Genomic DNA, 120,811 nt, shown 5'->3' with positions numbered 1-120,811 from the left:
TGGAGCACAGGTAAACCTGTTATCGCTGGATGACTACAAAACACTGAAGGTGAAGAGCAAAATACACCCGGTGAAAATTAATATTACTGGTTATACTGGGGAGAACATACCAGTCAAAGGTAGCTGCATAGTAACTTTACAGCACCAAGGAAAACTGTTCAGAGCACAGCTGCTGATTGTGGAAAAGAGTGTACAGCCTATTCTAGGAATCAATGCATGTGAAAAGCTCAATTTGTTGAAAAGAGTATGTAGTGCCATCACAGACTGAAAATGACCAAGAATCAATACTGGCTGGGTATGAGGATGTGTTTGAGGGTCTTGGATGTTTACCAGGAGAACACAAAATATGTACTGATGACAAAATTACTCCAATTGTGCATGCATGCAGAAAAGTTCAATTTGCACTGAGGAAAAAGCTCAAAGAGGAACTCGGACGCATGGAAAAGATGGATGTCATCACAAAAATGGATGAACCTACAGACTGGGTAAGCTCACTGGTTATTGTGGTGAAAAAGAATGGCGATCTCAGGATATGTCTAGACCCGAGAGATCTCAACAAAGCAATCAAGAGAGAGCATTTCAAGTTGCCAACCAGAGAAGAGATAATGTCGCAGTTTGCTGGAGCAAAGTGGTTCAGTAAGCTTGAAGCCTCATCAGGATTCTGGCAAATGAAGCTAGACGATGCAAGCTCAAGGCTATGCACATTCAACACACCTGAGGGCAGGTACAGATTGCTTCGTCTACCATATGGGATTCTCTCAGCGCCAGAGGTCTACCACAAGACAATCCACATGATCTTTGAGCACCTTCCAGGAGTGGAGACTATGATGGATGACATCATCGTCTGGGGGTCCACAAAAGAAGAACACGTTGCGAGAGGGAGACAAGTGCTGGATCGGACACGGAGAGTCAACCTAAAACTAAACAAGGACAAATGCGAGTTTGGTGTGAAAACACTTACCTTCGTGGGAGATGTACTTTGAGAGGACGGAGTCAAACCAGACCCGAGGAAAACATCAGCCATCAACAACATGGAGCGCCCGAAGAACAAGGACGATGTGAGACGCTTCATGGGCATGATCACCTACCTTGCAAAGTTTATACCTCAACTGTCAACACAGTCCGCTCCACTCAGATGTCTTCTGGAACAGAAAAATGAATGGGAATGGTCCCATGAACAGGAAAAGTGCTTCAAAAACCTAAAGAAGACAATCACAGAAGAGCCAGTGCTCAGGTTCTATGATCCAGAGAAAAGCACAAGGATTTCTGCAGACGCGTCACAGTTTGGCCTGGGAGCAGTTCTTCTGCAACAGCATGACGACACATGGCAACTCGTCGCTTATGCGTCCAGAGCCTTGACAGGAGCAGAGACAAGGTATGCACAAATAGAGAAAGAACTACTGGCAAGCACATACGCTCGCGAAAGATTTCACCAATACGTCTACGGACGAGATTTCGAAGTAGAAACCGACCACAAACCATTGGTGTCAATCGTGTCTAAGCCACTGAATGATTGTCCAATGAGAATCCAGAGAATGTTGATCAGACTGCAAAAGTATGATGTGAAGATGATCTATACCCCGGGAAAGTTCATGTTCGCCGCCGACACTCTTTCTCGAGCAGTTGACAAGAAGGAGAGCTTCGACACACAGAAAAACACTGAGATTCTGGCCTTCGTCGACATGATCGTAGCATCACTTCCTGTGTCTTCTGAGAGAATGGAGCTGATCAAAAGAGAGACCGCAGCTGACCAAACAATGACAGAGTTGAAAGAAACAACACTGATAGGATGGCCTGCACAGAAAAACAACTGTCCAAGGAGAATACAGGATTACTGGATATGCAGAGCAGAGCTCACTGTTGTGGATGACAGTGTTCAAAGGCAACAAGATTGTCATTCCCATGACACTACGCAAAGAAATGCTACAGAAAATACACGAGGGCCACTTGGGTGAGGAAAAATGCAAATGACGAGCACGAGAAGTAATGTACTGGCCAAGAATGAACCAGGAAATCAGCCAGACCACTGCTTCATGTGAACTGTGTTTGATCTAAAGGCCAAAGCAGCAAGCAGAGCCGCTAATGCCTCATCCAGTACCCAACAGACCCTACTACAAAGTTGGAGTTGACCTTTTTGACTGCAATGGCAAAAGTCACATTGTTGTTACCGACTACTACTCAAACTACCCTGAAGTAGCAACACTGCCAACTACCTCCAGCAAAGCTGTAATCACCTACCTGGATTCAGTCTTTGCAAGACATGGGGTTGCGGCTGAACTGTACTCGGACAATGGCCCGCAGTTTTCAAGTTCTGAATTCCGATCGTTCGCTAACAACTGGGGATTCTGACACAACACCTCCAGCACCAACTACCCAAGGTCCAACGGCTTAGCAGAAAATTGTCAAAGGTCTGATGAAAAAGGCACACGATGGAAAGGAGGACTTCCTAAAAAATCTGATGATCTACCGCAGCGCACCGCTGCAGAACAGACTTTCACCTGCACAAATGTTGATGGGACGTCGCATCAGAACCAACCTACCCATCCATGAGGACTTGCTAACTAACACCCAGAGGTGCTCAGAAAGTCAAACTCACAAAGGAAAAACAGAAAGACAAACAAAAACAGCGACACGACAAAAGTGCAAGACACTTACCTGGACTGAATGTTTTGTTAATGTGAATAGAAATAGAGCCACAATAGAGTATTGTTGGACAGACTATATTTAGTTGAAAAACTATTTTATTTTTGAGGGAAAAAAATTGGGGGAAAGAAATGTGTGTTATTGAAAATTGCATGTTATGCAGGTTGAGTAAACAAATATGCAGGTTGAGTAAACAAATGTGATGTGACGTGTAGTTACATAGAAAAGTAGTTTTCTTTTAAAGGAAAGAAGATGTGTTATTAACATTTAGACTACGTTACCCAGCAGGCTATGCGGGCACGGGAGTTGGTTAAAGAATGCCTTGCATGGCTAAACATGGAGTCTTCAAGCTGAAGTATATGTTCATTAAAAGTAGTTAAACCTACGACCCGGTTTGTCATTATATAAGGAACAAACATTTTGTACATAATTAGATTATAAATAACACTTAATCCAATGTTTGTTAACAATCAAAAGTTAGTAAAAACCAACATTTAGTATAGTATATCCTTTTAAATTTAAAGTAGGCTGTCTATAAATATGCGTTGTGGTGATATTGATTAACTTGAAGCAAATGAGAAGTTCCTGTGTAAAAAAAAAAAAAAAAACATTAAAAAAAAGTTCCAGTTAGTGTCAGTTCCACTACTTAAGCTTCAATCAAGTTGCCAGAATTCATCAGCTACATCATCTGTCTTTTTTCTACTTAAAAAGGGTACAGGCACCAGAAGGAAGTCTGTGGCAGGGCTTTGACACGGAAACATACAGGTGTAGGATCTTAATGTTGTGACCCTGTTGTTGCAAGAACATTTCCTGCACTTCAGAAAATGCTAACTTGTTGTGTATTCAAGGTTTAAAAAGGGTTCTAAAGTTTGTAATTTCCACTTTAACATTTCAGACTTTATTTGCTCTAACAAAAATGTATCAAACCCTACACTATTTTTTTTTAATAATCCACACAATAATTCTAATTTCTTATTGCTGCAGGATTAAACTCCTCAAATTAAGATCCTACATCTGTAGACCACAATTTAATCAGACCATACTATCTTGAGCTAGTGTGATAAAATGTCATGCAGAGACACAAAGCTGGTGAACTATAGTGTTGCTTTTATGAAGATTGACATACGGTACAATATGTTCTTTGCAGCATTTTCCTGATAACGTTTCATCATTTGTTGTATTTTCCCTGTATCACATTGCACACTACAATGCCTCCATTCTTGATTCTGTTTTCACAATGTAATAAAAACTCCCAAGAGCACCCATAAACAGGAAATGACCCAAAATCAACTATTGAACCCCACCTTGACCACCCAGGTCTCTGATCTACTCTTAGAAAAAACGGTTCCAAAAGGGTTCTTCCAGTTCTCCATAGGAGAACCCTTTCGGTTACAGGTAGAACCCTTTTGGTTCCATGTAGAACCCTTTGTGGGAAAGATTTTACATGGTACCCAAAAGGGTACCTGGAACCAAAAAGGGCTCTTCGAAGGTGTATCCTATGGGGACAGCCGAAAAAACCCTTTTAGGTTCTAGATAGCACCTTTTTTTTTCTAAGAATGCACCTCCAATTCTCCTCAGCTGGAATTTTTTGGCATAGATGACTGCCTTTTCCATGGGTTACTTTCTGCCTAGGAACATTCCGTTGTGTTGCTTTCTGTTAGCTAATTGTTGGATGCTGATAAGAGAGAACCGTGACTGGTGGCCCTCAGACTGGTCCCTAGGTGACTTGTTATAGAAGCAAGGGTGGCACGATACCCATCCGTCATGCCGTTTCTGTGTTTATTCCGGGCTTGGGCGGTTATGGCGCCAGGCACTTTTGCAGTGTGGGGCATCACGTCCTCCCATCCTACAAACACTGCATCAGCTCCAGATGCCAATAACTTTACAAGGCCAACCAGTGGATGACCCGAGCATGGTCTGTGACCAGTGCCACCTGTTGTAACAGAGCTTTAGCACCTCAGGCCTATGAGCTGTTGAGCCGTTTTACCCCTCATCATTTATTCTGCTGCTCTCATTAGTTGAAGGCATATTGGTTCAAGTGGTTCTACCAGCTTGATTGGCTTCCCTTGTCCCCAGGCTATTGACATATTTCTTACTCTTGTCTAAGACTCATGCCCTTGCGTTCAGTGTATGGAATCTCCTACAAGTATCAAGGGTCCAGTCTCAATAAAAGAGATCCGGCTTTATGGGTTGTGCACCGCGTTGGACTGAAACTGAGGCATTCCAACCAAGCTGACCACAGGAAGACACTCTCTATTAATCACCACTACCTGTCATCTTTTTGGAATGGTAGAAAGCAGAGCTTCCCACTGCCTCTGCACACTGCCTCAGACAAACAGAGAAAGACAGCGACAGAAACGCAGTAGTTCTCTGGATGCGTAATAGATAGATGGAGACGTCTATATTTTATATTCTATGTTCTTTATATGACTCCTTCACTTGTCCCTGCAGATTTCTGGATAACCAGGGTACACTCATAATGGACTCATCTGGACTTACATTGTACTTCACGGTACATCCCAAGGATAATGAACACAGTTTCAAGACGTGATGAAATAAGCAGAAGAAAGAACAGAGGGAGATGGCTTTTTTTAATCGCTGCCTTTATCAAAACCTGTTGTACGGGATGAGACTGAAGTGCCCCTCTTTGATCATGAAGCTTCCAGTGTGAGAAGACTCCATTCAGTGGACAACCAAAGAAAAAGAAAGTGGAAAGCAGCTTGTGTATGTATTACATCTGTCAAACTGAGTATTGATTTAAACAACTTACAGAGATGACAGCCTTGTATAAATTAGCCACTTTTATGAAACCTTTTTGAGCCACTGTATCTACTAACAGGGCCGTAGTTTATCCCTTCGGAATAAATTCTGTTTTAACAAGTTGATTGGATATAAAGGAAAGACACTGACAGCCCTTGATATCTAGTGGTCAGTGTTAATTATATAAAAGTGTCTTTGTTATAGTATACTTAAGCAATAAGGCACGAGGAAGTGTGGTATATGGCCAATATAACACGGCTAAGGACTGTTCTTACACGCATCGCACCGCGGATTGCCCGGATACAGCCCTCAGCTGTGCTACATTGGCCATTAACCACAAACACCCGAGATGCCTTATTGCTGTTATAAACTGGTTACCAACATAATTAGAGCAGTAAAAATACATGTTTTGTCATAACCGTGATATGCGGTCTGATATACCACGGCTGTCAGCCAATCAGCATTCATGGCTCAAACCACCCAGTTTATAATGTTTACTTAGTATGTGTTTACTTCACTTGCACAACATTAGGCAGATAATGTGTATGTCTGTGCCCTTGTGTGTGGGGTGGGTGGAGGAAGTGTTTACAGCATAAGGCATGCAACTGGCGCCACAGTTTAGGATCAGGAATCATGCCAGATGTCCTGCTAAATCTTTTTAAAACACAAAAATTAGGGTTGGTCAATGTCTGTGCCAACTTTACCCTAATCCATCACCTCATGGGTAAGACAACATTTAAAAGAAAATACCATTAAGCAAGTTAGTATTTAGTTTTAGATTTCACTTTAAGAAAGGATAAACATCAACTTCACGATACAATCCACTAATGTATTGATAAATGCTACCGTGTTAATTTCTTCTACTGTAACACATTTGGTAAATGGTCATTAACTGATAGTTCTGTGCCCAAAGGAGATTGTTTGTAAACAAAGTGGAAGAGAGACCCTCCCTGGTGGGAGGTGGCATTTACAAAAGAGGCGGAGTCTCAGGAGAAAGATTAATGACTTGCCACTGGACATTGGTTCAGGAACCTGTTCTAGTTCAACCTCCAAAAGTACAAGTGGGACGAAATGCTCGCGACCGCATGACTGGCATGTGTCTGTGATTACTAGCAAGTGTCCATTCAGAGATTTTGGATAATGTTTCCTCATTTAGGAAATTCTCTGGAAGATGCTTGTGATCAAAAGCTCCACAAAACAAAGAGACAGAAGGACAGAATTAATGGACAGAAGAGAAGCAGGTGAGTTACTTATCTAATGAATTACTCTTAATAAACAAAACAAACACACCACTTTACTTAGGTTTTTATTTTAGACATGGGAAAGTCAGGAGTGGATTTAGCACTAACTGACAAAACATAGTCTATTTGCATTAGAAATGTACAGGATTGTTTTGGTCATATACCGTCAGGTCCATAATTATTGGCATCCTTGCTGGGGCTATTTTGCTTCTACTGGTCCTGTGGCCCTTGTTAAGGTCAATGACATCATGAACATTATTAAGTACCAGAACATTTTATACCACAACCTGGTTGCCTCTGTCAGGAGGCTGACTATTGGCAGCAAGTGGATCTTCCAGCAAGACAATAACCCCAAGCACACATTAAATTCACAAAGAAATGGTTAATTGACCACAAAATCAACATTTTGCAATGGCCATCTCAGTCTCCAGACTTGATTACCTGTTAAACAAAACCTCTTTCTCTGAGCAGCTTTATTAGTATAAAATAATATAATTCCCCTTTTTTTTGTTTCATACAATATAGCTCAGTATTTGTATTATTTATTTATTTTATACTTTACTTTTCCCCCCTCATCTTTATCAAGGGTGCCAATAATTATGGACCTGACTGTATATGATCCAAACAATTCTGTACATTTCTAATGCACTTCAGGACATTTTGCAATAGTTAGCTATACCAGATATGCTATAGCGTAGTAGTTAGTTGCTGTATCTCTGGAAGCAGACAACCAAGACTGGTTGTGATAAGCTAGCATGACGTAGCTGTGATGTTGTTGCCTCCCATGGCTGAAAGTCGCCCTTTATCTCCTCAGGAGGTTCACACTCTTAGCTTCCCTCTGGCAGAGATACCAGTGATTTGGGCTGGATAACTATAGAATGTATGTCATGGAAACTGTAGTGTTACGTAAACATCCCCTCAGTTTTTCTCCCTAGCAGGGGTTGGAAACAATTATTTTCCAATAATTTTGTTGTGAACAGAACCACTATTGTTTTTTGTTTCGTTCCACAGTTCCGACCAGCAAAATAAAGTTCTGAACCCGGTTCGAACCCCAAAAATGTACCGTTTTATATTGTTCCTTTCTAAAAATCTACAGTTTTTACGTTTAGCCCATTAAATGACTTCACCAATCAGTGCGGACAGAGCAGGCAAACTAGGTTTACATGCGTGATGGACAGACAAATGTAGCCTAACTATTGGAACAAGATGTGACTGAAATTTTGTGGGTAGGAAAAAGCGTGAGAGGGTTGTTTGAGGAGGAGGCTTGAAGCGCTGGGCACCTTGTTATGTCATGCATTATCTGAATGACGTCCACAGAACTTTTAATATCCTTTGAGCTAGCTAGATAACTAACAAGCTTGAGCTATCTAGCTCATATGTTTGTGTGAGTGTAGAGCTGCAACAGAATTAAAAACACGTCTTACCCTTTTCTAGTTAATAAATCCAAGGTAAAACGGGATAAATACACCTTTATTATCCATAACTAGCAGTGTAGTAGTTAATCCATGATTCTATAGCTAATTAAAAATATCCCTCCCTATATTCTGAGGGGGGGAAGAGCCTGCCCCTCCCCCCTTAATCTGCAGGAACCCCTCTTATTGCTTCTATTCGCCATTTTTATTTATTTTTAATTTTTAATTACTATCTTGTCTCATCGCTACAACTCCCGTACGGGCTCGGGAGAGACGAAGGTCGAAAGCCTTGCGTCCCCCGAAACACAACCCAACCAAGCCGCACTGCTTCTTAACACAGCGCGCATCCAACCCGGAAACCAGCCGCACCAATGTGTCGGAGGAAACACCGTGCACCTGGCTACCTTGGTTAGCGTGCACTGCGAGCGAAGGACTCTGTGTGCTAGCTAGTCCTAAGGAGGACTCCGGTACACAGCAGGTGGAAGGCACACCGTTTCACTAACTATCAAGCTAGCTTGTCTCGAGGTATTGCTAGTCTCGAGGTATTGCTTGCCTGAGGTACAGTACCTTATGATAAGCTGTCGACCACACTATCTACCAAGAGAGTTCTCATCTGTATTATTCGTATTTACCACCATAAAGTGAGCTGGCACTAAGACCGCTCTCAAACAACTCTATAAGGCCATAAGCAAAGAAGAAAATGCTCAACCAGAAGCAGCGCTCTTAGTGGCCGGAGACTTTAATGCAGGCAAACTTAAATCAGTTTTACCACATTTTTACCAGCATGTCACATGTGCAACCAGGGAGAAAAAAAAAATCCTAGACCACCTTTACTCCACACATAGAGATGCATACAAAGCTCTCCCCCGCCCTCCATTTGGCAAATCTGACCATAATTATATCCTCCTGATTCCTGCTTACAAGCAAAAACTAAAGCAGGAAGTACCAGTGACTCGCTCAATTCAGAAGTGGTCAGATGATGCGGATGCTACACGACAGGACATTTACCACCACAAAGCGAAGCTGGCACTAAGACCGCTCTCAACCAACTCTATAAGGCGATAAGCAAAGAAGAAAATGCTCACTCAGAAGTGACGCTCCTAGTGGCCAGGGACTTTAATGCAGGCAAACTTCAGTTTAACCAAATATTTACCAGCATGTCCTCCTTATTCTTGCTTACAAGCATAAACTTAAGCAGGAAGTACCAGTGACTCGCTCACTACGGAAGTGTTCAGGTGACGCAGATGCTACACTACAGGAATATTTTTCGGTAGCCGATGTGAACCAAACCTTCAAACGGGTCAACATTCACAAAGCCGCTGGGCCAGACGGATTACTAGGACATGTACTCAAAGCACGCGCGAACCAACTGTCAAGACACTGACATTTTCAACCTCTCCTTGACCGAGTCTGAAATATCTGAAATGTTTGAGCAGACCACCACAGTCTGAAATGTTTCAAGCAGACCACCATAGTCCCTGTGCTCAAGGAAGCGAAGGTAACCTGCCTAAATTATTACTGCCCCGAGGCACTCACGTCAGTAGCCATGAAGTGCTTTGAAAGGCTGGTCATGGCTCACATAAACAGCATCCTCCAGAACAACCTAGACCCACTCCAATTCGCATATCGCCCCAAAAGATCCACAGATGATGCAATCCCAATCGCACTCCACTCCGCCCTTTCTCATCTGGACAAAAGGAACACCTATGTGAGAATGCTGTTCATTGACTACAGCTCAGCGTTCAACACCATAGTGCCCATGAAGCTAATCACTAAGCTAAGTGTGCTAGCTAGCTAGCTAACACACGATGTCACTTATTAGCTAGCTAGGTGAAGGACACTGTACAATTTTGATTGAGACATGTTGTTTGATGTTGTAACAGAACGTTCAAGATCAAACATTCTTGACCAACTATATTCATTGGGTTTGGCTCATCGAACCCGTACTACTGCTGCTGCAGTCAGCCAACAATGATTTGCTGAAATTGCTGTAGGCCTTCTGCTGCCGTGCACAAGCTGAGCGCCTGCTGCTGACATCACTCACAATGCACTTTTGCAGCCAGGCACGTATGTTGTGACATTTAGAGGGGAAAAACTCCTTGCTTGGTGGGTGAAACAAAAACATTTTTGGGCCTCTCTCTTCCTTTTCCTCTCTGGTCCAGCCAGAGTCCATCGAAGAACAGGAAGTTACCAAACCACAGAAGAAGATACAAATATGTTGTTTTCAGTGATGGCTTCATGGGATAGCTAGCAACTTGTAAACAATTACCCATTCCTATAATAAGATGACCAGATGTCTGAAAATAAAACCGGGGACATTTCCATTGTGCCGGCCAATATATCATTAAAATATCCAATATGATTATCTATGAAATAAAAAAAGAGGGACAATTCAGGTTTCATGTATTTAGTCTAACAGGCACACTGTGATAGAGAAAACAACTATACTACAGAAACACTACAGACAAGACAGAACTGTCTGATCTGAACAGCCATTCAGTGGTCCTGGTAGTCTGGGTAGAACTGATCTGAACAGCCATTCAGTGGTCCTGGTAGTCTGGGTAGAACTGATCTGAACAGCCATTCAGTGGTCCTGGTAGTCTGGGTAGAACTGATCTGAACAGCCATTCAGTGGTCCTGGTAGTCTGGGTAGAACTGATCTGAACAGAAATTCAGTGGTCCTGGTAGTCTGGGTAGAACTGATCTGAACAGCCATTCAGTGGTCCTGGTAGTCTGGGTAGAACTGATCTGAACAGCCATTCAGTGGTCCTGTTAGTCTGGGTAGAACTGATCTGAACAGCCATTCAGTGGTCCTGGTAGTCTGGGTAGAACTGATCTGAACAGCCATTCAGTGGTCCTGGTAGTCTGGGTAGAACTGATCTGAACAGCCATTCAGTGGTCCTGGTAGTCTGGGTAGAACTGATCTGAACAGCCATTCAGTGGTCCTGGTAGTCTGGGTAGAACTGATCTGAACAGCCATTCAGTGGTCCTGGTAGTCTGGGTAGAACTGATCTGAACAGCCATTCAGTGGTCCTGGTAGTCTGGGTAGACTAAGAGCAGAAGAGAACATGAGCAAAATTGAAAAAATAGACGATAGTATATGTGAAATACTTAGCAACATCATAAAGAAATAAGACAATGATGAGATTGGTAACTACATAATATACTTATAGCAACCCAATCTGTATATTTCTCAGAAGAATGTATCTTCTTCAGGATTGCTCTGTCTTTGGCCAGCTTCTCCAGGAACTCCTGGCAGGGGAGGTTGAAGTTTGTCTTCACAATAAGCATAGGAACAGTGAACCTATTTCTTGCTGCTGTCCATATATCATTCATTCCGTTTCTTGGAAAGAGCCATTGTACCTCCTCTGTCTGCTCTTCTTACTCTCTTAACTTGTTCTTCTGCTCCAATCTTTCTCCTCTTTTCTTCACTCGTCTTCCTTCTATTTACCTTTCCACCGCACTCTGATACACTCTCCTTGCTTCACTCTTTTCAGTCCCTTAATTTTTCCTTCTCCTTCCTCTCCAATCTTTAATAATAAATAGTACACTATTAGATAACCAAAGTACTTTAACATTCCCATTTTAATTTAACATTTTTAATTTCACATGTATTTAACCAGGTAAGCTAGTTGAGAACAAGTTCTCATTTGCAACTGCGACCTGGCCAAGATAAAGCATAGCAGTTCGACACATACAACAACACAGTTACACATGGAATGAAAAAAACAGTAGAAAAAAAGAAAAAAGTCTATATCCAGTGAGTGCAGGCAACCAATTGGCTTTGGGGGTGACCAGTGAGATATACCTGCTGGAGCGTGTACTAAGAGTGGGTCCTGCTATTTATTTAATTTAACCAGGCAAGTCAGTTAAGTCAGTAACAGTGGGTTAACTGCCTGTTCAGGGGCAGAACGTCAGCTCGGGGGGTTGAACTTGCAACCTTCCGGTCACTAGTCCAATGCTCTAACCACTAGGCTACCCTGCCGCCCCTATGGTGACCAGCGAGCTGAGATTGGGCAGGGCTTTACCTAGCAGAGACCTGTAGATAATCTGAAGACAGTGGGTTTGGCGACGAGTATAAAGTGAGGGCCAGCCAACGAGAACATACAGGTCGCAGTGGTGGGTAGTATATGGGGCTTGGTGACAAAACGGATGGCACTGTGATAGACTACATCCAGTTTGCTGAGTAGAGTGTTGGAGGCTATTTTATAGATGACATCGCCGAAGTCAAGGATCGGTAGGATGGTCAGTTTTTCGAGGGTATGTTTGGCAGCATGAGTGAAGGAAGCTTTGCTGCGAAATAGGAAGCCGATTATAGATTACATCTTTGATTGGAGATGCTTAGTGTGAGTCTGGAAGGAGAGTTTACAGTCTAGCCAGACACCTAGGTATTTGAATTTATCCACGTATTCTAAGTCAGAGCCGTCCAGAGTAGTGATGCTGGATGGGCGGGCAGGTGCGGGCAATGATCGGTTGAATAGCATGCATTTAGTTTTATTTGCGTTTAAATTAAGAGCAGTTGGAGGCCACGGAAGGAGAGTTGTATGCCATTGAATCTTGTCTGGAGGTTAGTTAACACAGTGTCCAAAGAAGGGCCAGAAATATACAGAATGGTGTCGTCTACGTAGAGGTGGATAAGAGAATCACCAGCAGCAAGAGCGACATCATTGATGTATACAGGGAAGAGAGTCTGCCCGAGAATTGAACCCTGTTGCACCCCCATAGAGACTACCAGAGGTCCGGACAACAGGCCCTCTGATTTGACACACTGAGCTCTATCAGAGAAGTAGTTGGTGAACCAGGCGAGGCAATCATTTGAGAAACCAAGGCTGTTGAGTATGCCAATAAGAATGTGGTGATTGACAGAGTCGAAAGCCTTAGCCAGGTCGATGAATACGGCTGCACAGTAATGTCTCTTATTGATGGCGGTTATGATATCGTTTAGGACCTTGAGCGTGGCTGAGGTGCACCCATGACCAGCTCGGAAGCCAGATTGCATAGCAGAGAAGATACGATGTGATTCAAAATGGTCAGTAATCTGTTTGTTAACTTGGCTTTCGAAGACCTTAGAGATGCAGGGTAGGATAGATATAGGTCTGTAGCAGTTTGGGTCTAGAGTGTCTCCCCCTTCCTTTGAAGCGGGGGATGACCGCGGCAGCTTTCCAATCTTTGGGAATCTCAGACGATACAAAAGAGAGGTTGAACAGGCTAGTAATAGGGGTTGCAACAATTTTGGCTGATAATTTAAGAAAGAGAGGGTCCAGATTGTCTAGCCCGGCTGATTTGTAGGGGTCCAGATTTTGCATCTCTTTCAGAACTTCTGCTATCTGGATATGGGTGAAGGAGAAATGGTGGGGGCTTGGGCGGGTTGCTGTGGAGGGTGCCGGGGAGTTGACCGGGGTAGGGGTAGCCAGGTGGAAAGCAATGTCAGCCGTAGAGAAATGCTTATGGAAATTCTCAATTATAGTGGATTTGTCGGATGTAACAGTGTTTCCTAGCCCCAGAGCTAGGTAGCTGGGATGAGGTGCTCTTATTCTCCATGGACTTTACAGTGTCCCAGAACTTTTTTGAGTTTGTACTGCGGATGCAAATTTCTGTTTAAAAAAGCTAGCCTTAGCTTTCTTAACTGCCTGTGTATATTGGTTCCTAACTTCCCCTGAAAAGTTGCATATCACAGGGTCTATTCAATGCTAATGCAGAACGCCACAAGATGTTTTTGTGCGGATCAAGGGCAGACAGGTCTGGAGTGAACCAAGGGCTATATCTATTCATGGTTCTACATTTTTTGAATGGGGCATGCCTATTTAAGATGGTGAGGATGGCACTTTTAAAGAATAACCAGGCATTCTCTACTGTCGGGATGAGGTCAATGTCATTCCAGGATACCCCGGCCAGGTCGATTGAAAGGCCTGCTCGCAGAAGTGTTTTAGGGAGCGTTTGACAATGATGAGGGGTGGTCGTTTGATCGCAGACCCATTACGGATGCAGGCAATGAGGCAGTGATCGCTGAAATCTTAGTTGAAAACAGCAGAGGTGTATTTGGAGGGTGAGTTAGTTAGGATGATATCTATGAGGGTGCCCGTGTTTACGGATTTCGGGTTATATCTGGTAGGTTCGTTGATACATTGTGTGAGATTGAGGGCATCAAGCTTAGATTGTAGGATGGCTGGGGTGTTAAGCATGTCCCAGTTTAGATCACCTAGCAGCACGAGCTCAGAAGATAGACGGGGGGCAATCAAATCACATATGGTGTCGAGGGCACAGCTGGGGGCAGAGGGTGGTCTATAGCAAGCGGCAACGGTGAGAGACTTGTTTCTGGAAAGGTTCATTTTTAGAAGTAGAAGGTCAAATTGTTTGGGTTCAGACCTGGATAGAAAGACAGAACTCTGCAGGTTATCTTTGCAGCAAATTGCAACACTGCCCCCTTTGGCAGTTCTATCTTGTCGGAAAATGTTATAGTTAGGAATGGAAATGTCAAGGTTTTTGGTGGTCTTCCTAAGCCAGGATTCAGACACGGCTAGGACATCCGGATTGATGGAGTGTGCTAGGGCAGTGAATAAAACAAACTTAGGGAGGAGGCCTATAATGTTAACATGCATGAAACCAAAGCTTTTACGATTGCAGAAGTCAACAAATGAGAGAGCTTGGGGGATGGGAGTGGAGGTAGACACTGCAGGGCCTGGATTAACCTCTACATCACCGGAGGAACAGAGGAGGAGTAGGATAAGGGTACGGCTAAAGGCTAACAGAACTGGACGCCTAGTACGGTCAGAACAGAGAGTAAAAGGAGCAGATTTCTGTGCACGGTAGAATATATTCAAGGCATAATGTACAGACAAAGGTATAGTAGGATGTGAATACAGTGGGGGTAAACCTGTGCATATAGTGATAATGAAAGAGATATTGTCTCTTGAAATAGCATTTAAACCAGGTGATGTCACTGCGTGTGTGGGGGGATGGAACTAAATTGTTAGCCGAGGCGTGTTGAGCAGTGCTAGAGGCTCTACAGTGAAATAAAACAATAGTTACAAACCAGAACAGCAATCGACACCGCATGGTGACGTTAGGAAAAGGCATGCGTAGCCTGTTGATCATACAAGTCCAGTGCGTGGCTTCAAGCAGCAAGCGGCACGGGGCTAGCAGGCTAACAGACAGGCCTTAGAGGGATGACGCGACGGAGGGAAGTCTGTTGTGCCCCCCTCAAGCAGTTACATCAGCAGGGCTCCGTGTGGTAAACCAGGCCAATTGGCAAAATGTGTATAGTGGCCGAAGATATATGTCCGAAGGGCCTCTTAAATCAGCAGTCCAATGTGCTTAAGATAGCTAGCAGGCCGCAGATTAGCGGCTGTGCGTTCAGGGGTCGTTAGCTGCTATAATTCCAGGTGGAATAAAAATATAAGAAAATATAATAAAAATGTTTATTAAAAAAAATGTGGTTCAGAGCTTGCGATAGGAATCTGGAGATAGAGAAGAATAAGTCCGACTAGCTCTGGTTTGAGTCACGCTGTACAGACTGGCGAGAGTTGTCCAGGATAAAGGTAGCTGATGACTGCTAGCAAAGGATAGCTGACTGCTAGCTAGTGGCTTCGGAATGTATTCGATGGGCCTCGTAAGCCAACAGTCCGTTGTGCTCTAGACATCTAGCATTCAGGGGACGTTAGCTGCGAAGGTCGGAAGGTGAGAAGGTTCAGAGCTTGCGATAGGTATCCGGGGATATGGAGAGAAGAAATAGGTCCGGTATGCTCTGGTTGAATCGTGTTGTCCAAACTTGCGAGAGCTTTCCGAGCTAAGGTTAGCTGATGACCGTTAGCTGGCTAGTTTATGTTGGAGAGATTCCAGTAATAGAGGCAAAGAAAAATACGTTAGAGAAAAAGCAGGTCCACACCACATTGGGTGAGGCGGGTTGCAGGAAAGTATTTTGAAGTAAGGGTTTCGAAAAATATAAAAAGATATGCGAAGAAAAATATATATACATGGGACACGACAAGACGAAGGACAAATACAAAGACCCATTGCTTGCCTCATTTTTGTATTTTATCTCAAAAACATTGTATGGAATAATAAATTGGCCGGCTCTGTAATCATGTCTTTACCTTTCCTCCTCTATCTCTTTCACTCTTCTTCCCATCCAGTCTTCCTCCTCTCCTTCCTCTCCACTCTCTAACAGAAAACATTATGCTAATGTTATCCATGAAAATTTAAAAACATATATTTTCACACTATTTATTATAATCCCAAACCATTAAAATTGTAATCTACAAATAAATATGAAATATTCTCATAGTTAATTGTGCATTCATTTAATATAATCATATTTTCAAAATAGCCTGTCCACTGCATGTTTACATGTGAACGTTTTTTAACCTAGCTACCATGACAGTAGCTGGCTAACCTAGCTAGATAACTTAGTTGACATAGCTAATGTTAGCTAGCATAACCTATTTAAAACCTTATGGCGCAGATCATCTATCTATATAATCAATTGTGACATTTTTACATCACTAGCTAGTATCTCAAACGATTGTAACTTACCTGGCTTGAAAAGACGTTTGTGGTGATGTTGTGGATGAACTTGTCACCTTGTTAGCTTCTGGCCGACTTTTCCACAGCAGTTTTCTCTAAAACTAGCGGGAACAAGTAGTTAGTAGAAGAAGAAGAGTGAATGAAGCTGCTATAGCGAGCAGCCCCCTCTGCTGGACGAAACAAGCACAACGCGATTGATAAGTCAACTGGTAGGCTCTGCTGCTCGGTCTTTCTTGCCACGTAAAATATTATTTCACTTTTAAGTCCTTTTTTTAATGCACTGTTAAAAACGGGGACATTTCCGGGGACAGGCCACCAAAAACGGGGACTGTCCCCGGAAAACGGGGACGTCTGGTCACCCTATCTATACGTACTATTTTAATAGTAATGTGTTAACAGCCAATGTGTATTATATGACCGTTGCCTCCTGTTTAAGTTTATTGCAATGAAGTTTGTTTTGTATTCTAATTATTAGGTGGAAGTTGTTAGCTACGATGGTATCTTTAACCTAGCCTAGATTTTAGCCAGCTGCTCTGCAGTGCAAGCTAGCTTGACTTGCTATAAAGGTCGAGAAACAAGTTGAGGAAAAAGTAAACAAACAAAACACGTTTTATTATTACCAGAAACAATATATTTATCCTGTCTTGAATGAACAGATCATATCTTGCAATCTTCCAAAATACATGTGATCTCTGACAAGAGACAGGCTCTCCTCCAGCTTGAATTAAAAACTCTTTTCAGTTGAGGGGCAAGACTACGTGAAGATGAAAGATTAAATAAGTCACGTAAACGGGGCATAAGTTTCTGAGTGACAGAGTGAGGGCTTTGCATAGGAGCTTTGTTGCGTTTTGTTGTGGGACTAGAAAAAAATGCCTGGATCATAAAAGAAAGCCATCAACCGGTTCCCATGCTTTTAAAAACAATGGTTAGGTTCCAGAACAGTATGGATCACTTTCATTCCAAGTTCTGTTTCTGTTCCTTGAAAAATGTATTTATTTTCCGGTTTTCTGTTCTGTTCCCTGGACCTGTTCCAACCCCTGCTCCTTAGGCCCCTTCACTTCCTGTCTCTCTCTGTAGTTATTTTTCTTCATTCCTCTCAACTGCATAATATTTTCAGAAATGTTCTCTCTTAATGGTATGACACTGCTTGTACCACAGGGTGAGTACGGAGCGGCTGCGGGCCCAGTCCCGTGTTGCAGCTAAGAGTAGGAGGGAGAGAGAGAGACGTTTGTTTGGGGAGCTGGCAGCATGGCTACCTCTGCCCTCTGGTCTGACTGGCCACATAGACAAGGCTTCTATCGTCAGACTCACACTGGACTACCTGCGTCTGAGAGCGCTGCTAGACCATCGAGACAATGTCACACCAGAGACCAGGGTCTGCTCTGACACAGTCCACTTCACCATGCACGGTAACAACATTCTGTTGGGTTTTTGGAATGTCAAGGCTTTTAGAGTGTTCAAGGGTTTAGAAATATAGTAGAAGGCATTGTCCTCTGTGTTATTTAGGGCGATACCCAATGGCAGGGATTTTCTCTGTGGAGACAGTGCTGGAGTCTGCTGTTGGGGGTTTCATGCTCTTGGTGTCTCAGAACGGCCAAGTTATCTTCACTACAGGGGACATAAGGACACACACTGGCATCAACCAGGTACAGTCATATTATACTGAACAAAAATATAAACACAACATGCAACAATTTCAATGATTTTACAGATTTTTACAATTCATATAAGGAAATAAGTCAATTGAAATAAAATCATTAGGCCCTAATTTCACATGACTGGGCAGGTGCGTAGAAATGGGTAGGTCTGGGAGGGTATAGTCCCAACCAATCAGAATGAGTTTTTCCCCACAAAAGGGATTTATTACAGACAGAAGTACTGTGGCTTGCGAAACTATTCACCCCTTTGCCATTTTTCCTATTTTGTAGCCTTACAACCTGGAATTAAAATAGATTTTAGGGGGATTTGTATCATTAGATTTACACAACATGCCTACCACTTTGAATATGCAAAATATTTTTTTGTGAAACAAACAAGACAAAAAAACAGAACTTGAGCGTGCATAACTATTTACCCCCCAAAGTCAATACTTTGTAGAGCAACCTTTTGCAGCAATACAGCTGCAAGTCTCTTTTGTTGCCTCTCTGATTAATGCCCTCCTTGCCTGGTCTTTGAGTTTTGAGTCTCTTGGCAGGTTTGTTGTGGTGCCATATTCTTTACATTTTAAAAAATAATGGATTTAATGGTGCTCCGTGGGATGTTCAAAGATTCTTATATTTTTTTATAACCTAACTCTGATCTGTACTTCTCCACAACTTTGTCCCTGACCTGTTTGGCAAGCTCCTTGTTCTTCGTGGTGCCGCTTGCTTGGTGGTGCCCCTTGCTTAGTGGTGCCCCTTGCTTAGTGGTGTTGCAGACTCTGGGGCCGTTCAGAACAGGTGTATATATACTGAGATCATGTGACAGATTATGTGACACTTAGATTGCACACAGGTGGACTTTATTTAACTTATTATGTGACTTCTGAAGGTAATTGGATGCACCAGATCTTATTTAGGGGCTTCATAGCAAAGGGGGTGAATACATATGCCAGTTTTAAAATATATACATATTTTTTTAAACAAGTACATTTTTTAATTTCACTTCACCAATTTGGACTATTTTGTGTATGTCCATTACATGATATCCAAATAAAAATCCATTTAAATTACAGGTTTAAATGCAACAAAATAGGAAAAGCGACAAGGGGGATGAATACATTTGCAAGGCACTGTACTTCTCAGTTTTATCGGCTGTCAGGGTGACTGGTCTCAGATGATCCCGCAGGTAAAAAAGCCGGATGTGGAGCTGGCGTCGTTACATGTGGTCTGTGGTTGTGAGGCCGGTTGGATGTACTGCCAAATTCTCTAAAACGGCTTATGGTAGAGAAATTAACATTAAATTCTCTGGCAACAGCTCTGGTGGACATTCCTGCAGGCAGCATTCCAATTGCACCCTCCTTCAAAATTGAGACATCTGTGGCATTGTGTTGTGACAAAACTGCACATTTTAGAGTGGCCTTTTATTGTCCCCATCACAAGGGGCACCTGTCATTCACACGTCAGGTGAATGAATTATCTTGTCAAAGGAGAAATTCTCACTACCAGGGATGTAAACAAATTTGTGCACCAGATTTGAGAGAAATACGTTTTTTTGTGCGTATGGAACGTTTGTAGGATCTTTAATTTCAGTTTATGAAACATGGGACCAACACTTTACATGTTGCGTTTATATTTTTTATTCAGTATATGTACATACAGTTGAAGTCGGAAGTTTACATACACTTAGGTTGGAGTCATTAAAACTAGTTTTTCAACTACTCCACAAATTTCTTGTTAACAAACTATAGTTTTGGCAAGTCAGTTAGGACATCTACTTTGTGTATGACACAAGTAATTTTTCCAACAATTGTATACAGACAGATTATTTCACTTATAATTCACTGTATCACAATTCCAGTGGGTCAGAAGTTTACATACACTAAGTTGACTGTGCCTTTTAAACAGCTTGGAAAATTCCAGAAAATGATGTCATGGCTTTAGAAGCTTCTGATAGGCTACTTGACATAATTTGAGTCAATTGGAGGTGTACCTGTGGTTGTATTTCAAGGCCTACCTTCAAACTCAGTGCCTCTTTGCTTGACATCATGGGAAAATCAAAAGAAATCAGCCAAGACCTCAGAAAAAAAATTGTAGACCTCCAAAAGTCTGGTTCATCCCTGGGAGCAATTTCCAATCGCCATGGTTCATCTGTACAAACAATCGTACGCAAGTATAAACACCATGGGACCATGCAGCTGTCATACCGCTCAGGAAGGAGACGCGTTCTGTCTCCTAGAGATGAACGTACTTTGGTGCGAAAAGTGCAAATCAATCCCAGAACAACAGCAAAGGACCTTGTGAATATGCTGGAGGAAACAGGTACAAAAGTATCTGTATCCACAGTAAAACAAGGCCTATATCGACAAAACCTGATAGGCCGCTCAGCAAGGAAGAAGCCACTGCTCCGAAATCGTCATAAAAAAGCCAGCCTACGGTTTGCAACTGCACATGGGGACAAAGATCGTACTTTTTGGAGAAATGTCCTCTGGTCTGATGAAACACAAATAGAACTCATTGGCCATAATGACCATCGTTATGTTTGGAGGCAAAAGGGGGAAGCCTTGCAAGCCGAAGAACACCATCCCAACCGTGATGCACGGGGTGGCAGCATCATGTTGTTGGGGTACTTTGCTGCAGGAGGGACTGGTGCACTTCACAAAACAGATGGCATCATGAGGGTGGACAATTATGTGGATATATTGAAGCAACATCTCAAGACATCAGTCAGGAAGTTAAAGCTTGGTTGCAAATGGGTCTTCCAAATGGACAGTGACCCCAATCATACTTCCAAAGTTGTGTCAAAATGGCTTAAGGACAACAAAGTCAAGGTATTGGTGGCCATCACAAAGCCCTGACCTCAATCCTATAGAACATTTGTGGGCAGAACTGAAAAAGCATGTGTGAGCAAGGAGGCCTACAAACCTGACCCCATTACACCAGCTCTGTCAGTGGAAATGGGCCAAAATTCACCCAACTTATTGTGGGAAGGTTGTGGAAGGCTACGCAAGTTAAGCAATTTAAAGTCAATGCTACCAAATACTAATTGAGTGTATGTAAACTTCTGACCCACTGGGAATGTGATGAAAGAAATAAAAGCTGAAATAAATTATTCTCTCTACTATTATTCTGACATTTCACATTCTTAAAATAAAGTTGTGATCCTAACTGACCTAAAGACCATTTTTACTAGGATTAAATGTCAGGAATTGTGAAAAACTGAGTTTAAATGTATTTGGCTAAGGTGTATGTAAACTTCCGACTTCAACTGCATGTTGAGTGTTCATATTGTACTGGAACTGAAGGCAAAACAGATGGAAAACAAAAAATATTTTTCTAAACAACAAATATTTTTATGTCACGTGTAGATGGATCTGATTGGTAGGAGTCTGTTTGACTTCATGCACCACTGTGACCAGAGGGAAGTCAGAGATATCCTCTCAAAAATGATAGGTAAAGGGGACTTCACATATTTTAAACAAGATATTAGTTAGCAAAGAGGTATATTGTTTATCTTCTGTATCGTGTCTTTCTATCAGCTACTGAGAGACAACAGCAGTGTGACTTCCTCCTCCGTGTGAAGAGCACTCTGACCTCTCAGGGTCGAGCTGTCAATCAAAGACACACACGATGGAAGGTCAGTACTTCATACTTGTTTGAAGCAGAGTGTTAACATGTTGAAGGTCAGTACTTCATGCTAGTTTGAAGCAGAGTATTAACATGTTGAGTTTTATTATTCTCTGTTGTAGAAATACAAACTTCACTTTCTCTTTTCTCTCTGTCTCTCACACACACAGGTGATTCACTGCGTTGGGGTTAAGAAACAATCTCACCTTCCAGAGTCAGCCTGTCTTGTCCTAATGTGCCGACCCTTACCCATCTCACAATGCATCATCAGGGATGCCAGCTTGAATCACAAGACCTTCCTGAGCGGACATCACCCGGACATGAGGTTCACCTACTGCCATTCAGGGTACAGTCACTAACTCAACACTCATCTGGTGATGCTAATGAAACGAGACGAGTAATACAAGCTTATTACATAATACTTTTCATACTGTTTTTCATATGATTTTGTTTCCAGTGTCAAGGAGCTGACTGGATATACAGAAACAGAACTTCTGGGCCAGTCTGTGTATCAGTATTACCACACATCTGACTGCCAGCACATTCACAAAGCACACCAGAGCTGTGAGTTACCTCGAATCATGAGGTGTATATAAATATTGTTAATATCACTAGTATGTTCTGACCATGTTAAATTGATATGTGATCATGTGTCTGGGACAGTGCTCTCTAAGGGACAGGCTACCATGGGCAGGTACCGTCTGCTGCTGAAAGGTGGTGGGTATGTGTGGGCAGAGACGGATGCATCGGTGGTGTACAACAACCAGACTGGGCAGCCCCAGAGTGTTGTCTGCATCAACTACATTCTAAGGTGAGAAGTGATGTTGGGGTCGGGGTCCAATGAAAGCATCTAATGAAATGACAACTCTTACCAAAACTGTGTGGATAGGAAGTTGGTTAGACTAGATATCTGTTCAGCTGTTTACAAGTAAAGTTCCTTGTGCTACCAAGTTGTATGCACCGTATCTGGTGTAAAGATATCTTCTCTGTCCTTTTTCCGTTTGCCCTATCTCGTTGTCTCACCACAGTGAGGTGGAGCTACCAGAGATGGTGTTCTCACTGCAGCAAACAGAACCTCTACTGAGGCCCTGTTACTCTGATCTTGTGGGGCCCATCCTGCAGAATGAGACCTATCCTGCAGCAGAGACAGCTGTTCATCTACGCAACACAAAAATACCAACTCCAGGTCTGTCCCTTTAGCTGACGATTATTTGCATCTAACCGAAGAGGTGGTAAGAGACTTGTGGCATTGAATTGTTACGTTCCTCCCAATCTGATCTAGAACACAACAATGAGATCCAAACCTATGAGGGATATTCAGAGCTCAACCGAGAGGATCAAATGAACATGAACTCACTCTCTGTAAGTAGGCCTATCTCTTTGCTCACGGGTAAAACCTGGGCTGAAATTGGTAGCATGGTGGACTTTTTCAATCCATGGTGGACTTTTTCAATCCCTTTTTTAATTGCATATTTCCTCCCTGCAGGAACTATGTGAGCTGGACCTGGACTCGTTGGCTCCATACATACCCATGGATGGAGAAGACTTCCTCCTCACTCCAGTTTTAGATGGGATCTTGGCCATGATAGAAGGTCCTGTTCTTCCACCTGGTTTGGAAGGCCATTGTTCCTTGGGGAAGTCCCCTATATCTGCTGGTTCTTTCACCACACATCAAATGAAAACCTTGCAGATAGAGCCCCCTTGTGACTCAGGGGCGTCACATACAGTCAAAGAGTCAGAGTTCGGGTAAGCACCACTGTGTGTGGGCACAAGCTTCTAGTCTCAGTCAATAGGTATACTGTTAAAAGGTATAAGCAAGTCCTGGTATCGATATTAGCATTTTTGACGCATTATGTTACAATCATCTATAAGTGACTTTGTTGAGCTTCACAATCAATTTGAGATACTTTCAGACATGATGCGTGAAAAATGCTAATATCGATAACAGTACTTGGATGGGATTTTTGCCACATGCTCAAACTCTGGAAACAATGCCAGGGAAACTAAACCAAATAATGGATTGCTGTCAAGGTGAAGACACCATTTTGTAATTTGGGTGAACTGTTCCTTTAACCGTTCATCAGTGGCATAATTGTTGCTGATTGTTTTCTTTGGATATAGGGAATCATACCATCATATCCTTGTCTCATTATTGGCCATTTCAGATGTTTCTTGGTCCTATATAACATCTGCTCTTTCTCCAGGGACCATATGAAGTCAGTCTATAGAGGAGGCAGTGCTGTGTTCAAGGAGGGCCCTGACTATGCCGGATTGGAGGGCCTTGTCCCGAACGAACAGTGGAGTGAGAAACACAAGTCCTGTAGACATCCACAGGCACTTATGGCTGCTGCTGTTAGGCTGCCTTACCGGACCGTGGAATATTTCCCCATTCACCCACAAGATGGATCCACTTGCTTGTGTGGATCACCATCAAGGCAAGTGTTGTGGAAATACACACAGCAGCCCAAAATCCCAAGCACAGGCCCTCAGCCACCTACCAATCATATAGACGAGATGTCAACATGCCATGTTCCTTTCAGCCTGCCAGTACTGAGCAAGCTGGACTGTGAGGTCACACTGGGGCCAACCAGCTGCCTGCTTCAGGGGTCAGAGATCACCTCCGTCCTGGACCAGGCCCCCTCCAGATTCTTACACATGACAACATGGGGCATAAATCAGCTCTCCACCCAATATGCCCATCCTTGTTACGCACCCAGATCAGCTATTGAAGTCAGCTCTGGCACATCGACATCATATGCTGAATGGATAACATGAACTTGATTATCCCACGAATTGTGCCAATCTCTCCTCAACTAGGCCTATATTGTGACTTTTACTGGCAATTTAACTGACAAATGTGGATGCATAGCCTAGTTATTAAATACAGCATTTAATTACAATGATCAATATTAAAACTGTTGTCTTTGTTTTGTGCCCATACAAGTTACAATCTATTTGAGTTTTTCTTATCCACTCGGATTCTACAGGCAAAAACTGCCATATATAGCTAGCTCTGTTATACAAAGATTCTCTGCTGTTTTTAAACCCCACTCCATGGTGAAAGTTTCGGTGAAGGAAGTTTATGATTAACCTTTTTTCACCATGGAGGGGCGTTTAGTCCGCTACGATCGCAACTGTCTGGGAGATGGGGACTAATCCCACCTCATGTTGTATAAATCCAAAGCAATTTAACGTAGTTTTGGAATGGTATATTCACTACAGTAGTAAACTGGTGCAAATAAATCTAAAAGCAAAGCATAATAGCAAATTATTAACGCGCATAAAATTATTTTCTACGGATAAATCTAGATATTTTCCGCAAATATTCCAACCGACGAGGTGGCCGAGTGGTTAAGGCGATGGACTGCTAATCCATTGTGCTCTGCACGCGTGGGTTCGAATCCCATCCTCGTCGACATATACATTTTTCTCCATTACTTTTGCAAGTGTTGCGATGATCTATTAGTCTTTACAAGATAACGGCGAATTATGAATAATAAGAGTATTTTGTATTATAAAGCAAGACAAGTGAAGGCTTTATACAACCTGTTCACATAGTACTCTAAATCCTTGCATACTATAACCATTCTAAATGTCCATATAATGCAGATATCCGTATAATACGGTATTCATAGGAAGTGTTACCAAAATTAGGAAAAAGAAGAATATGGATATGATAACCTATTATAGCACTATTATGTATAGGCTGAGTAAAAGTCCTGATGATTGTGTTTATGTTTAATCTTAAATGTTAGAAGACACCCACATTATTTTGTTAGTGAAAGTGATACAGTTTTTAATCTGTATGTCACAGTAGAAAACATGGAAATAGTCATATTTTACAAATGTAGGCCTAGACCCTAACTGCGTGGGGGCGCTATTACCCAATAAAAGGCAAAAGGAGGCAGATTTAACTATTTCTCTTGGTGTTGGGTATAGAGAAATTGTAACGGACTATTTTTGTAGCCACTAAAACAAGCTGACCAGACCTCACGCGCACGTGCGTCCGCGTGTGCCATCGCGCGTATGTTTATTTTGCCCCCCCCACACCAGACCAACTATATTAACTTGGGGACAGGTCGAAAAGCATTCAACATTTATGGCAATTTAGCTAGCACGTTTATTGTTGCTAGGTAATTTGTCCTGGAATATAAACATTGGTTTGTTATTTTACCTAAAATGCACAAGACAATTAATCCACAGATTAAAGGGTAATCATCCTTCTTCAGGCTTCTTCTTTGGACTTCATATGGTGGTTGGCAACCAATTTAAGGTACATTACCACTATAGACTGGTGTGTGGAGCTTAGTTCATCTTTCAATCACCCACGTGCTCATACTCTCCATGCTCATAAAAACCAACGAGGAGATGGGAGAGGTGGGACTTGCACCGCATTAAGCTCCACAAATAGAACCAAGATCTATTTTCGCGCCTGGCTACTCAGACGCTCGTTGAATTGCGAGAGCAGTGTGGGTGCAATGATTGAATAACATGTATGTGTACATTTGGTTCGTTGGACAAAGCCTATGGAGAAATTAATGGCGTTTTTGTAAGGTTTTTGGATAAACACTGAAAATAAGGTCGGCGGTAAACACAGACTTAGGAGATCTTAATTTACATTTTGTTCCATGTGATCATTTTCATCAGCCAACTTCACTTTTTATGAATGTCGAAGCATAAATGTTACAAAGAAAAGCACATAAAGGCTTCATAATTCATAAAGGACATGTTAACTGACTGATATTATCTCATAGAACAACAAAATATAAGATCTCCTAAGCCTAGAACTTATATTTGGTGTTTATCCCCGAAACCCTATTCTTTCCCCATTCCTTTTCCCCATAGATATGGCTGAACAAACCAGAGGGAACTCATTTCTGTTTTAGGACTACAAGCTGGCTCGCTCTATTCATCGTCGTTTTCACGGCATGAGGTGTGTCAGTCAAACAAAACAGAAATGGTTTATTGATTTTTATTCAAATCCAATGCATACTCAGTGCAACGAATCTAGAAGGACATAATTCAATTTAGGCCTAACTAACAAATGTGGGTACACATTACAAATGGCAACACATCCAAATATTCTGCAATTGGAGCATTTTGCTTGCACAGTGTTTCTTCTCAATACATGTTATGGGCTTGTTTCTCATCTAGGTTTCTTAAATTAATACTCTGAAGTTTATTCTGTTGATTATCAGTAACCTCAATAACGAGGTCTACAATACACTTTAGCACCTGCTAAATGAATAATTGTTTAAGACATTTTTCTGATGGTGGCGAAATAAGCACTAGCAGTGAAATATGAACCCCTTCCTCTCGATAAAGTCATCTCCCCTGTCTTCAGAAGCGTTTATCAGATCTTTACAACACCTAAAAAAACAGCACTTAATTTATGTTGTCATAATTAATAAGCACTATTTGTAGATTAACTTCAGACAGAGACACTATAATGTTCTGCAGGAGTATGCAGGGGTTCAGTTTCACTGTGATAGCAGCAGAGGCCATCAGATGGGTGGTCTGGATCCTGTTCTTTATTTAACCCTTTATTCACCCCCCCCCCTCTATTCAGAACTGTTCATTAAAAAGTCAGTATGCCCTCTATTGGTCAAGCAGGAGATTTCGCCTTGTTCTTGTCCTCTGATTTGGAGGTGACGATCCAGCGGTAACAGTCAGTGATTCTCTTGTTTTGTTCTACAGCACAGCTAGTGCAGTACACAATGCCCAGAGCCAGCATCACCACAATGAAAACACACAGGGGCACCAGGAGTGCTACGAGAAGCCAGCTCTTGTCCTGCTTCCTTTTGCCCTTACTGTCAGGCCGCTCTGCCCCTAATGCGAATGCTGTTGTTTGGTCTGGAAGTGGGACTCTGAGTGTGATGGTGGGGGTGGTGGCGGCCTTAATCTCAGAGTTACTGTCTGGGGTTTCTACCACTCTCCCAGCCCCCCTGTCATTCTGGACTGCTGGGTGGTGGCTGTCACTAACGCTGGGCACCACTGAGGGATCACCTTCTTGGCTTTGAGTGACATCATCTTCCTGGGAGGATGAGCCGGGCAAGGGTGTGACAGTGTTCTGAGCAGGCTTTCTCCGTGTGAGAACATCCCAGTGTGAGTTATGGTCATTCGACGGCCTGTGTGGAACCGGCATAGAGGCTGTCTTCTCAGTAGGAAGCCTCTCAAGGCTGGTCTGCTCTGTCAGCCACTCCAAAGCTGTGGTGTCAGTAACCCAGTCTGGGAATTCGGGGACCCAGGAGAAAGAGGTTTGGTAGGATGAGGTAGCTGTGGATGAATACTCATGTTCACCCTCTGGAATGGCCTTACAGGAATACTGGTCTGACTGCAGCTCGTACCCTGCCTCACAATAGCACTCAAACCCACCCACATAGTTGAGACACTTCTGGTGGCAGCTTGTGGAGATCTGACAATCATCGATGTCCTGGCATAAGCCTGGATCATCGGGCAGCTCAGTGAAGCCTGGGCGGCAGTGGCAGGCATAGGAACCAGGGGTGTTCTCACATCTGTGTGCACAGTTGCTGGAATCTTTGCATTCATCGACATCCACACATTCTCCGTCTTCATCAGGCTCGTAGCCCTCATTGCAGCGACACTCAAATGTCCCAGGAGCATTTACACAGATTTGAGGGCAGGGCGCCTGCAGACACTCATCAACATCCAGGCAGTTGCGTCCACCAGGTGCCAACAGGTAACCATTTGGACATTTGCAGCGGAATCCTTTAGTATTCTCTTCACAGTCAAACTCACAGTTGGCCGTGCCACAGGAATGGTTCGGCTGGCAGGTCTGGCCGTCCTCTGCCAGTGTGAAGCCTTCAGAACACTCACAGTAATAGTGTGTGTCAGCATTCTGACAGAAATGCTCACAGCCACCATTTTCCTCTTCACACCAGTCCTGGGGGCCATCAGAGCAGAGGGGGGCATCCTTTGACCAGCCCACACTCCCATCCTCCCTCAGCATGCAAAGAACAGACTGGTCTCCTAAGCTGTCTTCATTATCTGGGCAGGGCAAGGTGGCTACTGAACCAAAGGGGATGTGAGTGAGGATGGTGCTGAGCAGGCTGAAAGGGGTGGTATACAGTGCAGGTCCCCCTCCCTCACTCTTCAGAGAAGGGCACATCCCCCGGTAGGTGTAGTGACACATGAATCCATCCACAGCCAGTGAGCAGGAGCCATCCAGCCATTTGAAGTTGTCGTGCTGCTCCCGGGTGTCAGCAGCAGTGTTGACGCTTATGACGACACAGCGGGGTGCGGCACAGGTACTAGGTGAGTCCGCTCTCAGCCAGTTTCTGTACTGGGTGTCCTGTTCACCTGTGATCCATTGGAATCCCCTGAGTGGGCGTGTGGCAGAGCACTGCCTGGGCTGGCGATGGAGCCCAATCCACAGTCTGACCCTGGCCCGAGGGCCGCGCTGCTCCACCGACGAAAGGAGCTCATGGACCATAGCCGCTTCCTCAGAACTCTTTAGGGTTGCCAGGGAACCACGTTTGTCCTTGCAGAACCTTGCAGATTCCCGAAAAGTCTTACGTTGGAAATAGACGGCGTAGCAGCCATCTGCAGTGCAGAGGGCATCTTGTTCCTGCAGCTCTTGTCCCAGAGTCCAGGGAGGCCAGCAGGCACACAAGACTGTCAGAAGAGCACAGGAGCGCAAGGCACAGCTCATCTTCCCCATCTGTACCATTGTCTTTTCTCACCTAACTACACCTCTCTCTAAGTAATACTTTTTTTCTTTCTGCTTTTTTGTTAATACTCCACAACTTTTCCCCAAACAAAACTATTCTCTTACATTTAGTCAGAGGCCTTTCTCCTGAGCTCCTTGCTGGTCTACCTCTGCCTTGGTAGCAGCATTCTAACTGATCTGCAGGAGAAAGAAAAGAGACGGGAGGGAGGGGAGAAAGAAAGAAGGAGGGTATGTAAAGGAAAAAGGATTGTGTGTTTTTGGAAGAGGGGCTGGGTAAAGACTGACTGTGTGGAGGATGGGGGGGGGGCTGCTGTGCTGGACGATGGTTTTCTCTTGTGCCGTATGGTTTTCATAACTTTAAGGGAATGACTCGCAACCCTGCTACCAACCACCCCCCACCACAACAATTTCTTCAGCTCCAGCCACAATAATGGAAACTGATTCATTTTCCCAGTTTCTCAGACGGATGAAGAGTGGAGACTGTCAAAACTTATCATTGTTTTTGTTCTAATGACCGATCTTTCCTACATTCTAGGCGTTTCCATTCTCTTTCTGATGTATATTCAACCGTGAAAACAAACCATCTCAGGTACTGAATTCCATGTCCAGATTCTCGTAAAAAATCGTCTCTCTTTTTCAAACGTCTGTTGGCTGTTACGTTTAGAGAGTTTTTCATGTGGCTGGATTTATCCCCCCCCCCCAAAAAAAAACAACCCAAATATGATTTATAATTGTTAATTCTTGACACACTCATGATGCCTCGAGATGTGAAACATTGGTACAGTGTTGGATGATTGGGTCAAGATGTGTGACTACGCAGGTTTACATAATCTGTGGGAAATGGAAAGTATGCAGACAAATAGTTTGTGTGCAGAGCTTTTTAGGGTCAGGATGAAAAGGAGCAAGGGAGTTCACTGTGGCGTTACCAATACAATAGCCACTGTACCAGTTTACAGGTTATCCAACAGTCACAGAGTTCAAGCAATGGCTGTTTTTGTTCTCTTTGTCTATTTTCCAACCGTCTCTAAATTAAGTCCACCTTTGGTTTCCAATACTGTGGGACTCACTACTGCATCACTGTCACAGCAGGTATTAGCTTGATATTTTTGACCATCCCTGGGGCAAAATACAGTATGTTTCAAACAGTCTGAAATCGTACTGGTCTTTTCCAAGTCAAACAATTCTGGTTCAGGACAATATCCTTCCAGATGGCTCCCAGATTGTATTTTCCATAATGTGCTAGTAGGCTAGATACAGTACCATGCCAAGGGCTTAGTATAATACACATAGAAGAATATGTCTTTCCTGCTGTTGACATCTGGGTGAATTTGTATTGTGGGTTATATCAGGCACATGACCTTCTGAGACGCCACAGATGTCAAAACACACTTAACAGATCAGTATCAAAACACTGTTTGAATATCTGTTTTTTTTTGGTCATCATTTCGTCTTCATTTTATAATGACCAATGTGAAGGTCCGGTTAGCCCTTGTCTGTTGACATAGTGATAGGAAACAGATCAATACAGTGTCTGCTCCTCCAATCACTGAGTGTTTAGGCCTACAATACAGTGTCTGCTCCTCCAATCACTGAGTGTTTAGGCCTATGCCGACACACTCATTGAGGTCATCTGGGGCATCAGCTCAGTGAGTTCCAGATGTCTATCAGATTGACCTGCTCTGCTGGCTTGAGTTTCAGTGCAAACAAATAGGAAACTTGAGCCTTCTGAGTTCACTTCCTGCTCCAGGTCAACTCTGCAGAGCTTATCAAGCATGCATTCCTTTTAATCTCATATATATATATATATATCTTTTTTTTGTTATTTTCTTGATTGTTTTATAAATGAATACATCCATGCTGCAGCTTGAGCTGCCCACACCTGGTGTTGATGAACACATGACCAAAAAAACAAATAACTTATTCATAATAAGTTAATGATAACTAAATAAATAATGTTTGTTAGCTTGACTATCACTGATTTGGCAACACTGAATAATTTATCTTTACATAGTTTGAAACTGTGAGTGCAGCTTTAATTGAAGTTATCCTAACACTGGCTGTCAGAGGAAGGCCTTAAAAATTGTCAAAGACTCCAGTCACCCTAGTCATAGACTGTTCTCTCTGCTACCGCACAGCATGCGGTACAGGAGCGACAAGTCTAGGTCCAAGAGGCTTCTAAACAGCTTCTACCCCCAAGCCATAAGAGTCCTGAACACCTAATCAAATGGCTACCCAGACTATTTGCATTACCCCCCCCCCCCCCCCTCCCCTCTTTTACACTGCTGCTACTCTCTGTTATTATCTATGCACAGTCACTTTAATAACTCTACCTACATGTACATATTACCTCAATTACCTCGACTAACCGGTGCTCCTGCCCATTGACTCTGTACCGGTACCCCCTGTAAATAGCCTCGCTATGGATGTTTTACTGCTGCTCTTTAATTATTTGTTACTTTTATTTCTTACTTTTTTGTTGTTGTATTTTTCTTAAAACTGCATTGTTAAAAATAACATTTGATTAGATGATTCTGTTCTTTGGGATTTGTTTAGCTTGGCTGACATGGCGCACATAATTCACAAGGTCAGCAGCGTGTATTCCTGTTATGTAATATCAGTGATCCAGAACCAGCTATGTTTGAACTGTTGAACACGGAGCCAAGTAACAGAAGTAACAGGACTCAAATGCGCTATGGTTTGTGTGAATAAAATCCAACACGGTGGTTGATTTTTTACATTCATTCTGTATTTTGTAAACTTGTGTGAACAGTGTGTGAAGAGAACGTTTTGTTCTTTTTTAGTTACAAGAAAGACTTGTTTCTCCCCAAACTAAGGCTTGGATCAATCTATGAATTAGCTAGCCAACCAATAGGAATGGTAAAACAATGAAGCCACTGAGAGCAGACCTCTGCCCAAGTACACACCAGACTAGACTATTTATCTATACCCATCTGGGACACTGACCAAAAATGAAGGGGTGTTCAGCTCCACATCTTTCCTCCTGACCTTACCGTTGCTGTAGCAGCAGGGAGGACACCAAGACTTTATAAATCTGACCAGCTCTCAGACAGAGCCCAGAGACCCACGGGGACCTCTCTGGCGTAGCTCTCAGACAGAGGAAAGAAAGATTGTCTGTGGCAGGAAGAGAGTCTTGTGGTAGGGATTGCTCTTTCTTCCTCTCTTTCTCACACTATTTCTCCCTATCTTATTCTCTCTCTTTCTCCCACTCTTTCTCCCTCTTCTTTTCCTTCTCTTTCTCCCTCTCTTTCGCCCTCTCTTATTCCCTCTCTTTCTCCCTCTCTTTTCCCCTCTCTTTCTCCCTCTATTTCTCCTTCTTTCTCCCACTCTTTCTCCCTCTTCTTTTCCTTCTCTTTCTCCCTCTCTTTCTCCCTCTCTTTCTCCCTCTCTTTTTCCCTTTCTCCCTTTCTTTTCCCTCTCTTTCTCACTTTATTTCTCCCTGTCTTTCTCCCTCTCTTTCTCAATTTCTTACTCTGCCTGGCTTTCCAATTAGTCTGCATGAGAGTCTCAGATATGTTAGCCCCTCCTGCTTCCAAAGAGCCAAAATCCAGCCTTCGCCGTTTTCAGTGAGGAGTTCTGGAGTTGAATTATGGAATTGCAATAGATAGAACAGACATGGTTCTATATATTCCATTCTATATATTCCACTTATATGTGAATATGCTGAGACCTAGCATCCTATTGAAAATGTCCCAGGTGTAGTATAAACTGCCACGACCTCTCTTATACCCTCTCCTCCTCTTTCTGTCCTCACCATTAATGCATGTAGCATGTGTTGCTCTTATTGCTGCTTGTGTGGAAATCATATGTTGCCTCTGTCTCTATGGACCTGGCAGCCAGTTTACACATACCTCAGACCTTGTCTGATATGCAGTGCAGTGCTAAGGCACAATAGATTAAAACGTTGCCTTTTATTGTGATTGATGGCTTGCTTTTGTCCAACTATTCCTACTGTATGTATGAACCCTGGAGATATTAAAGTAGTTCAGGTTCTCAGACTGGCTCCACCTGTTTTTAGTTACTCAGTAGACCTTCTCTGAGTCTCAGTATTCTCAGCTGATCTTTCTAGTTGTTGTTCATTTTTTAATCATGTCATTTTTGTCATCTTTGATCCATAATTTCATATTTGGATATTCTCATTTACAGGTGTCTTGTTCCTTGACTTTTCTGACAAAAGGGCAAAGTTCAGGCTCAAAATCAGCCGTCTTGTATAGATGTAAACCGTATCACTGTTTGCTTGTGTTGGTCAGACCGCCCATGTCCTTCATGTTGGCTTCCAGGCACCATGCATCAGCCGCCCGAGGACTCCCATTAGACATACTGAAACAATTAACTACAGCCATGTGGTCAACTAATGGTAGGGAACAAATTCCCATTGATTTTGTTATGGGGTAAAGGAAAAAGAAGATAATTATATCCACGTCTTATACTACACTGTCTCAAACCGTTTGCAATTCATAAGCAAATGTTTTCAGGCTACCTCTCTTTCAACAAATACATTGAGCTCCAAAAGTATTGGGACAGTGATAATGTTGTTGTTTTGTCTCTATACTGACTATGAGGTTAAAGTGTCGACCTCATTCCAAATCCAAAATGCTGCAGTACAGAGCCAAAACAACATTAAAAAACCTTTGGAGCTCACTGTAATTACACATTCAGATGCATTAAAGGTACAATGCAGCCATTTTTATCTCAATATCAAATCATTTCTAGGTAACAATTAAGTGCCTTACTGTGATTGCTTTAAATTAAAATGGTTAAAAAAAATCAACCAAATTAGCTTCTTACCAGAGAGCAATTTCTCAAGCAAGAATTTTTCTAGGACTGTCTGGGAGTGGTCTGAGTGGGGAGGGGAAAACTGAAAACTAGCTGTTATTGGCAGAGGTTTGGAACTCTCATCCTTATTGGTCTATTAACTAATTTACCGGCTGGTGATGTCACCTTGCAGGCAAAACTCCATCCCACCAAAGCAGGCTGAAATTTCAGTCGGTCTTTTCAAACAGCTCTTACACTAGGAAATTAAAATAACTTTTACAATTTCATAGTATTATTCCAACTTCACAGTCTGGAAATATATATAAAATGTTTTTGACTGCAACGGGCCTTTCCTAAAAAAGAGACCAAGCATTTATTCAACTCTGAAATCTTGACCGTGAACAAAAGTTTCAGAGAGTTAATGTGTACATTGTGGAATTCCCTGTTTATTCCACCAGGTCCTAGAGGTCCCATCATGGTGGGAGTGACAACATAATAGAGTCATAATGACCTCCATAAAATAGGACCGTAATGTCCACACCATTGAATGACATTTAATGATAGGTTCTCTATGGTCCACACAGCTAGCTGAGGCTGCTGATATAGTGAGTGTACAAATACATCTAGGCCCCTGAACTTCTGGTAGGACATATGAGTAGAGGGTAATGGCTATATTTACCTATTTTTTTTATTAAACTTGGCAAGTCAGTTAAGAACAAATTCGTATTTACAATGACGGCCTATTAAAGATGACCATATTATAGTGTAATGAGACGTGTTTATGTCTTGAGTGCTGAGATGAAAGCCACCAGAAATACAGACACTACCCCCCAGTCTTAACTCTGTTCAGTCTCAATTCTTGCAAAACGAGAGGAAAATGAAGAACCTCCTCTACTTGCAGTGCTCGATACTTCCCAGATAGTTTGAGTGTTTTTTTTTGTTTTTTTTTACCAGACTCAGATTCCTGGCCAACACTGAAATCTCTATCCGACACAGTGTGGTATATCTGTTTCCATCATCAACATTTTTAGCTGTCAAGACTTGTCTTTGGTGGAAAATTAGGTCATGCTTTATGTTTGTGAGGGTTGCTGAGATTTATAAAGATTGTCCTACTTGAGCAGTATACTGATTTGTTCTGTCTTTCAACTGTGAAGAGGTCATTTATTAAATGTCTGATTACAACAATTACAACAATATCATCACAACCTCTTTTCCACATGGGATTTTGTCAACGCATTTGAGATCGGCTCTTGCTGAAATGTTGATGTCATCTTTATAGTTCTGTACATGCTCTACTCACAGTTTTATTTCACAACACTGAAGTGTGGGATGTAGCATTTAATGTTTTGTGAAATGGATAGATTTCAGAGGTTTCTCATTTCAGTGAGTTACAGTAAGCCTGTTAGCCCTATGCTGTACCAGTAATACAGATTTAGGAGACACCACACCCCGTCTCAGCTAACTCTGGCGATCCCTTCCATCTTCACTGAGTTAAGGAAATCTCCATTTAGTTTTTTTGCACTTTATTTATCAAATAATCTTCAAAGCCTGTAGGGATATTCAGATGTCTGATTGTGGACCTTCTTACTGACAAATGTATTTGTTTTCTATGATTGTGTTATGCTTTTCGTGTATTGACGTGTATAGTGATGTGTGTATTGATGTGTATAGTGTATTTTGATGTGTATATTGTATATTGATGTGTATAGTGTATACTGAAGTGTATAGTGTACAGTACTGTGCAAAAGTTTTAGGCAGGTGTGAATAACTGCTGTAAAGTAAGAATGCTTTAAAAAATAGACACGTTAATAGATTATATTTATCAATTAACTAAATGCAAAGTGAGTGAACAGAAGAAAAATCTAAATCAAATCCATATTTGGTGTGACCGCCCTTTGCCTTCAAAACAGTATCAATTATTGTAGGTACACTTACACAAAGTCAGGGATTTTGTAGGTATATAGTCAGGTGTATGATTAAACAATTATACCAAACAGGTGCTAATGATCATCAATTCAATATGTAGGTTGAAACAATCATTAACTGAAACAGAAACAGCTGTGTAGTAGGAATCAAACTGGGTGAGGAACAGCCAAACTCAGCTAACAAGGTCAGCCATAATATTACAACACATATTATGGCTGAACTCAAATGTGCTGCTTGATAAAATACCTGTATTTATGGGAAAGATGTTTGAAAAGGGTATTTTGTTCTTAAATGATATTGTAAATTGGAATGGTAGAGTTATGTCTTTCATGGAGTTATCAGAATTATACGGGAAGGTCTGCTCAATCCAAGAGTTCAACCAATTGATTACAGCATTGCCCCAAAACTGGAGGAGGCAGGTGGCAGCGGGAGGAGGTAGGGAACTGGTCTGTCTGCCCAATATAAAAGATCAATACTGGTAGAGGAATAAAAATAGCATAAATAGGAAAGTATACCATTTTCAACTGAGGACCAAAATGTTGACATCTGTGCCATACAGATTGCAAAATAGTTGGGAAGAGATTTTTGATGTACTGATTCCATGGTACAGGGTGTATGAGTTGATATATAACATGATGCAAGATTCAAGACTTCGTGCTTTTCAGCTAAAATTATTATATAGAATTCTTGCCACCAACAAATGTGAATATTTGGGACGTAAAATCATCGAAGCTCTGCAGATTTTGTTGTGAGGATACAGAATCAATAGACCATTTATTTTGCTATTGCCCTCAGGTAGCCTGTTTCTGGTCTCAGGTTCAGGAATGGCTGAAAATGATCTAAAATTGACCCTAGAAATAGTACTGTTGGGAGATCTGGAGAGACCTGGTCAGTCAATTACTGATATACAATACTCTTAGTAAAAGTATTTATCTTCAACATGCAGCCTGTGGATTCTATTCGATTAGATAGATTGAAATTGTATGTTAAACATCATAGTTGAAATATATATGTTGCGTAGAAATCCGAAGAGGGTGGCCAGCAGAGATAGGTGGGATGGGCTGAGGGAAGCTGAGGGTTGGGATGTGGAATTGGAGACAAGTGGGAGTAGAGTTGCTTGGCGGGAGATAGAATGATGGTCAAAGATAAAGTATAAAAAAGTCCAAATCAAAGGAAAAATAAAACATAATAAAAAGTACATTTGAATGACACTGAGGGGCAGTGTTTTTACAACCAATGCCGATTTGCCTGAGGCTGATGCCGTGCAGGCGTTTGTACACATGCATATACACACACTCTCATTCAAATACAGACATACACGGACACACACATATGTAAATAGTACCAGACATGCACTCAAACATATACAGTTGGCCCTGCTGTTATGATTTAGTTGTCCTTGATGTCTTTAGTTGTTTTTTTAATTTTTGCATTATAGTTTTCTTTTGTCTTTTCCTTTTTTCTCATGAGTCCCCAATGTTGGTGCATTTGGGGGGATCGCGAACCCTGAACTGTTCCTGTCCCCGTTTTATATGGCCTTGTGAGAGATCTGTCAACTCAACTATGCAAGAAAACACAGGAATTGGGGTACATAAAAATAGCAGCAGGTGCTCTTGACTGATGAGTCAAAATCTGAAATATTTGGCCGTAGCAGAAGGCAGTTTGTTCGCCGAAGGGTTGGAGAGCGGTACACGAATGAGTGTCTGCAGGCAACAGTGAAGCATGGTGGAGGTTCCTTGCAAGTTTGGGGCTGCATTTCTGCAAATGGAGTTGGGGATTTGGTCAGAATTAATGGTCTCCTCAATGCTGAGAAGTACAGGCAAATACTTATCCATCACGCAAAACAATCAGGGAGGCATCTGATTGACCCCAAATTTATTCTGCAGGATGACAACGACCCCACACATACAACAAAAGTCATTAAGAACTATCTTCAGCGTTAAGAAGAACAAGGAGTCCTGGAAGTGATGGTATGGCCCCAACAGATCCCTGATCTCAACATTATCGAGTCTGTCTGCGATTACATGAAGAGAGAGAAGCACCCGAGGCTGCCTAAATCCACAGAAGATCTGTGGTTAGTTCTCCAAGATGTTTGGGCCAACCTACCTGCCGAGTTCCTTCAAAAACTGTGTGCAAGTGTACCTAGAAGAGTTGATGCTGTTTCAAAGGCAACGGGTGGTCACACCAAATATTGATTAGATGTAGATTTTTCTTCTGTTCACTCACTTTGCATTTTGTTAATTGATAAATATAAACTAGTAACACGTCAATTTTTGAAAGCATTCTTACTTTATAGAATTTTTTCACACCTGCCTAAAACTTTTGCACGGTACTGTATATTGATGTGTATACTGTATATTGATGTGTATACTGTATATTGATGTGTACAGTGTATACTGACTGATGTGTATAGTATATATTGATGTGTATAATGATATGTATAGTGATGTGTATACTGATGTGTATAGTGTATACTGATGTGTAAAGTATATATTGATGTGTATACTGATGTGTATATTGATGTGTATAGTGATGTGTATAGTGTATACTGATAAGCATAGTGATGTGTATAGTGATGTGTATATTGATGGGTATAGTGTATATCGATGTATATAGTGTAAATTGATGTGCATAGTAATGTGTATAGTGTGTATTGATGTGTATAGTGTGTATTGATGTGTATAGTGTGTATTGATGTGTATAATGTGTATTGATGTGTATAATGTATATTGATGTGTATAATGTATATTGATGTGTATAATGTATATTGATGTGTATAGTGTATTTTGATGTGTATGGTGTTTAATGATCTGCATAGTACAGTCGTGGCCAAACATTTTGAGAATGACACAAATATTAATTTTCACAAATTCTGCTGCCTCAGTTTGTATGATGGCAATTTGCATATACTCCAGAATGTTATGAAGAGTGATCAGATGAATTGCAATTAATTGCAAAGTCCCTCTTTGCCATGCAAATGAACTGAATCCCCCCAAAAACATTTCTACTGCATTTCAGCCCTGCCACAAAAGGACCAGCTGACACCATGTCAGTGATTCTCTCGTTAACACAGGTGTGAGTGTTGACGAGGACAAGGCTGGAGATCACTCTGTCATGCTGATTGAGTTCGAATAACAGACTGGAAGCTTCAAAAGGAGGGTGGTGCTTGGAATCATTGTTCTTCCTCTGTCAAATATGGGTTACCTGCAATGAAACACGTGCCGTCATCATTGCTTTGGTACAAAAAGGGCTTCACAGGCAAGGATATTGCTGCCAGTAAGATTGCACCTAAATCAACCATTTATCATTCATCAAGAACTTTAAGGAGAGCGGTTCAGTTGTTGTGAAGAAGGCTTCAGAGTGCCCAAGAAAGTCCAGCAAGCGCCAGGACCATCTCCTAAAGTTGATTCAGCTGCGGGATCAGGGCACCACCAGTACAGAGCTTGCTCAGGAATGGCAGCAGGCCGGTGTGAGCGTATCGGCACGCACAGTGAGGCTAAGACTTTTGGGGGATGGCCTGGTGTCAAGAAGGGCAGCAAAGAAGCCACTTCTCTCCAGGAAAAACATCAGGGACAGACTGATATTCTTCAAAAGGAACAGGAACTGCTGAGGACTGGGGTAAATTCATTTTCTCTGATGAATCCCCTTTCCGATTGTTTGGGGCATCCGGAAAAAAGCTTGTCCGGAGAAGACAAGGTGAGCGCTACCATCAGTCCTGTGTCATGCCAACAGTAAAGCATCCTGAGACATTCATGTGTGGGGTTGCTTCTCAGCCAAGGGAGTGGGCTCACTCACAATTTTTCCTAAGAACACAGCCATGAATAAAGAATGGTACCAACACATCCTCCGAGAGCAACTTCTCCCAACCATCCAGGAAACGTTGACATTTTGGGTCCATAGCCAGGAAACTCCCCAGACCTTAATCCAATTGAGAACTTGTGGTCAATCTTCAAGAGGCAGGTGGACAAACAAAACCCCCAAAATTCTGACAAACTCCAAGCATTGATTATGCAAGAATGGGCTGCCATCAAGAATGTGGCCCAGAAGATAATTGGCAGCATTCCAGGGTGGATTGCAGAGGTCTTGAAAAAGAAGGGTCAACACTGCTAATATTGACTCTGCATCAACTTCATGTAACTGTCAATAAAAGCCTTTGACACTTATGAAATGCTTGTAATTATCCTTCAGTATTACATAGTAACATCTGACAAAAATATCTAACGACACTGAGGCAGCAGACTTTGTGAAAATTAATATTTGTGTCAATCTCAAACCTTTTGGCCACGACTGTATATATTGACCTGTATAGTGATGTGTATTGTGTAAATTCTTGTGTATATTGATGTGTATAGTATATATTGATGGTATAGTGTATATTAATGTATATAGTGATGTGTGTAGTGTATATTCATGTGTATATTCATGTGTATAGTGTATATTGATGTGTATAGTGTGTATTGATGTGTATAGTGTGTATTGATGTGTATAGTGTGTATTGATGTGTATAGTGTGTATTGATGTGTATAGTGTGTATTGATGTGTATAGTGTATATTGATGTGTATAGTGTATATTGATGTGTATAGTGTGTATTGATGTGTATAGTGTGTATTGATGTGTATAGTGTATATTGATGTGTATAGTGTGTATTGATGTATATAGTGATGTGTATAATGTATATTGATGTGTATAGTGTATATTGATGTGTATAGTGTGTATTGATGTGTATAGTGTGTATTGATGTGTATAGCGATGTGTATAATGTATATCGATGTGTATAGTGTGTATTGATGTGTATAGTGTATATTGATGTGTATAGTGTATATTGATGTGTATAGTGTATATTGATGTGTATAGTGTGTATTGATGTGTATAGTGTATATTGATGTGTATAGTGTATATTGATGTGTATAGTGTGTATTGATGTATATAGTGATGTGTATAATGTATATTGATGTGTATAGTGTATATTGATGTGTATAGTGTGTATTGATGTGTATAGTGTGTATTGATGTGTATAGCGATGTGTATAATGTATATCGATGTGTATAGTGTGTATTGATGTGTATAGTGTATATTGATGTGTATAGTGTATATTGATGTGTATAGTGTATATTGATGTGTATAGTGTGTATTGATGTGTATAGTGTGTATTGATGTGTATAGCGATGTGTATAATGTATATTGATGTGTATAATGTATATTGATGTGTATATAGGGCTCATCTGTGAAAAAGACCTTGGCCTCAGCATGACTCCCTGTCAAAATAAAGGTTAAATAAATAAATGTTCATGCCAAGTTATTACATCCGTAAGCAGAAGTGGTAACGGCTTCTCTTACTCTGCTTTTCAAAGGGCTATCATTCCTCCACGCTTATATAGTGTTGAAGGGAATAATTGTGGTAGGATAATAGTACAAAATGACTCATAGATCATTGATTTACCAGATGAGATATAGACTCAGCTTTTCCATATTTCACACATATCAGCGTGTCTGTCACTGCCTTTCTGAGGGCAGGAAGAAATGGCCGTATCAACGTGAAGGATTATCAAAGGAAGATGACTGGATCCTGGTAAATGCATTAACAATAGAAGGTGATTCCGGAAAAGGGAATGCCACATGAAAGCTTTACCGGAATCCAAGCCTCAGACTCTTGACGACTGCCTGTGGAAGTCCACAACCTTTCTCTCTAAAGGACAGGGTGGAAGGTGCCCTTGAGACTGGTACTAAGTCACCCTGGGAGACGCAAAAGGACCAAGTTCTCTCTCTACTCTGCTTCTGTTTCTCCTGTTGAAATGGTTCATGCTTCTGTAGTAACGGTTTATTGTTGGTTGTGTAATAATATACAATGGTTGTGGGGCATTATGAAACCCTTTGGTCTATAGTTGATTTGAAGACTATATTCTGCCAGATGGATTGTGCTAGCTACACATATTTCTTACCTAGTGATTCAACATTGTAGATTTGTAAATATGCCAGATGATAATTGTTTTATTGTTGATGACAGGGGTTGACAGTTCCTTCTTGATTTGTTTAATATATGTATACCTCTAAATGTCTCTATCTCCATTACACACAAATCATCCCATAGTCAATTATACTATTTTTGATCTCAGGAGTTTAATTCATATAATAGGGAGGGGACATTTATTCAAATAGACTAAATGTTATTTTTTTTTTGCAAAACACCGGAGCACACAGAAGCATGCACATGGTCACCCCACTGATCTCTGCTTGTGGTCCTGGACCCTCTGCTTGTGGGTCACTGTGATCTCTCTGAGGGCCCTTGGCCTGTGGGTCACTAGGATGTCTCTGAAGGCCCTTGGCCTGTGAACTGGCTATTAGTGGGGCTTTAGCTCGATGGTTGCCATATGGTAATAAACTCCAGGCAGTCTCCAGTTAATTCTCTGTGATGTGGTGCCTTTGTCCTTGTGCTGTTTCCACAGTGCCTCATGAGGACGCTGGAATGAAAGTTTCCTGGACCTCAAGCGTTCCTGAGCCAGGCTCTCTGAGCCAGGTTCTATCAAAATAATGGAAATAATGTTTCCAGGCAACAACCATCTCAACCTTCTGAGTCCATTCAAAGAGCTTTATAGACACTCAGAACCGATGAATGTCGTTTGAACCCATGTCAATTGATGAGTGTCATTCTTATGTGAACCCCTCTGTTGTGGAGACAACGGACAGCTGCTGAACACATGCCTGACACTCAGGAAAAATGAAACACGATAACCACTGTGTATACATTTCATCCCATTTAGTAGAGAAAGAATGTACATGGCACAGGGTCATTGTACAGCAGCCGTGGTGCATTGTAACGGACTGTACGGTTTCCAATAGGACAAGACACAGGAAATATTTTCACACATGAAGGAATTGTCTGCTCTCGCACAGCTTGGAAAGGTTAGTGCCCTGCTTGTATAATAATCCCATTTGAGTGTCTTTTCAAGAAAAAAATCTTCAGAGCAGCTGATATTCTACCCAGAAGCAGGACTGGAGCCCACTGGTCCATGCTGATTATAATGAGCAGGATTAAGGGGACAGAGGGGCATAAATATACAACTGGAGATTTGTGAACCATTTTAGGGCTGCAAAGTAAGTATTTACAGATAGTTTTGGCAATCTAGGTAAGAAAACAATTTAGCCATTGACCTTAGTGTTTTCTGTTTCTAAACGTTTATGAGAGTATGATTCATAGAATGTCACCTCCCACTGTGCTAACCCCGTAAAATCTCTGTCCCCTGTTCAGACAGTAAAACCTGACGTTATTCCTCACTAAGGGGCGTCAGGGGGATGCACCAACAACCATATGTGTGAAACAGCTACTGGCAAGCTGAATGGATTTGTTATGGGCATTTAAAATACTCTGGAGACAACAAATAAATATTCCAAGTAGAAAACAGTTGTTTTCTTTTTTGAGCAAAGGTCATGCTGGGAGCTGGAATACACATTACCTTGAGTATGGTTTTAACAGCATAATGGGCTAAACTCACTAGTATATTTCAGTGGAATATGAGGCCAAATAGGATGGAGATTGTGGAAATGGTTTTAGACAGACGTGACTAAAGACCTGAAACATTAAGATTCTAACAAAGAAAATGAACATGTGAAACGAACGTCAGTGTGTTGCTAACAGTTTAGCTTCCTCCACTGTCCCTGTCCCCATACCGGGCTCGAGACACACTTCCTTGACAATGTACCAACGGGTTGAGCTATCGAAAAATCTCTCACCGCGGACATAGATTGAACAAACCATGTTGCTATGGAGCTGAGGGTGGCATCAGGAGCATCCAGTGTGTGAGCCAGGCGCTAGGTTGCAGATGGGTGCTATGCCATAGGGGGCGGCAGCGTAGCCTAGATACGAGTACCATACTAGTAAGATACCAGTAACATCCTAGTAAGATACCAGTGACATCCAAGTAAGATACCAGTAACATACCAGTAAGATACCAGAAACATCCAAGTAAGATACCAGTAACACACTAGTAAGATACCAGTAACATACCAGTAAGATACCAGTAACATCCAAGTAACATACCAGTAACATACCAGTAAGATACCAGAAACATCCAAGTAAGATACCAGTAACATCCAAGTAAGATACCAGTAACATACCAGTAACATCCAAGTAAGATACCAGTAAGATACCAGTAACATCCAAGTAAGATACCAGTAAGATACCAGTAACATACTTGTAAGATACCAGTAACATCCTAGTAAGATACCAGTGACATCCAAGTAAGATACCAGTAACATACCAGTAAGATACCAGAAACATCCAAGTAAGATACCAGTAACACACTAGTAAGATACCAGTAACATACCAGTAAGATACCAGTAACATCCAAGTAACATACCAGTAACATACCAGTAAGATACCAGAAACATCCAAGTAAGATACCAGTAACATCCAAGTAAGATACCAGTAACATACTAGTAACATACCAGTAACATCCAAGTAAGATACCAGTAAGATACCAGTAACATACTTGTAAGATACCAGTAACATACTAGTAAGATACCAGTAACATACTAGTAAGATACCAGTAACATACTAGTAAGATACCAGTAACATACTAGTAAGATACCAGTAACATCCAAGTAAGATACCAGTAACATACTAGTAAGATACCAGTAACATACTAGTAAGATACCAGTAACATCCAAGTAAGATACCAGTAACATCCAAGTAAGATACCAGTAACATACTAGTAAGATACCAGTAACATACTAGTAAGATACCAGTAACATCCAAGTAAGATACCAGTAACATCCGAGTAACATACCAGTAATATACAAGCAACATTCTAAGTAAGATACCAGTAACATAGCAGTCATTACCAGTAAGATACCAGTCCTCCTGATTTTTGTTTCAGATTTAAATAGTTGTGTTTGACATAGTAGATTTTTTCACACTCATATTTAGAGTATGTGTGTGTGTATGTGTGTGTGGGGGGGTCTAATGTAAAACAGGTCCACTACCATGGTGAGTATGAGGGGTAACGTGGCAGCTGGCACAAAGCCCTCCAGTCGAATGCCCATTACATCCCACAGGGAGGGGCCCAGTTTAAGGGGGAAGAGAAGACAATGTGAATAGAAATATAGCCTTCAATAAGCCTCCTGTACTAATTTCCCACCGATCCAGAAATGTCTGACTCAACTCAAGCTAAGTAGGAGTCTTACACATAGATCTGCACACAGCCTCCACAATTGTAGAGCAGGCTACATAAACAATAATCAATGACTTAATTGCAACTTTGAAAAACATGATGGATGTTGAGGTTTGGTTCTCCTATCTTTGCAATTTACCGTGATGCCCACCCAATCTGCCCATGCTTTCAAGACAGGAGGTGACAGAGCAGAGACCACCAACACAGTGGTGAAACGCCTTTTAATCACACTGGGACTATCCCTGTGTACAAACACACACAGGTCGTTAAGCAAATAATTTGCTTTGCTATAGCACTAGTACACAACATTACACTATTGACAGACTGCTGTGTGGACTGGGACTGCTGTGTCCCAGTATAAACTACCTACAAAAGAACAGGCAAGAAGTAAACAGGACAGAATGGACACCCTGCACACTCCATCAAGCGTCAACAAACTATCATTATTATCCAACTGGCATACTTGTGTTGAAATCATGCATTTTTAAGTCTTCCCCTGCCATGCGAAGGCCTACGAGAGTTTGAAGGTAAATTGTCTTGATAAACTATTTTATGTCAGATGGTGTACAGCTCAAGAGGATTATCAGTATGCCAAAATAGCTTCAGAATAGCTCATGTCCAGGTTCTGTATTTTGTGCTAACTCTGACCTCCGCTGGTCATTATACGTATCACATTCCCTTTCAATAGAAATGTTAGGGTCTGAAAGACCTCCTCAACCAATATATAGAGTCAACACAATACACATAATGGTAACAATAACAATATACTTTATGACTATGGACTGCAATGTCTTCTGGGCGTTAAAAACATGTTAAATTGTGCACAGCAAAGAAGAAATAACTAGCAAAGGCCAAATGATTGAATTAGTGGATAGAAGTTATTTGTAGTTTTAAGAGAGATGTTGATTGGTTAGTACACTACAGGACCATACTTTTGGACACTTGATTGTCGAACATCTCATTCCAAAATCATGGCCATTAACATGGAGTTGGTCCCCCCTTTGCTGCTATAACTCCCGAGTGGCGCAGCAGTCTAACACACTGCAACTCCGTGCTAGAGGTGTCACTACAGACCCTGGTTTGATTCCAGGCTTTATCACAATCGGCTGTGATTGTGAGTCCCATAGGGCGGTGCACAATTGACCCAGTGTGGTTAGGGTTTGGCCGTTGTAGGCTGTCATTATAAATAAGAATTTGTTTTTAACTGACTTGCCTAGTTAAATAAAGGTTAAATAAAAATATAACAGCCTACACTCTTCTGGGATGACTTTCCACTAGATGTTGGAACATTGCTGTTGGGACTTGCTTCCATTCAGCCACAAGAGCATTACTGAGGTTGGGCGATTAGGCCTGGCTCGCAGTTGGCGTTCCAAATCATCCCAAAGGTATTTGACGGGGTTGAGGTCACGGCTCTGTGCAGGCCAGTCTAGTTTTAACTCACCGATCCTGACTAACCATTTCTGTATGAACCTCACTTTGTGCACGTAGGCATTGTCATGCAGAAACAGGAAAGGGCCTTCCCCAAACTGTTGCCACAAAGTTGGAAGCACAGAATCGTCTAGAATGTAAGTGTATGCTGTAGCATTAAGATTGCCCATCACTTGAACTAAGGGGCCTAGCCCGAGCATGAAAAACAGCCCCAAACCATTATTCCTCCACCACCAAACTTTACAGTTGGCAATTGGGGCAGGTAGCGTTCTCCTGGCATCCTCCTAACCCAAATTCGTCCGTCAGACTGCCAGATGGTAAAGCGTGATTCATCACTCCAGAGAATGCATTTCCACTACTCCAGAGTCCAATGGCGGCGAGCTTTACACCACTCCAGCTGACACTTGGCATTGCGCGTGGTGATTTTAGGCTTGTGTGAGGCTGCTCAGGCCATGGAAACCCATTTCATGAAGCTCCCGACGAACAGTTATTGTGCTGACGTTGCTTCATGGTGCAGTTTGGAACTCGGTAGTGTCTTGCAACCGAGGACAGATGATGTTTACATGCCACACACTTCAGCTGTCCCATTCTGTGAGCTTGTGTGGCCTACCACATCGCGGCCGAGTCGTTGTTGCTCCTAGATGTTTCCACTTCACAATATCAGCACTTACAGTCAACCTGTGAAGCTCTAGCAGGGCAGAAATGTGACAAACTGACTTGTTGGAAAAGTAGCATCCTATGACAGTGACACATTGATAGTTACAGAGCTCTTCAGTACAGGCCATGCTACTGTCAATGTTTGTCTATGGAGATTGCATGGCTGGGTGCTCGATTTTATACACCTGACAGCAATGGGTGTGGCTGAAATAGCCGAATCTACAAATTTGAAGGGGTGTCCACATACTTTTAGTGTATAGATTAAGGAAGCCTGATCGGTCCGCTAACAAACAGATTTTACTCAATAAAAAAACTGTTCTACCTTCCCCTGGTATGTTGCTTACCATCCAACCGCAAATAACACCTTTATCAAAAAGGCAAAGGATATCAATGGTGATGCTTAAAGGCATGTGGAATTCCCAGCCAGACCCAGTTCTACAGTATTTATTCAGGACAGCAAAAGTTTCTCTTGTTGTAATCCCCATACTAATTTGAGATGCTGGTGTTCTCTTCGGTCCTCTGTCCTGCTCTCCCTCTATAATGATCATTAAGCATAGACATCTGCAGTTAAAGTTGAAGCAAACATTCAAACAATACAATCAAACAAAGCCTAACTGGGGTAGGCTATGTGTGCCATACTCTCCAAAAAAATTCATTTCAACACATACCAAAATCTAACCTTCCTTTAATGCTGGATCATGGAGACTAATGGCATGGTTGAGCTAGTAACAGGGCCGGTTCCAGGCATAAGCGACGTGGTTGCTTAGGGCCCCCACGACCAAATATATATTTTTAAATCAGGAACTGAGTCGGGTCTCAATTTACTTTTGAGAGTAACAATAGTAGAAAACACCAGGTGAAATTTCAAAATTTGCTTGTGTTACTTTTTCTCTTGTTATGTCTCTCACTGACAGTCAATCAATTAGCCATGACAGCTAACAATTGTTAGATTGGTAGTTAGTCTAGCCAGCTATCTAAACTTGTAGTAATCATGACCGGGCAAGTGTGCAGGGAACCTGACCTCCAGGGGCCCCCCATTGATTTCGTTATTCTCACTCAGACCATATTAACGTGGCATGTCATTACAAAATGTGTAGAATTACAGGAAATTAGCTCTCCATCCCATGGCAAAATATGTAGAATAGCAGAAAACGTGCTTTAAAACTGCAACATTTTCTCAAAGTCCCATGGCAAAATACGTAGAACGACAGAAAATGAACTTTAATAAGTAAAATTTTTCACTTCACTGTAAGAGGGGGCCTATATTGTTTTGCTGCAGGGTGGCAAACTATTAAGTGCAGTACTTTGGACCAGGGCCCTACAGGCGGCAGGTAGCCTAGCGGTTAGGAGCGTCGGCCCAGTAACCGCAAAGTTGCTTGTTGGAATTCCTGAACCGACTAAGTGAATAATCTGTCAATGTGCCCTTGAGCAAGGCACTTAACATTAATTGCTTGCTGTGCTGAACAATGGGCAGTTCAATACCTCTGTCAGTTAAATATGTTATGTGTGTATTTGATCTGGATAAGAGCATCTCCTAGAGCCGCCCCTGGCTAGTACTGTAATAATGAAAGGGAAGTTGTCAGACACCAACCAGAGGTTGCCCATATAGTATAGGGAACATGTAAAGCTGTGATGGAACAGCAGCATTCTGAATTGATGTGAGGTCAAATAAAATGCTCAAGTATTGGACATGCCTTAATTTCCTCCTGTTTATGGCCAGCTTCCACTCCAGAAAGAACCAAATGCTGTCAGCCTTTGGTTATGCACTCAATCATTAGGTAACAACAACATAATTGATTATACACATTCTAGATTAGAAAACAGAGAATCAAAAACAAACAAACATCACAGTAATAAAACCACCATGTAATAATAGTATCATATAGCAATGATTAAATCAGACATTAAAGATGTGGACACCATGATGGCAGGTTTCCATTTACCACGTGGTCCCCAGGTTGCGAAAACTGTTTTGACTTCACCATGTCCTCTCTTTTTCCTCAACAGCAGCCCTATATCGTGTTTGTGTGCACGGGCCCAATGATTTATGGCCAATATACCATGGCTGAGGGCTGTGTCCAGGCACTCCGCGTTGACTCGTGCATAAGAACAGCCCTTAGTCGTGGTATATTGGCCATTTACCACACCTCCACAGGCCTTATTACTTAAGTAATATAGTCAACCATAGTTGAAAGAACATCCATGATTTCTTTCAATCACACTAATATATATATATATATATATATATATATATATATATATATATATATATATATATATATATATATATATTTAAAAAAATTATGTGATACATATTATGAGAGACAGAAAGTGCTGGATTAGTTACAATCATCAGTTATGCCTTATCACATTTTTTTTATTAAGATATTTCCACTTCTGTGCATATCGTTGAATTTTTTTCTTATTTTTTAAAGAGTTGAGGGGGGACTATTCCTTCAGCACAAAACTTTCTTACTCACTCAATTATGGGCATTGGTCAAGAGGTAAAAAATGTCAGCCAGTTCTTGAAGATCCCACCACCATATTTTCCTGTTCTGTCAGAAGTACCCCAACTTCAACCCAATACTGTTACTCTACTCATGGGCCTCTGGGGGTGAGAGGAGAGGGCAGGACCGTCCTAACAGCATCCTCCCCCAGACTGCCTCACTGGAGTGCTGTCAATCTTCAGGTTGTGCTTCTCTCCTCCTGCCGTGGCCCCGGGCCCCATGCGCTTCTTAATCTCAGCCGCCATGGTCATGAAGGATTGCTCCACGTTAGTTGCGTCCTTCGCACTGGTCTCCAGGAAGGGGATGGATAGGGAGTCAGCAAATTCCTGTTTGAGGAGAATGAGATGGGTCAATCACCAGTCTGACTGCAGTAGTAGGGTGCTTCAATTGCAAGTAATAATGTGTCCCAAGGGTTGATAATTGAGCATGTTGACCAGGGCATAAACTGAGCAACCGCCAAACGCAGGTAGATTTAGGTACTAGCGGGTAAGAATGTCTATTTCCACAACCATGCTGGTGAGTGGTCAATTTGCAGGGTTCTACAATGCGAGCGTTACATTCACAAATAAAAAAGTGTGAAAAGTAAAGTATGAAAAATGCAGCAGTAGCTGTTTTCAAAGTATTTCTGAGTTTTGTTTAATAGCTGCTAATCACACAAAGAAATAAGAATCCTATACCCCTCCTCACGCATCAACATTGCCTTGCAGGGGAGCTGTGCACACACTGAAGTGCTGATAGATTCATTTTGAGGCGCTGTGCACAGGCATAAAAGCTGGTCCAATTTACCCTAAACAAATCTACAAAGTGAGACTTAGTCCTCAAGCTCAGTTGTTTTTCAATGTTAGTTTGAGTCTGCTGCTTCAACTGATAGTGAAGACACGCTCTATAGTCAGATCAAAAATCTCAGACACAGACACTACTCATTTCCTGTTACCACGGTAATGTCCCGCCCTTAAAGGGGCAGATAAAAAAAATGTCTGATATTTTGATTTAAAAGACTCACGTCACAAAAAACGAAATTAAATTGAGTAATATACCACATTACTTCTTACATTTCTTCTTTTAGAAACATTACAGAGCATGGTGATCTGTTTTTTTGTGTGTTTATGGCCCCCAAAAAATTGACTGGTGAAAATATTTGAGTGGCTGGTATGTTTTCTTAATTTACCTGCCACAGTGGCTGGTAGACAAAAAGTACATTTTAGGCCCCGATGTAAACTACAACAAACTAAGGCTACAGAGTATAATATACCCAAATACTGTGGTTAATCTGTATGAGAGTCCACGTTTCCTGAGGACTCACCTTGGCTGTCGTGTAGTCTACTACCTTCTTGGTGGTGAGGTCACACTTGTTACCCACCAGCAGCTTGTTGACATTCTCGCTGGCATAGCGGCCAATCTCCTGCAGCCACTGCTTTATATTGTTGTAAGACTCCTAGAAAGAGAAAATACCTCAGTTACGTGTTGTCAATAAATGCAGGTTGACTCATAGATGTTAATTAATGTTCTTTGTGGAGGGGCGTCACTAACCTGATCTGTAACATCATAGACAACGATGATACCATGGGCTCCTCTGTAATAGCTGGAGGTGATGGTGCGAAACCGCTCCTGACCAGCAGTGTCCCACTAAAGACAATTTAAAATATATAAGTTAAACGCACTACATGAAAGCATGAACTGCAATTAAACTTCCCAGGACAGCTGCCAGAGCTGCTGACTCAACTCACAATCTGTAGTTTGATGGTCCGGCCGTCCAATTCAATAGTTCGGATTTTGAAGTCCACGCCGATGGTGCTTATGAAACTTTCCGTGTAGGTGTCATCCTGAAATGCATCATAAAAAATAAAACACAGCTTTTAAAATCAACCAATGGACACACAGTATCCATCCAAACGTTTATGTAAAGCTGAAGACTGATCAAAATGCCAGTAACACTGAACACTGATAGTTCTTACCGCAAATCGAAGCAGGAGGCAAGACTTTCCCACCCCTGAATCACCAATCAGAAGCAGCTTGAACAGGTAGTCACTAGGGGGAAACCAGGTTAGGGAACATTAAATAACAAACTAACAAATCTATTCAATCAAGCCCCCAGCATTGACTTTCATCTGGGTCTCTGGGGAGTTAGGCTAAGTTCATATGCAATGCTGTCATTTCCATCTGAAATTAGCTATGTTATTATAGCTACAGTTGCAAGGGTGTGCAAAGAAATGTCAAAGAGGAAAATGTCAATTATAAACTTGGTGGGTCGAGCCCTGACTGCTGATTGGTTAAAAGAGCATTCCAGCCGGTGCCTAATCCACAAATTACTACCGGCTAAATCTATGACGTTAAAATGCCTATTAACTCTGTTCCATCTAACTGCGCAATCCACTGTCTCATCAGCCCAGGCAGGAAAGTTATAAACTTGATCTCCACTATAAAAAAGCATCTAGACATTATCTCACACTTTTTTTAGACTAACATTTAGTTTAACAGCGGAGATTTGTATAAACCTTGCTGTCACAGTCTCTCTGACATTTGCAACATTGTTTCAATATTCAAAATCGATCTCCAACTGTCCCAGAGTACTGAACCTTTAGGGGTCGGGAGTCTGGACGAGAGAGGCAGAGCATTTCTCAGCCAGTCAAAATCATGAATCAGCTGGCATAATTTTTATGGATATATACAAAGTAATGTCAATTGAAACAAGGTCAATCGAAACGAAGTGCAGTTAGTTTGCAGTCTTTCCAGCTTCAGTCTGAAGTGATTGTGTTAGCTGTGTTGTTGGCTAGCTCCTATGAACAACAGTGTCCTGAAGAGAGAGCACGTTTTCTACACCAGACGAAATTGTGCCTCATTAGCTCATTGTTATAGATGTGTCCAAATAAATGTCACTAGAAAACAGCTTAAACAAATGCAGCTACTGTTGTTATTCTGTCTGCACTGTTTGACGTGACTAAATTAGCAGTAGTTGTCTAGCTAGCAAGGGATAAGAACGTTGCCAGCCAGTACGGCAATGTAACATTTAGATTGAACGACTGGGTCGCGTCCATAGATACAGAACAAAAAGACTGAACGACTGGGTCGCAGCTCTGGCAACCGAACCAGCCGGCTTGGTAGCAACCCTAGATTTGTTTCAGGACTACATCTTGTGGAAGGATGAAATACTATGAATAAATTCATCAAATGAACATCAATCATTTTCCGGTTGTCGTGGTAATACTATGAAAGTGTAGATGCCAATCACTATATAAGCTTTAAGTTGAAAAAGCCTGGAAGGTAGGAGAGATTTTATTTATTTATTTAACCAGGTAGGCAAGTTGAGAACAAGTTCTCATTTACAACTGCGACCTGGCCAAAATAAAGCAAAGCAGTTCGACACATAACACCAGAGTTACACATGGAGTAAAACAAGCATACAGTCAATAACACAGTAGAAAAATAAGTCTATATACAATGTGAGCAAATGAGGTGAGATAAGGGAGGTAAAGGCAATAAATAGGCCATGATGGTGAAGTAATTACAATATAGCAATTAAAACACTGGAATGGTAGATTTGACAGTAGATGAGTGTGCAAAGTAGAAATACTGGGGTGCAAAGGAGCAAAATAAACACAGTAGAGATGACTAGAAACGAGTCGGCCGGTCGTTTTGTGTGTGGATTAATTGTCAGAGTAGAGGACCTTGTGCATTTCAGGTAAAATAACAACTCAATGTTTATATCCCAGGACAAATTAGCTATCAACAGCAAGCTAGCTAAATAGGGCAAATTAGTTAGCAAGTGCAAGCTAACTAGCCATACAGGTTCAATGCTTTTCGACCTGTTGCCAAATTAATGTCATTACAAAATAAATTAATGCACGATAGCGCACGCGCCCAGCCGGTTTGGGTTCCGTGTTAGCCGTGGTTTATTGGTCATATATACACACCTCCTCGGGCATTTTTGCTTAAATATAGAACGTTGCAAGAGACAACTAACATGGATCAACTTTATTATACATTGTTTTGTCAGCATTGCTTTTGCTATGATCATGACAACATTGTACCAAAACAACCCGATATGGTGGCAGATGTAAGGCACAGAGCGAGCTAGTACGTAAAAAAAAGATGACGCAGCGATTTGTGATTTAACGTTAGCAAGCTAACAGTAGCTAGTTAGCTAGCTACATTTGTTTTCACTCAGAAAAACATCTCATGTTTTTGTGTGTGCAGTTAGCTACTGTAACTAGCTATGTATTTAAGGGCACTTGTTTTACTTGTGTATTTTGTTTTGCGGTAGACGTGTTTGATGTACTGTAGTGATATAAATGGTTGGTTGTTGATCATTTGTATAACGAATATTTGTGCCTGATATTTGTAATTTGTACTTGGAATAAAGAATACAACAAAATGCTTGTTACATCATCGGTGTTATTAGATATGGAGCTAACAAAAACAACACCTAAACATCAACTTTACTCACTATTCAGGATTCATGGTGTCCGAAATCTGTTTTCTTGGCCCTGTCTGGGTCACACACTCATCTTCTTGGTAGCTAGCTGCGTTGCTATCGTAGTAGGAAAGAAGACTTGTTGTTGTAGCTAGCTAACGTTATTGTACAGAAAATAAATTTGCTAACGTTAGTTTGGCAAATGGTCCTGCAATTTCACGAGCCAAAATGTTTTGTATAGCTTGTTGGTTAGGTAAGTAACTCAAGTGTTCGGTGACTAACCAATTTAGCTAGAATTAGTGTTGCTAGGTAAACATAGCTTTGTTTACCTTGTTGTTCTCGCTTTACTTGTTGCTTACTCGTCCTCATCCCTAGCCCTTTGCGCATGTGTCAGTGAGTGATGACGTTAAATAGTTTTCCTACACAGATTGGAAAATGTAGTTCAGCCAAAGTCCTTGTGAAGGTTCTTCTGGCCAGCTGCGTCTTTCTTTCCCCATCGCAGTTAAGCCAAAACCACGCCCCTTTATTCAGAGGGGCGTTCTAAAACGCTTTGAGCGCTCTCCAAGTCCGGAAGTGAATATCAGGTAGCGCGAAATTTCAGTCACTGATTAATAATATTTGCCATGTTTCAACATTTCTAAAATATAATAACAATGTTGTGGACCGAGCTAGCCATTAACGTTCAAAGACAGATTCAATGGCTGTAGTATAGCGTATTCGACTGAATGATTAGCTAATAAATATTTGAGAAATTATGAATAATAAGCATATGATTTGACCTGATAATAGACTACTAATGATAATATAACAACTTCAAATTCCGAGCTAGTAACGTTAAGTAGTTTAGGTTAATTTAGCTCACCTTCAATTGAGGGAATTCAGCAGAGTTCTCAGAGACATTTTTACAACTCATTGAAAATAAATACATGATAATAATATGCCTACATTACGGTAGGCAGCTAATTGTTCAATTACACTTTCTTTCCTTACAATACACATTTGCTGAACCACCAAAGGAGGCGTATTTATTCTTCATGCACAAACGTAATAAATAATAGTGCAAGATCAAGATAATAGATATGTTCAGACCACAATGACATCTATCCACGAAAAAGTGAAGTAGTACCACATAATTTAATATGACAACAAATTAGAGAAAACTTATTCAAACAAACTCTTAAAATGTATTATGTATCATTCACAGGTTTAAACAAAACATTGCGTATCCTTTTTAAAAAGAGGCTTGGACAAAGTAATACTTTATTGTCACATCATTACATTTTCAGATCTACCCCTCCCCCCCCAAAATGTCACATGCTTCGTAAAAAAAAGGAAGAAGTGTTGACTAACAATGAAACGCTTACTTAAGGGCCCTTTCCAACAATGCAGAAAACAAAACAAAAATTGAAATAGTTGAAAAAATAGAAGAAAATAATATTAATAACACCATGAATAATAGTAATCATCATCTATGATAAATAGCACATAACATCAAACAAGCCATTGGTAAATGTTGACTCTATTAATACTAGACAATTTGACAGAGAATAAAGGTCTTTGCTAAAAATTAAAAAAAACATTGAAAGATCTGCAGTGTCAGGTAATTCATTTAAATTTGTTTTAACTAGGCAAGTCTTAAGAACAAATTCTTATTTATAATGATGGCCTACCCCTGCCAAACCCTAACTCGGACAACACTGGGATAATTGTGTGCTACCCAATCACAGCCAGGTGTGACACAGCCTGGTATCAAACCAGGGTCTGTAGTGACACCTTTAGCACTGAGATGCAGTGCCTTAGACCGCTGCACCACTTGGGAGACTCAGAATAATAGAGGGACATACAGTATTATATACAGGATGGTATGTATGTTTTCCAAGTAGGACTACTAGCTTCTGTCTACAACTAGTTTCACCTTTATTCACTATTCTCTTTTTATTTCATTTCTGGTTAGATCTGACTGTTCATGCCACTTGTAATATGACACACCTAACCCAAACATTTCTCATGCACATGTCCAATCCATAAATAATAGAAAGATTGATAAAACACAATTACAAGTCATCACCAGAAGTCATCAAGACATGATACTCTCATAAACTTGAGTCTTTCATCAAACATCTGGGTCCAAAGTAAAACACAGAGCTGATGTTACCAAACCCTCCTGTATACACAGAACTGATGTTACCAAACCCTCCTGTATACACAGAGGCCTGATGTTACCAAACACTCCTGTATATACAGCGGTCTGATGTTACCAAACCCTCCTGTATACACAGCGGCCTGATGTTACCAAACCCTCCTATATACACAGAGGACTGATTTATTTTGTGTCTAAACACCAGACCGTTCATTTCATAGCCAGTTCCACCAAAGCATTCAGGCAAAGTTCTCTTATATTGTTGATGAGATCAGTGAGATGTTTATAGACATAAAAATAAACATTATGGCCTATACATCTGAACCTCTTAGCTTCATGGCAGTCTAAAAGTACACAACACATCTGTTTGTACAGTGGGATTTCTGTCTATTGAATGACAGAGTAAGGCACATTGACAGACTGAATTGGAAAGGTCCTCGTTTCTCAATCAAAAGTACTCCATGGATGGGCGACCTTCCCAGAGTCTCTTACCTCAAGGTACAGAGGGATTTATTTATTCAAGTATCTCCAAAAGGGAAGGCACACAGCCCCAGCACCCCCGGGGGTATAATTGTTTATTAACGATCAGTCCCAAAATCCCAGTTAAGGATTTGTTGGTGGTGACATGTGGTGACATGTTTGTCTAGGAGTGTTTCATATTGTAGGTTCCTGAGTGACAGAGAGCTTGGTTTGAAGCAGAGATTGAGGAGGTTTAGTTGTAGATGGGTTGGTATTTAAGGCACTGCGCTATTTGTCATTGTCGTCCCTACTCTCACTGCAGCACACACTTGTCTTTGTTGCTGAAGTTCCTGCGTCTAAGCTCCAGCCCCCGCTCCAAACGCTCATCCTCCTCTACGGCACTGAAGACACACAAACACACGCATGAACAACCACACAGTACTGCATCGTTTAAAACGTGTGTAGAATATGCATGCTTATGTGTGTGCATGCTGCACACTGCATAAGCATGGCTGTATAACAAACAGATGGGCTAGACTCACCCTCTCTCCTTGGCGTCCAAGTCCCTGACCAGCTCGTCCCGCTGGTTGACCAGAGAGACCAGTTCCTGCAGTAGGAGCTCCTCCCGGTGCTGCTGGGCCTTAGTCTTCTGCCACTCTGAAGAGAGGGGGGATGAGGCAAGATAGAACAGTTGTGGTCATACGCACGTCCTTAAAAAATGTAGTATTATAACAGAAAAGCTCACACACCGAATATGACAACGTTTCAAACCACAAGGATCTTCTTCAGGTCAGATCTGGATCAAAACATTGTCAATAAAGGTGGTAATTTGGAGCATATTAAGTGTGTGGGCCTTTCTGTTGTTTTCAGGGATGAGAGACGATATCATAGTCATTATATATACACACACAACTGCTATAGGTTGACAAGGTTGTGTTTATGCATTGGACTCACTAACCTTCATTGGCCATCATGGCTCTAAGTTCTCTATTCAGTAGTTCAAATCGTTTCTCCAAGTCCTGCTCCTCCTGCCTGTTAAATACAATACATTCAATTAGCTGCCGTCTGCTTGGCACACACACAGAACATAATATGGCGCATTTCAGTTCAAACCATTTCCTAGTAATATAATCATGTTACGTATTCTTAAGAATAATAGATGTGTGAGTGGTGTGTTATGTCTTACAGCAGCTCCAGATGATCCTGTCTCCTGATCAGGGCGTTCTTCTTGTTGACCAGAGTGAACCACTCCTGGATCAGTTTCTCTTCCTCGTCACGGTCGCTACCTGGAGCAAGGACACAACACATGGCACCTCAGAGGTTAGACCCTGTTATATCTACTGAGACAAGTAATCTGTGGCCTTTGATAAGCACACGTAAAAGTAAGCCTGGCACTTCCTGTTAGGTTTACAGCCACTATTTTATATTGTTCTGTTTCTCACTTGATTCCATCAGTCTTCTGAGTCTCCTCTCCACGATGCCTGCTCGGTTGTCGATGTGCTTCTGTTCAGTCTCCAGGGCTTGCAGCTCACTCAGCACATACTGACTGGTGTCCTGCAGACGCGGACCATGAAGACACAGCGACACACATTGCCAAAACGGACATGCAAGGACAGACACACAGATGAACATAGACGACAAAGAGAAAACGGTCAGGAGATTAGAGGGAGAAACAGTGTCCAGGGTGGTGTACCATTCTTGATACACATGGGAAACAGTTGAGTGTGAAAAACCCAGCAGTGTTGCAGTTCTTGACACACTCAAACCGGTGTGCTTGGCACCAACTACCATACCCCGTTCAAAGGCCCTTAAATATTTTGTCTTGCCCATTCACTCTCTGAATATCACATACACAATTCAAATTGAAACAGTCAAGTGGATAATAATGTGAAGTCAAGGCAAAGGTTTGAACTGACCAGAGTATCCTCCTCCTGGCTTGGGACACTGGACTCCTGGACTTGTGCTGGGCTCCTTGACTCTACACACAGACCAAACAGTGAGACTGCATATTAGTATATTTACAACAACAATAGAAAAAACTCAGAGTATGCAGCCTTTCATATCATGCTTTACGCATTGTCCTTTTCTGTTGTCTGCTCATTCAGTTCAGGTAAAAATATCCCGGTAAACCTCCTACCGGATTCTGAGGAGACATTCTTCACTTCTCTGTCTGATACACTTTCAGCTGACTGGACAGGAGACACAAACACAATAGACATGATAGGTAAAGAGAAACATGGCCTGGTTTAAATAGCAAAACATTAGCACATTAATTGAACATCAATCTCGGTTAAAATACAAGAAAACAGTTTTAAAAGCTGGGAAAGTATTCAGCATGTACCTCTGTGCTCTTAGATGTGCTACTCTGCTGTTCCACCACATCCCCTTCATCCATGGACTCACTCTTCAGCCGCAAGCGCCTTTTCCTCACCAGGTCGGCGTCTCTTACGTGACCAAATCCTGATTTGGCTGCAGAGGTGTGTGACCTGGGTGGAGGCACGGGGGTCTGTGTCTCTCCCGTTCCCCCATCCAAATCCCCAGCTACGCTTCCCTCCTCTTCCAATTTTGTCACCCGTTTAGTCCGGGGAGGTGGCACTAGGCTCCCATTGGGCGCCTGTTCTGTAGCACTGTCCTCCAGGGAGATGCTACCTTCCTGTAACTTGCGGGCACAGAAGCGAGCAGCAGCATCCACATCAGAACCCTCACTGGGCTCAGTCACTGCATAGCTGGACTGGCTGCTGTTGTGCTCTATCTGAAGAACACTCAGCTCCTGCCCCGTAAAGTGGGTGCGGATCTGACTCAGGTAAGTCATGATGATCAGGCGGTCTGGCACAGAGAGCAGCACCATGTCTGAGGGCTCCAGCAGTCGGGAGATGCCCAGCGCAGCGAAGCCATCAAAGGCCTGTGGGAGAGGGAATAGTCAGGACAAAAAACAACAACTTCTGTGTTCCTTATAGACATTATGTATAATTATGTAAATATGTAATCAATAAGCTCATTGACGTTTTCACCTTCTTGTTGTTTAACTTGATATCGTTGGGTTCCAGTGCCTCAAAAGCTCTAAGAAGAACACCAGTAGTTAATAGAAGGACGGAGAGGACATTTTCTACTATTTTGTGAGAACTTCTACCCTATTTCCTGTAAGGAGATGGGATAATTCTACCTCTCCTACATTCAGCTGTATGGGTGGGTTTAAAGTACATGCGTGGACTACTAATAAAGTTGCTCGACATTTCACATTCAGACTAGGATCGAATATTGTGGATGATTTATCTGATTAGTGATTAAGTGCTTACATCTTGTCGGGATAGAAGTGGTGTAGGATGGAACAGAAAGCCAGACCATTACGCCAGGAGGTGTTAAAATTAGTGACCTTCACTCCCTTATAACCCTGTGTAACCACCTGGCACCACTCCAGTAAAGACCTGCTGGAGCACACGAGACCAGGACTGGGCAGAGGACCAGGCATCTGAGCAGGGTGTGAAGGAGAGAAAGGAGAGAGAGGAACAGAGGGAGAGAGACCTGTTATAGGTGACATTCTCATTAACATATTCAATGTTCAGCTGTGTTTTAAATATAATTAACTGTTTATATTCACTTGTAAAAAAATAAATATGAAAATCAAATGTACCTCCTGGCTGAGGACGAACACATTCTTCCCATGGGCTTCGTCCTTGTCCGCAGGGGGAGTGGAGGCCTCTGGGGAAACTTCCTGGAAGACCACAGGAAAGGAAAGGGGTTTCTTCTTGCTGCGTCGAGGAGGAACAACCGTATCTGACGCTTGACCAGAAGGGACCTCCTTATCTGCTGGGGTCTGTCCATTGGACTGTGGCTCTTCACTGCCTGAGTTACCCTGGACGTTACCCTGGATGTTACCCTGGATGTTACCCTGGGTTGTGGTGTCTGGTGAGGATGGCTGAGAAGCTTTCTTAGAGCATCTTGTTGGGACAGCCAGGTCACTGGACTTTTCCCCCCCCTCAGCCGTCTCAGATCTATAGAGACAGAAATAGGAGAAATAAGACGATGGGACAGCAAAGGCAAGTTTCAGTTATACACTCCAAAATGATTGGGAAAGACAAACCTTTTTGTTGTTGTTTTGGCTCTGTACTTCAGCAGTATGGATTTGAAATGACGTACAAATATCATACCCCTGCAAAAATGCTAACCTCCCTTGTTATTGGTAATGGTGAGAGGTTAACATGTCTTGGGGGTATGACATTTGTGCATCTATAACTTTCTCACTCATCATTATTCACAATTCATTCAGGATTATCCATAATCATGGTAGCATCCACACGAATGTAGTGTTTAGAAGCATTTTCTATTCTTATCTACAATAAAAGTGACTACAAAAGGACATATTATTTACCCTTAATTTCTCCTGGGCACAAAATCATCTGAAACACATCCAAAAACAAACGGCAAATGCATCCAACTCATTTGTAGAGTCACAAGCTTTATGGAGTCATTGGGTGCTGGGAATATGGGACCAAATACTTCACTTTTTACTACTTTAATACACATAAGTGAATTTGTCCCAATAATGTCCAAAAAGTGCTTTAATTTCTAAACAGTTCACCCGATACGGATGAGAAACCCCTGAAAGTAGCACAGTTATTGTATCATTTCTAAACAGTTCACCCGATATGGATGAGAAACCCCTGAAAGTAGCACAGTTATTGTATAATTTCCAATGCAAAGTGCTGGTGGACAGAACAAAAACAACACAATTGTAACTGTCTCAATTTTTTGGAGCTTACTGAATATCCTGCAAAACAAACAAAAGCTGTTTAAAGTTAAGCACGGATTAATGTGAATATTATTTAACTGTGCAAGTAGTTACAAGAGCCAGATGACATGATCTGATTAACTTCGAATTGTTCTGCCAACTTACTGTTGATCCACTGATGAATCTACAGTGCAAAGGGTGGTATCCTGTTCTATCTCAACGCCCTTCTCTTCCTCCTCAACCCCTGATTCAGTCACATTCTTATGGGAGACTGTCTCCGCTAATTCAGTCAATAACAAGCACTCCTCTTGGGCAATGGCACAGAGAAAGGTAGAGAGCGGGCCATTGTCCATTTCAAGTCCTCTGTCAACAGGTACCCCATCTGTCCCTGTTTCTGTCCTCGGTGGATTGTCAAGTTCACAGTGGAGTTTGATGTCATACTCTCAGTGGTTGCCACCAGGTCCTCCAGGACCTGTCCATGACTAGTGTCAGTAATAGTCTCTGATGGGTTACTATTTGATGAGGAGGTGGCTATGGTAGAGGGCTCACAAATGATTTCCTGCTGACCTTTCCTTCCATCTAGGTCTAGGGGGTTTGACTCAGGCCTGTCTAGACTGACTTCCTGGGGGATCACTGGTGATGGAGTCTCTTGCTCCTCACTGGCCTCGGAGCCTGGGAGATCTTCTGGGTTCAGAGAGAGGTCTTCCTCATGCAAAAAGGGGATCAGGCGTTTTCTGACGCAGGGGGCAGGCACAGGTACATCTGATGTCTCTTCTTCTGCCAACTGACTAATATTAGCCAGTAGCAACTTTTCCTCCTTTATGAGGCTTAGGTCGTCTTTGGGGGGTTCTGCAGGGCTTATGTGAGGGACCTTGGGACATGTAGTAGATGTTCCAGGTTGAGACGGTGGTAGAGGCCATGGGACCACTGAGTTGACAGAGACAACTTTCTCATTGTCATCCTCCTGGTCAATGCTGGTCATTGGCTCCCTTCTCCTTGACTGTCACCAGAATGCTATCTGAAGAAGTTGTTTCCATGGCGAGGATGAGTGGTTTTGGAATGTCTTCCTTTAGCATCAGTGTTAAGGGTCTTCTTTGTTAAGCTATCTGTGCTGCTCTCTTGGGCCATTGCCTCATTACTTGTATTATCTGGTGGAGGGACAGTTTTCTTTTGTTTTGGTGGAGTAAGGTAACTGGCAACAGGTGCAGTGTCTTGACTAACTCTTTCTGGGCCTACTTCCTGAAGAGGCACTGGAGGAGTGATATTTTTTATTTTTGCTGCGATGACAGGGAAGTGGTTCCAGTTCAATGGTCCTGGCAAAAGGTCCTGCAGGAGGGGACAACACTGACATGGCCTGCTGTATGGACAAACCATCAGGGCGTGTGTCCTCGTGTTCAGCAGGTGGTGAAGAAGATAACACCCCTGGACTGTGAAACAGAGATATCAATGTTAGCCATCTGGCATGGCTACAATAGCAATTCAATAAATTCCCCAAAATGCAGACGACCACCCAATCCTCAACAATGTCACAGACAAAAGACAACGGTCAACAGTAAACATCAACACGGCAAGCTCACTATCAGGTAACGTCCAGTTACATTACATTTCATTGGATTCAGTTCACATGCTCATTCAGCACCAACAATTCAACTTTCTCCTCATACATTCCCTGAACAACATTTCATTGGATTCAGTTCACATGCTCGTTAAGCACTAACATCCAACAATTCAACTTTCTCCTCAGGCATGGTAGTAGACTTTACGCACAAAGATATAAAAAACACAAGTTCATGACAAATAACTTTACGAGAAATCTTTACAAGATCACTCAGCATAAAGAAAATACTGTACCACTCCAAATGTCTGACGACACAAAGCCAGTCAAAACTTGACAGAGCTCCATTCCTATGGCATGAATAAAATCTTCCTCATTAAACCATGCAGGAAAGTAGTGCAGAGAGCGACAGGAGCTGTATGTAAAACACTGCTAGCCACACTGTGCCCATATCCTCTTGCCCATCTCAAACTCCAACTCATCTGAATTGCTGTCAGGGAGGAACACTGGATCGTCTCCTTACAGGCTTTAGCCCCATTAACGATGGTAGTGTCTTCGTCTTTATTTTCTTCCAAGCACTCTTCATAAGCTATTTCCTCCAGCTCTGCTTCTCTCGGCGGTGGGAAATCGTCTGTACAGCTTTTTAATCCTTTTTGTATTCTAGAGGTGGTAACACATCACTCTCTGGTTTACCCACAGTCTTCTCTTTCAGGGGTTCTGTGATCTCCGTCAGTGGTCTGTGATCTCCTTCAGTGGTTTTGTGATTTTATTCAGTGGTTCTGTGATCTCCTTCAATGGTTCTGTGATCTCCCCCAGTGGTCCTGTGACCTTTAGTGGTTATGTGATCTCTATTAGTGGTTCTGTGATCTCTTTCAGTTGTTCTGTGATCTCATTCGGTTGTTCTGTGATCTCATTCAGTTGTTCTGTGATCTCTTTCAGTGGTTTGGCAGTCTCTTTGTGTGGTTTGATGATCTCTTTCCTAGGTTTGGTAGTGTCTTTATGTAGTTTGGTGGTCTCCTTCAGTGGTTCGGCCTCTTGCTCAATTTTGTTGGTTGTTTCCTTTAACCATCTCTTGCGCCACAGTAGCTAAACGCAAAGTCTCCACTAAGCTTATCCTTATCCACTAAGCTACTTTGCAACTAAACTCAGCAAAAAAAGCAACGTCCCTTTTTCAGGGCCCTGTCTTTCAAAGATAATTCGTAAATATCCAAATAACTTCACAGATCTTCATTGTAAACGGTTTAAACACTGTTCTCATGCTTGTTCAATGAACCATAAACAATTCATGAACATGCACCTGTGGAACAGTCGCTAAGACACTAACAGCTTACAGACGGTAGGCAATTAAGGTCACAGTTATTAAAACTTAGGACACTAAAGAGGTCTTTCTACTGACTCTGAAAAACACCAAAAGAAAGATGCCCAGGGTCCCTGCTCATCTGCGTGACGTGCCTTAGGCATTCTGCAAGGAGGCATGAGGACTGCAGATGTGGCCAGGGCAATAAATTGCCAAGTCCATACTGTGAAACGCTTAACACAGCGCTACAGGAAGACAGGACAGACAGCTGATCGTCCTCGCAGTGGCAGACCACATGTAACAACACCTGCACAGAATCGGTACATCCGAACATCACACCTGCGAGACAGGTACAGGATGACAACAACAACTGCCCGAGTTACACCAGGAACGCACAGACTGTCCGCAATAGGCTGAGAGAGGCTGGACTGAGGGATTGTAGGCCTGTTGTAAGGCAGGTCCTCACCAGACATCACCGGTAACAACGTTGCCTATGGGCACAAACCCACCGTCACTGGACCAGACAGGACTGGCAAAAAGTGCTCTTCACTGACGAGTCACGGTTTTGTCTCACCGGGGGTGATGGTCGGATTCGCGTTTATCGTCGAAGGAATGAGCGCTACACCGAGGCCTGTACTCTAGAGCGGGATCGATTTGGAGGAGGAGGGTCCTTCATGGTCTGGGGCGGTGTGTCACAGCATCATTGGACTGAGCTTGTTGTCATTGAGGTAATCTCAACGTTGTGCGTCACAGGGAAGACATCCTCCTCCCTCTTGTACCCTTCCAGCAGGCTCATCCTGACATGACCCTCCAGCATGACAATGCCACCAGGCATACTGCTCGTTCTACGCGTGATTTCCTGCAAGACAGGAATGTCAGTGTTCTGCCATGGCCAGCGAAGACTCCGGATCTCAGTCCCATTGAGAACGTCTGGGACCTGTTGGATCGGAGGGTGAGGGCTAGGGCCATTCCCGCCTGAAATGTCCGGGAACTTGCAGGTGCCTTGGTGGAAGAGTGGGGTAACAGCTCACAGCAAGAACTGGCAAATCTGGTACAGTCCATGAGGAGGAGATGCACTGCAGTACTTAATACAGCTGGTGGCCACACCAGATACTGACTGTTAATTTTGATTTTGACCCCCCCTTTGTTCAGGGACACATTATTCAATTTCTGTTAGTCACATGTCTGTGGAACTTGTTCAGTTAATGTCTCAGTTGTTGAATCTTGTTATGTTCATACAAATATTTCCACATGTTAAGTTTGATGAAAATAAAACGCAGTTGACAGTGAGAGAACGTTTATTTTTTTGCTGAGTTTACTTACCATTAGCTAAATCTTCCCCCTAACCCTAACCTTAACCGTTTTATCAAACCTGTCCCCTAACCTTAACCCTTTAACTTAACTCCTAACCCTAACCTTAACCCCTGGCCTAGCTTACGCTAGCCAGCTAGCTAACATTAGCGTTAGCCACTTAGCCACTGCGAGCTAACATTAGGCACAACAAATTGGAATTTCATAACATATCATACGTGTTGCAAATTCGTAAAATTATGTACGAATTACAATTCGTAACAAATGATATGAATTGCAATTTGTAACAAATAATACAAATTGCAATTCATAACAAATAATACAAATTGTAATTCATAGCATACGAAATGGATGATGGATATCCACAAATTAAAACATACCATACGAAACTACTAAATGGCGGCTCTCTGATTTACGTACAGAATAATACGAAATGCTCTGAGACCACGTTGTCATTAGACATTGGTCCAGATGGCTGAAGTATGGAAGTCAAGGTCTCATAACTAGAGAATGGGGATATTTGAACTATGTTTTTAGGTTACATTTACAGCAGGCATGGAAGATGCAGACTTTAAGACACATTTCAAGGTGACATAGTTGGACACCTACTACTTGTTCATATTTCCATCCAATCTTTATACACATAGATCTGAAATCTGTAAAAATGGTATAAACAAACTTTTTGTCATTCAAGCTTTGGATCTTATTGCTAACATGCTTTTACAAGCAAGGGTACTAAATGTCCCTAAAATGTCTGTGGCCATGCTGATCAAAGCTGACAAAGCTGAGTAAGCCTCGGTTGCCTCTCAGAGTTACCCTCTGTACAGGCGGTAGGTAGCCTAGTGGTTAAGAGCGTTGGGCCAGTAACCTAAAGGTCGCTGGTTTGTGTCCCCGAACCGACTAGGTGAACAATCTGCCGATGTGCCCCTGGAGCAAGGCACTTAACTCTAATTGCTCCTGGTAGTCGCTCTTGATAAGAGCATCTGCTAAATGACTAAAATGAACAGGGCACCCACTAATGCTCTCATGAAGACATCAACATCAAGACCCTCCTCCTGTACAGCTACAGCAGCCTGTCCAAAACCTGCTCATCTTCCAACACCTCCAATGTTCTCTCAGCGCTCTTCTTCGAACCCTGGATCTACCTGCTGCTCATTGTTGGGATGTCCAGGGCAGAACATGGAAGAACCTGACTGACTTGCACCTTCCTCACACTCAGTGTGGACAACAGCACATTTTTCCAGATACAATCTATTTTTCTTAGAATGGTGAATTGGGCCTCCTCAGTCAATGGTGTGTCAAAGGGTCCTGAACTGTCACAGTGAAAGTAAATGTATGTTTCTCTATTTTACTCAGAGGGAGATGGGAGGAAAATGTCCTATAGGTACTCAGTAATGTAGATCTCTGTTACAGACACCTGTCTAGATGGGCTGCCACGGATACAGATATGAAATGACACACTTGATTGGACACTAATCTGAAACCAACAGAAGGACTGGAATCCATAGAGTCATGATCCATAGGTAATGACTTCTAATATGGGGAAAATGACTAGTCTCCAGAAAAGTTATGGCCTAAACGCAGTGTTATTGGCACTTGTTGGCGAGCATTAAAACATTTTTAAAATGTCAACACCACCACAATTATGTATGTCTAGTGTAAATGTGCCTCACAGACACTTTATGCCATGCTGTGATGTGTTCAACCCCCAGTAACTTACCCTGTTTGCAAGGTATTCTTTGTTGGCTCCAATGTGCTCATGCCTACTCCCTCTGTCCCCTTCTCCTTAGTTTCCTCCTCTAAAGTAGCCCGCAGAGGCCTTTCTGCCTCAGTTACAGCCTCCCTACTGGGAGGACGCTTCATATCGCACGGCCCCTCTTTCTTCTTAACATCTGACTCTGCAGCTGGAGAAATGTCTCCTTCCACTGACACAGGCGTGTCTAACAGCAATGTGCGCTCCATGGTGAAGCTACCGACAGCCTTCGCAGGGAGATCCAGGAGGGGTGTAGTCAATATTGACGGTACACTATCTTTACCATTTTCCTCTTCAATCATCTGTTTTCTAAGTGATTCAGAAGACTGGGTCACTGTGGGCTCTGGGGTAGCAGAAGACTGGGTAGTGGGATCTGGGGTAGCAGAAGACTGGGCAGTGGGCTCTGGGGTAGCAGAAGACTGGGTAGTGGGCTCTGGGGTAGCAGAAGACTGGGCAGTGGGCTCTGGGGTAGCAGAAGACTGGGTAGTGGGCTCTGGAGTAGCATATGACTGGGTAGTGGGCCCTGGGGTAGCAGAAGACTGGGTAGTGGGCTCTGGGGTAGCTGTAGACTGGGTAGTGGGCTCTGGGGTAGCAGAAGACTGGGCAGTGGGCTCTGGGGTAGCAGAAGACTGGGTAGTGGGCTCTGGGGTAGCAGAAGACTGGGCAGTGGGCTCTGGGGTAGCAGAAGACTGGGTAGTGGGCTCTGGGGTAGCAGAAGACCGGGTAGTGGGCTCTGGGGTAGCAGAAGACTGGGCAGTGGGCTCTGGGGTAGCAGAAGACTGGGTAGTGGGCTCTGGGGTAGCAGAAGACTGGGCAGTGGGCTCTGGGGTAGCAGAAGACTGGGTAGTGGGCTCTGGAGTAGCATATGACTGGGTAGTGGGCCCTGGGGTAGCAGAAGACTGGGTAGTGGGCTCTGGGGTAGCTGTAGACTGGGTAGTGGGCTCTGGGGTAGCAGAAGACTGGGCAGTGGGCTCTGGGGTAGCAGAAGACTGGGTAGTGGGCTCTGGGGTAGCAGAAGACTGGGTAGTGGGCTCTGGGGTAGCAGACGACTGGGCAGTGGGCTCTGGGGTAGCAGAAGACTGAGTAGTGGGCTCTGGGGTAGCAGAAGACTGGGTAGTGGGCTCTGGGGTAGCAGAAGACTGGGTCACTGTGGGCTCTGGGGTAGCAGAAGACTGGGTAGTGGGCTCTGGGGTAGCAGAAGACTGGGCAGTGGGCTCTGGGGTAGCAGAAGACTGGGTAGTGGGCTCTGGGGTAGCAGAAGACTGGGCAGTGGGCTCTGGGGTAGCAGAAGACTGGGTAGTGGGCTCTGGGGTAGCAGAAGACTGGGTAGTGGGCTCTGGGGTAGCAGAAGACTGGGTCACTGTGGGCTCTGGGGTAGCAGAAGACTGGGTAGTGGGCTCTGGGGTAGCAGAAGACTGGGCAGTGGGCTCTGGGGTAGCAGAAGACTGGGCAGTGGGCTCTGGGGTAGCAGAAGACTGGGCAGTGGGCTCTGGGGTAGCAGAAGACTGGGTAGTGGGCTCTGGGGTAGCAGAAGACTGGGCAGTGGGCTCTGGGGTAGCAGAAGACTGGGCAGTGGGCTCTGGGGTAGCAGAAGACTGGGCAGTGGGCTTTGAGGTAGCAGAAGACTGGGCAGTGGGCTCTGGGGAAGCTGAAGACTGTGTAGTGGGCTCTGGGGAAGCTGAAGACTGTGTAGTGGGCTCTGGGGAAGCTGGCATCTGGAGCAGCTCTGATTCATCTGAGATGATTTGCTTGTGACCCTCAACTCTGATAATAGCAGCTTCTGGTTTAACATCGTTGTCTGAGCTGAGAGGGCAAACATATGTGAAGGACATCAGTATTATGACACAGTGAATACTTACAGATCAGACACTCAAAATAACTGTAGGACAGGGCCAGGCATTGTCTTACATTTGAACTATTGCCAAGGATTACCACCAGACCATAATTCACACATATATGGTAAACTTGAACTGGGGTATCCCTGAAGTCATCAATTACTCTCAGTGTTATAGAGATGCCTCCCTTCCTTCCACACTTACCCTGTCTCCAGTGATTCTACATCTGGCACTAACATGTTCTCATCTACTTCCCCCTGTTCCTCCCTGAGGACTTCATCTTTGATCATCACTTCTCCAGAGTCCTGCTCTGGTTCCTGATCATTAGCTCATTAGGCCTTCCAGAGTGGAACCTCTGGCTGCTCCAGGGCCACTGTTGGAGGCTGAGGCTGTGGGTCTGTCTTCTCTGGCAGTTCTACATTCTCCATTGCATCCTCAGCTATGGTGTATAATGTGAATCTCAATTGGATCATAGGTTCAAGGACTTCATATTGCGGGGGATCAGACATTTTGGGTGTCTCTAGGCTTACTGGAGTAGCATCCATGGTTTTACCCATAGAAATGGAATAACTACTGTTTGATAGTACATCTACTTCTATGGTTTTATCTACACTGACACTGCCTGATAAGGGAATTGTTTCTGCTTTTGATGACACATGGTCAGAAGAACTGAAAGAGAGACCGAAGGTGACATGGAACAGGACATGGAGTGTGACAGAGGAAATGAGAGTTAGACAATAGAAAGGTTGACAAGGTTAAAGGACATTTCGTAGAGAGGAAAATGCTAATAAGATGTGCTCTCACTTACCGCTCTTTCAGAACACAGTTAGCATCTCTTCTGTGTTCTTCCAAAACGCCTGCCTCCTCTTTCGCTGCGTTCCATTCAGAACTATGTGACTCCTCTACACTCTTGTTCACTTGAACTTCTAGAGTGGCTGATTTGTGCTCATCAGCTTGTGATAATGAGGCCTTCTCATCCCGGGGTTGATGGTCCATATGTTTCTTATCATTCTCTTTGGAGCCCATAACCTCCTCAGTCCATGACGGCCTTTTCGCTTTGATTGGCATTTTCATTTCCTTGTCTTTGCTGGGAGGACCTGCCTTCAGGGCAGCCATGCTTTTCATCATTTCCTTGTCTTTGCTGGGAGGACCTGCCTTCAGAGCAGCCATGTTTTTCATAATTTCCTTGTCTTTGCTGGGAGGACCTGCCTTCAGGGCAGCCATGCTTTTCATAATTTCCTTGTCTTTGCTGGGAGGAACTGCCTTCAGAGCAGCCATGCTTTTCAAATTTTCCTTGTCTTCATCTGACCTGTTGAGGTCATATAAACAAGGTGAATGAGGCACTGGGCTCTGTTTCCCGTGCTTCTTATCAACGGGCTGCTCTAGGCCTTTGGCGTGCTTCTCAGCTGCATCTCCACACGTGATGTTTCCAATCTCTGGAAGTGTCTTTGTGTCAACTGGGCCGTGCTCTACGTGGAGCTCCATTGATGTTGGCACTCCAGTTGACTCTGGATCAGCTGTCCGTTCAACACTGTGGAAAGGGACATTGATGTTAAGGGTCTGAGCATCAATGGAGATATTATTCTCAGAAGTGCGCGCGTGTGTGTGTGCATGCGCGTCCGTGTGTGTGTGTGTGTATATATGTGCACGTGTGTGAGTACACTTGCAATGGCAAACATATTTTTTGTGTTAAGGATGTAAGGATGACATGTTATTATACATCATCACATGAGGATGAGGAAAAAGGATGAAACTGCAGCACAGTGTTAGTGTGTGCTTGTCTACGGAATGTCACACTTACCCTCCATCCTGATGATCCATTCCAGTCATCAAGGGGCTGAATGGTGACCTCTTTACTGCGCCCACTTTTGATGTTTCTTCATCTGCATTGTCCTCCAAAAATAAGTTACCGGCCATGACTGACGGATCAGGCGTCTCTATGATTATGTCATCAAGGTCGAGCTCAGCCAATGGCGGCTTGTCTGCACTAAAAGGTTTTTCGCCCGGGGTTGAGGCAGAGTTGTCCTCTGGTTTGGCAGGTTGAGAAGGCACTTCTTTGGTCTCATTGGATTCCTGTTTAAAGTCAGGCTTCTTTTCAGCCAATGGCATGTTATCAGCACTAAAAGCTCCCAGGTTGTTGGTAGAAGGCTCTTTAGGGGTAGTGCTCTCTGGTGCTTCTGTCTCTGGGCTAGAGAAAGGCCATGGAGGAGGGAGTGCTGGAATAAGCTCTGCTGAGACTTCTGTGTGAATAGGGCCAGGAACACCAGTTGCTAGGTCGCCATCTTGCCCAGAACTGAGGAACAAAGATACTTGGTGTCAGAGCTCAGACGTTGAGAGCAGGGAGGTTGCGGGGAACACAGCAGGCAGGTCACACACATTGGCAGGGTCATGAACCAGTAGTGTTAGGGAGGGTTGTGCTTTATAGAAGGTGAAATGAAAGTAGGTGTAACAAGACAAAGGGGAGGGGGTGAGTAATATGTTGCCACTCTTTACCAATCCTCCCTGTTTGAGGCCATACATAGGCCTATTTCTGCCCTTTATGAATCAACAGGGATCCATCAAGCAGGAGGTCAGATTACAGCGTGTCTCTGCACTATTGCTGTAAAGCTGAAATCATGGCAATGGTTCCTTTTACTCCATAAAACTTTTGTATCCATTGGCATCCATTTTATGGTTAGGCAAAAAATTATAGCAATCAATAGAGACGAAAAAGGCTATTTTTACACCAACAAATAACTTTCAATTCATTATTATTTTTCAAATAATCTTTCTCTAAAACGTTTGGATATTGTCCCATACAATAATCTGTACTCTTACTTTTTGTTAATTTTGCCGACACCGCTGCAGATCCCCAGTGACCCCACTAGACCCCGACTTTGAATACCACTGCCTACTACATCACACAGCAACAAGACAGCAACAACTCCATTTAAAAAGCTGTGAAGTGGCTGTATGTACGGTGTACCATCCCTAGGAACTCACCCTTTAATAGTACTGGCATCTTTCAACCCCACAGCTTTCTCAGCAGAGGCTTGTTGGTTCGTGATCCTGATGGCGCCAACGGTCCTGGGGGAGTGAGGAGACTCGTCCCCTCTCAGAGCCAGGGGAACGGTCTCACTGGACACAGACGCCGTCTGCTGCTCTGACAGTTTCGGACCTAGAGCAATCAGGGAGTAAAACATATAGATTATGCTATAATTAAGCAATAAGACCCGAGGGGGTGTGATCAGGGGTTAGTACAGTTTGCACATTAGACTGATAGTATAACTATAGTGAGAACATGGCAGAATGTCTCACCAAGAGTAGGACTATGGTAGTCCTCTTCTGTGAGAGTCTTCAACTCCCTCTGTAGCTCTGTAAAACACGCACACATCGACACACATCATGTCATGGGGATAACGTACAATATTATGTTATTTCAGTGTGTACAATTACGGCACTCAACAGTGCACAACATGATTTATACAGTATGTAAGTGTTGTTAGAACTGATATTTTACTGGCAGCAGTAACAGAACGTTCTACTCCATTACATATGCAGCAGAATGTGTCATTCTGTCTACAGACAACAGGTACTTTGTGCAGGATATATTCTTAGCTAAGTACACCACTTCATTGGTACTGTGCCTTCAGCACTGCTCACAGGCATTGAAATGAATTGAGTTAAAGCTACATTTGGCCGTGGAATACTGTGGTTGTCTCAGTGCTTTGCCAACAGGTAGTGTCGGGCAAGGGACAAACTGTCCAGAATGGTTTTATTGATGAAACTAGGCTGACGTCTTGGAGCTAGTTGCCCTCCCATGTCCTAATGGTTTTCATGCTGTGAGACCTGTTAGTTCAGTACCTGACTGGGAGGCAGTGAGAACAGCTGAGGCAGGGACAGTAGCAGGAAGCAGAGGGACAGGCTTGGGTAGAGGGTGAGAGAGAGGGGCAACAACTAGGGCAAGTTTATGGTGGGTGTTAGGGTGAGGAGTTGGAGGGTTGTGAGAGAAAAGACATTTGACAGGAGGTGAGGACTTAGGGAAGGGGATGGAAAGGGGAGGAGAGTGAGGGTTACACAGGGCATCCAGGTCTAGGCTAGTCAACAGGAGTACAGGGGGGATAGGGGCCATGGCATCTCTGGGAGAGGGACAGAAATAGGAGGGGGACAGGCCAGAGGGGCCTGACACAGGCCTTGGCCTCCCCCACTCCCTCTGCCGGACTGAGAGAAGAGAGGTGATGAAGGGGATCGACAGAGAGAGAGTAGGGGTGGGATGAGAGAGAGAGAGAGAGAGTGAGAGAGAGAGCGAGAGAGAGAGCGAGAGAGAGAGAGAGAGAGAGGGAGCGAGAAAGAGGGAGCGAGAAAGAGGGAGAGCGAGAAAGAGAGAGAGCGAGAGAGAGAAAGAGAAACAGAATTGTAAGTCAAAGATTGTAGGTAAACAAAGGAAGGGAGAAGAGAAAAATGATATAATTAGTTCAGCAACCAGAATTAAGAGTGAAGACATAGCAGCAAGTCAGCTTGTCTCACGCTCCAATATAATACAACCGAAGAGAAACAAGCTACACAATCTACAGTATAACTACAGAAGTAACACAAAGTTATCAGCTTTGGCTACCTGGCTCAGGGTTTGGGAGCTGGGGTTTCGGGAGCGGTGGGTCTGGCTGGGATAGGGCAGTAAAAGGGTTTTTATCTTGAGGAGAAGCAGCAGCGGAAAAGATAGAGGGGGAGGAGGGACGCTGATAAGTTGAAACAATCTGAGGTCTGAAGACATTTGAGCGATCTGCTGTAGAGGAAGAGGGGGGTGGGGGGGTGGGCATCAGTCATAAAGGACAGGAGAGGACAGAAATATGATAGTGTAAGAAAAAGTACAGCATGAGACACTCAAACCTCTATGAGTCAAACTTAAAGACATATAATGGCTAATGTGATAAAGTAGGTGGCCTTTGACCTATGAACTGCCATGTGTCTGGTACCTCTCTGTGGGTCGGAGGGGGGTTGAGAGATGCTAACACCCCGAGGCTTCAAGTCCACTGCAGGGCCACTCAGAGCCCCTGGGAGACTACTGAGAAAAGACCCAGGTACTAGCAGCAACAAGGAAAGGAAAGGGAAAAGAGGGAAGATAAATAGCAGAAACCAATGAGTGAGAGCGATGACCTGGTGGAAAGAGGGAAGAGAAATAGCAGAAACCAATGAGTGAGAGCGATGACCTGCTGGAAAGAGGGAAGATAAATAGCAGAAACCAATGAGTGAGAGCGATGACCTGGTGGAAAGAGGGAAGATAAATAGCAGAAACCAATGAGTGAGAGAGATGACCTGGTGTAAAGAGGGAAGATAAATAGCAGAAACCAATGAGTGAGAGCGATGACCTGGTCGAAAGAAGGAAGATAAATAGCAGAAACCAATGAGTGAGAGCGATGACCTGGTGGAAAGAGGGAAGAGAAATAGCAGAAACCAATGAGTGAGAGCGATGACCTGCTGGAAAGAGGGAAGATAAATAGCAGAAACCAATGAGTGAGAGCGATGACCTGGTGGAAAGAGGGAAGATAAATAGCAGAAACCAATGAGTGAGAGAGATGACCTGGTGTAAAGAGGGAAGATAAATAGCAGAAACCAATGAGTGAGAGCGATGACCTGGTCGAAAGAAGGAAGATAAATAGCAGAAACCAATGAGTGAGAGCGATGACCTGGTGGAAAGAGGGATGCCTTAAGACGTGCACTGATGTTACTTTGACTTTTTCTAAACCACAATTTCCTGTTAATACTGCAGAGAACATTTCTGTTATCTTACAGTAACACTGGAAGTCTTAAACGAAAGCAAACAGGTTCAAAAGTGCCCCTGGTTGATGCTACTAATCATTTCTATGTTGCTCAAAATCACTCTCATTAGACAGGCCAGACAAACCTACAGCATGCTCTTGCTGGGTGATACTTATGTTGAAAATAATTCAAAGCAATTCATAGGTAAATCAGGGAGTACCATCATGCAGATTGAGAAAGAAGTGAAGCTTCAGTAATCACTTGTTAAGGCAGCATCATTCAGTCTATCTGCCTGGCTGGAGGTACCTGAGCCGCAGCTGGGACGGAAGCTTTTGAGCAGTGGTTGATAGTGGGTAAAGACTGGCACTGAGGGAACTGGGGCTCCTAGGGACACTAATGGCACAGAGGCTGATAGAACTGATGGAACTGGTGGAACTGATGGAACTGGTAGAACTGGTAGAACTGGTGGAACTGAGGGAACTGAGGGAACTGATGGAACTGGGGGAACTAATGGAACTGGTGGAACTGGGGGAACTAATGGAACTGGTGGAACTGATGGAACTGGTGGAACTGATGGAATTGATGGAACTGGTGGAACTAATGGAACTGGTGGAACTGGTGGAACTAATGGAACTGATGGAACTGGGGGAACTGGTGCAACTGGTGGAACTGATGGAACTGGTGGAACTGATGGAACTGATGGAACTGGTGGAACTGATGGAACTAATGGAACTGATCGAATTGATGGAACTGATAGAACTGGTGGAACTAATGGAACTGATGGAACTGATGGAACTGGGGGAACTGGGGGAAATGATGGAACTGGGGGAACTAATGGAACTGATGGAACTGGGGGAACTGGTGGAACTGGTAGAACTGATGGAACTGGGGGAACTGATGGAACTGATGGAACTGGGGGAAATGATGGAACTGATGGAACTGGGGGAAATGATGGAACTGATAGAACTGATGGAACTGGTGGAACTAATGGAACTGGTGGAACTGATGGAATTGATGGAACTGGTGGAACTAATGGAACTGGTGGAACTGATGGAATTGATGGAACTGGTGGAACTAATGGAACTGGTAGAACTGGTGGAACTGATGGAATTGATGGAACTAATGGAACTGATGGAACTGGGGGAACTGGTGCAACTGGTGGAACTGATGGAACTGGTGGAACTGATGGAACTGATGGAACTGGTGGAACTGATGGAACTAATGGAACTGATGGAACTGGTGGAACTGATGGAATTGATGGAACTGATAGAGCTTTTGAGCAGTGGTTGATAGTGGGTAAAGACTGGCACTGAGGGAACTGGGGCTCCTAGGGACACTAATGGCACAGAGGCTGATAGAACTGATGGAACTGGTGGAACTGATGGAACTGGTAGAACTGGTAGAACTGGTGGAACTGAGGGAACTGAGGGAACTGATGGAACTGGGGGAACTAATGGAACTGGTGGAACTGGGGGAACTAATGGAACTGGTGGAACTGATGGAACTGGTGGAACTGATGGAATTGATGGAACTGGTGGAACTAATGGAACTGGTGGAACTGGTGGAACTGATGGAACTAATGGAACTGATGGAACTGGGGGAACTGGTGCAACTGGTGGAACTTATGGAACTGGTGGAACTGATGGAACTGATGGAACTGGTGGAACTGATGGAACTAATGGAACTGATGGAACTGGTGGAACTGATGGAATTGATGGAACTGATAGAACTGGTGGAACTAATGGAACTGATGGAACTGATGGAACTGGGGGAACTGGGGGAAATGATGGAACTGGGGGAACTAATGGAACTGATGGAACTGGGGGAACTGGTGGAACTGGTAGAACTGATGGAACTGGGGGAACTGATGGAACTGATGGAACTGGGGGAAATGATGGAACTGATGGAACTGGGGGAAATGATGGAACTGATAGAACTGATGGAACTGGTGGAACTAATGGAACTGGTGGAACTGATGGAATTGATGGAACTGGTGGAACTAATGGAACTGGTGGAACTGATGGAATTGATGGAACTGGTGGAACTAATGGAACTGGTAGAACTGGTGGAACTGATGGAACTGGTGGAACTGATGGAATTGATGGAACTGGTGGAACTGGTGGAACTAATGGAACTGGTGGAACTGGTGGAACTGATGGAACTGGTGGAACTGATGGAATTGATGGAACTGGTGGAACTAATGGAACTTGTAGAACTGGTGGAACTGATGGAACTGGTGGAACTGGTGGAACTGATGGAACTGGTGGAACTGGTGGAACTGATGGAACTAATGGAACTGATGGAACTGGGGGAACTGGTGCAACTGGTGGAACTGGTGGAACTGATGGAACTGGTGGAACTGATGGAATTGATGGAACTGGTGGAACTGATGGAACTAATGGAACTGATGGAACTGGTGGAACTGATGGAATTGATGGAACTGGTGGAACTGGTGGAACTAATGGAACTGATGGAACTGATGGAACTGGGGGAACTGGGGGAAATGATGGAACTGGGGGAACTAATGGAACTGATGGAACTGGGGGAACTGGTGGAACTGGTAGAACTGATGGAACTGGGGGAACTGATGGAACTGATGGAACTGGGGGAAATTATGGAACTGATGGAACTGGGGGAAATGATGGAACTGATAGAACTGATGGAACTGGTGGAACTAATGGAACTGGTGCATCCATCAGCTCTAGGCCAGAACAAGATGAAGAACAGAACAAGGGGAAGAGAGGCAGGGTACCTATGCCAGGGGGTTTCTTTAGAGGTGCAGGCCTCCTTCCCGGGGGAGGCACCGGGCAAGCAGGAGGGAGAGGAGCTGGCAGAGAAAGTGGTGAAAGAAAACAATGAGAATTAAAAAGAAGGGACAGGAGATAGACTTTTAAAAAATGAAGCGATAGAGTGGGGATGCCATTATTTATTGGAGAGAAAGGAAAGCATCAAATAGAGAGATGAACAACAGAAAGCATCAAAGAAGGTAAGGTTTTATCTGACAATGTATGTATGAGTGTATAATTGAAGTGTACAGTACCTGCGGCAGCTTTGCTAATGCTAGCTCCAGCACTAGACCTCCTGTCTTCCTCCTCATCACTCTCGTTGAAGTCGTCAAGGTTACCGATGTCTGTGGGTTTGACACTCATCAGACTGGCCAGGCTCTGCATGTCTTCGTCCCTGTGGGAGAGTAACACAGCATTGTCATCTAAAATACATAATGAAGTCATTACTGATGTTATTACTGTAGTGGTAATTATGAATCTATCATTAGTGGGATATTATGGGATGGACTCACGTGGCTTTCCCCTCTCTGAGAAACACACAGGACAGGGAGAGCTTCAGAGTGGCCTCCAGCACCTTGACAGACAGGGGCTTCAGCTTCAATGTCAGGTCTTGCTGAGTGGGAGTGGCACTGGCAAACTTCTTCATGTTCACGTCCACTGCAGCCAAGACCTTACGTTGACCCTTTGTCTCCTGCAAGGCAAGCAGCAGGGATACATTCATGAGTGGGCTTTAGTGGTACCATTAGATGATCTTTAAAGAACTTCTATATTTCAATGCTATGAGATATTGTATTAGATGGAGTCAGAAAGTACACTCACACTCTCAATGACAAATGTCCAGTCTTTGTCTTCAAACACATCAGAATGGGGATCCTAGTGGGTAAGTACAGAGATGGAAATGACAGGGGGAAAGGACACATGTTGTTGTACGTTGTCAATTTACATTAGAAATGTCTAAAGATTATTTATCACAGAAGCAAATATCTATGGTGCAGTGTACTCATGAATACCCATGGGATGATATTTACCCTGAAGAGTGTGAGGGAGATATCCACGTTTTCAGGTACGGGCCAAACCACCATCCCCCTGTAGGGGTTCTTGATGCCCGGCTGCCATCCATGAAGCTAAAGAGAGAGATCAAGACAACAAGACTACATCAAAACATGATACAAATGATGGAAATGCATCCCTGCCATCCTGGTGGGATAAGAGATGTGCTGACTTGAGGTAAGTAAAACCATAGTGAGTATTTACCTTAGAGCACATACGCCTATTTCTTCTGGTCCAAACCACCCTGACTTTATCTGGTTGCCTAAAATCAAACAAAAAGGGACAACGAGACAAGAAACAGTGAGAAATGCAATAAATTGTTTTGTAGATTATTTTAGTCCTTACATAATTCAGCATAAGTTATCTTCTATGCCGTTTCAATGTAATAATTTCCACAAAAACACTAATACAAACACCAACACACAAGTTCTCTGTTATTTGTTATGAAACAATTTTCTGAGAAGAACGGGACTGCTTCCCCAGTCAGTGTCATCCCTGGTGGTTTAACTCCAAAGAAACCGTTTGTTTTACACAAACTGAACAACGCAAGGGAATCGTGCCCTAACAGATGTTCTATTCCACAACAGATGACGAAGAGGGTGGATAGCAGACAATCAGCTGGAACCCAATACACACAACCCAAAGGCTGGAAGAGACACAGCATGTGTGTGTGTGTGTGTGTGTGTGTGTGTGTGTGTGTGTGTGTGTGTGTGTGTGTGTGTGTGTGTGTGTGTGTGTGTGTGTGTGTGTATGTGTGTGTGTGTGTGTGTGTGTGTGTGTGTGTCTGTGTGTGTGTCTGTGTGTGTGTCTGTGTGTGTGCCTGTGTGTGTGTCTGTCTAAAGTAAATCTCGGAATCTATTTTACATGACATAATGCATTCATGAAATATGTCATAGGCCTACACAAATGTTTGACTGTTTGTCAGATGTATTGCTATTCTATCGGTCCTCAATGTGTAATATTATACAAGTGTTGCTCGGTCTCCACTGACTGGGAGAAGTTTCCAACCCTTGGTTTGCCTCTTGTGTTTGTTAGATGGAGAAGCTCGGGCTTCTGCAACACAGGAATAATGGAAGGAGGGTGCATTAAGGCCAATGGCACTGCTTTCTTGAGGCCTCTGGGGGCAGGGTACCTCACAAGAGGAAGGACTCATATTGCTCAATCACTTTTAATCTACAGTCTGAAGACCCTCCCATCCTGATCGTTTATGTTTTAACAAGACCCTACCACTTTATTACAACTATATCATGTTATTCTGGGATACAGTTGAGCTGTCTGCTCACTAATATTGCTTGTAAATTGTAATGCACGTGAAACGCAGGCCCTGTTTAATATATTACTATTGTAGGATCTATCTAAAGTGAATTGAAGTTCCTCTAGTGCAGGGGACTCCTTACTGACATAGAGAGTCATTGAGCTAATACAGCCTGTTTAGGAGAACATAGAAAGCAGGGGAACACTCAGTTCTGTCTCGGATTGTTAGAGCAACAGCGCAGGGGGTTGGGGGTTGTTTATAAAACATTGTGGTATCATAGGGCACAGAAATAGACTGACATACTGGGACAGGCAAACCCATTACAACAGGAGAAAGCACACCCATACTCCTTCCTGAGTTACCAGAGGCCAATATGACTCACACCAAAAGAAGGCCGCTGTGTCATGCTCCAGCTGTCATAAACTCAACCAGAGGCAAGACTGATCATTTGTTGAGACTGAAGACTTTGACCCTGACAGCTGCAACCAGTAGTAAGGCTTTCTCAACAACAAAAAACTCCCCCTCATTGGTTCTCATGTTAGAACAGCTTATTACTAAACATGAGATGGAAAGTGTGATCACTCTTCATGTTTCTGTTATTATAAGTGATACCCAGTTCAACTGGAGAGCTTCAAGTTCTTCTGTGTTCACATCACTCAGGATATATCATGGTCCAAACACACCAACACAGTTGTAAAGGCACAACAATGCCTTTTCAGAAGGCTGAAGATATTTGTCATGGTCACTCAGATCCTCAAAATCCTCATGGTCACTTATATCCTCGCGCTGCAGACGGCTATACCGGCCCGCTAATACAGGACTATTAAAGGCCCAGGGCACTTTTTTTATATTCAAAAATGTTTCTTTAAATATTTTGTAATTATTCAGATTTTTCAGGGGGTGCTGCATCCCTCAGCATCCCTACTTCCCGTGGCTTTGACAGCTTCACCATTGAGAGCATCTCGACTTTCTGCATCAACGTTTTGTATGGCAACTGCTTGGCATCTGACCGCAAGGGGGTAGTATGTACGGCCCAGGACATCACTGGGGCCGAACTCCTTGCCATCCAGGACCTTTATACCAGGCAGAGTCAGAGGAAGGCCCTAAAAATTGTCAAAGACTCCAGCCACCCAAGTAATGGACTACAAGCGGTACCTGAGCGCCAAGCCATAAGACTGCTGAACAGTTCATCAAATGGCCACCTGCACAATTTACATTGACACCCTTTTCTTTCTCACTGATATTCTTGCACTGGCTCTATGAACACTCACTGGACTCTACCCATACACTCACTGGTCGGAGATTTACATACACTTAAGTTGGAGTCATTAAAACTCATTTTTCAACCACTCCACAAATTTCTTGTTGACAAACTATAGTTTTGGCAAGTCAGTTAGGACATCTACTTTGTGCATGACCCAAGTAATTTTTCCAACAATTGTTAACAGACAGATTATTGCATTTATAATTCACTGTATCACAATTCCAATGGGTCAGAAGTTTACATACACTAACTTGACTGTGCCATTAAACAGCATGGAAAATTCCAGAAAATGATGTCACGCTTTAGAAGCTTCTGATAGGCTATTTGACATAATTTGAGTCAATTGGAGGTGCACCTGTGGATGTATTTCAAGGCCTACCTTCAAACTCAGTGCCTCTTTGCTTGAAATCATGGGAAAATCAAAAGAAATCAGCCCAGACCTCAGAAAAAAATTGTAGACCTTCACAAGTCTGGTTCATCCTTGGGAGCAATTTCCAAACGCCTGAAGGTACCACGTTCATCTGTACAAACAATAGTACGCAAGTATAAACACCATGGGACCACGCCATCATACTGCTCAGGAAGGAGACGCGTTCTGTCTCCTAGAGATGAACGTACTTTGGTGCGAAAAGTGCAAATCAATCCCAGAACAACAGGACCTTGTGAAGATGCTGGAGGAAATAGGTACAAAAGTATCTGTATCCACAGTAAAACGAGAACTATATCGACATACCTGGAATTTGTGGGCAGAACTGAAAAAGTGTGTGTGAGCAAGGAGGCCTACAAACCTAACTCAGTTACACCAGCTTTGTCAGGAGGAATGGGCCAAAATTCACCAACTTATTGTGGAAGGCTACCTGAAACTTTTGACCCAAGTTAAACAATTTGAAGGCAATGCTATCAAATAGTAGCTGAGTGTAAACTTCTGACCCACTGGGAATGTGATGAAAGAAATAAAAGCTTAAATAAATCATTCTCTCTGCTATTATTCTGACATTTCACATTCTTAAAATAAAGTGGTGATCCTAACTGACCTAAGACAGGGAATTCTTACTAGGTTTGAATGTCAGGAATTGTGAAAAACTGAGTTTAAATGTATTTGGCTAAGGTGTATGTAAACTTCCAACTTCAACTGTACTACACTGAAATTCCAATACACACATACTAAACTGACACTCCAACACACACATACACACACACACACATCGACACACTTTCACACTCTTCACATACTCTGCTGCTACTCTTTTTATTATACACTGCTCAAAAAAGGGAACACTAAAGGGAACACTAAAATAACACATCCTAGATCTGAATGAATGAAATATTCTTATTAAATACTTTTTTCTTTACATAGTTGAATGTGCTGACAATAAAATCACACAAAAATGATCAATGGAAATCAAATTTATCAAGCCATGGAGGTCTGGATTTGGAGTCACACTCAAAATTAAAGTGGAAAACCACACTACAGGCTGATCCAACTTTGATGTAATGTCCTTAAAACAAGTCAAAATGAGGCAATGAGGCTCAGTAGTCTGTGTGGCCTCCACGTGCCTGTATGACCTCCCTACAACGCCTGGGTATGCTCCTGACGAGGTGGAGGATGGTCTCCTGAGGGATCTCCTCCCAGACCTGGACTAAAGCATCCGCCAACTCCTGGACAGTCTGTGGTGCAACGTGGCGTTGGTGGATGGAGCGAGACATGATGTCCCAGATGTGCTCAATTGGATTCAGGTCTGGGGAATGGGCAGGCCAGTCCATAGCATCAATGCCTTCCTCTTGCAGGAACTGCTGACACACTCCAGCCACATGAGGTCTAGCATTGTCTTGCATTAGGAGGAACCCAGGGCCAACCGCACCAGCATATGGTCTCACAAGGGGTCTGAGGATCTCATCTCGGTACCTAATGGCAGTCAGGCTACCTCTGGCGAGCACATAGAGGGCTGTGTGGCCCCCCAAAGAAATGCCCCCCCACACCATGACTGACCCACCGCCAAACCGGTCATGCTGGAGGATGTTGTAGGCAGCAGAACGTTCTCCACGGCGTCTCCAGACTGTCACGTCTGTCACGTGCTCAGTGTGAACCTGCTTTCATCTGTGAAGAGCATAGGGCGCCAGTGGCGAATTTGCCAATCTTGGTGTTCTCTGGCAAATGCCAAACGTCCTGCACGGTGTTGGGCTGTAAGCACAACCCCCACCTGTGGACATCGGGCCCTCATACCACCCTCATGGAGTCTGTTTCTGACCGTTTGAGCAGACACATGCACATTTGTGGCCTGCTGGAGGTCATTTTGCAGGGTTCTGGCAGTGCTCCTCCTGCTCCTCCTTGCACAAAGGCGGAGGTAGCGGTCCTGCTGCTGGGTTGTTGCCCTCCTACGGCCTCCTCCACGTCTCCTGATGTACTGGCTTGTCTCCTGGTAGCGCCTCCATGCTCTGGACACTACGCTGACAGACACAGCAAACCTTCTTGCCACAGCTCGCATTGATGTGCCATCCTGGATGAGCTGCACTACCTGAGCCACTTGTGTGGGTTGAAGACTCCGTCTCATGCTACCACTAGAGTAAAAGCACCGCCAGCATTCAAAAGTGACCAAAACATCAGCCAGGAAGCATAGGAACTGAGAAGTGGTCTGTGGTCACCACCTGCAGAACCACTCCTTTATTGGGGGTGTCTTGCTAATTGCCTATAATTTCCACCTGTTGTCTATTCCATTTGCACAACAGCATGTGACATTTTTTGTCAATCAGTGTTGCTTCCTAAGTGGACAGTTTGATTTCACAGAAGTGTGATTGACTTGGAGTTACATTGTGTTGTTTAAGTGTTCCCTTTATTTTTTTGAGCCGTGTATATCATGATTGCCTAGTCACTTTTACCCTTTACTTTTACGCTTATAAGGAAGGACATTCAACACGCACAGCACTTACACAAATGACTGATGGTTGGCTGGGAGAAATCTATGATAAAAATATTGTGGGGGCTGTTTTGTTAGACTTCAGTGCGGCTTTTGACATTATCGATAATAGTGTGCTGCTGGAAAAATGTATGTGTTATGGCTTTACACCCCCTGCTATATTGTGGATAAAGAGGTACCGGTCTAACAGAACACAGAGGGTATTCTTTAATGGAAGCCTCTCCAACATAATCAAGGCAGAATCAGGCATTCCCCAGGGCAACTGTCTAGGCCCATGCACGGCTTATGCACGGTATGCAGGTATTTTACCGCGTTTTGTTTTCACGCCATTTCCGGTCACAACTTGCAGACTTGTTTGCTGTGCGTTTTGTTGCCAACCTTACTTTGCTACCTGACAACTTTACGGTTTTTACTTTTTAATTACCGTTTATATTTTTGGTTTTTCCCTCAACTTTTTTTTTCTCCATTCAACTTTTTCACTCCGGATGCTTTATCTGGACATGGTTCGTCAGGACCTCCAACAGCCGAAGCTAAGTAGCAACATTAACATGATGCCTTCTAATTGCAGTCACTGTACTCATAATATACATGAGAACGATCGCCTTACGGCGAGGATAGCTGTGCTACAAGCCCAGCTTCAGACGCAATCGTTAGGCAAGGGTAATTTCAGTGTAGGAAAGGATGAAACAGCGTCTGTGCCACCAGTAAGTACAGATAGTAACGTTAGTATAAATCCCCTCGCACAGTCCCAGCAGCCGGACAACTTTCTCACGGTTTCTGGAGGGAAATGCTGTAGGAATGCTCAACCGGTGTCGCTCATTCAGCTGACAGAAACTTTCAACCGGTTTTCCCCATTAAGCAACGAGTTGGAGTCAGAGGCCGAGCCTTCTCTTGTCTCTATTCCTCCCGTTACGGGGTCTGGGACGCCGAAGCTTCCCACCATTAGCTCTGACAAATTGAAAACTCTAGTCATTGGCGACTCCATTACCTGCAGTATTAGACTTAAAACGAATCATCCAGCGATCATACACTGTTTACCAGGGGGCAGGGCTACCGACGTTAAGGCTAATCTGAAGATGGTGCTGGCTAAAGCTAAAACTGGCGAGTGTAGAGAGTATAGAAATATTGTTACCCACGTCGGCACCAACGATGTTAGGATGAAACAGTCAGAGATCACCAAGCGCAACATAGCTTCAGCGTGTAAATCAGCTAGAAAGATGTGTCGGCATCGAGTAATTGTCTCTGGCCCCCTCTCAGTTAGGGGGAGTGATGAGCTCTACAGCAGAGTCTGACAACTCAATCGCTGGTTGAAAACTGTTTTCTGCCCCTCCCAAAATATAGAATTTGTAGATAATTGGCCCTCTTTCTGGGACTCACCCACAAACAGGACCAAGCCTGACCTGCTGAGGAGTGATGGACTCCATCCTAGCTGGAGGGGTGCTCTCATCTCATCTACCAACATAGACAGGGTTCTAACTCCTCTAGCTCCACAATGAAATAGGGTGCAGGCCGGGCAACAGACAATATAAATTCACAGACAATACAAAGATTCCTTGATGTCCTTCCAGACTCCCTCTGTCTACCCAAGGACGCCAGAGGCCAAAAATCAGTTAACCACCTAACTGAGGAACTCAATTTAACCTTGCGCAATACCCTAGATGCAGTTGCACCCCTAAAAACTAAAAACATTTCTCATAAGATACTAGCTCCCTGGTATACAGAAAATACCCGAGCTCTGAAGCAAGCTTCCAGAAAATTGGAACGGAAATGGCGCCACACCAAACTGGAAGTCTTCCGACTAGCTTGGAAAGACAGTACCGTGCAGTATCGAAGAGCCCTTACTGCTGCTCGATCATCAAATTTTTCCAACTTAATTGCGGAAAATAAGAACAATCCGAAATTCCTTTTTAATACTGTCGCAAAGCTAACTAAAAAGCAGCATTCCCCAAGAGAGGATGGCTTTCACTTCAGCAGTAATAAATTCATGAACTTCTTTGAGGAAAAGATCATGATTGTTAGAAAGCAAATTACGGACTCCTCTTTAAATCTGCGTATTCCTCCAATGCTCAGTTGTCCTGAGTCTGCACAACTCTGCCAGGACCTAGGATCAAGAGAGACACTCAAGTGTTTTAGTACTATATCTCTTGACACAATGATGAAAATAATCATGGCCTCTAAACCTTCAAGCTGCATACTGGACCCTATTCCAACTAAACGACTGAAAGAGCTGCTTCCTATGCTTGGCCCTCCTATGTTGAACATAATAAACGTCTCTCTATCCACCGGATGTGTACCAAACTCACTAAAAGTGGCAGTAATAAAGCCTCTCTTGAAAAAGCCAAACCTTGACCCAGAAAATATAAAAAACTATCGGCCTGTATCGAATCTTCCATTCCTCTCAAAAATTGTAGAAAAGGCTGTTGCGCAGCAACTCACTGCCTTCCTGAAGACAAACAATGTCTACGAAATGCTTCAGTCTGGTTTTAGACCCCATCATAGCACTGAGACTGCACTTGTGAATGTGGTAAATTACCTTTTAATGGCATCAGACCGAGGCTCTGCATCTGTCCTCATGCTCCTAGACCTTAGTGCTGCTTTTGATACCATCGATCACCACATTCTTTTGGAGAGATTGGAAACCCAAATTGGTCTACACGGACAAGTTCTGGCCTGGTTTAGATCTTATCTGTCGGAAAGATATCAGTTTGTCTCTGTGAATGGTTTGTCCTCTGACAAATCAACTGTAAATATCGGTGTTCCTCAAGGTTCCGTTTTAGGACCACTATTGTTTTCACTATATATTTTACCTCTTGGGGATGTCATTCGAAAACATAATGTTAACTTTCACTGCTATGCGGATGACGCACAGCTGTACATTTCAATGAAACATGGTGAAGCCCCAAAATTGCCCTGGCTAGAAGCATGTGTTTCAGACATAAGGAAGTGGATGACTGCAACCGTTCTACTTTTAAACTCGGAAAAAACAGAGATGCTTGTTCTAGGTCCCAAGAAACAAAGAGATCTTCTGTTGAATCTGACAATTAATCTTAATGGTTGTACAGTCGTCTCAAATAAAACTGTGAAGGACCTCTGCGTTACTCTGGACCCTGATCTCTCTTTTGAAGAACATATCAAGACTGTTTCAAGGACAGCTTTTTTCCATCTACGTAACATTGCAAAAATCAGAAACTTTCGGTCCAAAAATGACGCAGAAAAATTAATCCATGCTTTTGTCACTTCTAGGTTAGACTACTGCAATGCTCTACTTTCCGGCTACCCGGATAAAGCCCTAAATAAACTTCAGTTAGTGCTAAATACGGCTGCTAGAATCCTGACTAGAACCCAAAAAATGTATCATATTACTCCAGTGCTAGCCTCCCTACACTGGCTTCCTGTCATGGCAAGGGCTGATATCAGGGTTATACTGCTAACCTACAAAGCATTAAATGGGCTTGCTCCTACCTATCTCTCCGATTTGGTCCTGTCGTACATACCTACACGTACGCTACGGTCACAAGACGCAGGCCTCCTAATTGTCCCTAGAATTTCTAAGCAAACAGCAGGAGGCAGGGCTTTCTCCTCTAGAGCTACATTTTTATGGAATGGTCTGCCTAACAATGTGAGAGACACAAACTCGGTCTCAACCTTTAAGTCTTTACTGAAGACTCATCTCTTCAGTGGGTCATATGATTGAGTGTAGTCTGGCCCAGGAGTGGGAAGGTGAACGGAAAGGCTCTGTAGCAACGAACCGCCCTTGCTGTCTGCCTGGACGGTTCTCCTCCCTCCAATGGGATTCTCTGCCTCTAACCCTATTACAGGGGCTGAGTCACTGGCTTACTAGGGCTCTTTCATACCGTCCCTAGGAGGCGTGCGTCACTTGAGTGGGTTGAGTCACTGATGTGATCTTCTTGTCTGGATTGGCGCCCCCCCCTTGGGTTGTGCCGTGGCGGAGATCTTTGTGGGCTATACTCGGCCTTGTCTCAGGATGGTAAGTTGGTGGTTGAAGATATCCCTCTAGTGGTGTGGGGGCTGTGCTTTGGCAAAGTGGGTGGGGTTATATCCTTCCTGTTTGGCCCTGTCCGGGGGTGTCATCAGATGTGGCCACAGTGTCTCCTGACCCCTCCTGCAGTGTTTATGCTGCAGTAGTTTATGTGTCGGGGGGCTAGGGTCAGTTTGTTATATCTGGAGTACTTCTCCTGTCCTATCCGGTGTCCTGTGGGAATTTAAGTATGCTCTCTCTAATTCTCTCTTTCTCTCTCTCTTTCTCTCTCTCGGAGGACCTCAGCCCTAGGACCAAGCGTCAGGACTACCGGGCATGATGACTCCTTGCTGTCCCCAGTCCACCTGGCTGTGCTGCTGCTCCAGTTTCAACTGTTCTGCCTGTGATTATTATTATTTGACCATGCTGGTCATTTATGAACATTTGAACATCTTGGCCATGTTCTGTTATAACCTCCACCCGGGCACAGCCAGAAGAGGACTGGCCACCCCACATAGCCTGGTTCCTCTCTAGGTTTCTTCCTAGGTTTTGGCCTTTCTATGGAGTTTTTCCTAGCCACTGTTTTTCTACACCTGCATTGCTTGCTGTTTGGGGTTTTAGGCTGGGTTTCTGTACATGACTTTGAGATATCAGCTGATGTACAAAGGGCTATATAAATACATTTGATTTGAAATTGGATTACCTTTTTTTCAATCTTACATCAGATATCAGCTGATGTAAGAAGGGCTTTAATGACATGCCACTGGCTTTGAGTAATGCCAGTTTGTCTCTGTATGCGGATGACTCAACACTATACACGTCAGCTGCTACAGCAACTGAAATGACTGCAACAATTAACAAAGTGCTACAGTTAGTTTCAGGAATAAGTTAGGAATAAGTTAGCCCTAAATATTTTTTAAAAACTAAAAGCATTGTATTTGGGACAAATCATTCACTAAAGTCTGTCCATAATAAAGCGCTACTCTACCTTCTTAACAGCACTATCAACAAGGCAGGTCCTACAGGCTCTAGTTTAGTCGCACCTGGACTACTGTTCAGTCGTGTGGTCAGGCACCACAAAGAGGGACTTAGGACAATTGCAGTTGGCTCAGAACAGGGCAGCACAGCTGGCCCTTGGATGTACACAGAGAGCAAACATGAATAATATGTATGTCAATCTCTCCTGACTCAAAGTAGAGAAGAGATTACTTGTATTTGTGAGAGGTATTGACATGTTGAAAGTACCGAGCTATCTGTTTAATCTACTAGCACACAGCTTAGACACCCATGCATACCCCACAACACATGCCACTAAAGGTCTCCTCACAGTCCCCAAGTCCAGAACAGACTATGGGAGGTGCACTGTGAAGCAACACAAACATAGGCAGAGACACATGCATACACACACCTGATACACACACGTATACATTGGATTTTGTGTTGTAGATATGTGGTAGTGGAGTAGGGGCCTGATGGCACGCACTTAGAGTGTTGTGAATTCTGTAATGAATGTATTGTAATGTTTAAAAAATGGTAGAACATTCTTAATTTTTCTGGACCCCAGGAAGAGTAGCTGCTGCCTAACTAATGGGGAACCATAATAAACCCCAGGAAGTGTAGCTGCTGCCTAACTAATGGGGAACCATAATAAACCCCAGGAAGAGTAGCTGCTGCCTAACTAATGGGGAACCATAATAAACCCCAGGAAGAGTAGCTGCTGCCTAACTAATGGGGAACCATAATAAACCCCAGGAAGAGTAGCTGCTGCCTAACTAATGGGGAACCATAATAAACCCCAGGAAGAGTAGCTGCTGCCTAACTAATGGGGAACCATAATAAACCCCAGGAAGAGTAGCTGCTGCCTAACTAATGGGGAACCTGTAATGCTTGTCGTCTAGGGAAGGAGAGGACCAAGTTGCAGCGTGGTAAGCGTTCATATTATTTAATGAAATATGCAACACTAGACAAACCAACAAACACGACACACAAACAGTCCTGAAAGGTGAAACAAAAACACTAAACAGGAAACAACCACCCACAAAACACAATGGAAAACAGGCTACCTAAATATGGTTCTCAATCAGGGACAACGATTGACAGCTGCCTCTGATTGAGAACCATACCAGGCCAAACACAGAAATAGAAAATCATAGACAAACTAACATAGACAACCCACCCAACTCACGCCCTGACCATATTAAAACAAAAGACAAAACAAAGGAACTAAGGTCAGAACGTGACAGAACCATAATAAATACAAAATACAAATACAAAACTACCTTGTACCCCTGCACATTGACTCGGTACGCCTGTTATTGTTATTTTATTGTGTTAATATTTCCTTTGTTTTTTCATATTAACTCTGCATTACTGGGAAAGGGCTCATAAATAAGCATTTCATGATCGAGTCTAAACCTGTTGTATTCGGGCACATGCAGCAAATAAAATGTGATTTGAATTGATCCATCACCCTGATGGGGCTCAACACTCCAAGGTTCAATGTGCGGGACGTTGTGTCAGATTTCAAATGGTATGTGTTTTAGTCCAAGTTCAAATCTTATCTGCTAAGAAAGAATGATATAGTCACACTACTGTACAGTACACAATAGCACATGCTATAGCTCTGTTGGAACATGACAGAATACGCAAGGACATGGCATGGCTGGCAGGCCTGTTTACAAATGACATTATGGTGTAGTCTACTGTGGTGCAACTCAGACACTCATTGAACAATCTTGAAAGATCACATTGAAAGATCTCCCTTATCATGGTTGACAGAAAATAAGTACGTAGTAACTTTCGGATTTCGCTAAGAGTGAAGAAAGCATTGTTTTGATTGAATCAATTATGAGGCCCTTCTCCTCTTAAGATCAAACTAGGCAAAGGCTAGCCTAATTGATGACATGTATGATGACATCAACACAGATAGCCTAATTAACAGTACAAATAAAAACCAACAAATCCAATCATAGTGAAACAAATTAAGTTAGACGTGATATCACTCTTGAAAACATTTGCCCTGTTTCCCAGTATCTGGCCATGACAGGGCATCATCATCATCATCATGATAGAGATTCCCCTGTCAGCTGAGTGAACTGAGTAATGTTTGTTATTTATCAGTCTGACAGTGATGAGGTAGGCTTGTGGTAGGAGTATTGATGCCTATTGTGTGCATTACATCTACAGTAGACCTGTGCCTATGGGACACAGTGTTTTCAAGCCACTTCGATACTAAGTGATCTTCGTAGCAAGTTAGGAGAGTATTTTTGCAAACCCTATATATTTTCGTAACCTTAACCTCTGCCTCCTAACCTGCTACGTTAATTCTCCTGAACTGTTGCGTAAGTTCTAATTAGTTACGAAAAAGTCACGGTGGTATCAAGTGGCGTGAAAATAGTGTTTATCCTGTGCTCATAGCCTACTATAATTACAATACACGCGGAAATGTAGAGGCTCAATTCGATTCGATTTCACAGCCACAAAATTGCCTATAGAGTAAAACAAAACATTGGTCTTCATTTATGGCAAGGGTACAATGTGGTTAAGGTTAAATGTTAGGTTTAAAATAACATTTTAAATATAACAATTGGAGAAACAGGCAGAGTTTATCCATCATTAGGACTTTGTGGTTGTGGTAGCTAGTGACGACAGCTCACGCGCTTCTCTTATTCATATTACTGTTTCAGAGGAAACAACGAACTAACCGCATTCTGCGCTCTTCCTGTAACTCTGTTGTCACTAGTACGGAAATGGAATACGGTCCGTTATGGTTTGGATCAAATAAATGGAATAGGTTCTTGACAAGGATGCCTAAAGCAGTGTCCATGGTGGTAGGCTGCGCAAACCTAACATTAAAGTAGAAATATTACAAGGAGAAACGCCCTTCACGGGAGCAGATAGATAACGTGGGTCAATAGGATGTTGTGAAAATTAGTTCGTTTAACCTAAATAAATGACATAACCTACCATTTCTTCGTGCATTCCAACACAAGTTCTTGATAAGACGCCACAAACTGGAATTTTGAAGCTTTTTTGCCAACGCGTTGTAATCTTTTCCAAACCGAAGTCATAATTTGGTTGAGGTATTACAAAGTTTTAGAAAGTAAGTTCCACTCTCTTGTAACTCCTTTCGGGATGGTTGTTCAATGACAGTTCGTGGTGTGTAAAACCGTTGTCTTCAAGCTGACCGTGTTCAAAAGGAACAGCCGCAGGTGAAGAAGTTGAGTTGAGTCACATAAAACTGTCGCCATCAACTAAACGCATCGAATAAAAAAAACATGTAGCACGGAAATACCGTAATTATTAAATACAGTATTTATAAGCGGAACCGAATCCACTGTCGTGCGCATTTCAACACTTCCACATGGTCAGAATAAGGAAAAACAAATATCCTAAATGCAACTGCTAGTCCACAATATGCATTCCCGAGTTAAAAGACAGTGTCGACAATTCATCCAGGTATATAATAGCTGTCCTTCGCCCAGCCAGGGAAATAAAACTGTCCGATAAAGCCACCATAACACATTTTAGGCAACGTTATACTGACAGTGCAATAAACTCTCCAAGTGGTATCATTTGTTGAGTCTGTAGGCTGCAGATAAAGAAAGGGAGCGGTTGCAAAGCATTGATGACGCGGCACTATGCAACATTCCCTGTCTCTTATCTTCTTTTTGCCTATCCGTATACCAGTAAACAATAACATTTCAGACTTTGGATTCCGTCCATGGTACGATGCCACTGTCAGTATGATGACCGTTAACGAGTCAGATGACACTTATCCAACTTTTCTGAAGTATATTCAAAATTAATACTTTGTCCTGAATTGTTCACTCAAACTACTATTGGCACTGTTCTCTGCAGTATACATTGTATCCATTTGTAAAGTGCTCTTGCCTATTTTGACACTTTTATCCTAATATTTGATTTACATTTTAAGAACATCCTTTAATTTCCTTACTGATTTAAACGGTTTGTGATTCAATTTGGGCCAAACGCACATTGGGCAATAAGATGATGCATGATTTTCCATGAAGAGAGATGTCCTGTCCCAACGGGTATTCGAAGTAGCCATGCATAGGGATTTTCCATAGCTGTGTGGAGTATATTTTTGGAAGGACAGAGGACAGAGGCAGCTGGGGACAGAGAAGTGTGGTACAGCCTACATGTGGAACACAGCAGCTGTGTACCTCTCCTTTCCTCTTTGCAATAGTCTTATAACAACATTGACAGAGAGGATGCACGATCGATCACAGACTATAAAAAAATCAAGGCATGTTATGACTAGGAGTTATATACATTTATTGAGCCTGATTATGTTCAGAACGTCATTACTTAACATATGGAACTACACTAACAATGTTTTACAGTATTCAGGGAAGAGATCAGTGAAGTAGACAGCTGGCTAGAGCCAAGAGTTTCCCAACTCAACCCCACCTTGTTCACTGAGACAGAGTGAGTGTTCTGCCAGGCAGCAGCGGATGTGTAAGTCATGAGTCAACATGTTATTTATCTTGACTCAAGCAGCAAACACATCACTATCAGTGTCTGAGAGTCATAAGGCCAGGTAAAGACCTGAAATGAGCAGAGGACTTGTCTAATTTATCTTTGCTCAGACTGTAGGTTAACTATCATAAACTGAGTTGAAGCCACATTACATTTGTTTTCATGCTCACGCTACAAGTGGTTAAATCGGTCAGCTAATACAGGACTAGTAAAGGCCTAGTGCACTACTTCATTTTTTAAATTGAATTGAGATTTTTTAGGGGGTGCTACAACACCCTCAGCACCCCTACGTCCCGCAGCTGTGTGTGGCCTATTTATAGAAATACATGGGACTTTCTACAAGGAATGTAATAGCTCTCACCTGTTTTAATGTTCTGTATTACTTGAACGATCACATTGAATATCTCCCTTATCATGGTTTATAGAAAATAAGTGCCTAGTAACTTTAGGATTCCGCTAAGAGTGAACAATGGATTGTTTTAATTTGATCCATCATCATTAGGCTATTGATTGAGGCCCTTCTCCTCTTAAGATCAAAGAAGGCAAAGGCTAGCCTAATTGATGACATGTCTGATGACATCAACACAGATAGCCTATTGAACAGTACAAATAAATACCAACAAATCCAATCATAGTGATAAAAATTAAGTTATAAGTTATACCACTCTGGAAAATATTTGCCCTCTTCGAAGTATCTGGTTTATGTTAGGGCGTCATCATCATTGTGATGATACAGATCCTGCTGTCAGCTGAGTGGATGGACGTAATGTCTGTCATTTATCAGTCTGACAGTGATGTAGTAGGACTGTAAATGCTCTCACCCCAGTTTTCATATTCTGTTGCTATATGAATAGTAAATAAAATGATTGAAATGGGAACTGACCACCAATGGTAAAAATATTTCAGAGACCGTTATTACGAAAATACAATCAAAGGTTGCAGTAAAGTGGCCTTGCTCTGTGGCTATTAGGGAAATGATCATGGATGTCTGAGGCATGTATGGGGCTTCCTGTTTTCAATTAGTCATTTCCTGGTGGCTAGTGGATCTGTAACGTAGCTTGCACAAGGGTAGAGTTGATCTATTCATGTAATTCCTGTCACCAGTTACTGTGTTAAGCAGTACACACTTAGAAAAAAGGGTTCTTCAACTGTCCCCATACGAGAACCCTTTTTGGTCCCAGGTAAAACTATTTTAGGTTCCATGTAGAACCCTCTGTTTAAAGGGTTCTACATTGAACCAAAAGGGTTCTTCAATGGGTTCTGCCTTGAGGACAGCCTAATAACTATTTTTAGGTTCTAGATAGCACCTTTTTTTCCTAAGAGTACACTTGCTGCTCTGACCTTAGTATTTGCTGCTATTACTTTTGATTCTGTCTTCAAAGAAAACATACTGACTCTGTGTGTACTAATATACTTATTAGACTGTAATTACAGAAGTTATTCCATTCTAGTCATGCTGACATAATGTCTATGTAATATATATGGAAGTGTGGCATGGAATGGATGAAACTATGTGAAGACAACAATAAGCCGGGCCTACTGGTATAAGCCTCTGCTATTATTGCTTGATGTTGATGAGTTGTCATACACATTGCCTTAATACTAAATATAATGGCAAGCTAGCAAGATAAATGACCTGGGATGTCCTGGTTGTATTCCTCTAACCTTCCTTTACACAAAACATTATGGTGTTTTCAAGTTTAAACAAGACTTTTATGTTTTATTCAAATTCTATTTCAACCACTAAATAGGTAGAAACACTAGATGTTCGGGGCTAATTCCGTTAGTAAGGAAGGCATTATGATGGTAGTTGAATGTTTTACAGCTACTGTGTTCTGGACTCCTCCTCCTACCCTGGGGAGAGAACAGGGATCATTACCTAATAAGTCCATGTGTGGCTGGAACGGTTTGTTTATAATGGCCAGACAGTCAGAGTGGTGCTCTCATGAACCAAAAACATGCAAAAGTACAGTCATATAACTTTAAAGGGCTAAACAATGATATCAATGGCATCCACATAACTTCTCCTGTGAGATACTGTAAGTAATAGTTAGATGCAAAAAGGCTCACTTCCACAGTTATCAAAAAGGCTCACTTCCACAGTTATCAAAAAGGCACACTTCCACAGTTATCAAAAAGGCTCACTTCCACAGTTATCAAAAAGGCTCACTTCCACAGTTATCAAAAAGGCTCACTTCCACAGTTATCAAAAAGGCTCACTTCCACAGTTATCAAAAAGGCACACTTCCACAGTTATCAAAAAGGCACACTTCCACAGTTATCAAAAAGGCTCACTTCCACAGTTATCAAAAAGGCACACTTCCACAGTTATCAAAAAGGCACACTTCCACAGTTATCAAAAAGGCACACTTCCACAGTTATCAAAAAGGCACACTTCCACAGTTATCAAAAAGGCTCACTTCCACAGTTATCAAAAAGGCTCACTTCCACAGTTATCAAAAAGGCACACTTCCACAGTTATCAAAAAGGCACACTTCCATCGTTATCAAAAAGGCACACTTCCACAGTTATCAAAATGCATACTCTGCAGTGAGCCAGAAACACAAGAACAAAAGTACAGTTTTTGGAACTAAAGGGCTTTCTGACTTCATCTTGGGAAACAAGATTTTTCAGGTTTTCTACATGTGGAACAGATGCTGATATCTGTCACAACAAATGTTGCCATCTAGTGGTTAGAGTATGTCAATAACCCCTTTCCAAACCAATATATTACAGTTGAGCTGGACCCATTAACGGACCATTGAAGTAGTGTAGATTTGACTTAAAAGACATGGTTACTGTCCATAGCATTTTTTATTTTTATGCCAAGATATTAAAAAAGCTCAATACATAAACTTCCCATCACAACAAACAAAAAAAAGAAATACTGACATTGTGTGCATGTGACTACGTGTCTAAGATTACATTCAATCTTAAAATTGTAGAGAAGAAAATTATATTTAGAGAAAAATCTGTTTTACTCCGATGAAGGAGTAAATTACAAGGCATTTACAATCATGTATATGTATATGTAATATATATATGTATATATATATAAATCATCAGGTATTTGAAATATGGCTTAATTGGCTTGTGTTTTCAAGATACGTACAATTAGTCCAAATCAACAAGCAAGGTCTCTTTAACAAAGGATTGTATAGTAACAAGGTTTTGTTGAAAATGTCAGCACCTTGTGTGATGGAGACGGTTCATCAGTAGGGCACCAGTATAAAAATGTTATTCTGCCAATAACCTAGCTAGCTGGGTACAAGTATAATAAATAATAAAACAGCTATACAGAACAGGAAACAGGTTATATTATGTAAATACAGGGAAAATATTAGTTGGTTTATAAGGAAATGTGGAAAGACTCTTTGATCCATTGGTCCCGGGAGTTTTGAGTTGACTGGAGAGTCAGTGAAGTGCCAGGTAGATTCTGAGGTACATTATCACCATCGTTCTCCTCCTCTTCATAATCATCCTCTTCCTCAGAGTAACTATTTTCTGTAGTGATGCTGCTCTCTGACAGCAGAGAGTTGGAGATGTCCTGAAAGGCTCCCTTGTACTCCTGGATGGACTCATAGAGAGACCACAGCTGACAGTGCAGAGACATGTCCAACTGTCTGAGGCCCACCTAGGACACACAACAGGAAAGGATAATTGTGTCAATAATCTCATACATTAACTATATAAACGTTGTCAATTTAATACAAATTAACAATAACACATGTAGGTAAATTGAGCAGAAATAGCAGCTGATTAAATAAAATAACCCTATTATTTCAGGATGTTCTCTAGATATGTTATTTGCTGACAATAATCAAAGACAAAAAGCTGTGAAAAATTATCAAAATATTGTATGTATTTCTGTTTTTAATTTGCTTTTGTTGTTTATCAAATTTCAGTATGTTTTTTACATTTCTTACGATAAATAATAATACAATTAAATCAACTGATTGCAAAATAATGTCCAACCATTTCTTCGCGCAGCACTGCGAGCCCTGCGTCCAGACTTGCAGGCTTGATGCGGCCGAGAGAGTCGATCACTGTAGACTTGCTAATGTCGGCCTGAATGCTTGTCAGTTTACTGTAGACTTTTTTGACGTCCCTCCATGAGCCACCACTGGAGTTCAGGATGCCGCTGAGGCCTTTTGGCAAAGGGGGTAGTCCTTCGATTGAACAGACGCTGTCTGGACATTCAGGAGGACTGGTCTGGAACCCGTTCATTTTCTACCTCTGTATCAATGTATATATATATTTGTTTACTTCCACGCGTCTTATTATATGCTATCATATAACTGCCAGAAATATGAAATCATAAAGAACATATGGATTCAATAACGGAAGTCTATTATCAAGTAGTTTGTGATAATTTCGAAAAAGTCGGCTATAGCCTAGTCGTCTCAAATCAGCAATCCACCGATGAGCGTTTAACAGAACATGTCGCAAATGTAGAGGGAATGTATAGTTCCAATAAAAATACGTTGCGTCACCTTCAGTCCGATTATTGTATTTCCAACGAGTCCTCACTAGCACAATAGAGGCGCCATGCACACAGCATCCATCGTAGTGTGGATGAAAAACTGCTTTGACAATGAAAACATAACGGAAGCCTATGCAAATGTTACCAGGATGAATTCATGTCTGATGTCCTTGCTTTGTTTCCCACTACGCTTTCCTGTCAACTGCCAACCTCGCCCTGGATAATATCCCCTCCCCGTCCCACTTCATCGCAGCGAGACCGAGGCGCTGCACCGCTTCCAAAACACACTATATTTGGGGAGAGAGGAAACAGTACGTACTTTGTAACGATAATTCCGAAACGAGGTCGGTGGTTTGTTTCATTCTAGCAATACCAAAATCTTTACCTTAACCCATTTCCAAATGCCTAACCTCAAGACAAAACCACTGAAAACTCCCACCCAATCTTGCCATCCAGAAACACTGAATATTCCAATTGTCCCCACAATTAAATCGGGGAGTGAACTATGGATCTGTCTCCATCAGTACATTCCTACTTTCGTCACACGTGATGTCAGACAGCACTAGCACGATTTCGACTTAACTTGGGTGAATGGTGCATCTTTCCATAGAGTTCCGGAACTCACAAAATTACACTGACACAAGGCGGGAAATGTGTTAGTCACACGTGATACCTCAATTCGTGGGGCATTTGTATTGTATTTGTTGCCTTGAATTATATTTATACTACAACTCCCAAATCAAAAAATATCCACCATTACAACACACTGAAATTCGTTCAGTACTACATCACAGCAAATATCATTATGCATCCATCAAAAACATCTTTAGTTGCACCAACACTTTGTTAAAAAGTAGGAAAGTCCCAATAGTGAATATTACAAATATCTTCTAGTTTAAATAGATTGCTACAACACCATAAAATTACATGACCATTCTGTCACTATATTGTAGTATGCCACATAAAACAAAGGCCACTTGTTTAAAAATGAAGTAATAAGGACAGAAAGTAGGAATAATGTGGATAAATTCAGATTTTTATAAACAAGTGATGTACATTAATATCAACCAGTCAAACCCCACTCAACTATATGCAGTTTAAAGAAATTCAACCACTCAGAGGTGCCCATTCTCACCACGCAAGTTTGTGTCAACTTCACCATGAATCCAGAGAAGACTTCAAATGAAAAGTAACAGCAATGTTTAAACAAATGTTACACTACAGGTCAGGCAATCAAAATACAAACTATGCATACAGACAGTTGTCCAAGTTAATTACATGAACCTTTACCGCCATATTTGCCACAAAAACCTTTGCAAGGGAATCAAGATGCTACAACTTCCGGTGTTGCTTATGTCAGCATGTGTTTATGCCTTGTTTCTGTTTTTAGAATTGCCATCAGTTCAGTCTCATGATTGGTGAAGCTCTTTCAGGCTGCGCAGTGAATCTGCGCAGCTGCGGATGAGGCTGCACAGCTGGATACTAGCCTCTACTGAGGCTGAGTGCTGGAGCTCCTGTGTAGCCCACCGCAGCTTGTGCAGCACTGCATCCTCAGCACTGGACAGGGCTGGGTGAGGTGCAGGGGCTACTATGGGGGCTGCCACCTGGACTGGCTGTATGGATGGGGTGGATGTAGGGAGGAAGCTAGGGGTCACGGTGAGTGCAGGGGAGGGGTTGGCTGGTGGAGGTAGGGGCCCTCTCAGTCCTGACGCAGCACCCTCGCAGTGCTCTGGTCGGGGCTGCCCTGTGATGGAGAGGGGGGTGTCACTGGAGGGGGCTTCATTGTCCAGATGGACAGGCTGAGAGGCTAGCTGTCTCTCTCTGACCTGTGACAGGGCAGCCTGGGCATTTAGGGCTGAGTGTGAGAGTAACAGGAAAGAGAAGGAAAGGAGAAGAACAGTTTAGTTGGAGCAAGACAATTATTTTTTCAGTTGCAAACTAATATTAGATTAGTCAGAAGGGCCCAGAGTTAGTTCAGGAAACTAATTTCCTAGCCTGTCTACCGATCCACATTGCTCCAGCCAAACGTCACACCCACAAGTGTTTTCTTTGTATGGAGTGATGAATAAAGCAGCTAAATTAAATTCAGGATGAGTTGTCAGGCAACTTTTCCCCCCAGTCATAACATAAATGAACCTAGCCCTACACAGACTCTTACCTGGGTTGTCCTTGTCTACGTCAGAGTCCAGTTCCTGACATGCAACACAGTAGTTCTTCTTCTGCTTGTCCTGAAGGAGAATCGTCTGGACAGGTACAAACAACCAATTATTACACTCAAGCCCAAATACTACTTAGACGTTCATTCATCTCCAAAGACAAGACCAATCAATCCCTTTAGTTTTAAAAAGCATTACAGAGTAAATATATTTAGCTATAGATCTCACTCAGTAAATATATAAAATGTTACAAATATATAAACTGGGATGGCCTGGATTATGCCCCACTCACCCCACATTGCTCACAGCATTCTCCTAACATTTTGTAGCCTTTGAGGAGGTAGGCACCCATGAGCTTGCTTATTTTGTCCTGTCGTTCCCGCTGAGCATGAATAACCTTCATCTCCGATTCTGAAGGGGGTGTCCACTCGAAGTCATCGTCGTCTGACAAGAAAACCGTGGAGGGTGAGGAAACCGACATTCAAACTATTAGAACTCAGTCATATGGACACGGCTGGCTTGCAGCTAGCTAGTTTATCAAACTGACAGTACGGTCATTTAACGCGTTGCATTAGTCGATTTTGGTTAATCTTTCAGCTAGCTAGGTGATGATAATCTAACGTTTGATAGCGAGCCAACAGTAATTAGTTAGCAAGCAAGTATTATGCGACGTCAGTTTGCGCTAACTAAACTGGAGACACCGGTAGACCAACTAGTTGGCTAACGTTAGCCAATTAGCCAGCTAACGTTACTGTAGCTGGCTTAGCTGTCCAAGCTAGCTGTCAAACTGGGCTTCCGGTCAAAACTTTAATTCCCAAAAACGTCAGAGTCTGGCATTCTGAAAGACAATTAGCAAAATAAAACATAAGCATTTAAAGAAAGCAGCTGGTTTATTTACCTGCATTCAGTGCCATGATTCCACTGCTATCCCTCGTTGCTGCACGCCGTTGCTTTATAAAAAATGTATGTACACATGCGTGCACTACGTTGGAAATGTAACCTTTATAGGTTTGCTACTGCCACCTGCCGTAGTGGAAGACTATAGCTAGCTAGCTCAGAGACAGTCCAGTCAAATATATATTTTTATAACTAAACCAAAATAGACCTCAGCCCGTCTTTTTAAACGGGAACAAACGCGTCACGGTGGGCAGAACAAACCAGGAGGTGGGCAGAGAAACACGAGCTAGCAACATCCTATTGGCGCGTTCTAGCATATATTCCGTTAGGGAACGCCTACTCTGTGAAATGCGCGAATGCAATAACTCAATTCGCCTTTGCACTCCTAAACAACGTTTTTTAAAAAAAAATTTTTTTTTACTTTGGCAAAGGGTAAAGTCTACAAAACATAGTCAACTCTGTTTGTAACATATTCTAGTTTTGGGAACAGAAACCTGTATTGAAATCAAATGTTTCATAAATGAGAAAATTAGCAGAATGTTCTCCCACTGCCGGTAAATAGGCTTCCTCCTACTACTTCCATATTTGGCAGTGAGTGGAAACGCCAAGCGGATGCTTCACATTTATACATCCGGTGAAATATCTGTCTCATTGTTCTATCTGTGGTACAGTATGAAGATCACCCTTGTAGGCGATGTCATGGCGACGTTGGCTACATTAACTCATGCGCAGAAACGTCATCGGGTCTAATTGCGCATGTGCAGACCATCAAATCAACGGCACTCCTTTAATATAAAGTTGTTTTTTACAAAAATTAAAACGTGTCGGTTTGTCACTTTTACGAGGTTGGAGTAATAACATGTTCAACTACACAAGACATTGTCTCGAACTTAGGTTGTGCCTTTAGATTTCGCTAAAGAATCATGTTTCACTTCTCTCATTGACTTCTCAAACCTCAGCCTGGTCTGCTTTGCAAGCGTTCCCGAAAGTCTCGCGATCTTCTTCTTCTTCATCTGTGGATTTTATATGGCAACCAACTTTAAGGTTCATTACCACAACCAACTGACTGGAGTGTGGACCAGAGACAGGGAAGGTCTAAATCCTACCCATTATTCTCGTCTCCATAAAGAAAAACACAATTAAATACTACATCCCCTTGGCTCTTCAACCCCATTACTCCTTAAATCTAATAACAATCTCTCCCTTTCCCTCCCATATTTCTGCCACTGAAATAGAACATATTCCACTGTCTCCATCTCCTCCTGACAATGACCACACCTCCCAGTCAGAGGTTTTCCTACCAATTTCTATGTACTGTTGAGCCTCATGTGTCCGTCTCAGCCTTTTAATTACCCTTCTCTCTCAACCTGAGGACCTCCCTGCCCCCACCTTTTCCTGGATCTTATATAGTTTGAGTTTATTTTATTTTTACAGGGACAGTGCACATTAACGTTTCAGTAAATATGCCAGTATTAACAAGCCGGCTAATTTTCAACCACAGTCCCTGGGCAGGTTATTAAAAACAATTACAATATAGACAAGAGCAACATAGGACAAGCAAGACATAGCATATAGACAGAGCAACATTGGATAAGTAAGACGTAGCATACAGATATAGCAACATAGAACAAAAAGCAGCAAGACAAAATTCATAAAAGCAACAAAGTGTTTCCACACCTCACAAGCTACAGACAACAGACAACATGGAAAGCGGCAATACACAGCTAGGGACCATGTTCACAAATCTGATTGCCCTTTAGCCATGTCTTCAAGCATTTTGTGAAAGTGTGATATGTGGTGCAGTAATGTGTGTCTGATGGCAGTGTATTCCAGACATGGGAAGCTCCCACAGAGAAAACGGATTTACTAAATGTGCTTTTCCTTAGGGGAACTATACAGTCACCTCTCATGGCAGACCTTGTGGATCTGCTGCCATATGTTTGGGTTTTCTGTTTAACAAAAATACTGAGTGGAGGGGGAGCCAGGCCATTTAGGATCTTGAATACAAGACATGCATCGGTGTATTGCACAAGATTTTCCCAACTCAGGAGCTCATGCTTTCTGAGGATGTAACAGGGATGATGGCTATTGGGCTTCCTATCAAGCACTTTGAGAGCCTGTTTGTAGACAGACTGAATAGGTCTTAATGTTGTACAGCAAGCTTGGGCCCAACTAGTCAAGCAGTATGTTAAGTGGGGGAGTATCATAGATTTGAAGTACAGTTTTGCTATCTCTGTAGTCAAACACTTTAGTATAAATCGGAAATTAGCCAGGTTGAATTTTGTTATTTGAATGACCTTTTTCACATGCTTTTTAAAAGAGAGGTTGGAATCAAGTATGATGCCAAGGTACTTAAAATCAGATACCACCTGGAGCTTCGCCCCTGACACATAGACATCTGGCTTAGTAGCATCTGTTGTCCTCTTTGTGAAGAACATGCAAACAGTTTTTTTTCACATTGAGATGCAAACACGAGTCACTGAGCCACTTTGTAACCTGGACCATTACAGTAGTGAGTTCTAGTGCAGCTTGTTGTTTGCTCTTTGCATGCACATATATCACTGTATCATCTGCATGCATTTGAACTTCAGACCCAGTACAGACAGAAGGCAGATAATTAATGTACAGGCTGAACAGGAGGGGCCCCAGTATTGGCCCTTGGGGCACGCCCACATCATAGCTAAGAGTGGGCGACAGCTCATTGCTCACTCTGACACACTGAGTTCTGCATTCAAGGTATAATTTCATCCATCTCAAGGCATCAGGGGAAAAGTTGAACTTGGACAATTTTGTGATGAGAATCTCATGGTTAACAGTATCAAAAGCCTTCCTTAGGTCCAGTTGTCTTCCCTTTCCATCCTTTTTCCAAAACTCTTATCATTTGTTTTTAACCACTGTTCTTATTAACCCCTTGGCGTCTGCTTTACTGATTGACAGCTCCATTTCAACATTTGGATGTTTGAGAGCCGGCTTGGTGATAACATCCACCTCCTCATTCCCCTCTACTCCCACATGAGCTGGTACCCAGAGGAACATCACAAATACCACTATTTGTCTCACCCTATACAAGCACTGCAAATCCTCATACAATACATCCTGTCTGCTCCGATACACAAATGAGTGCTGCACAGGAGTCAGAGCAGATGACTACCCTGTATGGCCTCACCTCCTCCACCCACTCTGCAGCCAAGAGTATGGCCAGCAACTCCATTGTGTATACGGATAAATTATCCATTGCTCTTTTTGTCACAGCCACTTTAAACTCAGTAATACTAAAAGCTGCACCTGTCCTTCCTGATGTAGGGTCCTTAGATCCATCTGTGAATATATTAAAGAAAGGATAGTACTGAGTTCTTAAATGTTCACTTACAAATGAATCCACTCCTTCCTCAACAGTTCTTATCGTCTCAGCTCTTACCGTCTCAGCTCTTCCTCTCTCAGTTCTTACTCTCTCATCTCTTACCGTCTCAAGCTACCATAGATCACTGGCTGAGGGAGCAACCAAGGTGGGATAGCAGGAAGAACTACAGAGGGGCTAAACTCCTCCCAAAACAATCCCATCTCTCGCCATGCCTTTGCCTATCCACCCAAAACATCTATTCAGATTTCGTTCATGTTTCCAGCACTCTAGTAGTACCTTTTTTGTAGGTTGTGTAACCTTATGACCTTGAAGATTGTCCCAATATGTGATGGCTAGTTGTTGTCATAGATCCATTTCCTGCAGTGGAATGACCAAAGTGCCCTCTAGTGGCCTCATGGGTGTAACATTATTAATATCTTTCATAATTTCATAATTAATACACTTTTTGCCGGCAATCCGGTGTTTCTATGTCAAATGGTTTTGGCATATTTCCCTTTTCTGTGATGTATATAAAGTGTAATATTGGGATGCAAACTTAATATTGAATACATTTCAGCTCTATATCTGACATTGTACAGGTACCTTATTTTTTAAAGCCCATATAGCTTAAGGTGTATATTTTTGTTTCAAAGTAGATTTGTTCAAGGCTACCCAGAAACCCTCTGTGTGGCCCTGATTTAGCCCAAGGCATTAGAATGTTTAACTGCACCACCAATAGATGGGTTGGTTGGTTCATTTAGGTTGTCAAAAACAGGTTATCTGTATTTCGTCTCCAATGTTTATTGAAAAGATAAATACATTTGCAAAATGAGCACTTGTCTCTCAAATACATTATTACAGTTTCTGGTTAGCTAGCTAGCTAGCTAACTAGTGCATTTGAGCCATATTAGCACAGATGTGACATCAGTCAAAACACCACAAAACAAGACATGGTATCAAAAACAAGATCAAACGAGCTGAAAGGAGCCACTTACAATTCACCTCATGGCAGTTTCATTGAGTAGCCTACGTTTACATGCACACAGTAAGTAAAAATACTTACTGGCTCAAATGCACTTTATAATGCACTTTATAGTACTTAAGTCGTTTTTTGTGTATCTGTACTTTACTATTTATTTTTTGACAACTTTTACTTTTACTTCACTAGATAAAATCTTTTATTTTTTACTCCATACATTTTCCCTGACACCAAAAATGACTGCTTAGCAGGACAGGAAAAAGTTCAAATTCACACACTTATCAAGAGAACGTCCCTGGTCATATTGCCTCTGATCTGGCGGACTCACTAAATGCAAATGCTTATTTTGTAAATGGTGTCTGAGTGTGCCCCTAGCGATCCCTAAATAATAAAAATAAAAAAAATAAAATTGTGTCATCTAGTTTGCTTAATATCAGGAATTGAAAATGTTTAATTATTTTACTTTTGATACTGAACTATATTTTAGCTATTACACAGAATGCATACAAAGCCCTCCCTCGCCCTCCATTTGGCAAATCTGACCATTACTCTATCCTCCTGATTCCTGCTTACAAGCAACAATTAAAGCAGGAAGCACAGTTTAGCAGATGCTAAACTACAGTCCTGTTTTGCTAGCTCAGACTGGAATATGTTCCAGGATTCTTCCGATGGCATTGAGGAGTACATCACATCAGTCACTGGCTTCATCAATAAGTGCATCGAGGACGTCTTCCCCACAGTGACTGTACGTACATACCCCAACCAGAAAACATGGATTACAGGCAGCATTTGCACTGAGCTAAAGGCTAGAGCTGCTGCTTTCAAGGAGCTGGACTCTAACCCGGAAGCGTATAAGAAATCCCGCTATGCCCTCTGACGAACCACTAAACAGGCAAAGCGTCAATACAGGACTAAGATTGAATCGTACTACACCGGCTCTGACGCTCGTCGGAGGGCATAGCGGGATTTCTATCAGACTGTTAAACAGCCACCACTAACATTGAGTGGCTGCTGCCAACACACTGACACTGACTCAACTCCAGCCACTTTAATAATGGGAATTGATGGGAAATGATGTAAATATATCACTAGCCACTTTAAACAATGCTACCTTATATAATGTTACTTACCCTACATTATTCATCTCATATGCATACGTATATACTGTACTCTATATTATCGACTGTATCCTTATGTAATACATGTATCACTAGCCACTTTAACTATGCCACTTTGTTTACATACTCATCTCATATGTATATACTGTACTCGATACCATCTACTGTATCTGCCTATGCTGCTCTGTACCATCACTCATTCATATATCCTTATGTACATATTCTTTATCCCCTCACACTGTGTACAAGACAGTAGTTTTGGAATTGTTAGTTAGATTACTTGTTGGTTATTACTGCATTGTCGGAACTAGAAGCACAAGCATTTCGCTACACTCGCATTAACATCTGCTAACCATGTGTATGTGACAAATAAAATTTGATTTGATTTGATTTGATTTGAAGTTCCATCTTGAGTTGGCTAGTCTGGGATCTGGGAATTTCAATTGTTGAACCATTGATTAAAATCATGGATAATATAATGTAGAAATGTACACCATTGTAAGTCTTTGTCATGCCTCTTAGTATTTCTGAGAGTAACGGATGTGAAACGCTAGCTTAGTTAGCGGTGGTTCGCGCTAAATAGCGTTTCAATCGGTGACGTCACTCGCTCTGAGACCTTGAAGTAGTTGTTCCCCTTGCTCTGCAAGGGCCGTGGCTTTTGTGGAGCGATGGGTAATGATGCTTCGAGGGGTGACTGTTGTTGATGTGTGCAGAGGGTCCTTGGTTCGCGCCCGGGTATGGGCGAGGGGACGGTCTGAAGTTACACTGTTACATGAGCACATCTGAGAAAAGATGGTGACAGAGTCAAGCAGCCAGGGAAGTCTGGGATGGAGCTGAGGTGAATTCTTGCAGAAACAACACTATTTTTTCAGTGTAGCAAACACTGGGCAAGCAAGAAGCTTCAAAGATTGAAACTATTTTTTTACCCCTTTTTTCTCCCCAATTGGTAGTGTTATATAAATATTCATACACATAGCTCATATAAACAAAGACATTCCATCGCAAGAACACATACACCCAGCCATAAGACTGACCCCCTCTGTTCTCTTCTTTCACGACCCCCTCTGCTCTCCGGTATCAGATTTCCAGACACACAAATATCTCCTTGTATAAACACACATCTCATCCCCCTCTACTGGTCGGTTCCCAAGAGCAAAGGACTTTTGCTGTGCACCAATGGGGCCCGCTCTGGCTAGAGCAAGGCCCGCCTCCAACCCTCCGACCAGTCAGAAGACCGAAACGACAAGACTCCACCTACTTTATTCTATGTATAAAAATGAATGTAACCTTTGTATAAGGTCTCTTTTTCACCTGACTCCTTGCCGAGTTATGTGAACTAGATCCGTGCACGTAAAACTGCGGGACAAGATATCTTGTGACTCATTAAAACTGTCTTTTGTTACAACTGAAATCCACTCTGTCCAGCGTCCGTGATTTGGTCTCAACTCTCCAGTATTTAAACACTAACAGTAGTAGTTACAGTCTTGTCTCATCGCTAAAACTCCCGTACGGACTCAGGAGAGGCAAAGGTCGAGAGCCATGTGTTCTCCGAAACACAACCCAACCTTGCCGCACTGCTTCTTGACACAACGCACATCCAACCCAGAAGCCAGACACACCAATGTGTCGGAGGAAACACCTGGCGACCTGGTCAGCATGTACTGCGCCCAGCCCGCCACAGGAGTCGTTAGTGCGCGATGAGATAAGGATATACCTGCTGGCCAAACCCTCCCTAACCCGGACGACGCTGAGCCAATTGTGCGTCGCCCCATGGACCTCCCGATGCATTGCCATTAATTGGAAGGTTGGTTATCCTCCCACAATGGATGGAAGAAATGTCAAGTTATGTATCACTAGATACACTAGACACAGTAGTATTTATTACTAGACTAAGGGTATACTGTGCAACTTTCATAAAGTATGGATACCTTATATGGAATACAGTATGACAAAGGGTGTCTTTATTGAAAACATGCCCATGTCAGGGGAGATAACTATTTAGGAAATCCCTAGCTGCTGGGCTGCTCATTCCTCAGTCCTGGCCTATTGTGTGTAGATAAAAAGAGCTACAGTACTATTACACATATGATATTAATGATTTTATTTAGGGTGTACTGTTTCTGTGTGTTAATGTGTGTGTGTGTTTTTACAACACTTTTGTTTTCAAACCTTTCCTTGAGACATAAAAAAAGATGGGGAGAGAGTTGAGTTTTTGACTAGACTGATGGGGGTTGGGCGTGCAGGTGGCTCGGGCTGGCTGAAATGTAATAAATACAATCAAAAGTCTTTGTACTTTATTTGTAAGAGTTGTTTGTTTGTTAGGCTGTTGGTTCAAGGTGCAGCACAATATTGATTATTGAATTACCATTGATCTAGTTCAGTCTTATCAATCACTTCAACATATTTAATAAGGATCTCTTACCTAGCTTGATGACTGGTCATTTTTGCTTTCTTTATGTTGTTCTAAATAGAGATGGCTAGAAAGGGCAATGGGTCATATTAGATTGTGCAGAAATGCAGGACATTTGCTTTATATGCCCCCAAAAATGGGAGGACCCCCAAACCCCCCACCAAGTTATTCCCCCCCACTTCTAACACCAAAGTTGCGTCCCTGGTTTTGGTTGAGAGACTTTTGACACCAAGTTCTGTCATGTAAAACCAAAGTGCATCATGTTAGGGCAGCAATGCCTGCTGGTTTGGGCTTGGGCTTTGCAATTTCTCCTCCATCAGCTCCTCCATCTTCTCCAACCACACTGTCCTCTTTCCATCCTCCTTGCCACAGACCCTCTATCCAGTGGACAACACTGTCATCCCAGTCTCCAGGGAGCAGCAGTAAGAGGTAGCCCACCCCGATGATAGCTGCTGCAGCCACTCTGACCTGGCTGAGCTGGGGGGCTGCAGCGACATAGAAATCCACTGCTGCAGAGAGATACAGTAGGGGGTCAGGTATAGTGGAATGCTGTTTGAGGTTCCCACAATGACTTCAGGAAAACCTGTATGAAGATCTCTCACGACACCGTTGTTTAGCTTGATTTATCGTTTGGAGTTTTATAAGCAGATAAATATCATTGTTCTTTCTGTACCTGAATTAGCTGGGATGCTCAGTAACATTCCAAGAGAAATAAGGGAGGGGTAGGCAAGCACACTTCCTAGATTCACCAAGACATTGAAAGCTGATGGTGAGAGAGGAGGGACAAGAGTGAAGGAAATGTTAAAATCAGAGTTATTCAAATGAACTAATTTAATATCTGGACGTGTAGGCCGTCATTGTAAATATGAATTTGTTCTTAGCTGACTTGCCTAGTTAAATAAAAACAGAATATCTCTACAGAAATTAGCGGGGGAGTGTTACCGAGGAGCAGAGAGGCCATCACGCACAATGCGTCCCAGGGGATGTACTGGATTGGAGGCCAGTACTCCACATGTGTGAGGTAGAGTATCACACACACCCAGGAGTGGAGGACACAGCAGCATAGCCCCACACAGGACAGCAGAACACTGGCCGTACCCGGTTGCACCTCTCCCACTCGCTTTCTAAACAACACCTTGAAGAATAAAAACATACGTAAATACTTTGTGCTTATGTCTGCCCACCACAACAGTTAAGATTTTGATTTATGAAGGAGACCTAAAGACAAACCCTAGCTATTTTTAAACGTTTTCTGTTGAAAAACAATACAGTTGAAGTCAGAAGTTTACATATACCTTAGCCAAATACATTTAAACTCAGTTTTTCACAATTCCTGACATTTAATCTGAGTAAAAATTCCCTGTCTTCGGTCAGTGGGGATCACCGCTTTATTTTAAGAATGTGAAATGTCAGAATAATAGTAGAGAGAATGATTTATTTCAGCTTTTATTTCTTTCATCACATTCCCAGTGGGTCAGAAGTTTACATACACTCAATTAGTATTTGGTACAACATGATGCTGCCACCCCCCCACTTCACGGTTGGGATGTTGTTCTTCGGCTTGCAAGCCTCCCCTTTTTTCCTCCATACATAACAATGGTCATTATGGCCAAACAGTTCTATATTTGTTTCATCAGACCAGAGGACATTTCTCTAAAAAGTACAATCTTTGTCCCCGTGTGCAGTTGCAAACCGTAGGCTGGATTTCTTATGGCGGTTTTGGAGCAGTGGCCTCTGAGCAGCCTTTCAGGTTATGTCGATACAGGGCTCGTTTTACTGTGGATATAGATATTTTTGTACCTGTTTCCTCCAGCATCTTCACAAGGTCCTTTACTGTTGTTCTGGGATTGATTTTCACTTTTCTCACCAAAGTACGTTCATCTCTAGGAGACAGAACATGTCTCCTTCCTGAGCAGTATGACGGCTGCATGGTCCCATGGTGTTTATACTTGCGTGCTATTGTTTGTACAGATGAACGTGGTACCTTCAGGCGTTTGGAAATTGCTTCCAATGATGAACCAGACTTGTGGATGTCTACAAGTTTTTTTTTGAGGTCTTGGCTGATTTCCGTAGACTTTCCCATGATGTCAAGCAAAGAGTCAAGAGGCACTGAGTTTGAAGGTAGGCCTTGAAATACATCCACAGGTGCACCTCCAATTGTCTCAAATTATGTAAATTAGCCTATCAGAAGCTTCTAAAGCCATGACATCATTTCTGGAATATTCCAAGCTGTAATAAAGACATGGTCAATTTAGTGTATGCAAAACTTCTGACCCACTGGAATTGTGATACTGTGAGTTATAAGTGAAATAATCTGTCTGTAAACAATTGCTGAAAAAGTGACTTGTGTCATGCACAAAGTAGATGTCCTAACCGACTTGCCAAAACTATAGTTTGTTAACAAGAAATTTGTGGAGTGGTTGAAAAACTAGTTTTAATGACTCCAACCTAAGTGTATGTAAACTTCCGACTTCATCTGTATATACAGTAACGTAGACACACTTAAGGGTAAAAAAACATGTTTGCGCTAAATAGTGTTTTTTCGACACAACTGCAAACTTCAAGGCGTTGGCCAATGAAGGAGTTGGTCTGATGGTGCCCTCTGATGTCATCAGCCTCCCTGCTTGCTTGCGGGAGCAACAGAGAATACAAGCGGAAAGGTCCGCCTCGTGCCATGTCATAAGGACACCTGGACCACCTAATGAGATGTGCCTTTTGTTAAGTAAATAATGCGATTAATGAAGTGAAACAGAGAATTGAGTAGGACTTTAATGCCGATGACCTTGTACAGGGCAGTGGTTGAAGCTGAGCCTACTGCCAGGGCCACCCCTGTGATTGAGTCGCTATGGAAACCATCAGCATACGCCATCATGACGATTCCTGTGATGGAGAGAATTACAGCCACTATCTGATAGAGAAAAAAGACACAGGAAGACATCACAGCTCAACACTAATGACAAGGAACACTTTGATTTGCCCAGCCATGAACATCACCTTTTAAAGGTTAGGGACACATTAATCAATTGACTCAAACTCATCAAAGTCAAACCCCACATACGTAGTTGGTCAACAATTACCATGTGAGAGCTTGGCTGGGGTGCATTCAGTTCGGTTGAACATCTGCTACATTGTGTGACGGTTTGTACTGAACGACCCGTTTCCCGCACCGTTCTTTAACAGCCTTTTGAGGTGTGTTTGCCCTCCGGTTGGTAACACTTGACTTGGATAGTCCATTTGTAGATGCTCTACAGACTACTGTATCTACAGACTCTACAGTAACATTTCAACTGTCTATGTACTAACCCAAACGCTAGCTCTAACCCTAACCTTAACCCTTACCCTAACCTTAACCCTTACCCTAAACTTAACCCTTACCCTAAACCGTATTCTAAACCTAAACATAACCATAGTCTTAGCAAACAGTTGCTGATCAACAGATAGTTTGTTGACAGTATGACCATCTGTAGACCATCTACTATGGAAAAATCCGGACTATCCAAATAAAGTGTGACCCTCCTGTTTGGTGGGGGGGTGTGGCCTGATCAATATGGGTTTGACCATTATACATCTCAAAACTTGTGCAGCACACCATACACAATCGCTCTCTGGGCTGCCATAATCACAACGTTCCTCAACTGGTCGTTCAATACAGTACCGTTTCCTTTGAATTAAACGACAAGCACCGCTCTCAAGGGAAATCTATACATTTGAGAATTTTTTTATGGAAGCTTTGATGTGAGTATCTGGATGCTTAAATGAGTACCTACATGGGTAGATGCTTTGTGTTGCACTGTCCATCCACCCCCTTCCCCCTTTATCCAGCACTAACAGAGGAGTTCTTACCCGTACACCCATGAACCGGTCGTTGAGTCCGATCCAGGACAGGAGGAAGATGAAGCCCTGGCTACAGCAGAGAATGGCGCTAGCGTCTCCCGCTGAGATGCGACAAAGAGCCAGCAGGTACAGGTAGCCTGAGAGACTCCACAGCACGGAGAACGGTGCTGCACCCTTCAGGAGCACTCTCACTGTCATGTCCTCCTCCACCAGGAAGCCACTGCACTGCCTGGGACACAGGAAGACAGAGGCAGGCGCCTGGTGACCTGGTCAACCTCTCTACCAATCCTCTGGATAAACAGCAGGGTTGTTTTTAAGATGTTTGTTTAGCTGCTAACCTCATGCAGATTAAAGCACAAAGCAGCTTGTCTTAAATATATTGTCTGATACAGAGGGTTTGTGGCAATAGGTTTTCTATATTCCCTAAAAAGAAAACCATTCATTTAGTCATTTTACAAATCTAAAGTTACTGTAAATCCTTATATTACACTCTATCCAAAATAGAGAGTCAATCTAGATGAGTGTAATAACAAAAATGATCATCACTTCCTGCCACACATAGCCCTGTCAACCTTCTCTCAACCTGAAATGGGCCCAACACCTGCTTGTCAGAGGACTCTTTAGCTGTTGTTTCACCTGAAGCAGGCTGTGGGCCACTGTCTCTGCTCTGCCCCTAGCAGGTGTCCCAGGTAGTAGAGGGGAAAGAGGAGGAGGTTCCATGTACTGCAGAACCAAATAGTGAAGAAGGGGGCATGGAGCTGCTCCAGAGACTGCTTGGCACTGTGTGTTCCCACTGCCCACGCCAGGGCCACACAGCACCCAAGGACCAGCCCCCACACAGCTCGACACATGGCTCTCAGCGGGCAGCGGGCACAGCGGCTCTTACTGTCCTCTCTCTTCTCCACACACTCTTCTGCCTGGTCTCCACCCTTCCCCCCATCCTGCCCATCTTCAGCCGCGGGCTGGGGTCCCCTCTGTCTTTCAGCATGCTCTATATGGCAAAGGAAAAAAAACAATAACATAATTGATGCATAAAGATATAATTCTCATATGGGAAAGGGTAATAGAAGAATATAGCCCATATTACAATTTTACTCCCAAGTTGCCTATTTTTGGTGGATCTTCAAGATATCATCGAATTATTCCCACAACCTGAGGTGTCAGTGCTTTTCTCATACTGAAGAAATATACAGTTGAAGTCAGAAGTTTACATACACCTTAGCCAAATACATTTAAACTCAGTTTTTCACAATTCCTGACATTTAATCCTAGTAAAAAATCCTTGTCTTAGGTCAGTTAGGATCACCACTTTATTTTAAGAAAGTGAAATGTCAGAATAATATTAGAGGGAATCATTTATACATCTACAGGTACACCTCCAATTGACTCAAATGATGTCAATTAGCTTATCAGAAGCTTCTAAAGCCATGACATCATTTTCTGGAATTTTCCAAGCTGTTTAAAGGCATGGTCAACTTAGTGTATGTAAACTTCTGACCCACTGGAATTGTGATACAGTAGATTATAAGTGAAAAAATCTGTCTGTAAACAATTGTTGGAAAAATGACTTGCACGCAAGTAGATGCAGTAGATGCAAGTAGATGTCCTAACCGACTTGCCAAAACTATAGTTTGTGAACAAGAAATGTGTGGAGTGGTTGAAATACGAGTTTTAATGTATCCAACGTAAGTGTATGTAAACTTCCGACTTCAACTGTATATGACATTATCTACAAGCACCGAAATGGATAGATAATATCTTAATATGCAGTATTACATGTCACTGTGATTTGTCACACCTGACCTACACATAAATGAATGCACATAATGTTAGATTTATGCCTAAAACTATAAGAAAGCTCTGAAATATACTTACCCTGTGGAGTGGGCAGCAGAAAGACAGCAGGACCCGTGATGGGCGAGGGAGACACTTTGGCTGTTTGTTTTTTCATGGCCATCTCCAGTGCCGGCTCTTCTCTGGACACTGAGTCCTTCTACAGCCATGGGCTCTGGGTGGTAAGCCTTTGATGTGTATGGAGAATTAAGTTGCTTAAACTCAGCCAACCCAGAATGACCTGTGATTACTATGATTACTCCCCCTGCTCACATACCATCTAATACCAGGAGGTTGCTTGAAGCCACTAACAGAACTGCAAACAACGTGTGTTTAGTGAGACGTGTTTACATATTGCCCTCTGAAATGTGTGTTAGTGACGTGGAATACTGTATACCTGTCATTTTTCATTGCAGTAAAGCGTTGACATATTTACGTGGTTTTGGTGTGTCGGATGTAGAGAACACTATAAACTGGGTGGTTTGAGCCCTGAATGCTGATTGGCTGACAGCCGTAGTATATCAGACATTTTTACTGGGTGGTTCGAGCCCAGGAATGCTGATTGTCAACATTGCCAAGCTGTGGTATATTAGACAGTATACCACCAGTATACAACATTTATTTTTACTGCTCTAATTACATTGGTAAGCAGTTTATAATAGCAGTAAGGCACCTCTGGGGTTTGTGGTATATGGCCAATATACCACGGTTAAGGGCTGTATCAAGGCATTGTGTTGTGCATAAGAACTGCCCTTAGCCATGGTACATTGGCCATGTACCACACCTCTCCAGGCCTTATTGCTTAATTATAAAACATGTTTTGCTATGAAGACGTGACGTTACCTGATGCCAGTTCAGCACCATGGACAGTTCCCCTCAATGCACTGCAGTGAATGGATGAATACCCAGTCTTAGAAGTGTATGAGTTGTTTTTATTTGGTTCAATGACTTATCAGTCCAAAACATACATACATACATACCACAGAAAAACACAATTCTTTGAATATGATAAACTGAGTACTACCGGACTCCCTGTTTGATGGAGTAGTTTAGGTGAGTTTTATCCGCAAACCAATAAACCCCTTTATAGTGAATGTGTTCATTAACCCCCCTTGGTTTTATGTGAGAAGTACAGAGTGAATGGTTAATTAAGCTACGTTTGAAATGATGTGACTCATACGCATGGCTGGATATCTACATTACAGTACAGGTACTACAGGCTCACATTGACAAAACCACTAAAATACAACACTAAAATGCCCGTAATAGTGAGAGATATCAACATCATATAAAGCTGTTATCATTTTTTATTGATAGTTCTTCCTATGAGGTATTCCAGTTTCTTCTTTGCTTTGGTCATCAGCCTTTCAATCTGGACAGCCATCAACAGCTTTGCTCTATTGAACTTTGCAGTCCCTCCTTCCTCGTCTTTCTTCTGCTGGGGGAATGTACTCAGCCTCAAGGGTAACATGCGTTCTGGGGATTCACAAAACACATACAATAAATATGGCTGCTGGGTGACTGTCACAGATGACTACAGTGAATGATGGCACATGAACTGAGGCAGTGAACTCTTGTGCTGAAGTAATGTCATAATTAGAATCATTCGATTCAGTCACGGGATCATCTGATCTACAGTTGTTTGAACTTCATTGAAATACAACCGCAGGTGCCTTTATGCCAGCACTATTCCAATACTGGTGATAGTAATGGCAAAGCCTGCCCTCTATATAAAGACCAGAGTTCAACAGCCCTCCAATGAACGGGCACTTCACATCAAATGTATCTCTACTGTACGTTAGGGTCTATAAGTCTGACGGATAGAAGCTCACCTTTACTCTCCCACCGGGAGACCTCTGCAGGTCATAAAGGAAACACGAAAATAGCACAAGGTCACAAGGCAGTTCAAAATGACTTTAAAATGTGCATAACACAGACTATGTTTCATTAGAGCTGAACACTGCGGTGTATGCCACTAATATGTATTTAAAAATGATATCCTATAATGTTTTACTCACACATCTGCTCGTGTAATGGGGTTGATTTTGTAGAAGGGAAAAGAGTTGATGGATTACATTAGTAACATTGAATAGCAACCTTAAATGAGTAGAGAGAGAGACATTGCACCCTCATCACATCAGTTCTGCTTTGACAGTTTGTTAGATATGGTAAATCCTATTATTAATTAGGTGACACTATTACTTTACCTTGGGGTTTGGGGTTCATGAGGATCAAGGGGAGCTCCACCTGTACGTCACTGGCTGTGAGACCTCCCAACAAGCTGAATGGGAGTGAAGAACATCATTGGTTAGCATTTAATATTGTCCTCAATTTCAATGTAAAACATGGCATTGGCTTACAGGCAAACATGTATTTAATCTAAGACTTACCCTCCTGAAGACACCATCAAGTTGACCTTGATTTTGTAGGAGACCAAGATTCCCAACACTTCTTTATCCATACCGTCTCTCATACTGATGAGGAGAAAGGAGAAGACAGAGATGGACTCAGGTTGTTTGTGTCTAGATTTGAATGTGAAAATAATGTAGACTGCCACTCACATAGTGTTGGAGGCTAGGTTTGTGTCCTCATCCTTCAGTCTGCCGTCCAGCGCCAGACCGCGCTTCTCCTTGTTGTCGGCCAGTAGGGGGATGATGGTGAGGGATTTATCAAATGTGCTATTGGCATCTATTGTCTCTCTGTAAGAGAAGGTTGGAGATGTTAGTGGATCAGGAGAAGAGCACTTCTTAGAAGATGATGAGGAGAGGGTTGGTTTCTGTCTACTCACCCAAACTCTTGACAAAGTACGGTTTTGGTGTATTTGTCCGCGGAGTAGAGCACCACATCTGTAGTCTGGTCAACTGGAGGAAAGAGCCCACTGTTATAAACTTAAGTATAGTATTTTAGTTCTACCATTCAGAGTCAGCGGTGATAGACTTACCTGTGACTTTAATTTTTGTCACTGTTTTGGTGGTTTCATTCTTGACTTTGACGTTGACATTGATCGGATCTCCATGGTAATAGAGCTGATATCAATATAAGAAAAACAATTCACTGTTTGCAACCCCTTTTTGTCATGTATTCTAATATAGCTGCTACAGTATATGCGCTGTAGAAGCCGGTGAGGATTTCTGTTTAACTCACCTCCTTATCCAGAGAGGCCTCCAGGTGGACAGGCTTGTCAGACATCATGAAGCTCTTGCAGATGTCAGCCTTGGGACCAGGAGCACCAGTTGCATCTGGAGCAAACTGGATCTTACGGACGATCAGACGGGCAGTGTCTCTACAAGGATGGAGGGAGGGAGGGAGGGAGGGAGGGAGGGAGGGAGGGAGGGAGGGAGGGAGGGAGGGAAAAAGTGTCAGAAAGAAACAATTGTTTTTACATGTAGATGTAGAATTTCCATGTCTTATTGTGTAAAGTATTTCAATAAAAGAAGACAAGTATTTGGACAGCCACTCACTTCTTGTCAAGTTTCTCTTCTGGGTCTGCCACATCTGAAATGTAGGTCTTCACTTCAAAGTCCACACCGCAAGCCTAGGTATACACAAAAGGCCAATGTAAATATCATGAATCATTGAATATAATATATCTGTGGTAAAAAATATATATATATATAAATATCAAGGCAAGTGCCTACCTTTCCAGCATCATCTGGTCCTGGCTGGAGTGTGACAGAGCAGGGAAGGTTTACGGGAATGTCGAAAGTGAAGGCATGGCCCTGCTCTCCTGCCTTCTTGAGCAGGCAGTCATGCATGGGAGTGAGGGTGGGTTTGTGGTCAGCAGCAGGGTACAACTGGAGGTGCTTGAACCAGATGTCTTTCCTGAAGGACAGTCCAATGACATCCAGGTCCTCACGGCCATAACGGAAAGCACAGGCCAGCTGCACAAACACTAGAGACCAGGATAAACATTAGAGACCAGAACAAACACTAGAGACCAGGATAAACATTAGAGACCTGAATAAACACTAGAGACCAGGATAAACACTAGAGACCAGAGTAAACACTAGAGACCAGGATAAACACTAGAGACCAGGATAAACACTAGAGACCAGAGTAAACACTAGAGACTAGGATTAACATTAGAGACCAGGATAAATAATAGAGACCAGGATTAACATTAGAGACCAGGATAAACACTAGAGACCTGAATAATCACTAGAGACCAGGATAAACATTAGAGACCAGGATAAACACTAGAGACCAGAATAAACACTAGAGACCAGGATAAACATTAGAGACCTGAATAAACACTAGAGACCAGGATAAACATTAGAGACCAGGATAAACACTAGAGACCAGGATACACATTAGCCAGTGTATAGTCATTCTGCAGGACTACTAACATTAGTAACTTATCTGTAAAGAATAGTTTTGTAAAATAATGTGTACCTTTCTTGCCTCCAAGGTCTGCAGGATCAATTTTCACCACTCCCTCTGTAACAACGATGGGTAGAGATGTTAGAGATTTTCCCCCCAACACAAATGTCTAAACTTACGATACAGAAGTGCCAAGTGTAAAAGTAAGAGTTACCAATGGGGTCCACATTCTGAACATGGTCGACGTAGTCTCTCTTTCCCAGGTAAAGGGTAAGCTGAAGACAGGAAGAAAAAAATGGTCAAACAAAATGTTTCTGGAGCTCTATCACACTTATCACAAATAGGTGATGGTCGGTATTTCTATGGGGCAAGTATTAGAGAGACAGAAAAGGTTTTCACTTACTGCGCCATTCCCAGAGGTTTTCTTGTATACCCTGAGAAAATAGCAAACTAAACGGTCAGCAGTGTTTAAAACATTTCTCTGTCTTACTTTAGTGACCAAAGTGCCACATTCTGCAAGGATTAAACACTCAATGTTAATTTCAAGTAGTGAAAAAACAAAGGTTTATCAGAAGACAAATTATCAATCAACAGTCAATCAAATGTGCGAAGGTATGCAAATTATAATGACACAACCCGATATAAACATATTATTTATACAAAATGATGATAACTGACATGTTTTGTCCAAAATGCTTCCTAATCCTGAAAGTTTGGAGATGTGTTTGTCAGACCATACTGACGGCAGCAGGTATCAGCCAGGGTCGTACATTGTCTTACATGAGCAGATCTGAGGAATTAACCCTTGAGTGTAATATTACCTAACTGGCTGGATTTGACTCGGGCTGTAAGCCCCCCTGAATGAGTGACCATTCACCACGTAGTGCTTGTGGTATTCAAGGGCACTCAAGTCAAAGCTGCACCTTGCCTGCCTCTCTCTCGGATCCTGTTGAACTGACTGGAGCCCTCCTCTCAGTAGTCCTCAGGGAACCTATTATTAAGAGTGTATATAAAATAGAGGAATGTTGCTACCTCTCAGTAGAAAACGTTTGGAATTCTTCCCATGTGTGCTTCTAAAGCACAGTGAAGATGAGGAGGTGCATCTAAGGACATCTACTCTGTGACACCTTTGATAGTCAAAGTGTGATGTAGTGGGTGAGAGAACAGGTTCATTCAATAGATCCATCTGCCTCTGTGCTCTCACAGATTAAGGCTCTTTGGGGCATGGTGCAAACAGCCAATTACATTGGCCGAACAAACAAAACACAGTTTTACTAGTAACATAGTAATAGTAATATAGACCATGTACGACATTCAATAACATTGCAATGCTATCAACATGTAGTCGGATTGAAAATCAGGTGGGGGCTTACTTAGACATTTTTCAGCAATTTCAGGATTTTTTTCTGTGGAAGACAAAACAAAACAAAACAAAACGTGTGAGTTCATGAAAATGACAACAAGAAGTGAAT

General features: G+C 42.7%; 8 protein-coding genes and 1 non-coding gene across 14 annotated transcripts in view; 2 read left to right on the top strand and 7 right to left on the bottom strand.

Moving 5' to 3' along the window:
* Positions 1-6,420: 6,420 nt before the first annotated feature.
* hif1al2 (hypoxia inducible factor 1 subunit alpha, like 2) lies at positions 6,421-24,781 on the top strand. 3 transcript variants are annotated; one of them, XM_036967275.1, is made up of 13 exons: positions 6,422-6,644; positions 17,738-17,988; positions 18,086-18,225; positions 21,585-21,669; positions 21,756-21,853; positions 22,014-22,189; positions 22,301-22,407; positions 22,507-22,654; positions 22,872-23,029; positions 23,126-23,205; positions 23,330-23,589; positions 24,048-24,278; positions 24,384-24,781. In XM_036967275.1, exons 1-13 carry the CDS (start codon positions 6,544-6,546, stop codon positions 24,616-24,618), a joined length of 2,070 nt encoding a protein of 689 aa, XP_036823170.1. In that variant the 5' UTR covers positions 6,422-6,543; the 3' UTR covers positions 24,619-24,781. The 3 variants fall into 3 exon arrangements, with proteins under 3 accessions (XP_021447173.2, XP_036823170.1, XP_036823171.1); XM_021591498.2 differs by having other exon boundaries at positions 6,421-6,644; positions 24,048-24,781; XM_036967276.1 differs by lacking the exons at positions 17,738-17,988; positions 18,086-18,225 and having other exon boundaries at positions 6,430-6,644; positions 24,048-24,781.
* A 395-nt stretch (positions 24,782-25,176) lies between these two features.
* Positions 25,177-25,258, top strand: trnas-gcu. The gene has a single exon. It is a non-coding gene; the product is annotated as a tRNA-Ser (tRNA).
* Positions 25,259-26,801: 1,543 nt separating this feature from the next.
* cd248b (CD248 molecule, endosialin b) lies at positions 26,802-29,742 on the bottom strand. The gene has a single exon (XM_021591497.2). It carries the CDS (start codon positions 29,531-29,533, stop codon positions 27,449-27,451), a length of 2,085 nt encoding a protein of 694 aa, XP_021447172.2. The 5' UTR covers positions 29,534-29,742; the 3' UTR covers positions 26,802-27,448.
* Positions 29,743-49,836: 20,094 nt separating this feature from the next.
* On the bottom strand, positions 49,837-54,940 carry LOC110510145 (ras-related protein Rab-1A). Its single transcript, XM_021591496.2, has 7 exons — positions 54,733-54,940; positions 54,437-54,520; positions 51,948-52,020; positions 51,720-51,815; positions 51,523-51,618; positions 51,296-51,427; positions 49,837-50,318 (listed from the first exon to the last, which is right to left on the bottom strand). Exons 2-7 carry the CDS (start codon positions 54,448-54,450, stop codon positions 50,124-50,126), a joined length of 606 nt encoding a protein of 201 aa, XP_021447171.1. The 5' UTR covers positions 54,451-54,520; positions 54,733-54,940; the 3' UTR covers positions 49,837-50,123.
* A 465-nt stretch (positions 54,941-55,405) lies between these two features.
* On the bottom strand, positions 55,406-93,099 carry ehbp1l1b (EH domain binding protein 1-like 1b). 4 transcript variants are annotated; one of them, XM_036968041.1, is made up of 23 exons: positions 92,434-93,099; positions 79,259-79,316; positions 79,033-79,128; positions 78,824-78,877; positions 78,517-78,695; positions 78,259-78,398; positions 73,326-73,682; positions 72,780-72,836; positions 72,465-72,639; positions 71,284-71,775; positions 70,291-71,013; positions 67,615-69,450; positions 60,634-60,994; positions 60,299-60,471; positions 60,014-60,062; positions 59,344-59,904; positions 59,140-59,191; positions 58,919-58,980; positions 58,445-58,556; positions 58,189-58,288; positions 57,961-58,034; positions 57,545-57,659; positions 55,406-57,403 (listed from the first exon to the last, which is right to left on the bottom strand). In XM_036968041.1, exons 1-23 carry the CDS (start codon positions 92,535-92,537, stop codon positions 57,316-57,318), a joined length of 6,018 nt encoding a protein of 2,005 aa, XP_036823936.1. In that variant the 5' UTR covers positions 92,538-93,099; the 3' UTR covers positions 55,406-57,315. The 4 variants fall into 4 exon arrangements, with proteins under 4 accessions (XP_036823936.1, XP_036823937.1, XP_036823938.1 ...); XM_036968042.1 differs by lacking the exon at positions 73,326-73,682 and adding an exon at positions 77,971-78,045 and having other exon boundaries at positions 92,434-93,097; XM_036968043.1 differs by lacking the exon at positions 73,326-73,682 and having other exon boundaries at positions 92,434-93,096.
* Positions 93,100-94,228: 1,129 nt separating this feature from the next.
* Positions 94,229-98,995, bottom strand: LOC110510143 (leucine repeat adapter protein 25). The gene is made up of 2 exons (XM_021591492.2): positions 97,945-98,995; positions 94,229-97,603 (listed from the first exon to the last, which is right to left on the bottom strand). The coding sequence occupies exons 1-2, from the start codon at positions 98,194-98,196 to the stop codon at positions 97,319-97,321; spliced, it is 537 nt and encodes a 178-aa protein (XP_021447167.2). The 5' UTR covers positions 98,197-98,995; the 3' UTR covers positions 94,229-97,318.
* Positions 98,996-99,467: 472 nt separating this feature from the next.
* znrd2 (zinc ribbon domain containing 2) lies at positions 99,468-101,710 on the bottom strand. The gene is made up of 4 exons (XM_021591491.2): positions 101,507-101,710; positions 100,901-101,052; positions 100,611-100,695; positions 99,468-100,307 (listed from the first exon to the last, which is right to left on the bottom strand). Exons 1-4 carry the CDS (start codon positions 101,520-101,522, stop codon positions 99,862-99,864), a joined length of 699 nt encoding a protein of 232 aa, XP_021447166.1. The 5' UTR covers positions 101,523-101,710; the 3' UTR covers positions 99,468-99,861.
* Positions 101,711-109,104: 7,394 nt separating this feature from the next.
* Positions 109,105-115,148, bottom strand: LOC110510140 (putative thiamine transporter SLC35F3). The gene is made up of 7 exons (XM_021591489.2): positions 115,062-115,148; positions 113,823-114,177; positions 113,196-113,415; positions 112,135-112,260; positions 110,295-110,487; positions 110,026-110,115; positions 109,105-109,861 (listed from the first exon to the last, which is right to left on the bottom strand). The coding sequence occupies exons 1-7, from the start codon at positions 115,141-115,143 to the stop codon at positions 109,611-109,613; spliced, it is 1,317 nt and encodes a 438-aa protein (XP_021447164.1). The 5' UTR covers positions 115,144-115,148; the 3' UTR covers positions 109,105-109,610.
* Positions 115,149-115,930: 782 nt separating this feature from the next.
* LOC110510141 (arrestin-C-like) overlaps positions 115,931-120,811 on the bottom strand; it is a 7,793-nt gene continuing 2,912 nt past the window's right edge. Inside the window, exons 2-16 of the mRNA XM_021591490.2 lie at positions 120,713-120,745; positions 119,743-119,773; positions 119,554-119,614; positions 119,412-119,456; positions 118,658-118,911; positions 118,481-118,554; positions 118,164-118,302; positions 117,961-118,045; positions 117,808-117,880; positions 117,581-117,718; positions 117,410-117,493; positions 117,227-117,300; positions 117,038-117,041; positions 116,852-116,875; positions 115,931-116,495 (exon numbers count right to left, since the gene is read on the bottom strand). Coding sequence (XP_021447165.2) covers positions 116,854-116,875; positions 117,038-117,041; positions 117,227-117,300; positions 117,410-117,493; positions 117,581-117,718; positions 117,808-117,880; positions 117,961-118,045; positions 118,164-118,302; positions 118,481-118,554; positions 118,658-118,911; positions 119,412-119,456; positions 119,554-119,614; positions 119,743-119,773; positions 120,713-120,720 — 1,092 coding nt within the window. The 5' untranslated portion in view covers positions 120,721-120,745 and the 3' untranslated portion in view covers positions 115,931-116,495; positions 116,852-116,853. The remainder of the gene's footprint in view (positions 116,496-116,851; positions 116,876-117,037; positions 117,042-117,226; positions 117,301-117,409; positions 117,494-117,580; positions 117,719-117,807; positions 117,881-117,960; positions 118,046-118,163; positions 118,303-118,480; positions 118,555-118,657; positions 118,912-119,411; positions 119,457-119,553; positions 119,615-119,742; positions 119,774-120,712; positions 120,746-120,811) is intronic.

This window comes from Oncorhynchus mykiss, chromosome Y (genome assembly GCF_013265735.2).
Source record: "Oncorhynchus mykiss isolate Arlee chromosome Y, USDA_OmykA_1.1, whole genome shotgun sequence".
NCBI lineage: Eukaryota > Metazoa > Chordata > Actinopteri > Salmoniformes > Salmonidae > Oncorhynchus > Oncorhynchus mykiss.
Note: the sequence above shows the minus strand (reverse complement) of the source record. Positions and strands in the feature narration are given on the sequence as shown.

Coding starts and splice junctions, on each gene's coding strand:
- hif1al2 (XM_021591498.2), top strand. CDS start 6,544: ATGTTTCCTCATTTAGGAAATTCTCTGGAAGATGCTTGTGATCAAAAG. Junction 18,226..21,584: donor CACACACTGGCATCAACCAG/GTACAGTCATAT, acceptor TGTCACGTGTAG/ATGGATCTGATTGGTAGGAG. Junction 22,190..22,300: donor TTCACCTACTGCCATTCAGG/GTACAGTCACTA, acceptor TTTTGTTTCCAG/TGTCAAGGAGCTGACTGGAT.
- cd248b (XM_021591497.2), bottom strand. CDS start 29,533: ATGGTACAGATGGGGAAGATGAGCTGTGCCTTGCGCTCCTGTGCTCTT.
- LOC110510145 (XM_021591496.2), bottom strand. Junction 51,816..51,947: donor GCCTCCTGCTTCGATTTGCG/GTAAGAACTATC, acceptor GATGCATTTCAG/GATGACACCTACACGGAAAG. Junction 51,428..51,522: donor TCTATGATGTTACAGATCAG/GTTAGTGACGCC, acceptor TTCTCTTTCTAG/GAGTCTTACAACAATATAAA.
- ehbp1l1b (XM_036968041.1), bottom strand. CDS start 92,537: ATGACTTCGGTTTGGAAAAGATTACAACGCGTTGGCAAAAAAGCTTCA. Junction 71,776..72,464: donor GATGCCAGTACTATTAAAGG/GTGAGTTCCTAG, acceptor TTTGTTCCTCAG/TTCTGGGCAAGATGGCGACC. Junction 58,289..58,444: donor CAGAAGACTGATGGAATCAA/GTGAGAAACAGA, acceptor TCCTTGCTCCAG/GTAGCGACCGTGACGAGGAA.
- LOC110510143 (XM_021591492.2), bottom strand. CDS start 98,196: ATGAACGGGTTCCAGACCAGTCCTCCTGAATGTCCAGACAGCGTCTGT. Junction 97,604..97,944: donor CAGTGCTGCGCGAAGAAATG/GTTGGACATTAT, acceptor TGTGTGTCCTAG/GTGGGCCTCAGACAGTTGGA.
- znrd2 (XM_021591491.2), bottom strand. Junction 100,696..100,900: donor AATGCTGTGAGCAATGTGGG/GTGAGTGGGGCA, acceptor GTACCTGTCCAG/ACGATTCTCCTTCAGGACAA. Junction 100,308..100,610: donor CGTAGACAAGGACAACCCAG/GTAAGAGTCTGT, acceptor TCTCACACTCAG/CCCTAAATGCCCAGGCTGCC.
- LOC110510140 (XM_021591489.2), bottom strand. CDS start 115,143: ATGGCCATGAAAAAACAAACAGCCAAAGTGTCTCCCTCGCCCATCACG. Junction 114,178..115,061: donor TCTGCTGCCCACTCCACAGG/GTAAGTATATTT, acceptor TTTGCCATATAG/AGCATGCTGAAAGACAGAGG. Junction 110,488..112,134: donor CAACCACTGCCCTGTACAAG/GTCATCGGCATT, acceptor TTATTCTTCAAG/GTGTTGTTTAGAAAGCGAGT.